General features: G+C 65.7%; 3 protein-coding genes and 1 long non-coding RNA gene across 12 annotated transcripts; all 4 read left to right on the top strand.

Moving 5' to 3' along the window:
• Positions 1-3817: 3817 nt before the first annotated feature.
• Positions 3818-10863, top strand: TH (tyrosine hydroxylase). The gene is made up of 13 exons (XM_004759661.3): positions 3818-3946; positions 5031-5246; positions 6263-6437; positions 6713-6801; positions 7064-7131; positions 7346-7396; positions 7685-7830; positions 7916-8051; positions 8214-8283; positions 8919-8975; positions 9204-9299; positions 9530-9663; positions 10502-10863. The coding sequence occupies exons 1-13, from the start codon at positions 3857-3859 to the stop codon at positions 10659-10661; spliced, it is 1488 nt and encodes a 495-aa protein (XP_004759718.1). The 5' UTR covers positions 3818-3856; the 3' UTR covers positions 10662-10863.
• Positions 10864-12727: 1864 nt separating this feature from the next.
• INS (insulin) lies at positions 12728-13573 on the top strand. 2 transcript variants are annotated; one of them, XM_013060037.2, is made up of 3 exons: positions 12728-12786; positions 12934-13136; positions 13351-13573. In XM_013060037.2, the coding sequence occupies exons 2-3, from the start codon at positions 12950-12952 to the stop codon at positions 13491-13493; spliced, it is 330 nt and encodes a 109-aa protein (XP_012915491.1). In that variant the 5' UTR covers positions 12728-12786; positions 12934-12949; the 3' UTR covers positions 13494-13573. The 2 variants fall into 2 exon arrangements, with proteins under 2 accessions (XP_012915491.1, XP_004759728.2); XM_004759671.3 differs by having other exon boundaries at positions 12742-12786; positions 12918-13136.
• A 996-nt stretch (positions 13574-14569) lies between these two features.
• IGF2 (insulin like growth factor 2) lies at positions 14570-42600 on the top strand. 8 transcript variants are annotated; one of them, XM_045066558.1, is made up of 7 exons: positions 14570-14921; positions 23078-23297; positions 24668-24895; positions 32124-32270; positions 36895-37057; positions 38872-39032; positions 39190-42600. In XM_045066558.1, the coding sequence occupies exons 4-7, from the start codon at positions 32127-32129 to the stop codon at positions 39427-39429; spliced, it is 708 nt and encodes a 235-aa protein (XP_044922493.1). In that variant the 5' UTR covers positions 14570-14921; positions 23078-23297; positions 24668-24895; positions 32124-32126; the 3' UTR covers positions 39430-42600. The 8 variants fall into 8 exon arrangements, with proteins under 8 accessions (XP_044922493.1, XP_044922500.1, XP_004759720.1 ...); XM_045066565.1 differs by having other exon boundaries at positions 14572-14921; positions 38881-39032; XM_004759663.3 differs by lacking the exons at positions 14570-14921; positions 23078-23297; positions 24668-24895 and adding an exon at positions 31074-31229.
• A 78341-nt stretch (positions 42601-120941) lies between these two features.
• On the top strand, positions 120942-121918 carry LOC101685423. The gene is made up of 3 exons (XR_001180683.2): positions 120942-121055; positions 121132-121260; positions 121344-121918. It is a non-coding gene; the product is annotated as an uncharacterized LOC101685423 (long non-coding RNA).
• The last annotated feature ends 13731 nt before the right edge of the window (positions 121919-135649 follow it).

A 135649-nucleotide genomic window follows, 5' to 3' on the forward strand; every position in this document is an offset into this window, starting at 1 on the left:
GGCAGGGGAGACAGGGCAGACTCCCCCTCTGTCTCTTCCTGCAGGTCTGACTTCCAAATGCCCAATTATCCTGAGTGCATCCGATCGACCGTGGGACAGCGGCTCTGGGTTCGACCTGCTGTGCGGCCCCCCCCACCCCCCACCCCCGCGCGCCGGCTCGCCCAGCCGCTCGGTTCCATCCGATGGCCTCGTTAGAGCTAATTGCTCTGACATTTCAGCTCTGACAGGGCTGGTGTGACAGGCGTCTTGGGTCTCCTTCCAGCTTGGGGGAAAGTGGACGACTGCTCCCCGGCCTGTCCCCAAACGTGGGGCAAGGCCCCAGAGCCCCTGCGCTGGGCAAAGCTGGAGGTGGGTGGCCCCGGGCAGGAAGCACGGGGCGCAGCCCCCGAGGTCCACGGGGACCCAGGGCTGCATGACACCCTGAGTGCCCTACGAGGCCTCAGAGGGGTGTGGTGCGGCCCCTGCAGGCCTGTATTCCGGGAGCAGGGACCCCGGTCCCAGGCTCTGGGCTCTGGGAAGGGGGATGCCCTGGGCCCCGGGACCATGTGTCCCATGGGCATGCACCTCTCCCAGGACACGAACGAGGCCCACTAACAAAGACTTCACCGGCTCACGCCGTGGAAGCAACCTTTGGCCCCGGACTGCCAGGGAGTGCGGACCTCAGACTCTTGGCAGGTGGTTTTTGATGGTTGTGCCCTGCAGAGCCCCCGCGTGAGGACCCCAGAGAGCTGCCCCCCCTCAGTTCCCCTTTGCAGCTCAGACCCCGCCCTCCTGTGGTTGGGGAAGGAGACCAGGCGTGCCTGCGGGTGGGGGAGCAGCCCTGCCCTCGCACAGGCCCCACAGCCCCGAAGCCCCGCCCCTGCCCCACGCCCGGTGCCTGGTCCGTGCCAGGGAGACGCTCGCTGTCATCATGGGCCATCACGTCCTCTGGGGGCCCGGGTGCAGAGACCGCGAGAGCCAGCACCCAGTTCAGCACCTGTCCCGAGGGCCCGGCCTGATGGCTCTGATCATTCAGGGTGACCGGAGGGGCGGGGGGCTGCACAGAGGCTGGTCCCTCCTCCTGATGAGGCCCCAGAGCACACCTGCACCGCCCTTGGCCCCAACCCCTCTGCTCATCACCCTGCCCCCACCCCCAGACCCGCTCATGGCCCAGAGCTGTCTCGGCTGCAGGGACCGCGTGTCCTCCTCTGGTGCCCGCCTCTTCTGCAGTGGTGTGGGGCAGGGGCCGCTGGTCTCCGTCTGCTCCTTAGATCCCTCCCCGTGTGGCCCGAGACCCTGCATCCGCAGAAGGACCACGTCTGGGAGCTGGTGGACCTGGGTCTGAGAGACTGCAGCACCCAGGGAAATCACCCGCCTGGGGCCTCAGTGTCCCGTCTGCAGAATGGGTCTATGGAAGCCTCAGCTGTCTTCAGGCAGGCGCTGCAGATCTCCCTCTGGGCTTGAGCCCGGGAGACCCCGGCTGCAGGGGGCCCGTGGGCATGTTCGAGGACGAGACAGTGTCTAGCCGGGAGAGAAGATGCTGCCCGGGGTGACCTGAGGGTGTGGAGGAGGGGCCCAGACGGAGCCCGGTGTGGTTGGACAGCCCTGCAGAGAAAGGCTTCCCAGGATGGACCCCTGTGTGCGTGGACAGACAGACACCGGGCGGGGTAAAGCCAGAGGCCAGCAGGCGCAGGGTGCCCATCAGGAGCGTGTCCGCGGCTTCTGCCCTCCTACCCACGGCCACCCGGCCCCGGGGAAGGAAGCTTAGCTCCCACGGAGCTTCCGCGCACGCCCACGCCGGCTCAGGTAGGCAAAGGAATTAAAAAACAATATTCGTGTCAGCAGAAGACATTTGCCGAAAGGTTAAATCCACACTCAGCTGCTCGTCCGTCCTGGGTGGCGCTGAACCCCCCTTGCCCGGCGCCCCCTGGGCAAACTGGGGGGCCTGCATCCGCATCCCTAAGGAGTCCCTGGCAGTCCACCCTGGAGGGGGCAGAAGAGAGCCTGCTCAGAGTTCTAGGAGGCCTGCGGGCTGGCTGGGGGCCCCAGGGGCTCGGGGGTGCTGCTGGGGCAGTGGGAGTGGACAGGCCTCTGGGTTAGTGCCTTGGGGTAGTAGAGCCTGGCCCTGGGCACACCCTGGGAGTCTCAGAGCAAATTCTTCCAGTGTCTTCAGGGTATACAGACATCCCCACGGAAGACCTGCTGGGGCCTGGTCCCCCGCAGCAGTGGCTGCTGAGACGTGCCCTTGAGCCCCGCGCCTAGGCGATGAGTCAGGCCGCGGCCCAGACAAGGCACCAAGAGATACAGGGGGCCCGGCAGCCAGGGTCCTGGCCTCAGGGTGTTTGCAGAGGAGGAGGAACGAGCCAGGGGAGCAGAGGAGGGAGGCTAACATCAGCAACAAGAAAGGGTAGGCGTCACAGGATGAACGGGGGCTGAGCTGGGTTTTGTGGAATGCATAGGAGCTCACCAGGAGAGGAAGGGGGTGAATGTGGCACACTGGGTATCATAGACCCCCAGGCCCTCCTGGAGCAGCAAGTGGGGACAGCCGCGGGTGAGAAGAGCAGCAGGGGGAGCTGGGAGGAGGCGCGTCCCCTGCACTGACGCAGCTCCCCAGCTGCTTCCAGGGGACCGCGGGGAGCCAAAGAGGGTGGCGAAGTCAGAAAGCACCGTGGTCAGACCAGTTTGGGGGAAGGTCCTGGAGGAGAGGGGTGGCCAGCCAGGAGCGGACCTGTGGGGGTAAGGACGGGGAGTCCGGGAGCCGTCGCCCTGGTCTGCCCGACGGCAGGAGGCACACCTCCTGCGGCAGCCCCGTCAGGCAGGGCGGTGTCCCGGTGGGGGGTCCTCCCCCTCTCTCTACACACCTCCCAGGTAGGCTCTGGCTAGACTGTCGCTGCTGACCCCACAGAGCCCAGGGCACCAGGGAGACGCGCCTCCAGAGAGCGCCTTTCCCAAGAGGAACTTGTCTCCAAATCGCCTAGGAGCTACCGGAGGTCTTGGCCAAAATGTCCCTGCCCTGCGGCCCACAGCTGTCCCTGGCAGGTTGACGCAGAGGCTCCCCTCCTGGCCCCCCGGCCCCGGGACCAGGACCCTTGGCACTCGGGGATGGGTGTGTTCCTGGAATGAGAAATGGTCAGAGTGGGGGGACCCGGGGAGGCGGGGGTCCTTGGGTGGGCCTCAAGAGGGTGGGCTGCTGGCCCGAGGAGACGGGACACAGAGACCAGGGGACGGTTGTCACCGATGTCCCTCCCTCTGCTTCCCAGGCTCCTCACACTGGAGGGACCGGCCCTTCTGGAACGTTCCATGTCTCACTGGCGGAGCCTGGGGATCCCGGCCCAGGGAAACGGGACGAGGGACCCGTGGCGCTCCTGTGGGCGGCATCGGAGGGAAGCCGGCCGGGCGCCTTGCTCGCGGCCCGGTGAAGAGCCTTCTGGAAAAGCAGACATGCTCCCGGCATCTGAGGTTCGAGCCGGTTTCTCCTCTCGGGGGTCTCCGGGCCGCCTGCCACGTGCACTCTCGGGCACCCAGACAGCACCTCCCTGTGTGCCCTCTGTCTCCCCACAGGGCGTGCGGCGAAGGGGGCCCAGCTGTCCCTAGCCCGGCAGAGCCCGTCCTCCGGAGCCGCGATGATTCAGAGCGAGGGCCGCTGCCCCTGCTGGGTGCCTCCGGCGGGGCTGCAATTAGATTTAATGGGACAGAGCCTTGCTCCGGCTGCCTTCCTTCCCGTCTTCGCTCCCGCCCACCGCCTCCCTCGGGCGGCGGGGAGGACGCGGGGAGGTGGGAGGTGGGGGACCCACTGGGGCCTTGACGTCAGCTCAGCCTATAAGAGGCCGCCCGGCAGAGGGCTGGTGGAGGCGAGCCCCGGACGGACGCCGGCGCCATGCCCACTCCCAACGCCGCCTCGCCACAGGCCAAGGGCTTCCGCAGGGCTGTCTCCGAGCTGGACGCCAAGCAGGCCGAAGCCATCATGGTAAGGCAGCCGCCGGGGCCCGATGGCCAGCATGGGCCGGAAGCACGGACGTGTTCCCCGAAGGCTGGCGGGGGACCTGGACTCGGGGTCCACATGACGCCCCAGACCTGGCCACGGAGGGGGGGGGTCATGGCCCTGAGCACCTGCTCTGCCCCGGCGGGGAGGCGCCCCCTGACCGCCCCACTGTGGGGAGGTCAAAGCGCTGAGGGGGGCTCTTCCCTGGTGTGTGTGTGACAGTGTCCTGGGCCCGGGCGGCAGCTCCTTGGGGGAGGTGCTGGCCACACAGAGGGTCAGACCCCAATCCCGAGCCCAAGGGTAATCGGGGCTCCTGGGCGATTGCCGCCACCATCCACCTGTCCACCGGCCACTTGTTCATGCCCACCTGTGACCTCCTGTCTTAAACCCCACCTCCCCCACCTAGCCACCCCAGGATCCCTGACCCCCAGGACGGTCCCCAGCACTTGGGCACCCCCGAGGGCAGGAGGTCTGTGCCCAGCACCCCCGGCTCCAGGAGACTGGGGGATTGGAGGACCCTCGGGCCGGAAGAGTGGTCTTGTGTGTCCTCAGGGTTGTGCCAGAAAAATCAGCTCCCACGCACTTCAGACGGGCTTTGTTTCTACGTCTTAAATGCAAACAGGGTTTGGGTTCTGCAAACCACCTGCTCAGGGAACTGCAGCCCCCCCCCCAAGCTCCCAGGGCCCACCCAGCCTCGCAGGCACTCCCCGACCTGGTTCCTGGGAGGGTCCCACGTTCCCTGCCCTCCCCAGTGCTCTGGCTGGTGTCCACCTCAGGGCCCTGAGTCACGCCTGTCACCTCGTCCGGTTGGTGGCTGGGGACAGAGGCCCCGCAGCACGTGGGTGTTGCGGGCACATCCCCCAGCCACCCCGCCCCTGTGCCGTGGCCCCGAATCTTCCTGGCCGTGCCCCCCATCGGGGGGAGACAGGCTCTTCGTTGTGCCCCAGCTGGTGAGGCCTGGGTGGCCAGTTCCGCCCATGGACACAGCAGGTGTTCAGAGACACCAGGGGTCAGAACCGGGGACGGGGTGGCCGCGTGCAGGGCAGCTGGGCATGTCCTGTCCCCACAGTCCCCGCGCTTCATCGGGCGGCGACAGAGCCTCATCGAGGACGCCCGCAAGGAGCGAGAGAAGGCCGAGGCTGCGTCCGCTGCTTCCTCAGAGCCCGGGGACCCCCTAGAGGCTGCAGTTTTCAAGGACAAGGATGGGAAGGCCACGCTGAACCTTCTCTTCACCCTTCGTGGCGCCAAGACCGCGTCCCTGTCCCGGGCCGTGAAGGCTTTCGAGGTGAGCCTGGCAGGGGTCGTGTGGCTGCTGTGGACATGGTGTCCCCTCCACGGGACTCCTACAGAAGCATGGCTGCCCGGGGCCACCGAAGGCCGTGAGTAGAGAGGGTCCCAGGAGCTCTGGGCCTGGGGCTTTGCACCCCCGAGAGCTCTGGGGGTCCCAAGGTCCTCACAGTCCCCCTCACGGTCTCGGGAAAACCCTGAGTCAAGGCCTGACCCTCTGTCACTCTCTCCCCGACTGGGTCACACACAGGGTGATGCACAGGTGAGAAAGTGTGGCTCCCAGCAGGGCAGCCTGGAAAGTTGGGGTCCCCTCCCCCACCTGCCTCGATGGGCTCCCGCTAATGTGGTGGCTGATGGTACCCGCTGTCTGGGTCACACTGGGCCAGGCGGGACACAGGTTCCTGGCACAGGCGCCCAAATGACATTAGAGCTGGACTCCAGCTCCTGGACAACCGAGTGGCCCGAGGGCCCATCAAGACCCATGTGCCCTCGTTGCTGGGCGACAGACAGGAGGTGGCAGGGAGCGGACTGCTCCTGCCAGGCTGGTGCTGAGCAGGGGCTGGAGCCCCCAGGGCACGGGGGCCACAGCGGGGTCCAGGGCCCACCCCCAGTCCGTGATCCGGCCACCAGGGTGGCGGACCTTGCAGCCAGCGGCTGGGGACTCAGGCGGTCTGGGTGTGGCTGAGGGACATGTCATGTCTCCCGGAACACTGGGCTGAGGGGCCGCAGGGCTGACTCCGATCACACAAAGTGGACAAAACCCCATCCCCCGGCCGTGAGCCCTCCCCGGTCACAGGCTCTGACCGGAGGATGGAGGACGGCCTAGGTGTTCCTGGGAACGGATGTCCGGGGCGAGGCGGCGGGGCGGGGCCGTGGGAGCTGCCCCGTGGGAGCTGCCCGTGGGAGCTGCCTGTGGTCCCTCCCTCTCTCTGTCTCTGTCTCTATCTCTTCCCATCTCTGTCTCTCTCGCCATCTCTCTCTCTCTCTCCCTCTGTCTCTTCCTTGTTCCCTAAGACGTTTGAAGCCCAAATCCAGCACCTGGAGACCCGGCCCGCGCAGAGGCCGCGGGCAGGGGGCCCCCACCTCGAGTACTTTGTGCGCTGCGAGGTACCCCGCGCCGACCTGCCGGCCCTGCTCAGCTCCGTGCGCCGGGTGGCGGAGGACGTGCGTGGCGCCGGCGAGAACAAGGGTGAGGCTGCTTCCTCTGTCCTTGTGGACAACCCGCGACCTTGAGACGGGGGTGCAGAGGCTCCGGCAGCGGACCCTTGGGGTGACCATCTGTGCGGCCTGGGTCCCCCCACCCCTGCGAGCTCAGGCCCTCGGCCTGTCTGTGAGCCGGCCGGGGCACCTCTGGGACCTTCCAGCTCGCACGTCCGCGCTCACCCTGAGGAAGACCCAGGGGACGCTGCTTCTGGGTCAGCCTGACGCTCACACAGGCCCCTGTTCCCTCCGCCCTCCATAAAGTCCTCTGGTTCCCGAGGAAAGTTTCCGAACTGGACAAGTGCCACCATCTGGTCACCAAGTTTGACCCTGACCTGGACTTGGATCACCCGGTGAGCTGGTGCCCCTGCGCCTCCTGTGTCTCGGGCCGCCTGTGTCCTGGTTCCCACGGCCAGGGCAGTGAGCATGGGCCCTGGGCCACGCCTGGATGGGGCGTCTCTCCGTCGGCCTGTCTGCCGGCTCCCGGCTGAACCACTGAGGCGGAGCTCAGCGGCAGCCCCCAGGCACCCCGCCAGTGTGGCAGGAAGGGAAGGGGGTGGTGGGCAGGGAAGGGGCACCTGGCAGCCTCCTGAGCACAGCGGACACTCTGGCCAGGGTTTCTCGGACCAGGCGTACCGCCAGCGCCGGAAGCTGATCGCGGAGATCGCGTTCCAGTACAAGCAGTAAGGCCCTCGGGGACCCCGACCCCACCCCGGAGCTCCACAGCAGCAGGGTGAGGGCCATCTTGGTCACCAGCACCATCCCTGTGGTCACTGGCTTGGGCTCCCAAGTCCCAGCTGAGTGAAGCAGGCAGCTGCCGAGGCTCCGAGCCCCTCTTGCCCGCCCCCTGCTCGCCCTCCCTGAGGGCTCCCCGCTGACCACAGGCCCTGTCTGCAGTGGCGACCCCATTCCCCGTGTGGAGTACACGGCTGAGGAGATCGCCACCTGGTAAGACCCTGGGGCCCCTGCTGGGGCGGAGGGGACAGGGAGGGCCGCTTGAGAAGGCCCTGACCATCCGCCCGGAAGGAGAGGCTGCTGCTGGGTCTGGGTGTCCCCATGGCCCTCTATCCCTCGGAGCCCCTGGCGGCCAGGGTCTTCAGGGCCCAGCAAGAGGCCGGCAGTGGGGGCCCCCGAAGAGCCTCCCAGGGGGCAGAGCAGAGCTCCCACAGGGAGGGCTGCCCGATGTGGGGAGGGCCCGGGCCAGCAGGCACTGAGGCCTGAGACCCTCGCCCGCAGGAAGGAGGTCTACACCACCCTCAAGGGCCTGTACGTCACCCACGCCTGCCGGGAGCACCTGGAGGCCTTCCAGCTGCTGGAACGCTTCAGCGGGTACCGGGAGGACAGCATCCCCCAGCTGGAGGACGTGTCCCGCTTCCTGAAGGGTGTGTGCGCTGCCGGGGAGAGCCCCGTGGGAGGGGGGTGCCCCCCAGCCCGCACTGACCCCTCCCCCCGCCGTGGTCCCTGCAGAGCGGACAGGCTTCCAGCTGCGGCCAGTGGCCGGCCTGCTGTCCGCCCGGGACTTCCTGGCCAGCCTGGCCTTCCGAGTGTTCCAGTGCACGCAGTACATCCGGCACGGGTCCTCTCCCATGCACTCGCCCGAGCCGTGAGTGCGCCCTGCCCCCGCGCCCTGCCGTGCACCTGCCGCCGGCCTCACGCCACGGGACGGCGGGTGCCTGGCGCCAAGCCCACGGAGCATGGAGGGAGGGTGCGGGGGCTGGGCTGCTGGCCCCCGGCCCCCAGTGCCACCCCTGTCCCCCTCCCACAGGGACTGCTGCCACGAGCTGCTGGGGCACGTGCCCATGCTGGCCGACCGCACCTTTGCTCAATTCTCCCAGGTGTGTCCTAGAGGCGCCGGGTGGGGGCCGCTGTGGTCCAGGCCTGGGGCCTGGGCACTGTGGGGGCCATCGATTGGTGTTGCCCGCCCCCCCGCCCCGTGCCCCTCCACCCTGGCACCATGCCCGAGCCCCTCTGGGGCTGGACGGTGCCTACCTGGGTCCCAGAGGCTTCAGGGGGACGGTATCATCCTGGAATAGAGGGGCGGGGGTTCCCATTCTGGGAAAACCACCTTATAAAAATGAGGAGCCAGCCCCCATGGTGCAGAGAAGACGGGGAGCGGGGGTGGGGTGGGGTGGGGGGAGGTTCAGGAGGGGTTGTTGGCGGGGTGGGGGCGGGGAGCGGGCCGGGCAGTCTCATGGCCTGTGCTGCCACCTGCTGGCTGCCTGAAGAACCGCGGAGAAGGGTCCTGGCCCCTTGCCTGCTCCTGGGAGGGTCCCTGGATTCCAGGGGCATCTCGGCATCTTGGAAAGATCCCCCATCCTGGGAGGATCCCCACATCCTGGGAGGGTCTCCGAATCCCCAGAGGGTCCTTGCGTTCTGGGGAGTGTCCAGGAGGCCCCTGGAGCATCCTTGCCCACGCGGGCACCATGCAGGGGTGGGTTGAGTCGATCCTTCCTGCCTCCTGCCTCCACAGGACATCGGGCTGGCCTCCCTGGGGGCTTCCGACGAGGAGATTGAGAAGCTGTCCACGGTGGGTGCCTTCCTGGCAGGGCCTTGGGGGGTGCTCAGGACACCCGGGTTCAGTGGGGGGGACCCCTTCCGGACTGAGGTCCCACTTCTGTCCAGGGAGTGTCCCCTTCACACTGTGACCCCCGGACCCCGGCTGGGCCCTGCCAGGGGAGGGGGTGTGGCAGGGCTGAGTGTCATGGGCTGCTGGGGTGGTGGCTGTCTGTGCCGAAGCTCCGTGTGTCCCCACCAGCTGTACTGGTTCACGGTGGAGTTCGGGCTGTGCAAGCAGGATGGTGAGGTGAAAGCCTACGGCGCCGGGCTGCTGTCCTCCTACGGGGAGCTCCTGGTGAGGCGGGCCTCTGCCGCGGCCGCAGGCTGGAAGGGCGCTCCCACCGGGGCTCCCGGGGAGGTGGGAGCCAGGGACCGCCGAGGAAGCTCGTCCTGCCCTGTCCCACGCTCACGGTCCCCAGGCCTCGAGAGGACCCCTGGGCGGGAGGGTGTGGGGTCAGGCCGCGGTGCTCCCGTTCCCTCCAGGCCTGGGGTGTGGGGGTCCTGTGACCTACGGCCTCCCCCCAGCACTCCCTGTCTGCGGAGCCCGAGATCCGGGCCTTTGACCCCGACGTCGTAGCCGTGCAGCCGTACCAGGACCAGACCTACCAGTCCGTGTACTTTGTGTCCGAAAGTTTCAGCGACGCCAAGAGCAAGCTCAGGTGGGCCGGGGCTCCCAGGGCCGAGAACCTCCCCCACCACTCCCAGACGGGGCCAGACAGGGCCAGCCGGCAAGCAGCACCGTGTGTGCACACCCCTCCCACAGGAGGACCCCCAAAAGTCCCCGGGGGCAGGAGGGGGTGAGCTGCCAGACCAGTGGCCAGGTCAAGGCCAGGTTTGAGGAGGCAGAGTGTGACCTTTCTAAGAAGGGTGTGTGGGACCCTTCCCAGCCTCCCTCCCGCCTTTAGAACAGCGGGGCCACCCGCTGGGACGGAGGAGGGGCAGGGGTGGCTGAGGGCGGGTGCAGGAAGCCCAGGGGGCCTAGAGGGAGCAGGAGTCCCCAGAGCCGGGGGTGGGGGGGGGTGCTGAGGGCGCATGACCAGTGGCGTCTGGGCGGGGCAAAGCCCGATGCCTCCCACTCACTCACCCTCGGAAAGAGCCTTGTTTTCCAACGGGGGAAACTGAGTCCCAGAGGCTGTGTGTTCAGCGTGGACCGGAGGGGAGGGCTGGATCCTACAAGCAAATGTGGGGACAGGAACAGACCTGGGGCTCTCTGGGGCACACAGCCCAGGAAGGCCTCCAGCGGGGTGGGGTGGGCTTGGGGTCCAGCAGAGGAAAGGCCTGTCCCTCCCCTGCCCCCGACTCAGAGCAGGCCTCAGTCCCCCGTCTTGTCTAATCAGTTGGTTACAAGGAGCTTTTGGGGCCCGGGCATTTCTCGTCCTGCACTGAAGAAGGAGGCCCTCTCCTGGGGTCCACCTTCCTGCCCCAAGCCGGCCCTGAACCCCCACCTCCCCAGAGCCCCCGAGCCCCCCAGGTGACCGAAGCTCCACCCCCCACCAGGGACTACGCTTCCCGCATCCAGCGCCCCTTCTCTGTGAAGTTTGACCCATACACGCTGGCCATCGATGTGCTGGACAGTCCCCAGGCTGTCCGTCGGTCCCTGGAGAGCCTGCAGGACGAGCTGTACACCCTCACGCGTGCACTGGGCGCCCTCCGCTAGGAGCCGGGGGAGGTCCTGAGGTCTCCCCCGCCCGTCCCCGGCCTGCCCCCGGCCGCTGCCCAGGGGAGGGGTGGGGTCACTGGACGCCCAAGAGCCCACCAGAGAGCCCCCCTGCCGGAAGGCACCCGCAGACGCCCCCACCCCGCCGGTCGCAGCCCCGCCCGCGCCCCCGCTCACAGCCTCAATAAAGGGAAGCAGCCTCCCTGCGTCTCCCTCCGCGTCTGTGCGCCGCCCCCGCTCGCCCCCGGCTCCCAGCCTCGCCCCCACGTCTCTCTTCCGCTTCCCTCCTCCTCCCAGACCTCACTGGACCACCCCGGGGGTCCTCACTGGACTAGCCTGCGCAGAGCCCCCAGCAGCTCGGGGGCAAAGGGGCCACATCCCCGTGGTGTGGCAGCGTGGGGGCAGGGGGCCCAGGGAACCCCACCTGGGGTTCACAGCTCTGGATTTGGGGGTGCAATTCCAAGGCAGGGCTATAGCCTGGGGCCTCCCCACAAGCCGGGGGTCCCCACTAGCGGACAGGGGCTCAGGGGCCAGCCCGTAGCAGGTGCAGGGATGAGTCCAGAGGCATCCACCCCCCCCCACCCCCCCCTCCCCCCCGCCACTGGTTCACAGATGACGTCTCTGGGCCTGAGTCCCAGAGTCCCAGAGTCCCAGCAAGGTGGCTGCGGCAGGATTCAGGCTGTGTGAGATGTACCTCGGCTCGCTTGAGGGGTCTCGATATGGCCCTGCGGCTGCAGCCCCCCACATCCTCCAGGGCTGGCCTAGCGCAGGGGCCCACTCCTCCCACTTGGCCCCTGTCCTCGGAGAGAGCAGCCTGGGGCTTCCGCCTTCCGTGCTGCGGGGTGGGAAATGCGCGCCTGCCTCCCGGGCCTGCTCACTCCGGGCCTGCTCACTCCCGGGCCTGCTCACTCCGGGAATGCTCACTCCCGGGCCTGCTCACTCCGGGCCTGCTCACTCCAGGAATGCTCACTCCCGGGCCTGCTCACTCCCGGCAGCCATCCCCGCCCCACCCCCAGGGCCCTGGCATGAAGCTTTTAGGATGTCGGTCCCGGCAGACCCCTCCTCACCCATCAAGGCCCTCCCAGACAGAGGCTTCTCCCGCAGCCCTCCCTGGCGGTCGGTCTGTCCGTCACCTGTGCCTTAAGCACCTTGCCCATGCCCAGGCCTCCAATACCTGCATTTCTTCAGCCCACGAGACACCGGTGGGGCCATCTTTGAGGGCTGTGATCCCCGCTGAGACCTGGGGAAGGGCTGAGGGCTGGCCCTGACACCCCCCCCCCGCCCCGGGCCTTGATCTGAGGCAACAGGAGGAGGCAGGACTCATCTTGTCACAGACACACCCTGATGGCAAGAAATGGCGAGAGGTGGCGGCGGGGGTGGGGAGGGTCCTGACCGCTCTCCTCGTCCTGTCCAGGGGCCGGGGGAGCACCCCAGGGGTCCAAACCGTATAGTAGCCAAGGAAGTCGCTGGTCTGAAAGGGGTAGTGTGGGGAGCTGGCCAGGCCCACCAGAAACAGGGGTCGCACGGAGGGGAGTGGGGGCAGGGCTGTGTGCCGCCCCCGCAGCAGAGAGGAGGCCGAGCCCAGGGTCCACGCCGCGGCTGGTCCCCACACTCGGCCCTCAGGGCAGCGCCCTGGGCGCTGAGGGTCTCAGCAAGGCTCCCGTGCCGGGGGGGGGCCGCGAGCAGGGACGGGGTGCTCCCCCCCACCCCCACGGCCTTGTGCCATCCGAGGGGCCCGGGCGGCAGACCAAAGACCGTGAGGGGCCTGGGGGCCAGGCGGGAGGAGCCCCCCCTTGGCCCCAGCGCCCCTGGACTAATGTGGAAAACGTGGCTCAGGCAAAGCCGCGGGGGGTGGACATCGGCCGCCAGCTGCGAGCGGCCGTCAGGCCCCTCGTTAGGACTCTAATGACCCGGCGGCCCGGAGGAGCTGACGGCCGGGAGTGGCTCCCGCGGCCCCAGCACAGGGGAAATGATCCAGAAATCGCCACCTCAGCCCCGCGCCATCTGCCGCCCTGATTGGGGGCCCTAATGGACCAGGTGCTGGGGTCAGGGACTATAAAGCCAGGAGGGCCGCGTGGCCGCCAACCCCCAGGACCAGCTGCACCCTGACCCGGACAGCTAGCAGGTCTGCCCCGTGGGCTCCTTGTGTGGGGTGTCTGGGCCCCAGAAGCCCGGGAGCTCCTGCCTCCGAGCGTTTGGGGGGTGAGCACAGGGTGGGGGGTTCCTGGTTGGAACACATGCCCCTTCCGGCCTCAGCCGTGTCCATCCCCAGGTCCCCGTCCCCCGCCATGGCCCTCTGGATGCGCATCCTGCCCCTGCTGGCCTTGCTGGCTCTCTGGGCGCCGGCCCCGACCGCAGCCTTCGTGAACCAGCACCTGTGTGGCTCCCACCTGGTGGAGGCGCTGTACCTGGTGTGCGGGGAACGCGGCTTCTTCTACACGCCCAAGGCCCGCAGGGAGGCCGAGGACCTGCAGGGTGAGGCCCGCCCCGGCCCCTGGGGGGCAGTCAGGTGGCGTGTTAACAAGAGCAAAGACATTCCCCTGCGACCCTGTATGTGAGGGGCAGCGAGGACCCTGCCCCAGGGGGGCCTGGGGTCCAGCGGCGGGGGGGGGGGGGGGGGGGGGCTGGGATGGGGACAGGCAGGGGAGCGCGTTCTCTCCCTGACCAGCTGCCCGCCTTGCTCCCGCAGCGAGGGACTCGGAGCTGGGCGGGGCGCCTGGCGCGGGCGGCCTGGCCCTGGGCCTGGAGGGGGCCCTGCAGAAGCGCGGCATCGTGGAGCAGTGCTGCACCAGCATCTGCTCGCTCTACCAGCTGGAGAACTACTGCAACTAGGGCGCGCGCCCCAGGCACCGGCGTCCCCGGGACCTTCGGCACCCTGCACCCCAAGCAAGTTAATAAACCCTTAAATGAGCCTGGCTGGCGTTGTCTGTGTGGCGTGGGGACGGAGGTGTCGGCCGGGGAGCCAGGGAGCCACAGGGGACCTTCCAGAGATCCCTGTCCTGCTCTCTGCACCGGGCCCTGGATCCAAGTTCAGCCCCTGCTCCCTGGGCGCCCGTGGGTAAGCTCCCCCCGGTCCCGGGTGCTGGGAGACCCCCACGGCCCCTGGTTGCCCAGGACAGAACAGAGAAGGGCTCTGGGGTCTCTGGAGGGCCTGGGGGCACTGGCTGGGAGCACACTCTTTTAGCACCAAAGCCTTGAGTTCTCAGGGCCCCCAGAGCGCTTTCCAAGGGAAGAGAAGGAGAACATTACAGCAATTTCTCCCCACGCAGCCTGGCGGTGTCCTACTTTGGGAGCCATTTCTGACGGAGCTGAGTGGAGTTTGGGGTCTTGCAGGGGCAGGGGACAGAGAAGGGCCTAAGAGGCTGCCCGGGGCCTCTCTAGTGCCCGTCAGCCACCCCTGTTCTGGGCAGGCCTAGGGCCGCCCCAGCCCAGCCCAGACCCAGCCAGAGGAACCCATGCGTGTCCTGGAGGAATCAGGAGCCGCCAAACTGCAGGCTTGGGCTGCAGGATAAACTTGGACCCTGTGGCACTGGGCGGGGACCTTGGGCTTAGCATTCAAGGGTGTCTCGGCTGTGCACCCCCAAGTACTGCAGCCCACAGCGCCCGGGTCAGGTGTCCCTGCTGCCCTGCGGCCATCTCCTCCCGCTCAGCAGCCCAGACACTGTGGTCAGTCCCAGAAGGGCCCTTGGGCCTAAGGACGAGGTCACTTGGCATTCAGGTCTTTAGGGTTCCTCTGGTGTGGGTCCACTGGGCACCCCGCCTAGGCCATCACCTGGTGTGCCAAAGAGCCTGGGGGCTGTCTGGACTGGCTGTGGCCTGGGAGGTCAGCGGGTCACCCTGGCTGCACACCAGCCCGGCCGGCTGGCTGCCCAGGCCAAACCAATCTGCGCCTCTCCTGAAGGCTCCGCCCGGGCTCTGGGCTCGGGGTGGCTGGGCCTGGGACTGGGCGCCCGGGACCCGAGTCTGCAGACCACTCAGGGGCGGCCTCGCGGCCACAAGGAGATCCCCCTCCTGGGAGGGCCTGGCTGTCTTGGCAGCCTCCCTGCAGCCCTCTGGTTCCCTCCTGGGCCACCCCCAGCCCCCGCGACATCACCCCCGCCCCGGAGGCCGCTGGTCCCCGGCTAGCTCCGCCTCTGGAGCTGAGGGCAGGACCAGGCACCTGGAAGAGAAGGAAGGCGGCTGGCATCGGCAGCAAATCGTCCGTGGGCACACCCGGCCCCATCGCGGGGGTAGAGACAGGGGCGTCCCGCGCGAGTTGAGGTACGTAAGCACCCACAGCCGGCCTGGGCGCGGCTGGGACGGGGAGGCAGGCCGCCGGGGTCAGGGTGCCCTTGAAGCAGCGGTTAGCCAAGCCCGGGTCCTGGATGGCCGGCTTGTGGGCAAGACCCTGAAAGATGACCCAGAGGCCCCCCCTCAGGTGCCAGCAGATCCCGTGGAGCGGGGAGCCGGAGGGTACGGGCCCTCTCAGTTGGCGGGACCCCCAGTGCGGCTGCTCGTGGGGGCTGCAGGGGGCTCGGGAGTGTTCCGTTGTGGGGGAGGCTCAGGAGAGGGCTCATGTCTACTGGGGGGGTTGCCCACCCAAGAGACCTGGTCATGGTGTGCGGCCACCCTTGGGCCCCCTGCCTGGGGCCTGTCTCCCGCTTCTCTCCTGAAACTTACTGCGGCCCTGAGACCAGACCCTCCTGCCCAGCCTCTCGCACCAGCCCCTCAGCCCCCCGTGGCTGTGTTCTTGATAAGGCGGGCGGGGACTCGCCGTACCCCCTCCGACACGGGGATCCCAGAAGCAGGGAGAAGTGGACATCCACAGTCACCAGGGTCCCCGGGGGCGGAGGTGGGGTCAAACCCAGTCTCCTGCTGGGCACCCCCCTGAGCCCTGAACCCCAGATGCCCCGGTTTCTCAGAGCCCCCAGGTCACCCCATGGAAGCCAGGCCCACAGACCTTGGCTCTGCCACCCACTCCGGGCCCAGGCTCCGCCCCTTCTGGGAATTGGGAGGACAGTCGTCCCATGGCCTCAGACCCTGCCTACCCTTGGAACCTGGGCTTCCCTCGCCTGCGGACCTGGCAGGGGCACTTCCGTCAGCGGCATTCTGTCCAAATGCCCCTTAGCCACGACAGCGGGATGTGGAGGAGCAGCCGCCTGACCATGCTGGGTCGCCCAGCCCCTCACCGGAGGGCCGGGGTCTCCCACGGGATGCCGCAGCCCATCCCTCCCCACACGCTTGCTCTCCTGTCTGGCCTGTGTTCCACCGTCACAAGTACCAGTGCGGTGGGGAGACCGAGGCTGGAGCCGGGATGTGTGTCCTCTGGTGCCCGCGCACGGAGGACGCGCCGCCATCTCCAGGCTGGCTCTCCAGATTGCACCTGCTCCTGGCACCGACATACAGGCCCTTCCTCCTGGCCCTGGGGGCAGTATTTGCCCTGCCCCATCAGTAAATATTTACTGTCCTCACCGTTGTCCAGGCCTGAGCAGACCCTGAGGGGCAAGGGAGGCAGATGTAGAGATGCCAGAGCATTGCTCCGTCCCCCGCTGCCACCCTAGGAGGCCTGGTGCCGGGCGGGGGGCCGGCCCAGGAGAGGGAGTGAGACCAGGGACCAGTGGGCTGAGCTTCCGGAAAGGCCCCCCGGCCGAGCCCCAGCCAGGGTCTGCATCCCACTCAGCTGGGAGGGGAGACCCCTGTGTCGCCCCCTTAGGGAGCCTGTCCTCGGACCCAGGCAGGGCAGGCCCCCCGTGCAGGCGGCTTCCGGGAGCAGGCACCTGTCCACGCCAGCAAGGGGGCCGGGGCGGCCATTCACAGACATGACCAGCAGAGGGCACCAAAGCCCCACTTTTGATGCGGTCCCTGGGCGCTGTCCAGGCCAACTGTTAGCTCTGAAGGGGTCCGCGCGCCTCCGAGTTCCTGCCAGGGGGCACTCAGCGGGGCTGGGGGGACACTGGCTTTAGAGGCCTGGGTGTTTAGGACAGGGACGGCCTCAGCCCCCAGCCTCTGGGGACCGGGCCTCCCCGCGGGAGCAGCTGGACGAAAGCCCCAGGTCCCCAGCATTCTGGGAGTCTCCAGTGAGAGCCTGAGCCCCGGCCCCCAGAGTGGTGGGGACCTGGGGCCTGGGGTGGGACATTCCTGGGGGCGGCTTCCTCCAGCAGCCCCTAGCCCACACGGTGGTTGAAGGCGTCGTGGCCCCGTGTACAGTGGGACCCTCTGCTGACGGGTCTGCGGGGCTCTGAGGAATTGGGGTCTGGGGGCTGTGGGGCCGGTGCTTGCTGTCAGGCCAGCCGGCCCCTCGAGCCGGGAGGCTTCGGTGAGGCAGGGACGCTGGGACCCGGGAGGCCTCGGGCAGGGGCCGCTGGGGCAGGGGTGTTTCTTTCCCTTGTCCACCCCCATCCCCACGTAGCGCCGAGAGGAGACAGGTCAGTTCCAGAAAGAACATTTTGGGGTCGGAGGCGGACAGGGGTCTGGAAAGCACGGAGATAAACAGGGTCGGGGTGGGGGGCGGGCCTCCCCCGCCCTCCGTCCAGCACTATTGTTTCTGGCCTCGGCACAGGGACAGCGAGGCAGATTCCTTCGAAAGTGGATGCTGACGGGGGGGCTCCCCATTGTCTCACGGCCGCGCAGTCAGGCCGCACTGGCGCCAAGTCCCGCCAATGCACCGTCCCCACACACACCCCTGGGGCCCGCAGCTCCCAGGTCCCGGCCAGCCTCATCCCTCCCCCGGTCCATCTGCAGCTGGGGGAGGACAGGTCCCAATGGGCTGGAGGTCCCATGGGGAGGTACCTGAGGTCCCTGAAGCTGCCCCTTCTAGCGGCACCCCACGGTCCCTACCCCCCCACCCCCGCCAAGGCACTGGGCTGAGACCTGGCATCCTGGGGGCACTGCTGGGCCCACGGCTACGTGGCAGCTGGAATCCGTGAGGCTGTTTCCCAGCTCTCCTCACCCAGAGAGGCTCCCAATGTCCAGACCTGCGAGGCTGAGCCCCGGACTGACATCGCAAGGTCACCGGGGGCTGAGCCTGAGCCCTTCAGCCACACTCGGGGTCCCCATCTGTGAACCCATGAGAGCCGGACCACTCCAGCCTAGAGGTCCCCAGCCTGGGGGTCAGAAGCCCCCGAGCCTCTGGGGCCCCACCCCTTCCAGCCCCATGTGGACTCGCTGCTGAGCCATCAGAACCTGGCGGGGGGGGCATGTTCCCGGCCTCACTCTGACCCCCTTCCTGGCCCATCTGTGTTTTTGGAAAACAGAGCCAGCGTCCAAGCAGCCCTGCCAGCTTGGGGCCTTTCCTGCTGGGACCCCGAGCCCGCTCCTTTGTTCTTCAAAGGCCGTCCTCCCCTCGGAGCCTGGCCCAGCTCCAGCCCAGCTCCCGCGGGGCCACCTTGCCTGCCCCCCCAAACGCCCCAGGCCCAGTTGCTGAGGGACCTCGAAGAGTCTCTTCGCTCCCTAGACGTCCAGTTCTGAACTGTGGCTCAGTCCTGCATGGGTGCTCAGTGGGTCACAAGGACTGGGCTGGGAGGGGGTGAATCTGGGAGGCCTGGGATGAAGCTGAGGCTCTGGCCTGGGGCTCTGGCCCTCCCTGACCCCCATGACCCTCCCTGACCCCCCCATGACCCTCCCTGACCCTCCCTGACCCCCCCATGACCCTCCCTGACCCTCCCTGACCCCCCCATGACCCTCCCTGACCCTCCCTGACCCCCCATGACCCTCCCTGACCCTCCCTGACCCTCCCTGACCCCCCCCATGACCCTCCCTGACCCCCATGACCCTCCCTGATTCCTTGGTCCTTCATGATCTTCTCTCATCGTCTGTAATTCTCTCCGAACCTCCCTGACCCTCTGTGAGTCTCCGTAGCCCTCCGTCCCTGGCCCTCTGTGCCTTCTGTAAACTTCCTTGACCCTCCCTGGCCCTCTGTAACCCTCCTTGACCGTCCGTGGCCCTCCCTGGCCCTCACTGATGTCCCCTGACCCTCCCTGGCCCACCCTCCCCCTCCCCCCCTCTCCTTGGCCCACCCTGGCCCTCCACGGTGGTCTGACACGCTCAACCTGCCAAGGAGATCTTTAAGGGGCAGGGATGGGGAAAGGGCAGGAAGGCCCTCTCCAGGCCTAGAGGATGATTGGGTCCTTGGTTGCCCATGGAGGTGCTTTCTGGACCCCGGCCCAGCTGTGGGGCAAGGAAGTGGCAGAGAGGCCGCCTCTGGAAGAAGGAAGAGTTGGCTGAGAAGCACCTCAGTCCTCAGTTCTAGCCACACACGGTCAGAGTCAGAAGAGAAAGCAGGCTGGGAGGCTTCCTGGAGGAGGTGTCTTTTGCCCCGACACAGGCATCTCAACCTTGAGGACAGACCCACGTCAGGCTGTTGTTGGGGCTGGGACAAACCTAGCCCAGGGATGGCGGGGGTCGGTGCAGCCCGTGCTACCCTCCCCAGAGTCGCAGTGGCAGCTGTATTCACACAGATGCCCCCCCACGACCCTCCTCGTGGTTGGACACGGGCTGGTCCCACTCAAAAAGAAGGGACAGGCTGAGGTCAGAAGGACATGATGGGCAGAGCCCTGTGAGCGCCTCTCCTCCCTCAGGCCTCAGCACATGGGCCTGCCCAACCGCCGAGTGCCCACCCAGGCCAGTGTCTCGCTGAAGGCCAGGCGGGCAGGGGTGTAAGTCCTCCCTCTGCTCTGGGAAAGCTACTGAAGCTCTCCCGGGCTCAGTTTCCTCATCTCTCGGAGGGACACCAGAGGAGACTGTCCCCGCCTTGGCTGCTGAGAAGGTCCAGCATGGCATGCCAGGTGCCACTGTCACCCCAGGAAGCCCCGTCCCCAGTGGGCCAGGCATGTGGGTGAGGGGTCGCAGAAGGCCAAGGCCAGGCTTCAGGCTCGGTGATCTCTCCAGACTCTGCTGCTTGCTTCCGTGTCCGACAAGCTGCTTCCCTCTCTGGGGCTTGGTGGCACGGGGACAGCCCCGTGGGTCTGGTAGCCCGCCCAGGATTGTGGGCAAGAGGAAGCGGATGCAGTCCCCACCGTGTGGCTCGTGGGTGTGTTCGGGGGGCCTTGCCAGGAGGACCCAGCTCCCCAAGGGTGGAGCCTCAGGGCTGGGGTCCTGGAGGGCCCCCATGGAGAGGAGGCCAGGAACAGGGCAGAGACCAGGACCAGCCAGGGCCCGAGGCTGTGCTACTGGCCATGTAGTCTAACCCCGCATTATGGCCCCAAGAAAAAATGTTCTAGTGCCATGGGCCAGGGGAGTCGGGGGCAGACATGCACCTCACATCAGGAGAGTGTAATAGTGTTTGTTACCGTTCACTCCGTGCCACACTGATTCCAGGCTTCTGTGTCCTGACACGAGGGACCCATGGGATCAGGGGAGGCAGACGCCCGGGGGCAACCTCCATGGGCAGAACCAGATTTCGAGCCGGGCCAGCCTCCAGGCCTCCTCCTGCCCACCCCTCCCATGCCCTCCATCACGCCTGGCTCCCCTGGGCCCTAGTGATGCTGCCTGGAGGCCTTCCAGCCTTCGTGCAGCCCCAGCAGTCTCCCTCGGAGGTCGGATGACCTGCTGCACAGATGCGGGGAGTCGAGGGCATCTGATGGTGCCAGCCTTCTGAGACAAAGCCTCGATCATTCATGACGGGGTTCTCTCCAGTCCTGGGCTTGGGAAAGTGACCCTGTTTTTACCCAGGCATCACTATTAAGGATTGAAGGGAAACTAGGCTTCCTGAGGCTGTGGCTGCACATCCACTAGTGGCCACAAGGTGTCGGGCTCGGGTCAGATTTGGAAAATCCTGCTCAGCCCGTGGGCTTGGAGAACAAAATTCAGCCCACCCTGGGAAGGGGTGGACTCCTAGTCCAACCTTGGGAAGGGGTCCTAGCATTAACTTTCTTCCCGGACACTCCCAGTAATAGATCTGATTTTATTCAGATACAAATATAACACAGGCTCCGCTAATTTTCAGAACACACAACAATGCTTCTAGAAGGTGTCCCAGGTTGCACCTATGGTTTTGGGCATCTGCCATGCCACATCTGCTGGTGTCAGGGAGTCCCCCAAAGGGGGAATTCCCTTAGGCCTTCCTCCACCACCTGTTCTGTAATGCCAGGATGGAGGCAGACAGAAGCCTCTGACCTGAGCACACAAAGGTGCAGAGCCCACCTGTATGCTGATGCTGTAGGGGGGGCCTGTTCTGTAGAGACAAGCATCCTTTGGCCCCCTCAGCCCTCTCCCCAGAGTGCAAGTTGTACTAAGACCCCTGGACTCTTCCTCTGTAATTCTAGAAGTGATCACCAGGTGTCAGCATGAGGCCATGCAAGCCACCAAGCAGCAGAAACTCCACACTTGGGATTTCTGCAGGTGCTCCAGAAGTCTCCTGGATAAATGAGGTTCTGGCCAGAACTCCAGGACGGGATGATCTTCTTCCAGGCAGTGGGACAAAAAGGTTTTAGTTATGAGGTGTCCCTGCAAGCTTGGGGGAGCGGTTTAAATTCCCAGTGAGATTTAGTTCAATCAGGCTCTTCAAATTTGTCCTTTTGTGTTCCTTCCCACTTCCTGTATCCCTTATTGGCCACGTGCTTTCCCTCCACCATGGAAAAGAAATGGAATGCAGGGATGTGGGTCCCAGCCCTCACACCCACCTCCCTGACCCAGTGCCTCTAGTCCAACCTCAGTGATGCCATGGCTTAGCTAGTCTTCCATGGGCCTTCCCCACCCTGACCTTTATCCTCTGCTCCCCTACCCTTGCTTAAGCACTCTGGGTTCAAAGATTCTGGTGGATTAAAATTGTCCTGCTTGATTCCCTTTGGGGCCTGGTCTGGGATGGGAATCCAGATTAGGGCAGAACTCAGGTTCAAGACACTGTTTGGGGTCTGGAAGCTTCAATATTTCCAGGAAGTGATCTGGGGATTTGAAAGGCTACTTCCTTTTCAGCCCCTTATCTGCCCACCTTCTCAGTTTGGTGGGCCTCCAGTGGTAGCCTCATGTCTGGTCTGGGGTCAGCCCTTACACTCTCCCTAGCTCCACCCGTGGCTTGGCAAGTCCCCACTAAGTCTTCCCATAAGGATCTGGGAGTAGCTCCTTGGAAAATCTGGGTATCTTGCAGCAGACACCAGGGGACAACACAGGATGCAAAGCCTTCAAGCCACTGAGCCCACAGCAGAGTAAGAACCAGCATGTTCAGGTGACTGCTATACTCCAAGAACTGTGAACTGCTTCACACTGACTCCCTTCTATGTGTCCCAGACCTGGCTCAGGGCCCTTTAGCATTGTGGCACCCCTCCCCATCCAAGAACCCACGAAGGAGTCCCACCTGCCTTCTTCCGGTAGGGTGGTGTGGTTGCGGAGCATCTGCATCCTTTGAGACACACCTGCCGGACCTGAGCCCCCCTCAAGTATCTCCTCCCACCACAAGTTCTGTCCTCTCTACCAGATGCCCCATCCCTCCAGCTAAGGAAAGAAATTCAGGTGAGAGCTTGAGAGAGAAAAAGACAGTGAGAGTCAAACACTAGTATGTACCAGTTAGCTGGGTAAGCTGGGGTGCAGGGTGCTGGGGGGATGTGGGACTGGTGGCCTTCTCAGAAGTGCACATGTCTTTGCTTCTCAGTGAGTCTTTGCTCTGCCGCCTGCTCTCCCTGCAAGCTTGGAGAAGGGGTTTAAATTGCCAGGGAGATTTAGTGCAGTCCGGCAGCACATCTGCCTGGGGCCTCCCCCGGCTGCTGATGGCTCTGAGGCTGTGCCTTGACTGAAGTTTCATCCAGGCTTAGAGGCTGTGAACCCAACATCCCACCCTCAGTATCTGTGAGCCGGACTGGAGCTCAGAGCTGCCACCTGCCACCACACTTGTGGTGCGGGGGCCCGATCACAAGCGACTGGTGAAGGGAGGAAGCTCCTAGATGAGGCCCCTAACCCTGAAGGAAGAAATTACGTGAAGGCACTGCACTGCAGCTGCCTGGGAAGCACCTAAAAAGAGTTTTTTTGGATTCATCTCGAACCCTGCTTCTTTCTGCATATGGCCCGTCGCCATTTTACCCGTGCCACGCCCACCGGCATACCAGGGTGTCGAGTGACTGCCAAGTGTCAATCTCAGGGGGCCCCACCCCCTCCCCACCCCTCCACATAGTCCCACCTCCTGGGGGAGTGCTTCCGGTCTGCGTCCCCGCCCACACACGCCTCTCCGTGGGGTCAGGGGGCGGGCCAAGTCCCCACCCCCTGCGTGCTGTGCCCTGGCGTGAGACGGTGCCCAGCCAGCTGCCCATTGGCCCTGCACCACCGAGTTGGCGCCAGGCTACCCAATTTGGAGCGGCTTGAGGAAAGCCGTGGAGGGGACGAGGAGGTGAGGGCAAAGCTAATTTCAGTTGGCATTTGAGCAGGTGCCGCGCTCAGCGCAGGAGGGCCTCTCCCGCGGCTAGGGGCTGTTATAATGCACACTCTAAAAGTGCCCTTCATCGTCTCTCCAGCCTCGGCCTCGTCCCCCGCCTCCACCTCGTCAACCCGGCTGGAGGGTCTGGGCACCACGGCCAGAGCACCCCCTGCTTTGGCGGCGACTGCTAATATTGGCCCGACCAGCGGATCACCAGCCGGGCAGCTTCAGCAGAGAGGCCTGGGCAGCGGGGACTCCCCGGTCCTCTTTATCCACCGCCCGGGGACCTCGGGGACGACGCAGCGACTAGAGTACAGGTGACTGGACTTCCCTCCCTCTTGCTGCAGCCTCTGTGGGAGAAATTCTGCCTGCTGTGTGGAGGCATGCGTGGGCTGGGGGCTGGGGGCAGCAGACAGGATCCCTGCTTCTGCACGAGGGTCGGAACCTCTGCTGTCAGAGGGCAGGCCCTGGGCCAGCTACCTAAGAGTGGCCCCAGCTTTGGAGGAGTCGGGGAAGATGAGTGGCGAGGGGTGTCTTCTGCAGGGCTGCCCAGAGCCACAGAGGCTTTTGTAGGGAAAATAGGTTTTCCTTCACTAATCTGCCAGACTGAGTGGGAGGGGCAGGGGTGGAGGGCAGGGCTGCTCTTCTCAACAGGAGTGAACAGCTGTTTCTGCAAATGTAAAAGGCACGGTTTTTTTTTTTTTTTTTTTTTTTTTTTTTTTTGGTGTGTGTGTGAGAAGTTTGCTGTTGCTGTGCCCACCCGCCCCCCCCCATCGCAACCAGAGACAAACAGGAGACTGGTGCACAGGGCCCAGGGGCCCGAGATTTTGGAGCAGTTTTTTTTATATACCGTTTTAAAAGTCAAGCTTCCCCATCTCCCCACTCCCTACACCTCCCAGCCATAACCAAAGAATCCCACTAAGTAAACGGAGGACAATGACGGGCCAGAAGCCTTGGTACCCCCACAGCAGGACTGAAAGGGTAAAGCTCCTCTCTCCCTGAACGCCTGCCCGGTTCTCCCGGGGCCTCTCCAGCCCCCTCAACTGAGTGCTGGGGCGAGTTTCTGGAAACCCCAGTTTCCCAGGGGTGTGCTTAATTCTGCACATGAAGCCTCTCTCCCCTCCCCCCAGGGGTCCCGGACTTCTCCATACAGCTGCCATGGCCATGGTGTTTGTGGGGACAGGCTCCATTTCCCCAGGGAAGCCCAGTGTCCCACCGCAACGCCCCCAACCACCCAGCTGACTTCTGCATACAGAGCTGTGTCCTTTGGTTGGTGCCTGGCCCCCTCCTTGCTTCCACCCGAGGGGGGGATGTTGGAGTATGGGGGTGTCCTAACATGTGCTGTGATCTCCCAAGACAGGCCCTTCATGCGCAGCCCCCACCCCATGCCCAGGCAGGAGTCCACACCAGCAGGGCAGGGGCAGCCCACCCAGCAGAACGGGCCCCTTGGCTGGCTTGGCTGCTGGGAAGCCCAGGTCTAGGCCAACTGTGGGCCCCTTCCCCCCTTCCTTGGTCCCTTGAAAAAGGGGACAAGAAGGGGAGCTGCCACCCAAAGCCCGGGCAAGGTGACCTGAGGCTTCCCCACTGAACAGCCAGGGGACAGGGAAGAAGGGGCTGTTGCTCCGGCTGGGTAGGGGGGTGTGTTAAAGGTGCTCATCTCAGGAACACCGGTGTGTGTTTTCTCCAGGGGCCGAAGAGTCACTGCGGAACTCCCAGAGGAAGAAGTGGCCCCCCAGCCCCAAGGCCCCACATCTCATCCAGCAGAGCCCCCTGCCCAGCCTGCCCCCCAGCCGGAACCAAAGGCGGCCAGAGCCACCAGAGAACCCAGCCCGGAGCTGCGCTGCTGCGGCCTGTGGCCCAGGCAGTCCGGGCGCGCTCAGAACTGAGGCAGGCGGCCAGCCCCAGCCCCGCAGAGGTGAGTGTCTTCGGATTCCCAGCACAGAGCTGAGGTGGCCGCTGGCTTAGCTCTCGGCAGAGGCCTCCTGTCCTTAGGTTCACGGAGCGACACCCCTTCCCCCCACAAGGCCCAGGGAAGCTGGGTTTTATTCTGGGCCACACCGCGGGCATCTGTGATTCAGGGCTCTGCTTCCCTCTGGGCGTCTGTCCCTCGTCGCTCAGATGTGGGCACAGCTGCTCCTGGGGGTCGGGCTCCTCCGGGGGTCCTTGGAGGGGAGCTCGTGGCTGAAAAACGGCAAGGGAAGGGGAGGGAGCAGCCAGGGGAGAAGGGGGGGGGCGTGAGGACAAGGTGGGGACGGAATTGGAGGAAGGAGAAGCAAGGCAGGCGGGAGGGGGAGAACTCATCAGTGGGGGGAAGCCGGAGACCCCAGGCAGGCTGGTTTCAGCGGTGGCGCCCAAGACCCGGGTCCTGCCTGTCCTGGGCTGCCTGGCTGTGGGGTCTCACACCGGTGGCTTGACCTCTCTGTCCCCATTTGTCAAAGTGGTTGGCAGTTGCAGACCTCCTGGCTATTCAGTTGGGAAGAGAAAGGGAGGTCGTGCCCCGCGGGGCGGGTGGCAGAAGCGCTTGGGAGTGCGGCGGCCACGGAGCCCCCCCAGTGTCACTGGCTCCATTGTGCTCCCAGAGTGGCTTCCCGTGTGTGTGAATTGGGGGTGGGGGGACAACTAGAAAGGCCCCAGGGCCAGAGAGCCTGGGACACTTCTGGAGCAAACTCGGTGCCGGTGGTCACCGTGATTCACGGACAAGGTACTGGGTGGGGGCACAGGCTGAGCTGCCCTGGAGGGGGCTCTGCTCCAGGGTCCTGGGCAGCTTTGGAAGTGGAGGCGGCCTGTGTCTGTGTCCTTGCACTGGACCCAAAAGTGACTGGGGCCACCCTTCTGAGCCTCCAGGGAGGGACCCAGCAGGTAACCCCCTTCTAGGCTGGTTGGCCCATCTGAGAGAGAGGCCAGGAAGGTTCTTTTAAAGGTGTCTTTATTTCTGACACTACAGAAAATAGTACAATGGTGGCCTTGCCTGGGTCCTTCCCCAGCACGCCTGCCCAGCCCCCTCCCCTGTAGTCCCCACCAGACCCCTACCTACTTTCGCCTTTTGATTTATGGTGTGGCGCCTTGTGCCTTGGGTGGCTTGTGCCGTCGTTGTCGTTGGGTCCTGGTGGTTCCGGCTGGGTCTCCGGGTCCCTTGCTTCCAGCCGGGGCTGACGCTGAGCCGGACTCCCTCCTGGAGCCCAGTGTGCGGTCTGCACCTCAGTGGCCAGTGCCCTGCGGTGGGCTAGGGAGGGGCGCTCAGGGACCCTTGGAGAACGGAGCAGAATTTGCAAAATGCTGGGCTTGGTCCCAGGGAGCGGGGAGCGGCCAGCCCCGAGCCAGAGCTGTGGGAGGAAACGAAGGAGAAAGGCCGCCTGCTGGGAGCAAGGAGCGGGAGGCGGGCTGGAGAGGGGCCGCAGGCCTGCGGCGGAGGGGCCAGGCTCTTAGGGTGAGTCCGAATTTGGGGGGGACGATTATTCTCGGTGGAGCATGGGTTTGCGGTCTGCGGGGGAGGCTGCTGGTGCCGCTGGGGCTGGAGCAGGATGGGGCGGGGGCGGGGGGGGGGGGCTGGCGCTCGGCTGGAAGTTCTGCCAGGCAGGCTCTGGGCAGGAGAGACCCCAGTCCCACAATACCGGGGCACCTGAAGTTCCCTTCCTACTGTGGAGGGCCGGAAGTCGGGGAGAGCCTGACGCTGGTCCTGGCTGGGGGCAGCCAGTGCCTTTTTTGAGCCCTACGGTGACCCGGATCTGCCCTTGCCAAGCCTGCCCCTTTAGCCACACTTTTGACTAAATAAGGCGAGGGTTCAGCAGGCAGCCTGCAGGGGAGGGGGAGGGAGCGCAAGCATGTGCCCCCCCCCCCTGTTGCCCCAGCAGCTCAGCCTGGCACCCCAGGGTGGCCTTAGCCTTCTTACCTCCTAGGTCCAGGCAGAGGCTGGAAGGGCTCATCTCCAAGCACCGGCCGGGGGCTTCTCCAGGACAGGCGCCTGTAGGGGCGGAACGCAGGGGAGGGACCCGTTGAGAGACCACTGGTGCTGTTGTCCTCTCCCCTCAGTGCACCCCTAACCAAGGGGAAAGCCCGCGCTTAGAAAAGGGGCTCTTACCTCAGCATCCCCCCTCCCCAGTCTAGGCTGGGAAGCAGGCCTAGGTGGGGAGCCCAAAGCAGAGCCCCAGGGAGCCCTGTGCTTGTCCAGAAGTAGAGGCCCTCCGGAGGCTTTGGAAGCTGCTCTGGGCTCCCAGAGACCCAGTTCCTCACCCCCAAATTCACAGGTCTCCACTCAGGGCTTCTCTGCTGGAGGCCCTGTCCTCACCCCCGCTGTCCCCAGGCACACCCACACAGGCCTGAAAGCCAGGGACACAGGGAGGCTACGAAGCTGGTGGAGAGGGGAGGGGGCCTTGATGGGTGGGGGGAGACAGGCCAGATGTTCTTGGAATGGGACACGGGGTGATTGATGCGGACTGGAATTTGAAGGGGGAACATTCTCCACGTGCCTGGGGCTCTGGGTGGAAAATGGGCTGTTTTTCATGGTGGGGGGGGGGGTCTCCCTGTCTTGCCAAAATAATGTGAAGGGCTGTCTCAGCCCTGACTGGGTCCCCACACCTGTCCAATGGCATTAACCCCTGCCTTCCCAGAATGTCAGGCTTTGAGCAGTCCCCTTGTAACTGGGGTCCTTCTGTGGGGTGACAGTGGGGACAAGCGATGCCCGCTGTAGTGGCGCGGGGATCCCCACCATTCCTCCGTCCCCCAGCAATGCCTTCTTCCTGGTAGCTCCGTACCCCGCAGAGGGCCCCCCAGGGTCGCTGCCCCCCACCCTAAGAGTGCTCGGTTCGGAAGTGGCCGCGTTCCTGCCCAGAAGCGCCTTGCGCCTGCGTCGGCTTCAGCGCCGGCCTGCGTGCAGCTGGGCGTTCGCGGCGGGGCGGTGAGGCTTCGCGGGCACGTTCTCTCTGGGAAAACGAAAGGAGGCCCCGGGCGCCCCGGCGGCCGCGCAGGGCGGACCCCGGCCTCCCCCATGTCTCCCCTCTTCCTCCCCATTCCCTCCCCTCCTTCGTGTTACCCAAGCAAAGCCGGTTTCGCCCCTGCGTGGGGGACCGGTTAAGGCCCGAAGGGCGCTCGCGGAGCGTCTGGGCGCGCGGGGGTGGCCGTCTGGGGTGCTCCCCGGCCCCCAAGCCGAGCCGGGGACGAGCCTGCCCGCGGCGGCCGCCCGGCCGCGGCTTCGCCTAGGCTCGCAGCGCGGGAGCGCGTGGGGCGCGGCGGCGGCGGGGAGCGCGGGGCCGTCCTCGGAGGCGGCCGAGCGGGGAGCCGGGAGCCCCGGGAGCGCCCGCCGGGGCGCCGCGCCCAAGTCTCTCCCTCGCCGCTCCCGGATTCCTCCCTCCCTCCCCACGCCTGCTCGGCCCCGGCTGCCGCCGCACGCGCGCTCCCGGCGGCCAGAAGGCCCGAGAAAGCGGCGACATTCCTTCCGGGGCGCGCGCCCGGGGAGCCCGGCGCGACCTGCCCGCGCCCGAGTCCCCCGGCGAGGGCGCCACTGCTCCGCGCGCCAGACCCCAGACGCGGGGGAGCGGCGGCGGCGGCGGCGGCGCGTCCCCAGCCCCGGGAGCTCCGCGGCTCCCGCGCGGCCCTCCGCCTCCAGGGGTCCCAGCCCGGCGAGCGACCTCGCTGCTCCCACCCAACGCGGGCGGTCTTTTTCCGGGGATCCTCCGAATTTAAGGCTTGCTCCCAGGTCCTCCAAACACATCCAGCATTTCCCCAGACCACAAGAATTTTCTTGGACCTCCGTTTCCGGGGACCTCGAGAAACGCAAGCCCCTGCTGGTTTCCCCAGATTCGCCTAGTGGCCCGGGTCCCCAGCCTCACTGGGCATTTTCTCCCAGGCTCTCAACGGCCGCACGTACCCCGGACTTCCAGGCCGCCCACCGGGTGTCCCCTACAGCTGCTGCGTTAAGCCCGGGTCCTGTGGTCACGCTGACCGATGTGCCTGGTTCCCCAGAAGGCGGACGGGGTTTTCCTGGCACTTGGGCGCCCTCTCCAAAGCAAGTGGGGCTTTTTCCCTGAGCCTCCATAATTTTGAACAGGAACTGCAGCGTCTCCCAGGCAAGACTCCGTGTCCCTGTTCTGCTCCCCGGCAGGGAAGCCCTGTTCTCCTCGCCCACTGCAGTTTAGGACACTGTCTGCCGGGGCTCCACAAATTACCAACACCAGCCCGAGAGGTCCCCCAATTTACGCAAAGACTCCCAGTTCCCCCAGCACACGAAGCAATTTCCCCAAAACCCTCAGAGTCTGAACGCAGCTTCCTATTCCTTCACTGAAATTGAGGCATTGCGCCCAGCGCACACCAGGCCCCTTTCTGAACCCTAAATGGCCTGAGCTCTGGTTTCCTGACTTCCACAAAGTTGAGACGATGATTTCTGAACCCCAGATTTCATTGAGCAATATTTGTGTTTGGGAGGGGGGAGCCATGAACATTCGGGGGCCTCCTTTACAGGACTCCGCAAGCTTCCCACCACCAGTCATGTCCCAGACGGGTTAGACACTGTCACAGAGCCCCGGAGAGCACACGGGGCAATCATTGAGATGCGCTTCCTTGTGGCCCCGTGGGTCGGGCAGATTCTCCCGGGTCATACCACGCAGGGAACAAACCCTCGCACAAAGCCTACATATGTCTCCCTACACCAGGCTCTGCTGGGTGTCCCTAGTAACCCAACATTCGGAACATGTTCTCTTTACTATAACATTTTGAGTATTAAAACGTTCCTTGTGTCTCACCGGCTTACTGACAAAAATCCGGATTTTCTGAAATTCAGGCAGTGATCTCAAACCCCAGGATAACACTGGACCCTTTCCCCGATTCCTTCTATTTGAACACGCTGAGCTCTCTCCAGTACCACGCGTTGCCCTCCAAGCCCGAAAACACGGTCAGTTCTACACTCGGGTCACAGACAGGCACTGATCTCTTGGACTCCAGACCGTTCTGCACACCCGCAAAGTCACCCAAAATGTAAGCAACATTTCCTGGGTCTCTCACACACTACAAGCTCCCTGCAGATCACCAGAGACCCTGATTCTCCAGGCCTCACGACCTACAAACTCTTAATCCTTTTCCCCTAAAACTTAGACACTGACCCCCAATATTCCTGAACAACTTCCCTGGACCCCCAGATTAAAACATTAGTTTCCTGGGACCTCCAAATTGAGACATGCCTCCCAGTCCTCCAAATAAATTGGGACTTCCCCCACCGCCACAAAACAACTGTTTTTGAACATAGATTTTTGGACCTCCTGATTTTGTGACCCTTGCTCCCCAAGTCCCCTTAAGTTTAGGTAATTTTGCATACGCCCCCCATATGAAAATGTCCAAGGATCAAAAAATATCCTAGAAACCCTAGGTCTTATAGGCCTGTGTCCTATAAGCTTCCTGGCTATTTCCCGGGGTTCCTGAGGTTTTGACATCTGCCTCCATGGGATGATTCCCATGGATCCCCCAAACTGGGGACATGTTTTGCCAGCGTTTCCCAAATGCAGACAGTGACCAAGCAGACAGGATTTTTTTCCTGCTCACCCCAAACAAACCAATTGAAACCAGTTAAAAATTAGAGTATAAGCAGACACGATTTTTCTGCATTTCCCAAATGTGCTGATCACACCCGAGGATCCCCCCAAGTTTAGACAGTGTTTCTTGAGTTTCTAAAGGACACTGGGAATTGGCCCCAGAGCCACAAGTAAGGAGGTTACTCCCTTGGCCGCACAGCTCTCAGGTCGCTAGTTTTGTATTTCTAAATTGTGCAAGTCAGTCTTTAACTTCCCTCCACCACACTGGAATTTCGCCTAGAGCCCCAGAATGGGTTCAGTGTTTTTCTTCTCCCAATTTCAGATAATGTGTCTCTGAGGGTCCCCCCGCCTCCACTTTTCATGCTGAGAATTTTCCCGAGTCACCCCAAACCTATCTCCCACAAATTGGTCTGGGGTTCTCCCTCAGCTTGGTGACCGATAGGCTGGGTCCCCCTTATTTTAGAATTGGATTTCTTGTTCCCTCCCCCACACCCTTTGCACCGAGCAATGTCCCCTGGTCCTCTAAAGTTGGACCCTGGATCCTGAGTCTCAAATATAGTCACTGATTACAGTTCCCCACACCAACGCGGCCTCCCTCGGGTCTCCTGCGTCGGGACACTCGTGCTTTGAGCCGCAAACCAGACAGAGCTCTGACTTGCGTCCCCCGTATCTGGGCATTGTTCCCGGCCAGGCTGCGGCTCTCTGCACTTTTTCCAACCCAGCGAACGGAGGGTACTGATTTCAGCCTCTCTTCCTCTCCTGCGAAGGCCCCCCAAACTCCTCGGATTTGGGAAATTTCTCTATTTCCCCAGCACACTTGGCCCGGCAACTGTCCGCCAGGACGTGGGCAGTGCTGCTCCCGCGTCCAGGAAAACGACTGGGCATTGCCCCCAGTTTCCCCCAAATTTGGGCATTGTCCCCGGGTCTTCCAACGGACTGGGCGTTGCCCCAGGACACTGGGGACTGCCCCCGGGGTCCCGCTCACCTCCAGCAGCGTCCGCCGCCGCCGCACAGCTCTCGCTCGCTGGCTCGGCTCCTCGCGCGCCCGCGGACGCAGCTTCCCGCCTCCAGCCTCCAGCTTTGCGGTGAGCTCCCCGCCGCCTCCGCGGCCCCGGCCAGCTTCCGCGTCCGCCCCGCCACAGTCCCGCCGGGGCTGGCGCCCGCCTCGGGCAGCCGCCGGGGACACCAGGACGGGGCGCGGAAGCCTGCTGAGGGCTTGCGGCTCGGCGGCCGCGCTCGCCGGGACCTGGCGCCCCGAAACGGGCGCCGCTTACGTTTGCTCTTTCAAAGATCACAGTCGTGGGGAAGGCGCCTCGGTGGCCCCGAAGAGGGGAGGGCCGGGCGCTGGGTCGGAGGGACGCCGAGGAGAGGCGCACCCCGTTCGGGCGGCGCAGCGCCTCCAAGTCCGCGGGTCAGGGGACTTGGGGAGGTGCGCGGCGAGCGCGGGCGCAGTGATTGATGGCGGAGAGAGGGGGCGAGCCGGCACGGGCTTCCGCCGGCGGCGGCCCCTTCCCCTCGGAGAGGCGCGGGTGGCCGGGGCGCCGAGGGCCGGGCGGGGCGCCCGGGCTTGTGCGTGGTTTTGACTTGGTAAAAATCACGACTTCTTACGTCGTCCAAACTCTCCAGGAGATGGTTTCCCCAGACCCCCAAATTATCGTGGTGGCCCCCGGGGCTGAACCCGACTCTACGCAAGTCCAACGCACTGAGGACGGGGGAATCATTATCCGGATATTTTGGGTGGGTCCCAAAGGCGAGCTGCTCACGCGAACCCCGGTGAGTTTGGTCATGCAGGTAGGATTTGAGCGCCGTTTCCCGCCCTGCTCTTCTCTCCCGGGCCAGGCGCAGCCTCGGCAGGCCCCACGGCTGGCCCCCGCTCGGGGCTGGCCGGGCCGGCCCTCCCCGGGAACCGCACCTGGCGGCCGCCGCGGCTACACCCCGGCTCCCGCGCGGCACCGGGGGGCGCTCGGGCTCCGGCTGCCGCGACTTCAGGAGCCGCGCCTGCTCGGGCAGGTGGCGGCTGCGCGCCCTGCCCGCGCCCGGGAATTCCTCCTTCCCCTACAGCTTCCCGCGGGGACCCCGGACCCGGCGCCGAGCCACCTGCGCCCTCACTCTTGATCGGGCTCCCCCGCCGCGTAATCCCCGGCCGGCGCTAGGGCCCGGGACGCCGCCCACCTTTCTCGCTTCGCGCCCCTGGCGCGCGCAAGCCTAGAAACCCCCGGTTCCCGGGAACCCGAAAGGGGGGGCCCAACACTTTAGAACAGAGACTCGGGATTTCTTGCGCGTTCGGCCACTCCCCGCCCCCAACCCAATCTTGCCGCGAGCACCGCACAGCCCCCCCCACCGTCGCCCCCGGACCCGGGGCCCCCCAGCCCCTGGCCCCCCTCCCTGCTCGAGCCGCGGGGGCGGTCCGGAGGGCGGGGCCAGCGCCCGGAGGGCGCCCATTGGCGCGGGCGCGGGGCCAGCGGGGCCCGAGCGGGCGCCGCGCCGCGGGGTAGCGCGGCTATAAGAGCCGGGCGTTGGCGCCCGCAGTTCGCCTGCTCTCCGGCGGAGCTGCGTGAGGCCAGGCCGGCCCCCGGCCCCCCCCTTCCGGCCGCCCCCGCCTCCTGGCCCACGCCCGCCCGCGCTCGGCCCGCCAGCGCCTCCACCCGGCCGGCGGTCCCGCGTCGTCGCCGCCCGCCGCCACGCTGCTGACTCCCGCCTTGGGCGCCGTCGGCGGGGCCGCGCTCCGTCGGGCCTGCGGATCCCCGCCGCCTCCTCTTCCATCTACCTCAACGCCCTCCCCCGCTTCGCCCGAGGAGGCGGTCCCCCCCGCAGGCAGTCCGGCTCGCAGGCCGCCGGCGTTGTCATCTCCCGCGCTGTCCCCAGCCCTCCCCGGCGCGCGGCCCTCCGCTCCCCTCCTCGCCGCATCCCGAGCGGCTCGGCGCCGCCACCGCCATCGCCACCCCCTCCCAGGGCCCGGGCTCGCGACGGCAGAGGGCTCCGTCGGCCCAATCCGAGCTGGGCGCCCGCGGCCCGGGACGCCCTCCACGCCGCCCCCCTCAGCACCTTCCCCGGCCCTCGACGTTGCGCGCTGCCCTCGCTTCTCTGTGCTCCCCCGTCCCCTCTCCGGCCTCTGGTCCCGGCGCCCGCGCTCTCTTCTCCCGCAGCCTGCCCTTCGCTCCCTCCCGCCCCCCCCAGCTCCTCGCCTCCAGCTCCCTCCCCCTCCACGCCCGCCCTCTCGCCTCGCCGTCCCGAAGTGGATTAATTATACGCTTTCTGTTTCTCTGTGCGCTGTTCTCCCCCGCTGCGAGCCTGCCCGCCTCTCTCTGCCCTCTCTCCGTCTCGCCCTCTCTTCGGCCCCCCCCTTTCACGTTCTGACTGTGTCTCCCACTATCTCTGCCCCCTTCTATCCTTGATACAACAGCTGACCTCATTTCCCGATACCCTTTCCCCCCCTAAAAGTACAACATCTGGCCCGCCCCAGCCCGCAGACAGCCCGCCCTCCCCAAACAATCAGACGAGTCCCCCCCCCAAAAAAAAGCCATCCCCCCGTTCTGCCTCGTCGCACATTCGGCCCCCGCGACCCGGCCAGAGCGGCGCTGGCAGAGGAGTGTCCGGCAGGAGGGCCAACGCCCGCTGTTCGGTTTGCGATACGCAGCAGGGAGGTGGGCGGCAGCTGCGCCGGCTTCCAGGTAAGCGGCGTGCGGGCCGGCCGGGTGGGGAGAGGGGCCCGCGCGGGCCCAGGGTTGGGGGGCTGTGGGTCCCGCTCCCCGTCGCCCAGCCCGCGCTCTCCCCTGCGCCGCCAAAGTGGAGGGAGGGGTGGGTAGGGGCTTCGGGAAGTGCAGGGGAGGTGTGAGCTGTCTGCAAAGGCGACTTCCTGGTCGGTCTGTGGGTGCAGGGGGGTGTTGCGGAGAGTCTGCGGTCCGTTGCCGTGTGGGGGAGGGCCCTGTCCCCCAGAGTGTTGGGTAATGAGGAGGGGCGCAAGGCTCAGAAGCCCACCCTGGTATGTTGACTGTGTGCCAGCAGGACTGAAGGAGGAAGCCGGGGTGGGCGGGGCCAGGATGGAAGGGGGGCGAGCTGGCGAAAGGCTCAGGCCAGGCGCCACATTTGCAGCTGCCCCCCCCATCCGCGCTCCCCCTTTCCCTGTCCCGAGCATTTCCACCCAAGAATCTGGGGAGAGGGGCTGGTTGGAAGCTCAGAAGGGCAGGAGTGTGCAGCCCCCAGAGAGTATGTGCCCCGGCCCGGTGGGCAGATGGAACTTTCCATACAAGGAGGTGTAAAGCAGCCCCCCTCCCTAACCTCCCCGCCCCCCCCCCCGGACATTGCCTGGTGCCTAGATGGGCTGGGGGTGCAGGATGAGCCCCCACCCCCACCCCGGGCACTTCGCAGAGGGAAGGTCCAGGGCTAGCTGGTGGGGGTGCAGGAGGGCAGGGACTGGCTGGAAGGACGGAGGGGGCGGGAGCAAAGGGGGCGGGGGGAGTGGTCAGCAGGGAGAGGGGTGGGGGGTAGGGTGGAGCCCCGGCGGGGAGGAGCCGGCTCAGACATAAAAGCCGGAGCACTGACCAGCCTGCAAACTGGACATTGGCTTCTCCTGTGAGGCAGCCTTCCAGCTTCCTCCTCCTCCTCCTCCTCCTCCTCCTCCAGTCCCAGCAAGCCTTCTGTCCAGCTGCAGGTAACCAGGGCTGTTGAGCCGAGGACCCCTCTGCCCTCGGGCTCCAGCCTGCCCGCCTGCTGATGGCCCCTGGGCCTCAGCCCCTCCACCCCTCCTCCCTGCTTCTACCCTCCTCACCCCTACCCTCCCTCCTCCGGGGCTTGCTTACCTGGCCCATAGCTCTGCCTGCCTCGTGCCTCTCGTGCCTCTCTTGTGGTCGGGCCTGGGCTCTCGGTGGGTGCTCTGGACCGACCCTGCACTGGAGTGGCCAGGCTTGCGGAAGGACGCAGCTGCCGCTCGGCCGGCGCCCAGTCGCTAGCTGGCCAAATTGTTCTTAGAATTTGGAAGGGGGCAGCAGTGGGGGCAGCCTGGGAGCCTGGCTGGGGCCAGGCCAGGGCAGGGGGAGGTGAGCAGGCTGGCACTCCAGGTCCTAATGGGGATCTGGCCACTGGTCTTCCTGAGTCTCAGCGGGATCGCACTCCCTCCTTATCCCCCTCCTCTCCTGCATGATTTAAGGCATCAGAAGTTCCCTGGGCCTAGCATGCCACAGCCCGGTACCGGGCTGGGATGGGCCACACTGCCGGGACCCCTGTGCCCACCAGGTGTGGAGCCTGGGAAGGGCGCCTGCGGGCAGGCTGCCTGGCCCAGGGCTTGGGTAGCATCAGGTGCCGGTGGGCTCAAAGGCTCTGGGCTGTGACTCTCGTCCCAGAAGGGGTTTGTACCTGGGCCAGTGGAGGGCAGGCTGGGGCCACCTGCCTGGAGGTGGAGGCGGTTCCACTTTCCGGAGGGAGCAGGGGCCGCTCACTGAGTCTCTGAGAGAGCCTGAGGTCCTTCCTGAGCCCCCAATCCTGAAGGGACCTGGTTAACCCTTGCCTGGGTCCTGCAGCTGCACAGCCTGGGGCAGGGGGTGTGTCCTTCCAGATTGGGCCCCCGAGGACCTAGTGTCCAGCCTCCAGGTGGCCTGACCTGTTCCCTCAGGCTCCTAGGGTGGGGTTTGGTACCCCAGTGGGGAGAGGGTCTGGTGATCCCTAGGGAACTCGAGGCCCTGGGTGGTGTGATGCCAGTCCTGCAGCGGGGGCTTTTAGCCTTTGTTTTGGGGTGTCCAGGGCAGCCTGGAGGGGAAACTGAGCCATTCAGGAGAACAAGGTCCCTGGGAATGTGGTTGGCACCACAGGGTAACCAGGGATCCTTGACCTGAGGTTTGCTCAGCCACAGACTGGGAGGGTGGGGGAGGGGGAGGGGTGGGGTGGGACTGCCCCCCCCCCCCCCGCAGGACCCCCTGCTGCTTGTGGGGGGCGGGCCCTCTGGGATGCACATGCTCTGTGGTGGGGTGGGGCTGTCTGCCATCTTGGCTGGTGCTGGGAGGTCCAAGGAGTGGCCACTGCCCTGTGCTGGCCCCGCCCCCATGACTTCATAGGACAGAGGCCAGGTTCAGTGTCCAGCACTGGCCCCTGCAGCTCCGGGTGTGGCCGAGCCCCTGCCGTGGTGACATGGGGAGGATCACGCCCACGTGAAATTGCTGGCCAGCACTCAGTGCCGATCAGAGACGGGCCTCACACACAGGCACTGGATGCGGGGCTGCCGCGCACCCCACCTTGGGCAGGGAGAGCACGTGTGATTTCTGTACCTAGAGCGGTCGTGTCGAGGACCTAAACCGAGCTAAACGGACCTGGGAGTCACAAGATGGCTGGGCTGGTGTGTCGTCGGGGGGCGGGAGGCCCGGGCAGGCGGGGCGGGTGGGCTCAGGCCTCTTCTCTCGGTCCCCAGATGCCGATGGGGGTCCCGATGGGGAAGTCGATGCTGGTGCTGCTGACCTTCTTGGCCTTGGCCTCGTGCTGCTTTGCTGCTTACCGCCCCAGTGAGACCCTGTGCGGCGGGGAGCTGGTGGACACCCTCCAGTTTGTCTGTGGGGACCGCGGCTTTTACTTCAGTAAGTAGCTCAGTGTGTGGTGGGGCACGGGGGAGGGCACATACAGCAGGTGCTCCGTAAATGCTGCAGTCAGTCCTCCACACCATTTCCTAGATGCCCATGGAAACCCTCCAGGACGCCTGGTGTGGGGGAGACCAGGCAGAGGGAAGCCACTGCTGAGGGTCGACCCCAGGCTCTCTTGCTCTGAGACTTCATGAGCCCAACTGCTTCCACATTTATTGGGCACCTGCTGGGTGCCTGGGTAGCGCTCACGCCCCCAATTTTCCCGCAGCATGACTCAAAGTAGAACAGTCTCCTCCCCGGAAGGGTGGTATCTGCGCAGGGCGGTGGGGGGGGAAAGGGGGGGGCAGAGCCTGGCAGGGTGGGCTGGATGGGGGTGGGGCAGGGGACAGGCCCCAGCAGGGTGGAGGGCTTGGGGGCAGTGCTGTGAGCACTGAAGTCCCCCCTCAAAATGCCTGACATTTTGACAGTGGGACTATCTGATTTAAAGTTAGCTAAAACGGGTTGGAGACCAGTGAGCACAGAAGCCGGTGTGGCATGTCCCACAGGCTGGGGGAGCTCAGCTCTCCCTGGGCACGAGGGGGAGGAGAGGAGAGCCTGCCCACACAGTGGCACAGAGGGAGGGCACAGGGACCTGAGGTCTGGGCCACCATGTGTGGCGCCCACCTGCGGCTCCAAGGGCTCTTGGGCTGTTCCTCCTGCTTCTCTTTTGATTTCCACGCCCCCCCCCCCGCAGGCTTTTCCTGACACCTCTGCTTCTCCTCGCCCTTCTCTCTGTGGGACCCCGGGTTGGAGGCGGCCCCTCCCTCAGGGGTGTGGGGCCTTGCCCTCGCCCCCCAGAAGGCTGGGCCTCCGTTTCTCATCTATAGCACTATAGCATGGGATGGGGGAATGCTCCTGCGGATAATGGGACGACCCTGAAGGTGGGATGGGGGCGGGGGTGTGGCTGCGGTGAGTTGGTCAGACCCAGCCCTCCTCGCAGGGCCTCCCCCCGCTCCGGAGTCTCTGCTTGCCCACAGATGCCAGCCTGGGGATCTCAGTGCTTCTCTCTGCCAAGTTCTCCTGCTCTCTCCTTGCTTCTGAAGTCCCGCCCACCCTGGCCTCGGCCGTGCCCTCTCTCGCGCCTGCCTTGTTTGGGGGCAGGAGGGTCTGGTGCCCCGGGAGTGGATCCCCTGCCGGGAGGGCCGGGCCTAGCCCCCGCCCGTGGGACCTCCTCCCCAGGGCGCCTGCCCGTGGACTCTTCCCCGCCGCCCACCTTGGAGCCTGAGCAGGGAGGGGCGGGGAGGGCGGGAGGGCAGGAGGACGCGGTTTCCTGGAGATCCTCACTCCTCCCCTGCCGTCCTCCCCTTCTTCTCCCAAGCCTGCGGCCGCCCAGGCTCCTGCTCTGCTGGGGGGCAGCAGTTGCGTCCCAGCCTGGCCTCCAAGACGGGACCCTGTGCCCCCCAGCATGGGGGCTGGACCCCTTGTGGGCGGCCCCCCGAGCCGGGCTCACACCGGCACAGTTTCCCCCACCTCCCTGGGCAGTGGGACCAGGAGGCTGTGTCCACCTTCCACGCGAGCAGGGAGGCAGCAAGAGGCCAGGGGCTGGTCCTGGAGCACACGCACCCCCACTTCCACTCCTGTCCTTCCTGGGTACCCCGCCTGCCCGCTCTGTCCCCCTTCCTCCCGAGGCTGGCTGCTGCTGCAGGGACCCCCGCCGGCTGGTTCTCCTCTTCTCCTGGCCCCTCTCCGGGGTGGCCAGCGGCCAGAGGCCAGCTCCGGGCGTGGGGACCGTGCGGGCCGGTGCTCAACTGCGGCTCCCCTTCCCCCTGTGGGACTTCCAGGCAGGCCGGCAAGCCGCGTGAGCCGCCGCAGCAGCCGTGGCATCGTGGAAGAATGCTGTTTCCGCAGTTGTGACCTGGCCCTTCTGGAGACCTACTGTGCCACCCCCGCCAAGTCCGAGAGGGACGTGTCGACCCCTCCGACCGTGCTTCCGGTAAGAGGCGACCCGGCCTCGGGCTGCAGGGGGTCTCCTCGGCGCTGGGGGACCAGGGCCCGCAGCACGGCTGGTGGACACCCCCTGGAGGGTGAGCGTTGAGCCCTGCGGGGCCCCCCACGAGCTGGGCGCCCCCTGACTGGCCCCTTCCCCTTAGGACAACTTCCCCAGATACCCCGTGGGCAAGTTCTTCCAATATGACACCTGGAAGCAGTCCGCCCAACGACTGCGCAGGGGCCTGCCTGCCCTCCTGCGCGCCCGCCGGGGTCGCTTGCTCGCCAAGGAGCTCGAGGCGTTCAGAGAGGCCAAGCGTCATCGTCCGCTGATCGCCCTGCCCACCCACGACCCCGCGGCCCACGGGGGCGCCTCTCCGGAGGCGTCCGGCAATCAGAAGTGAGCCAAAATGTTGCGTAATTCTGCAAGATGGCACTGTCCACCTAGTGCCCTCCTCCTGGCCAGGGGCCGTTCCACCAGGCCCCGCCTCTGACCCCTTTTGGGATCGCATTCCCTCTGCGGGCTCCCCCAGCCCCGGCCCCCGCGCCCCAACCTCCCCATGTCAGGCTCTTCTCTCCTTGGCCCTCTCCATCGGGCTGAGGAGACTCTAGCAACATCTCTAGAAATGTGCAAACTCAATTGGCTTTAAACATCCCCCCAAATTACCCCCAAATTATCCCCAAATTGTGTAACCAGAAAACCGAAACTACGAACCCCCTAACTCTCCCTCCCTCGTACACACACATTAGTCCCCTTAAAACGAATTGGCTTTCTAGAAACACCTGGAACGTTAATTAGCTTAAAAAATAAAACCCTAAAATTATCAATTGGCTAAAAAAAAAAAAAAAAAAAAATACCAGAACCGAATTGGCTTAGAAACAATCGTGAAAGAATTAGCCCCCCCCCCCTCCTTCTCTTCCCAGGACCTCGAGTCAGATTGGCCGTGGCTCAGGCATCCCCTCCAGGAGAAAGGAAGGGACCCCAGATCTGCAGGTGGGCACGTCCCGGTCGCAGCCGGCTCCCGCCTCCTCAGGCCGAACTCCGGTCGCGCCATGGGGAGAATCGGGCGTCCTCAAACCAGCAAAGCCCCAGACTCGTTCCTCGTGCTGCTTCCCATCCCCAAAGTCACCCTGGAGCTAGAGGGGCCTCCCAGGGAGACCGAAGGAGGGGGAACAGAACATGAACGCCAAAATTTGTGGAAATCGACTTTATCGGTACAGATCCCCAGACACCCTAAATGCATCCTCCAAAATCCACATGCCCTCAAACTCTACATCTCCGTTTCCACCCTAAAACACACACACCCACAGGCACCCCTGCAGACACCCCGACAGGCATGCTCACACACGCAGACACACACAACCTCACACACACGCACACGCTCACGCACAGATGCACACACGCTTCCACACGCACGCACACCCACACCCACGCACGCACACGCGCACACGCGGGTGCCCGGCACCGTGCAGTCTGTGTTCTGTCACAGACCTTTCCCGGACTTGCTCATTGGTGAGGTTTTCATGTCCTGTGCTCCCCTCCTGACTCCCGGGACGCGCTCCTTGGGTGGGAGAGGGGCGGTCCATCTTCGGTGCAGGAGGTGGCATTCTCCACGGTCCCCATGGGATGAGCCTCTGCCCCCAGGCCCCACCAGCATCTGTGCCCCCTACCATCATGCGGAGCGAGGGCTGGGTTTGGCCTGGCTGGAGGCGGCTGTAGCCGAGCAGAGACCAAGACGTGCCTACCCCGGAGCCTGACCCCCTAGGTGTGCTCTTTGAAGAACATCTGGGACCCCCAGCACACCTAGGGACCATCCTTGCGGGCCTCCTGGGGGCCTCTCAGAAATGAGGGGCCCCCCAGGAGGCCGGCAACGATGGTGGGGAGTGTGGGAAGTCTGGCGGTTGGAGGGGCGGGTGGGGGGCAGTGGGGGCTGGGTGGGGGGTGCTCTGTAGGAGGAAGTGGTCCCGCAAGGTTCGGACGATGACGGTCAGGAGTCACAGCGCAGAATTACAGACCCAATGAGGAACCCAAATTTACGCCAATTGATCTATTCCCCCCTTTAATCGTATCTCCTGGGGCTTTTTTCCTTTTTTTTTTTTGACCCTTCCTTAGCTTTTTACGCGCTCACACACCAAATTAGACGTACTCCCGCCCCACGTAACAGGGGAGCAGAGACCAAGCAGTGCCACACAAGCCACCGCCACCACGGCCACCGCGGCCAAGCCGCACGTCCTGCTCTCCGCCATTTATCGTCCCAATTCGGTTTTTGTTTGTATCTGTCCCTGTCGCTTGGGTTGAGTCGAGAGTGGGGCCTCCGTGGGGCGCTGGCCACTGGGCCCCACGGAGAAGCCCGAGGGAAAGGAGCGGGCCGCTGCCCGGCCTGGCCTTCGGGGACAGTGGCTGGTCCCCGGAGGTCCTGAGGGGCGGAGGAGGGGGTGGGGAGGCGTCTCCTCGGTGTCCGGAAGGTGCTCGGAGGCCATCAGGAAGGGGCCCCCGGCCGGCCCCGGCCGGCTGGGGGGGAAGGGGCCGAAGGTGTGTGAGTTGGGCTCCATCGGGCTGGAGCAGGTGGCCGCCTTCCGTGCACTTGGGGAGCCCTCCCCTCGCCCCTCGGTGACAGCTTGCCCGCCTGCTCAGCACCCTGTCTTGTCCCCAGGAGGCTCAGAGCTCTGCAGGCCTTCCGGGGATCCAGGCAGGGTGAGGTCGGGGAGTCGGGGAGGTCAGGAGGGTGCAGGCCCCACAGAGCAGGAGAGCTGCGACGGCGCTCTGTCGGCTGGGGTTGCTCGGGCCCCGAGGCCCACGGGTCTGGCAGTACCGAACCAGCCACCATCTCGGCGCCTAGGGCTGTGGCAGGGATCCGGGCGGCTGGGAGGTTTACCTCACCCCCGCTTTTGCCCCCAGCTCAGCCCCCCTGCACGACAGCCTGACTAGCATTCTAGAGGCCCGAGGCTTCTGGGCCCCAGTAGCGGGGCTGACACGACCCTGGGGGCGGTACGTGTCAGCCCACCAGCGGCTCAGAGGGGCCTTCGGCAGGCGTCCCGGGAATGGGCCATTCGGAACATTGGACAGAGCTGAAAAGAGCCAAATTCTTGTCATTGGGATGCAGACAGATTGGCCTGAGATCCAAAAAGATTCGGAGGCACCCCAAATTTCCTGCCCATCCTGCCGGACGCCCATCCCACCCAGTGTTACCTTCTGCCTCTCGTGGGGTGGGCGCTCCAGGGCCGTCTGCCGACGCTCCCCTGTGTCCCCCAGCAAGCAGCTCTCGCAGGGTCCCTAGCCATCCCGACCCGGGCCCCCATCTGACTTCCCGAGCCCGACTGTGGCCGCCCATCTTCTCTCCCCCCTCAACTCTCTTCAGCGGGACCTCCTCTTGGGTCCCCCCCACCATCGCCTGAAGACCCCCCACGTGCCCCGCACCGAATGTCACCTCACCCGCTGCTGCAGTCCATCTGGCAGTAGCCGTGCGGGCCTCCACTCGACCCCTTTAACATGCTGATATTTCTGGCAAAATTCATTGCTTGGGTTTTGTCTTTAACATTTATCGCTCGCAATCCCAATAAAGCATTCAAATTTACCTGGTTCCGAGTCCTCTGCTCTTTCACACGCCTGTGGGGTTGGGGGGGGGCGCCTGGGGCTCTGCTGTCTCAGGGACGTGTGGCCAGGGAGGACAGCCCGAGAGCCTGCACCCTCTCAGCAGTGACCACGGCCACCTGCTTGGGGCCAGCGGCTCTGGGACAATCTCAGGCACCAAGTCCTCAAGCACTGGGGTGCCCTGTGGCAGCAGGGGCCCCCGGGGCATGGCTTCCAGGAGAAGTGAAGCGCCTTCACTGCCAATCCCAGGGACAGGGGTGGGTGCTGGGGGCCCACCAGGTTCGGGAAGGGTCTGGAAGCTAGCTGTGGCTAGAGATGGGGATTCGTGTCACCTGCCTGGCTGCACACACAGGCACGCTTAGCCTCCCCAGATGGAGGCTACAGCAGAAAGCCCCTCCACTCCTCAGCCCTGCACATCCCCCCCAATGCTCTGTCCTCTGAGCTGAAGTTTAGGGTCCCCAGGCTGGCCTCTGTGGGGCTTGAGGCTCGAGCTGACTGCTTCCCCGCCCTGCCGCGCAGGCCCCGGTTCTGCAGGGGCACCGTGGTGGGTAGAAGGGTGGTGGGCTGGGCAGCACTCAGGGGCAGGCCCAGAGCTCTCTCTGGGTGGGAGGAAGGTCTCCCACCCTGAACCCCATCTTTCTTTCTATTTCTAGTAGTTTCTGTTTCCTGGCCTGGTGCTGGCCACAACAGGCTCGAAGCCAGGCCTCCGAGAGCCCGGGTGGTGTCGTCTCGGGTCCTGGCCATGTTGCCCACGCTTGCTGCGCTGAAAACTCCAAGCAGGGTGACTGGGGGGCTGCCCGGAGGAGGCAGGGTCAGCGTCCGAGGGTGAGGGGAAGAGCCAGTTGGTTAGGGACACCGTGCCCATCTTCGGGCAGACTGAGGGCTCTCATGTGGGGGCTCCGGGAGGGGCCCCAGCGGTATGGCACAGCCCGCAGTGGACCCCCCTCTGCCCAGGTCTCCCCGCGCTGGAGACCAGGTCTGGGCCCTCCTCTTCCTCGTGCACGCTCTGCCCCCCGAAGGTCCACAGAGCCCTGCCTGGCTCCCCTCCGGGGGTCCTTGGGTGCTGAACTCAGGGTCCTTGGGTGCCCTGCCTCCCCGCCCCAGGCCCTCCCCTGCTGCCCCCACCGGCCACACCCAGCACCGCCCCTCACAGCCTCCTCCCCTCACTGCAGTGCAGCCCACCCGCACCCCTGCCTGTGCCGGCTTTCCCCAAGACCCTCGCCCTGCCGCCCCGCCTGAGCTCCTGGCAGCCAGTTAGCGTCCGACCCGCTGCACCCCCAGGGCGGGCGCTGCCCTCTCCCCGCTCTGCCTGGGCAGCCCAGCTGGGCTTGGTCCCCTTTCTCTGCTCTGTAAACCCCCAGCTCACTCCTGAGGGCTCCATCTTTCCTTCACCCGTGCGGGCGAGCACCCGCATTTTGAGGGCACCCCAGGCTCAGTGTCATGGAGGGAATGTTGGAGCCCTCTTTTGAAGCAGACGGGTCTCCGGGAGAAAGTCATTTTGGAGTGCAGGCCTGGAGGCGGTGGGAGGCGTGGGGTTCTCCTGGAGGGAGGCGTGGAGAGGGGCCTCCCTCTGGGGAGAGTTCAGGGCAGGAAAGAGGGCAGGGTAGGCTATTGTCACTCACGCAACAAACATTTACTGAGTCCTGCGGGGCTGGGCTGAATGGTTCTCCTCCAAAATACCGCTGGTCCAGGTCGCTGGTCCAGGTCCGCATCCCAGCCCTGGAGCCTGTGAACCAGGCCTTGTTTGGAGGAAGGGTCTCTGTGGGGGTCAGGGAGGGATGAGCTCACCTGGATTAGGGCATCCCTGGGACAGGAGAGAAGGGGTAGGCCCGTGGGGGAGGGGCAGGGGAGGCAGGAGGGAGCCCCCCCCAGGCTGGCAGGGGGCTTGGCCCTGGGACCCCTGCATTTCGGTCTGGAGAGCTGACTTTGGACTCTGGCCTCCAGAATAGGGAGAGAATGGATTCCGTCCTTCAAACAGCCCAGTTTGTGGTCACTTAGGAAAATTACGTGAGGAGACCCCTGCTCTGCCCTAGATCCTGTTCCTGGCGCTGAGGCCAGCATGGAGGTGGCCACTGGGGAGAAAAGCAGGTGCCGCGCCCGTCCTGGAGGACCCTCGGGCCTGCGGTCCCACCAGCCCAGGCTGCACCCAGTTCCTCCCTCCGATGGTTCCTGCCAGTCTCCGCTGGCGACCACAGGGACCCTGGGTGGTCTTTGACACCGCCAGAGCGGGCCCGCTTCTGCCAAGTCCTCACGGGGACCCCCAGGGCTGGGTGGACTCCCAAGCGTGTTTCTGCCTCGGGACCTTGGCATGGTCTGCCCCTGCCTGTGCCACTTCCCCAAGGCCGCCGGTCTCCTCAATGTGAACTCTGTGGACTTGCACTCCCCTTGGGGAAGCCGGTACCCAGCGCCCCCTCACCGGGGCGATCTAGCGCCCCCTCACCGGGGTGATCAGGCTTGTGTGTCCCCCCACTATGCGCTTGATGCGGCACGTGACCCTGAAGGCTGACTGTGAGCGGTGGGCCACAGAGGGGCCGTTTGCTGAGCTGGAGACACAGACTAACTTTCTGGGCTCCTGACCCCACTTGGGTCTCCGCCGGCCGTTCTCCCGGAGCTGCGAAGTGGCCTCTGCCTGGCCGATCCAGCCCCTCGCTCTCCCGCAGGCCCGCACCAGCTCCAGGCCCCCTGCCCTGCCCCGCAAACAATTCAGTCTGTGGACAAATCGCACAGCTCTGCCAGCCACGGGACCCTGCCGCGCCCAGCTCTTGTCTTCCACCCGCTCTGCCAGCCGGAAGGGCGCCACTCTCGCCTTAGGACCCTCCATGGCTCCCATGGGCCACAGGCCTGAGTGCAAACCGCAGACCAGGCTTTCTCTGGGCCTTCAGCCCCGGCCCCCACAGTTCTTCTGTCCTTCAGCGACCCCCACCCCCACCCCATGCCACAGGCTCCTCCTCCTTCACAAGCTAGCTGCTCTGGCCTGGGCCCCCGGGCATCTGCTCTGACCCTGGGGAGCACCCCCGCCCGCACACTCCAACCACACAGCCACATCCACCTGCCGCAGGACGAGCTGGGCAGACACAGGTGCGCCGTCACGGCCGTCCGCGGCCCGGTGCTCCCCCACCCTGTCACAGCGCAGAGCTGGCCGGGAAGGCCCTGGAGTGCCGCAAAGGGCTCCGGCACACCCGCCTTTGGGGGCCCCTCAGCAGGCTGCAAGCCTCTCCTTCCTAGAGGCCTCCTCGCCTCTCCTGGCTCCGGCCCCTGGGCTTCATCCCCAGCAACCTGCGTCCGCCCGCCCTGCTGGCCGCAGCTCCCGGGGTCCCCGCTCCTCCCTGCCTGGGCCTGGCCCTCGGCTGGTGCCCCCTCCGCAGTGTAGCAAGATCACAGGCAGTCCGGGGGGCGGCGGTGGGGGGACCCGGCCTCTACCTGCGCAGCCCCTCTGGCCCGGGGGGGCGGTGGCCTTGGGCCTCCTAGCGCAGCCCTCAGCCTCTCTCCCTGCTCCCAGCCCCAGCCAGCCCAGGCCTCAGCCGGCCAGAAACCGAAGAGAAAATGCCTGTTTATGCCAGTTACGCCGAAAGCAAAACAGTTTGTGGTTTGTGACCCAAATTTTTTGCCTTTTTTTTTCAGAACATAACAAAGCTAAGACAACTCCCTCCCCCCGCCCCCCAGGCAGACAGAAACGATCTGTTTACACTGGCCGCAAACATTCCTGCCCGCCGGCAGGCCCTCTCCCCTAGGCCGTGCCCGCAGCGCTGAGCCCTGGAAGGGGCGCCGGGCCTGGCGAGGGGGAGACCGGAGGGGCCCACAGGCCGGTCAGGGTGCTGCTGACTGGGCCGTCCTGGGGCCAGGAGGATCGGGGTGTCTGTGTGTCTGGTTGAGGGGCTTCCCTGCGGCCCTGGGTGGGGAGGAGCCTGGATGCGTCCCGCATGTTTCCTCCGATGCTCCCCCGACTGCACCCGCATCTGCCCCAGCCCCGGCTCCCACCCCTTCTCACAGGCCCGGGGTCCCTGGGCCGTCACCCCCTCCCCGCCTTCCTCCCGGCTCTTTCCTGTCCTGACGCCCAAGGCCCGTATCCCCTAGCCCAGCTCGGCCAAGGAGCCCAGGAGGTGTGGACGGATGGGCCCGTCCCCCGCCCCGGGCGCTGGCACCCACAGGCTGGGTAGTGGGGTGACAGGTGTAGAGCCCGTGATTGCAGCCCAGACAGGAGGAAAGCAAGGCAGGGCTCCGGCTCCTTCTCCCAGGCCTTGGCGGGGCCAGGCGCATGCTGGGAGCCCAGTGGTGGGGCCAGGCGGGCCTGTGAGGTCTCTGGCCAGGAGAAGGGACTAGGCCCTTGTCCCATTCAGACCATCCTCAGGCCTGTCGTGTTTCTCCGGGGAGCCCCGAGTGCCCTCGGCCTCCCCAGCGCCGTCCTCTTGCCTTCTCCCTGCTCTTTCCCTCCCGTCTCCTTTCTGTCTTGGCTCCTTTCTGGACGCTTGCTCTGGCCAGTACCCCGGTTGAGTACTGTGGAACCAGAGCCCAAGAAGAGGGAGTCTTGGGGGCAAGGACTCCAATATTACGGGGGCACGTCCGCAGACTCACTCGTGGGGCTGAGGTAAAGGTGTCCCAGCAGCGCCCACACCTGAGGAAGACAGCCAGGCCAGACCGCCTCTGGATGGCACGCAGCGGCTAGCTGGACGTGGAGGCTGGAAGGGCGTTGTAGGTGCAGGGAACAGCCCGGCAGCCTGGGCATGACCCGTGTTTCTGCACGAGCAAGGCCCAGCCTTGGCATGACCCGTGTTTCTGCATGAGCAAGGCCCAGCCTTGGCATGACCCGTGTTTCTGCATGAGCAAGGCCCAGATCTGGGGCCCTGGAGGAGGACACAAAGGCACACAGCAGCCACGGATCCCCAGGCACTGAGTGCTGAGCCAAGAAGCTGAACTTGACTGTGGGAGAGCTCGGGGCAGCAGGGAAGGGTCTTTGAGGGGAGAGGGAGCCACTCCAATGTGCATTCCAGAAAGATGGTCCAAGCCTGGGTCAGCTGAAGCCGGAGGGTTAGCAGAAATCCCTGCACGTGTGCCCTGGTGTGTGTGGGGGGTGTGGGAGTGCTGCGTCTCACCCCTCCCCCAGCCCCAGACGGCAGGTCCCAGCTCCCCAGTGTGGGGGTGGGGGTGGGCAAAGCAGCCCAACCTGCTGCAGGTCCTAGACAGAAGCCCGTGCTGCTCCTGTGAGGCTGGCAAGCCCCACCCCCTTGCCTGGCCAGAGCATCACTTCGGAAGGCCTGGCCTGTACCTCTGCTCCCCCTCCCTCCTTGTCATCCCCGGCCTCCCCTCGATCAAGAACAGATGTGCCTCTGGAACAGGAATTCTAGCTATTTGGTTAACCAGTCACTCAAGGGACTTTCTGATAAGGCGATTTGGTTCTCAGCACAGCCAGGGAGGGGGAGGGGTGAGGACAGGGACTCCGCCCCCACCTTCCTTGTCCCCGGGGCTCTGGGATGCTCCCGGCCAGGGTCTCCCCGCCCCGCCCTCTGGCAGCTCTGAGGAAGACAGGTTTTCCAGGCCTCCAGTGGTGCTGAGGTGACCCAGCAGGTGGGGGGTGGGCCGAGGCTGCCAGCCGTCTCCCACTCCCCGGACCTGGATGTGGCCAAGCTCCACCCGCCACAGCACCAGCACGAGAGTTTGCTGCCCGGCATCCGGTTGTCTGTCCTTCATCATTCACCCAGCCGGCGAGGCCGGGGAGCCACAGAGATGAGGAAGACCCCATTGCTGCCATCAGGGCAATCAGACCACCACCGTGAAGAGGGAGGCCACTGTGTCAGCCTAAAGACACACCATGAGACGCAGAGAATGCATTTTCCAAATCTTTCCCAACACGGGTGGGGGCGCGACCCCATGGGGCTCCTCTCCCTGGGCCCGGTGTCCTCTTCCCCTCCAGGCTGCCCCAACAAACCACAGCTGACTCCCTGCTTAGGCCGGCCGAATGGTGGACCAGCCCTGCTTGAGCCTTGGAGGTGGCAGTCCTGGGAACTAGTTCCTCAGATCTGCCATTTTGGGTCCCTGGTTTCCCAGAACCCAGCACAGCATCTGGTCTCATTCTACCCCATTCGCAGGCACAGACGGTTGGGACTGCCCTGACGCTTTCTTTGGTTTTCCAGAACTTAAGCCCTTGGCTCATCTCTCCCAGGCATGGACCACAATACCCATCCCAGGACCTGGTACAGAGTAGAGACTCAGGGTGGGCTTCATGAAGACAGACGGATGGAAGGCGGTTGGGTAGATATACGTATGTCTGTGGGTACTTACATGTGTGTAAGTGTGTACAGACAGGTGGGTGTGTGCAGGGGTGGACAGAGGGGTAGGCAGAGGTAGGGATGGACACATGGGTGGATGGCTATGTCGACGGGTACGTGGCAACTACAGGAAAACAGATACCTACCCGTGTGGTTGCTCGTGATTGTCCTGGCTGGAAATGAGGAAGGACAGCAGAGAGACTGAAATGTACTGAATGTCCATCCTCATAGAAATTCTATGTGCTGATTCAGATTATAGTACATCCTGCTTTTAGAAAATGGAGCATAACATCGGTTGAAAGATGTTATGGATTAAATGAAAGGTTTATGGATTTGTGGATTAAATTAAAGATTATATTAAAGACCATTGTGGATTAAAAGTCCCAGGTTATGGACTAAAAATCCTAAAATCCTACCCTAGAAAAAGGCACAGGGCCCAGAGAGTTTTACAGGCAAGGCTTTTTGGGTTTCTTTCTTTCTTTTTTCTTTCTTTCTTTTTAATGCTCATCGATGACCATTCTTCTGCAAAATGTTTCCAGCATAGAATATGGACACAATTCCAATTCATTTTCTGTATCCGTATAACCTTGGTCCCAAGGCTTGATCACGATAGCGCAGAACAAGGAAAAACCGCAGACCAAGTTCACATGTGAAGATGGAAGCACAAATTATAAAGAGAAGAATTAGCAAATTAAATCCAGCCATGTATTGAATTAAAGTAATAATATACCATGACCAAGCAGAGTTTACTTCCAAGAATGCAAGGATGACTCAACATGAAGAAATCCGTTAATATCATTGTGTTTGTAGGCCAAAAGAAGAAAAACCATATGATGATACTGATAGGTGCCAAAAACATATTTAATAAAGTCTAACATGCACTCCCAGTTATAAAATGTGTTTCACAGGCTCAGAATAAAAAGAAACTTCCTTAACATGAGAGAATATCAATGGCTTGCCCCGCCATCCTCTGTCTGAGCCTGCTTCCTGTCACCCTCCGAGAGGACCCTCTTCATCGACCAGGAGCGTTCCTGGAGTGATCGTCAATAGACACTTTTTTCTTTTTTGGATGTGACCCCTCAGGAGCTTCTGCCGCTGCTGACCGCACCCTTACCACCATCCTGAAACTCCTTTGGGTTCCAAGCATGGAGAATGTTTCCTGGATGAGGTGTTTCCGAAAAATCAGCGTTCCTGCCGACAACAACCTTAAACCCTGGACAGCGAACAAACAAACAGCTCCCCAAGGGCTCTAGAGAGTTGGCAAAGTAGGGTAGTCACAAAACAGTGCAGACATCTGAAATCCCCAGAGAAACCCTGTCGGAAGGTCACTGGAGACTAAGATGGGAATCCCCAAGAGAAGCAGAGATGGGGGCATCCCAAATTGTATGCAACTCAGCTTGAGTTGCTGGTGTGGGGCAGATGGAAGCCAGACTGGGTGGAGATCTGAGCCACCTCTTGGACCACATGGGACAGAGTCCGCGGTTGGAGCCTGATCGAGCTAACAGCTCAAACAAACACATCGGCACTCTGCAGAGAAATGCTGCACACCCGTGGTCCATCCATGGAATGTTCGCTGAGTCTGGGGTGCAGCATGAAGTTACACGCGTAGGTGAGGGCCAGGGACAGGTGTTCCCCCTCCCCAAGGGAAATGACAATTAATCAAGGCCAACTCTGAGGGACGGGATGTTGGAGTTATCAGACAGAGTCTTTGAAGGAGATACAGTAGCCCCGGCCACCAATGGAGATAAAGGAAAACATAGTCACAATGAATGAAAGGACCGGGTTCTGGCAGACAGATCGCAAATGTTAAAAATGTCCTGATGGACAATTTGAGCTGAAGAGTACAATCTCTGAGACAAACAAAATCTACCGGACGAGGTAGAACAGGGATGGAGCAGTCTATCAACTTCAGAGATCAGTCAAAAGGAGCTACTCGATGTGAGGAAGAGGGAGAGGCTCGAACGCAGAGTGCAGTCACGGTCACATGGCGGCTGGCAAGGAGATGGTAGTCTCAGAGGGGAGGAGTGGAAGCAGCAAAACATTCAAGAAGTAGGGACTAGAAATCTCCCAAATGGATGAAAAACATAACAGATTCAGGAAGTTCAGTGCAAGCCAAGGAGGCTCAGTCCAGAGCACGACAAGCCGATGAAAACAAATGTTAAAAAGGAAAATCCAAAGAGGAGAAAACAGAACTTCGTGTGGCGGGAACCAAGGCGCCTCACCTGAAGCCATGAGGGCCGGCAGACAGTGGGACAACGTTCTTTTGGAACATGTTTTCCTTGTGCTCCTGTGGCCACTGGGTCCACTCTCCCTGTCTTCTTGGTGTTGTGCTATCTGTTCTGTTCTGGTTTTCTGACTCCCCTTGGTGGGGTGTTGCCGAGCCTTGTTCTGACCTGGTGTCCCCTCTCTCCCTTCCCTAGACTTCTCCCCACGTGGAGGGCCACCATGCCACAGTGCTAGCAATCACACACGGCATCCTGGATAGCCCCAGCCATGGACCTCTGGCTCCCCTCGCCTGCGGTCAGGGGCATGGATTCCACGTCCCCTCCATTCCAAACCTGAGCTGCCTCCAGGGTTCCCCGTCTCAACGAGTGACCCTCCTGGCCATGTAGTTGTCCCAGCCAGAATTCCGGCGGCTGGAAAGCCCCATCGCTCTTCCCTCATACCCCTGGAGGTCTGTTGTCTGGTCTGTCTTCCTCCCTCCACGGCGGCCTTCAGGTAAGAGTCTCTAGGGTCTGGGTGCCGCTCTGGGCTACCTGCGTGCCGGCACTCCCTCCTCGGACGTGGAATCTGCATCCCCGTTACGCAGATGGCCCACCGAGGAAGGCAGGTGCTCCGCAATGGCCATCAGTGGCTCTCAAGGGCCCCTCATCAGGCCTGGGCTGGGCACGGAAGGGCCTGGCAGGCTGCCTGCCCCGGGAGCTCACCGTCTGGAGGGAAAGCCTGACAGCTAACAAGGCGTTTAATGAGCCGATTACATAATGACGGGCTGCAGAGAATAACAGGGCTCACGGGCAGGCCGTGTCCACCCTCCCCACGCCCCTGAGGCCCAGAGGCAGGTTCGGTTCTCCTGCTACCCTGGGCCAAGACGAGGCCTGTTTGTGGGCCCATCTTTTTGGGCAGTCTCAGACGTGGCTCCCGGACATCTCCCGTCGGGCCTCAGGGAGCAGGTGCAACAGGACAGCTCCCCTCTTCTCCTGCACCGGGCCGGATGGCCTCAGAGACACGCAGTCAGTCAGCCTCGTGCTGAGCTGAGGCCAAGGACAGCTCTTTCCAGCCTGGAGACTTTGGGCATCAGCTCTGCACCCCTATACCGGGGGTCACCCCATGACCCCAGGGCAGCCCTGTGGGCCTTTGTGGTGGGGGGACGAGGTCAGCTCTCCACACCCGACCAGGTCTGGCCTCGCCTCCAGTTCTGAGCGACTTCCTGCCACAGAGGCAGACGTGAGCCCCTGTGTGCCGAGTGACATGAGCTTCCCGTTTCCCCAGCTCCGGGCGCAGGGGGGCCTCTGAGCCCGCCGTCCTGCGTGCTCCCCACCACCTGGGACCCGGATGGGATCTCCAGCCCATGGTCAAGGTGAGACCCAGCCCAGAGCACGAGGGCAGGGAAGCTCCAGGTCACTCCGGGGGCCCGGCTGGGAGACCCGCTGGCCCCTCCTGCCCCCGGGGAAACTGCCAGCAGCTCAGAGGTGAGTGTGCGTGCAGAGGGAGGGAGGCACGTGCCGCCGCGTCCAGGCTCCCGTCTCCTCTGTGTCACGGGGCAGGCGGGGCGGAAGGAGTCGTGTCAGCGGTGCCCGCCCGGCAGGCCCGCCCGTGCCCCGTGTGGGCCGGGCCAGGGCCCCGTCTGTGCTCTCGGCTGGACGGAGGCCCTCCCGCCGTGGCCAGGCCCCGTCCACTTGCATCACTCGGGGACCGGCCAGCGTGCCCGGAAGATGCCCTGCGGCTCAGTGACGAGGGGCGGGCGCTCTGCGTGTTCCCGTCCGGCAGAGATGGGGCGAGAGTGGGGGTGTTGGCCGGGGCCGCCTGCCAGAGCCACTTCCAGGCCCGGCCAGATGCCAGCTCCCCAAAGGAGAAGGGGGCGGCTTCGGGGCGGCTTTGGCAGGCGGCCTTCGACCCCTTTCCCGGCTGGGGGGCTCCCAGGAGAGGAGAGCCCTGGGGCTCAGGGCCCTTAATCCCGGCCAGGCCTGCCCACTGTGAGTTCCATGGAAACCCTTACACCGGCCTGGGCTTTCAGGGCTAATTCCCAGTGACATTCGAGGAAGTTCGTTAGGGAGTGCTGGGCACGGGCGGGCGGGAGCTTGGGGCAAGGCCCCTCCCGGCGCGGAGCCGCACCCCCACCGCGCTCTGCCTGTGACCAGCGGACGGGCGAAGGTTTGGCTCTTGGCGGTTCACCAGGGGGTCAGGAGAATTCCCGGAACCGAAGGAATCCCGCTGCTGCCCCGCCTGAGGTAAAGGGGCCGCGAGACAGACTTTGGGGGCACTTGCAGCCCCGGCCCCGAAGGGCTGTCCAACACAAGACTGTCCTGGGGGAAAGGGGCCCGGGGTACAGTCACACCCTGGGCGGCAGTCAGTAGCTGGGAGGATTCAGGGTGCTGAAGGGGCCCTGGGAGGCCAGTTCCTCTAGGCCAGGCTGGTCAGGGAGGGCTCCCTGGAAGAGGAAAGACTTGGAGAAGGGAGAAGTGGATCCGGAGGAGGGCGTGGAGGGGGGGCGGGCGGGGGACGGGGGGTCCTGAGGCGGCTCTTCCAGCAAGGCTCCTTACACGGGTAGGGGAGCTTGGCTGGCCTCAGGGCCGTGGCGGGGCTGGAGCCGGGTGCCCCAGCTTGGCGGTTGTGCCCCAAGCGGGAGCCACAGAGCTGGGACCCAGCCCAGCAGCCCATTGCACTTCAGAATGCCCTTGATGAGGGGCGCCCGGGGGGCACGGTTGGTTAAGCACTCGACTCCTGATTTTGGCTCAGGTCCTGGTCTCAGGGCCGTGCGATCCAGCCTCGCGCTGGGCGTGGAGCCCCCTTGAGATCCTCTCTCGCGCTGTCCCTCTCCCTTGCATCCGCCTGTGTGGGGGCGCGCGCTGGCTCTCGGTCTCTAAGAAGAAAGAACTTCCTCAGTGAAGCTGAGGTTTTTGTCTGTTCCAAGAACTCGGGGCCTGGCAGGACCTCTTCAGCGATCCCACGTGAGGGGTGGTCCCGCTGGGGAGGAGCGCGGTGTCGGCGGCGGGAGAGGCTGGCGGTGGTCAGTGGCTGCAGCGGAGAGGTACTCACCGCCCGTGCTTGCGGAACGAAGTGTCCCCTCCCCTCCAGGAAAAGCAGCCGGGGTGGGGGGCGCGGGGGGCTCTCCGATCTCCTTGGAGCTTCGGAGCAAAAAGCAGAACTTTGGGAAACTGGCGCCTGGGATGAGAAGCCGCACCCGTGGGGCTTCACCTATGATAACCCTTCCGTTTTGCAGACTTTCAGATGTGTGGACAAATCGCAAAGGCAGCGGTCGAGCTCCCAAACCCCCTCCCGCGAGCACCTCTGCCTCCCATGCATTTACGACCCCTCCCGGGGCCAGTGAGGGTCTCTGCGGTAGATTCGACGATGGGTCTGTTCTTGTCCTCTTTCTGCTCTGGTCCCCGGCCCCACACTGTTCTCCTCGCCCTGTCTCTTGGTCTTCTGCACCGGTGGGCTTCCCTGGGACGGGGACCCCAGGGGTCATCATTGTGGCCTCAGGCCCCAGATTGCATCTCGCTTTAAAGAAACCAGGACTTGTTGGGTTTCGGTGTGGTATCCGAAAGAAAATAACTGTGCATCCAGAAGGCCGCGGGAACAGGCCAGCTCCCTCAGCCGCGTGCTCCTCCTCTTGGTTCCCCCGGGACCGAGGGGCGCGTCGCCAACGCCTGCACGGGAGCCCTCGCCTCCTGCTTGCCATGAGGCTTTGTGTAGAGCCCTGCCTGCCATTCTCTCTGAACAGCTTTTGTTTTGAAAACCATAGTTATTTTTTATGAAAAATAATTTATGTTCATACATAGTATCTGATTATTTTTGTGACTTTTAATTTATTTAAACCTGTTTTTAATTTCTGACATGTAAATGTAAAAACAGTTAATGTCTTCGTTTTATCTTGTGTGTGCCAATCCTCGCAGCCGCAAACCCACGTCCCCACGAGCTCTTCGGGCCCTCACAGACCTCGAGGCCTGGAACGGATCCCAGGGCAGGAAGGACGGGGGACGGAGCTCACGCAGGCTCGGCGTGGGGCAGCCAGCACTGGGTCCAGCCCTGGCCCGATTCGAAGCCGTCTGCCAAGGCTCAAACCAGCTCCGCTTTATGGGGAAAGTGCAGGGGGTTCCCTCATACTCCCCACCACGCACACACGTGAGTGCACACGCACATACCTGCGTTTGCACACGCATGTGTGCACACACATTTCCTACTAACGTTGAACGATATTCCACCGTCCGGATGTCCCTGTTTATCTGCTCACCCACCGAAGGGCGTCCCCGTTCCGGCACTCTGGAGCAAAGCCGCCAGAAACATCCGCGTGCGGGCTTCCGTGTGGAGATAGGTCTTCTCCCTAAGTTCCAATTTCAAATTACGGTTGAGTTACCCCAGAATGATTTTTAAGGCAATTCCTCTCTGTCCCTTTGTTGGAAGGGCTTTTTGGGTCATAGGCTGTTGTTTTAAATTCATAATGTTCTCTTCTCTGAAGTCTTGATGCTGTTTGTACAAACAGTTGGGTCTGTTACAAGACTTCGTTTGCACCCGTCCCAAGCTACAGCGCCTCTCCGCAGGGCTTCATTAGGGTGTCCCTGTGTGCAACATGTTCTCACAGTCGACCGGCCCGGCCGAACCCCTCGTGTTCCTGTTGGAGATCACCGTTGTGGGTTGACCCTTGTCTCCCGGACCCGACTGACAGAGACCCTTCCTCCCCAGGCATCGGTGGGGAGAAGTCAGGGCTCCCATCCAGGGCGACTTTGGCGCCCCCCACCACCACTCTGACCCTGAGATGCGAGACAGGGGTTGGGTCGCTGCAGGCACCTGCATCGAGCCAGCGGCCGGGAGCTCTGGTGGCCTGGCATGGGCGCAGGGGCTGTCGCGGTCCGGAGACCCCGAAGCCCGCTGCCGGAGCAGGGCCTCCTGGAGCCACGGGCAGGTGAGCCCAGATGCCTCACTGGCTCACTGGCTTCGCCTGGGCCCGGAAGAGGGGAGCCTGGCTCCCAGGCACCCGCAGGCCTTGCCCCCAAGACGGGGGGTCTCGGAGCGTCCTCTTGGGTCTGCTACTTTGCAGCTGGAGTGCAGCAGACGTCCGGAAGCGCGCCTGCCTCCGTGCCCATACTCGGGCCCGCCCCGAGTGCATCCGTCCCGCGGTCCCCGCTCAGCGCCCCACAGAACCGCCCCACAGAACCGCCCTGCCTCCCTTTCTGAGCACCAGCCGTGCTGAGCATTGAGTGCTGTGCCTGGGGGCTCAAGCCCCACCGTCCAGCATGCCGTCCCCACAACGGGGGACCTAGCCCGTGTCTCCGTGGGGCTTTGAGGGGGGCTGTGGGGGCTGGGCCTCTGTGTGTGAACCTTTCCCTGTGCTCTCCCATCGACAGGGCGGGCACTGCTGCCTGCCAGCCCCTGAGCCACGCTGTCCTCCTGGGCCCCCACCTGCCCCCTCCTCAAACCAGTCAGGGGGCCCCATGAGGGCTGGGCCGAGCCTGCCTGCTCCCAGCTGAGCACACGTCCGAGCCGAGTCCCCTCTGAAGTCCTCCCTTGGCCTGTCACAACATTCTCCCCTGCAGCGCTCTAGGAAGGGGCCCGACGAGACATCTCTGACCCTGCCGGGACCCCAGGGCCACAGAGGGCAGAAGTGCATGTCTTCCTGGCCCACAACTGAATCTGCCCGTGGAGGACAGGCAGGCTGATGGACTCTCGGGAGCGGTCAGCCTCGTGGACCCCAGCCGGCTCTACGGACCCTGGGTCCCGCCGGGCTTGAGGGGGGCCTGCCCTGGACGTGCCACGCATCCTGCCATGCCTTGCCCACCCCTCTCCTGCCCCCACAAGGAGCCCCTGCCTCAACTCACGTGCTCTTAGGCGGGGCACGGCAGCTCACGCAGGGACCGAACCCCCACAGTAGTGAGTGGGCCACGCGCCAGGGTCCCGTCTTCCTCGGACACACCCCAGTCTCCTCCGGCCAGGCTCTAGCCAGGGGTCCCCCCTGATGGGCTCCTCAAGGACCCGAGCGGCCCACCCAGCTGAGTGCCTGGCTGTCTCTACGGGCCGGGCCCTGGGGACCCCAGCCCAGCCCTCGTGCTTGGGGAAAACCAGCTGCTTCCTGTTTGTGTCCGTGATTCGCTTGTTTTCCTGCCCAGCGGTCGAGGGTCGAGGGTCTGAGTGCCCAGCGAGCCTGGCGCTCCCCCTCGTTGTGGGGCCTGCTGTTCCGAAGAGAAACTTAATCACTTTGTTTTCTTGGTTTAGATTTTGCTTTTTAATAAAAAAAATGACCCCGCTCAGCGCCGGCCCCGCGGCCCTAAAAGGCGTCACTTTGAAACGGCTGCGCAGGGCCAGCCGGGAGCTCCTGGGGGAGGGCGGTGGGGCCAAGGCAGTCGGTGTTCTGGGGCCCAGCACGGGCGTCATCCAGGGAAGCCGGAGGGCAACGCGGGGGGCAGCTGCGCTCTCTGTCCTCCTGCGTAGCCAGCCGGCAGGACCCCGGCCGCAGGTCGGCACTGGGAGCAGCACCCTCAGATGCCAGGTGGGCCCTGGGAGAGCAAGGAGGGACTTCACCTGGGGCGGGGGGGTGGGGGGGGGCTGCGGCTCCGGAGGACTTCCGGCCAGCCCTGGGCGCCTCCCTCCATCCCTCCGTCCGTCTGTCCGTCTGTCCGTCCTACTCGCTCTCTCCTTCCCTTTCTCTCCCAGGGGGGTGAGTCCAGGAAAGGTAAGAGACAGCCCCCGGCACCCCCCGATGCCCCCGGCACCCCCGATGTCCCCTAGCACTCGTCCCCTAGAGGTCTTGGCCTCTGGGCCTGGGGTCCTGCGATCTGCATTGCGGGTCTCCTCCTGGCTGGGGTGGAGTGAGGCGGCTGCCCGGGGAGCGCCCGATGCCTTCCTCGGCCTCCTGCCGCGGCCGGACTTGCCCCTCCCTGGGGCGGGTGGATCCTCCGAGCTGAGCGGTGGGACTGGGGGAGGAGGGGCCGCAGACGCAGACGCTTGTCCACGAGGCACTGGAGTCAGGTCCAGCGGGCGCCGCAGCACCTCGAAGCCTTCCTCCCAGAGTCCCCCGCATGTCCCGCTCCCAGCATGCGGGGCCCGGGCTCGCCGCAGGGTGGGGGAGAGGTGAGCCCTCCTGGGGGACAGAGGCAGAGTGGGGGACGTCTGTGGAGGGCGCTCAGGAGGGAACCGGGCGATGGGGCTGGCCCCGGGTGGGCTGAGACAAGGGAGTAAGGAGGGGGCGAGGAGGCTCGGAGGCTGGGCGGAGGCTGGTCGGAGGCTGGGCGGAGGCTGGCTGGAGGCTGGGCGCATGCGGGACAAGCCGCCCGGGGCTCAGGAGCAGGGCCAGCGGACCTGGCTGCGGGGCGGTCGGTGCATCCCATCAGGGTCTCGTCCTGCGTGGACCCCGCGCAGACCCCATCCTCTCTCAACACCGGACACTCGGTCGGGGCGAGAGCCCCAGGACGCCCGCCAGCTTGTGGTGGAGCCCGGCAGGGAGGTGACACCAAGAGGCCGGAGAGGAGGTAACCGGACCCCGTTGCCGCCGGGGCATTGTTGGCCGTTTACCGGAGCCGGGGCAGGGCTGCCCAGGGCTCCTTGGGCCGGGCCTGTCGGGCAAGAGCCGCTGGGAAGCCCGCGGTGCGGCTCGGAGGGGGAAGGGTCCGTGAGTGCGGGGTGGAGACCCTGTTTCCGGGGAGGTCTGCGTGCTCCTCCCGGAGGCAGACTACGGAGGGCAAGGGCGGGGCGCAGGCTAAACAGAAGGTGCTGGGGTGAGGGAAGTGGGAGGTCAGGGTCCGGGCTAGAGCGGGCTCTGTCCCTGCATCCGTCCTTCTGTCCTTCTGTGACTGTCCACTGTCTCTCCGTCCATCCCTCCATGCCCCCGTCCACCCGTCACCCATGCGTCCACCCAGCGTCCCTCCCCCCGTCCCCCCCACCCCCCCACCGCCCATCTCTCCGTCTGGAGCCAGAACCCCCCAGAACCCCCGCGGACCTCTGGGGAGTGAGTGCAGTGGCAGGGAGCTGAGGCCGTGTGGGGTCTCTCGGCCGTGGTCAGAAGTTGGCGGGAGCAGGGAGGGGGCCTGGAACTGTCTGGAACGGGCCCAGTGAGGGCCCAGTGAGCTCTGAGAAGCGTGGGACCTCGCCCCTGAGGCGGGGGCTGGTGGACGGTCTGGCTCAGGTGCTGGGCCTCTGGATGCGGAGTGGACAGGCTGAAAGCGTCCAGGTCCGAAGCCGGGAGAAGGGGGCACTGAGGAGGCGAGGGGTGACCAGACCGGAAGCTGGGTGACAGCAGCGTGGGGGACAGCGGCCGAGGGACTGCGGGGCGCAGGGTGGCCCCCAGCTTGGTCCCAAGCCCCGGGGAGGATGCAGTGGGAGAGGCAGCGGGGCAGCTGGCCCCGCAGGGCACGGGTGGGGCTCGGCACTGACTTAGTGTATCTGCGACCCGACCCACGGGGACATCTGCGAAGGGCGCTGTGGGAGGACGTGCGGCTGACGGCCCGGACAGCTGGGAGGGGGTGGGGCCCTGGCCGCAGTTGCAGCCGCTCCCGGGCCAGCCGTGGGCACCCCTTCCTCTGGCAACCTCCTGGTGTTGGGTGTTGGAGGGAACTCCCAGGGCCTCCCTGGCCCCGGTGGCCGCGGTGGCCCCAGTGGCCCTGGTTCCCGGCCACCGTGCCAGCACTGCCCAGAGCAGAGGCAGGCAGGGAGAGGGGGCCAGGAGAGGGGGCAGGAGAGGGGCTTCAAGTACGCAGCCCTTGGCTGGGCCTGGGGGGTGAGTGAGGTTCCAAGGTGTGTTTTGGGCCACGGGATAAACCCGCTCAGATGTTTTCTGCATTACGGTGTGGGGAGGGAGGAAAAATGCTCCACTTTGCACAACAGGCACTAAATAATTCGGTCATTCGTTTTCATTCCAATATCTGGAAAACAGCTGATTCTGGAAACCGAACACTTCCTTGGGCATAGGGCTTGGAGGAAGAGGTGCACCCCACGGAGCTGGGGGTGGGGGCACAGGCCCTGGCAGGCCTTGTCCCTGCACCCGGGCCCTTTGGGAGAGGGGCTGAGGCCGGGGCTTGAGGGAGAGACCCCGCCCGCGAGCCCGTCCCGCTCACCGAGGCAGCCAGGTTTCTATGGCGCCGCGAACCTGACACGTGGGGTTCTGGAAACTTGGTGGGCTAATCCGGGCCCTAATCCTAGCAACGGGCTGGACCTGCAGCTGCATGCGGGCGGGGATGCTGGCAGGCATGGGGACCCTCCTGCGCGGGGCCTCGCTGTGACAGGGCCCGGGCTCTCGGTGTCCCGGCACCCCGTGGACTGAGGGCTGTCTTGGGCCTCGTTTTGGGTACCCTCTGGGCCGCCCAGTGTCCCCCTGGCTGTCCTGGCCTTGAGGTTGTCAGTATCAGTGGAGATTAGCAGGTACAGGAGGCCGTGGGCGTGTAGGCTGTCGGGTCCCTGCTGGGAGCCAGCAGAAGCCCCATGGCCACTGAGGCAGGCTCAGGGACCCTGGTGAGCTCACTCTGGGCCTGAGCTCTGGGCCTGCTGGGTCACAGAAGCCCGGACAAAGGACAACCCTGGAGCCTTGGCCCCGGAGGCCCACCATACGTGTGCATGCGTGCATGCGTGTGTGTGAGTGTGTACATGTGAGTACGTGTGCATGAGCACGGGAGGGACCATCTGAACGCCCCGGTGTCTACCAGCGGCACCTGCAAGGGGCAGTGTGTATTGGAAACATACTTCCGCGGTGACCCCCGGTCCCCTGGACCCGCTCTGGGCCTAGTGGACAGCAAAGGGGCTGCGGCCCTTGGGCTCCACAATGCAGACCCCCGGAGCCCACTGCAGACCCCCGGAGCCCACCACCCCTTCAGCCTCGCCAGGTTGGGATTCCCTGGGGCAGGGCTATCTCCCGGGGACTCGGGCCCAGGAGATGGTCGGCGGGGTAATTCTACCCAAGGAGCTGAGCATGAGGCCCTGACTCAGTTTCCCCTCCCCTACCTCCATGCTTCCCTGGCATCTGGGTAGGACTGGCCTGAACCCACTCTGCCCGACCAGCCAGCCTCTTCTGCCGGCTGCCGGTCTGCGTGCGGGAGGACACCAGCCCAGACTGGCTGTGGGGGGAGCAGCGAGGGGCTGGCCGCAGGAAGAGGTTGAAGGGGAGAAAGGGGGAGTTGGGCCTTCAAATTAGCGACTTTTAGAAGGACTCAACTCAGGAGCAAAGTCGGGTCCCAGGGGATGTTTCAGGGAACTGACACCTGGCCCTCTGGTCCCTTCTGGGGGGCAGCTGGGGCCAGGCTGGAGCCCAGGCCCAGGACAGCATCTGCCCAAGCCTTGCAGGGATCTGGCCTTTCCTGGCCTCCTGCCCCCCAGCCTGGCTCCCCGGCATCCAGCTCGAGGGCCCTGCTCCCTGTCAGAGGTGGAGGCTGCTTGGGTGGAGCCGGGCGGAGGAGGGCCAGGACCAGAAGGGCCCATTGTTCAGAAAAGGAGGAACTGACTTCAGCCCCGGCAGGGCCCCCTCCTCCCCCTGGCTTCCTGCTCTCTGGGCGGCCAGAGGGGAGTAGATCCACCTTATTTGGGGATTGAGATGCCGCCCTGTGTGTGTGGCCCTGGGGGTCCCAGCACAGGACCACAGACTCACAGCGTCGGGGGGGACCTCCATGGGCGCCTCCCGTGACTCAGAGCTACGGCCCGTGGGCAAAGAAAGGACCATCTGGGATCCGTCCGTCCTCCCAGGCACCCCTGACCCCTCCTTCACCCACCTCCCCACTCAGATGTCCTCAGCTGCCCTCATGTCTGTCATCAGCCGTCCAGCCGTCTGTCCCTCTCTCTGGTCACCCATCCCCCCACCCAGCCCGTCCTCCACCGTACCCTCCTCTGCCCGCCGTCCGTCTGTCCGTCCACTCATCCATCCACTCACCCGTCTACCCGGCCCTTCCGCCGAATACCCGTCCGTGCATCTATTCAGTCGCTCCCTCCATCCGCCCATCACAACTTGGTGACATCTTAGTTTGATACTTGGAAATTCATTGCCTCCCACCCCAAAAAATCCTTCTTGGATAAACTCCTTTAGAAAAATGCAGCTCTATTTTCGTGGCTTATAGATTTTGAATCATCATTTCTGAGACCAGGGCCAGGACATGGGACCATCGCATCAAGACCTTCCGCTTTCCATGTTGCAGATGACGGAAAGCACACATGGGACACCAAGGAGGCTGGGGTCCCAGGGAAAGGGCCTCCCCTGGCTCCACGGGACCTCAGAAAAGCACCTCACTCCTCTGGTCTCAGAGGTCTCCAGACGGCTGGACGGCTGATGACATGCTCCTCTGTACAATGGGTCGTGGACACTGCGGTGGCGGTCAGTGGGGAGCAGGAATCCGCCTCAGCATTTTCCAAATATCCCGAGTGCGAGCTGTGATGCTGATTTCATGGCTGCCCATGGGTGTGGCTGACCAGGGGCCCCGTTTCCTGGAAAGGAATCCTGTAGGCCCGGGCTCCTGTGGCCAGGGCTCTGGCCCCTGGAACTCTCAGGACAGCCTTGGAGGGAGAAACTTTGGGTGATGGCTAGGTGGCCCCAAGTCCCAGCACGAGCTTAACGTGGGAATCTGGGTTTGGGCTATAAATTCTACGGTCGTGGGACTGAGAGCTAATCCCATCTGAATAGCGTTTTGGAGGATGAATAGGAGTTTGCCACACGGCGCAGGAAGGACGCTCCACGCAAAGGGAACAGAAAGGCAGCTGCGCTTGGGGTCCGCAAATCGATGTGGGTAGAGCACGCGTGCAGATTGCGTCCTGGCTTGGAGCAGTTTTAACGGTGACAGGACGGGTGGGGCGGGGCGGGGCGGGGAGCCCAGGGCTCTCCCAGGCGAGGCTGCAGGATTGAAGGGGCCCGGAGCCCACGGAGCTGAGGGGCCGGATGGGGTTCCCGAAGGAGGGCTGTGAGCGCTGGCTGTGGGGGGGGGGGCGGGCAGGAGGGGAGAGGGTCCTGGCCCCCGGCGGCTGGCGGGGGGAGGCTTCCGTGTGGGAAGCTGCTGAGTCCAGGAGGTGTGCCCTGAGAACCACGCATCTCCTGCCCGGTGCCCGCAGAGGCTCTCTTGGGGCGTGCAGTGTCTGGAAGCCTCCAGATCCTTCCCCTGAATCAGGGGTCGGGGGGCTTCTGCTCTGAGTCTGGCCTGAACCCCCTCCTTCCTGCTGGGAGGCAGAGCTCCGGGAGCCCCCGGTCACCAGCTTCCATCGCCTGTGGCCCCCACTCTCCACTCGGTGGCCACAGGCATCCAGAAGGACAGCTGACCTGCAGCCCAAGGCCAACTGCCCCCAAAACCAGACTTTGGGGTCTCGGCAGAGCACGTGGGGCCGGCAGCCATCCCCATGCCATGACGTGGCCCGTCAGCCCAGGAGGCGTGCTGCTGGGAGCCGGTGGTGCCACGTGACTCCCATTCTGCAGGCTGGGGGGGCTGCTGGGCAACGAGCCTGGGGGCCCCTCCCTCCCAGCACTGGGCGGGCTTCCTGTCTGGCCCCGGGGAAGTGACCTCCCGCCGCCCCCAGCAGACAGTGACGTCAGCGTCTGAGGTGACAAGGCACGGGGCTGGCACCTGCCCTACACACTGGCCCGGTAATCTGTCCAGGAATAGAGGCCACCTGGGCTTGGGGCAGGCCGCCATCGGAGCCGCCTTCCGCTTGAGGGAATGCAGATGCCCGGGTGGGGTGGGCGCTGCCCCCAGGACTCCCCGCTCCGCGCCGGCACACCGGACCGGGAGTCCCGCTCGCAGGAGGTGCCCAACACACCTGTGGATGAAAGAGCGGAGACTGACCAAACTTAATGAGTCCTGATTTAGGGAAAAGTGGGACATTTTAGAGACAGCTATGGGTAAGAGGGGAGTCTGGGATCTGGGCCTGTCTTTGGAGGGCAGGTTGGTGACAGCTTGGGACACCAGGGCCCTGGGAGTGAACGCCCCAAGCGGGAGGGCAGAGCTCTGTCCCACACCTCTGTCTGGCCAGTGTCGGGCAGATCTTGCAGTCATGGCCAATGCCAGAGACTGTCTTGTGGCCCGGACCCTCCTGCCCTGTCCCCCACCATGACCCCATCACCCTGCCCCGTGCTCCTGCACTTGCTGGGAAGGGGACCAGTGACAAGCGGGTACCTGCCGGCACCGTAACCACGCCGGCCTCCAGGCACAGCCTTGGGCAAGGCCGGCGTGCGGCTACCAGGCCCGGCGTGCTCTCCAGGTGCTGTGGCGAGGGTTGTGGCCGGCAGGTGGGTGGGGGTGTGCCCAGCCCAGCAGCCTGGCACCAGAGGGCCCTTCGGTCCCCAGAGGCTACACCCCGCGAGGGGGCCCTGTGCCAGCCGGCAGCAGCACAGGGATGTTGAACGGTGTTCTCCTGTGAGAGCAGCAGGTATAGTAGCCATTTCTGGAGGCCAAGTTCAGGGAGGACCCTGTCCCAAGGTCCCCAGGCTGGGCAGCTGAAGGGCAGGGCCTCAGAAAATGGGCATGGTGGCCCGTTGGGGGGAGGGCAGGTTGAGCTGGGAGGGAGGTGCGTCAGCTCAGCTGCCCGCGGAGTCAGGGTACCCAGGCAGAGTGGGTCTGGCAGGTCAGGCACTGAACCCAGCAAGGACAGAAGACGGGGCAAGGGGTGGGGTGCGGCCGACTGTGGCCGGGGCTGTGGGGGACGGGACTGCAGCCTCCAGAAACACACGCGAGCCGGGAAGGGCATGGGGCACTCGGGTTCAGGTAAAGCTTGCAGGACCAGGAGAGGGGAGGAACCGCACCACCAGCGGGGCCCGGATGTCTGGTCATGTCTACAGGCCTGGGGTCCACCCCTGCTCCAGTGCCCCCCGGGGAGGACTCTGGCACCACATCACGGACACCAGCTGTCCTGAACCGAGCTTCCCTTGGCTCCTGCCCCAAAGAGGTTCTGTCCAGACAGGAGAGGCAGTGGGGGGCGAGGCCCAGGCAACCAGCCATGGGAGGAAAGGGCAGCTGGGGTGTGCCGGAGGCCCCCCTGTCTGTGTGGACGGGGGCTCCTTGGGGGAACCTCACTGGTGCATGGGGTCCTGCCCAGTGTGAATGCTCATGTGTCCCATTGAGGGTGTGGGGGGCACAGCAGGCCTAAAGGAGGGGCCGAGAGGACGGGCAGGACCTCCCCAGCCTGGGTGCTTGGTAGGGCACCCACTGGGGGGGGGTCCGAGGCCCTTTGCCTCCTGCCCCAGCCTTTGACACTGTGCCCAGAACACCAGGCTGCCCTGGCGAGGGGTCCTGAATCCCCTCACAACCGTGTCCCCCAACAGGGGGGAGGGTCTCCTGACCCCCACGCGGTGGTCAGTGTGTCTGCAGGACATGGTTGAGCGTCCCTCCACCCCTGCTTTGGGCTCTGTGGGAGCCTCGGACTGTTGGGGGCCAGGCTACCATGCGGCCTCCCGCCCGGGGCCTGGGGGCCTGCACACTGAAGACCAGGAAGGAAGCCACTGCCCTCGGGCTTTCCCACAAGCAGGCTGATCCCAAGGCCAGGGACAGACCCTCTCTGGGCCTTCTGGTAGCACTCATGGGGTTCTGGCTTTGGTCCTAGGACTCGGGAGGGTGGGGGCCCCCACCAGGCTTCACCAGCTTGGTCTCAGACACTGTCCCTCTGTCGACCCCTCGGGTCCGCCTACCGGGACACTCATTGAACTTGAGAGACACCGGCTGGTTCCCAGCCCTGGGCATCTGCTCCCTGGGCTCTCTTTTGCCCTAACTGGCCACGGGGAGGTGTTCAGATCTGGCCCCGATGTGTCCACCAAACGCCAGGCCCGCCCTCCCTCCGGCCCTGACATCCGACAGATGCATGAGGAACGGCCCCCACAACGCGTGGCCGCCGAGGCCAACGGCTCTTCTGAACACTCTTGTCTGATAGTTCATGAATCCCCAACGCGGTACTTCCGCCGTGCGGGACTCCCGCCTTCCCAGAGCGGGAAGCAGCCGCCCAGGGCAGGTGCAGTGGGGCCGGGCCTCCCTCCCGATGCTCCCCCAGCCGAGGCCGTGTAGGAGGCTGGGGTTCCTGGGAGAAGGTGGCATTTAAGCTGAGACGGGCGGGGGCCGGTGGTGCCGTCCCCGGGGGCGTGGGGCAGGGGATCCTGAGGTCGGGGGCTGAGTGCGAAGCCAACGGCAGAGGCAGCCGAGCCCCGAGCAGTGGCTGCGGGGGACCGGGGGGGCCCTCGGAAGGCTCTCAGCAGGGCAGGGTGAAGTTCACACTGAGGGATCTGGGCAGCTGCAGGTGGGGGCAGATTGGCAGGGTGGGGTGTGTCCAGGGGAGGGTCAGAGCCGCTCTGGGAGGGGGCGGAGCCACCTGAAGTCCGGGGACCTGGGCAGGGGTGGAGGGATGCTCACGAGCCCGACCCGGAACTGAGCATGGCAGGCTGAGGGCCAGGCAGCCGGCGGGGGCCAGGGGGCCGGGCTCGGGGTGGGGGGCGGGAGGTCACTCAGCAGGGAGAAGCGAGCGAGGCTGTGTGCTCTTGCTGAGGAAAGGCCCCTTTGGCCAACCACGAAGACCCGAGGGGATCCACGTGTGGCCCTGCTCAGGGCGTGTGACGTGGGCCGGGCTCACGGGGCAGCCTCTCCCCAGGCCCACGCCTGCTTTCTTCACTGGTAAAGGGCCTGCTAAGCGTCCAGACGTTTCCTGGGGCTACCCGGGACGGCCTGCACTCCCTCTGGGTCCTGGGGCACGCTGTGCCAGCGGACGGGACCACGGCCAAGGCCCGGGGCTTTGGAGCGGTCTCTGGAGGCTGTGGTGGCTTTCTGAGAGGCCTGGGCAGAGCGGGGACCTCGGGCTATCCGGAGGGCCGGGCCCAGCGGGCCGCGGGGCCAAGGACAGCAGGAAGCCATGGGGTCAAGGGGAGACAAGGGGTGCCTCCAGGGCACGTGCCACAGATCCCTGGGCCCTGCTGGGCCGTGGCCTGGAGCCAGTCCCGGCCGCAGCCCCGGACAGCACGCAGACCCCCGGCCGCTGGCATCGGGCTCACGGCGCCCGCTCCACCTGACGGGGTTCCAGCCGGGAGGCCTCACGCCCGTGGGGGCAGAGCCGGCCGTCCCGTGGGTGCTGCCGACCCCGGCCCCCAGTTCGCCAGACCGGCCCCGGGCCCTCTGACAGCCGAGTCCACCCCGAGGGCTGGTTCCTCCTCAGCCTCAGATGCAAACCAGCCCCCTTTTCCTGAAGCCACAGTCCCCGGGCAGCGCAGGGCACCGTGGGGGCACGGGAGCCAGCGGGCCGGGTTGCTGGTGCAGGAGGAGGCAGGAGGGTGAAGGCACAGCCGCCAAGGGCCTGCGGGTCGCTTCCGCCTCGGTGCTGAGGTGAGCGGGAGCCTGGGAGAGGCAGGCAGCCCACCGCGGGCTGGGGGAAGCCACCCCCGGCCGGTGTCAGTCCTAAGCACAATCCTGAACCAGCCTGGCAAGACGGAGAACTTGGGGAGGGGGCCATGGGTCTCCTGTGGAAGCAGATGCCCCCTCGTACTCTGGAGAGGCGTGAGTTCCCCCCATGTGTCCCTGAGCCTTTGGGGCCTGGACCAGACCCCTGTCTTTCTCTGCCTGGCCCTGCGCCTGGGGCGCGAGTGTCTTTCCCCCACGGCCGGCTGGGCAGGACTGCGGTGGGCAGGACGGAGGCTGGTGGACGGCCTTCCCTGTCCACATTCTGCCCGAGGCATTGTCCCCGTCCCTGTCTGGCTGTGAACGCGCAGGGACCCCTCCCACCGGCGCGAACCCAGGAGGCGTGAGCCTCCCCCAACCGCCGTACGCGTCCCCACGCAGAGACCGCAGGTCTCCGACACCCACAGCGTGGGGAGGACACCCCCCAGCGTCCACGGCCCGCCAGGTGGACAGTGTGAATCGTCCTGCCTGGGGGCTGGCCGCTTTGGGGAGAATCGGCCTTGGCCGGGAGCTGTGACACGCATGGCCTCAGGGATCTCCGAGGCAGAAGCAGGGGTCTGGGGCGAAGGGTTCCTAGGGCCAGCTGCCGGCTCAGGTCACCCCTGAAGCCCCAGGGACCCGGGGGCCAGGAGGACGTACGCTGGGATTGGGCCCGGCTCTGGGCTTTAGGAAGCTGGTGCTGCTAGACATGGGGGCGTGATCTTGGACCGGGGCTCCTGGACCGGGGGTGCGGTGGGGGGCATGGCTGGAACCGGGGCTGGCAGGGGTCTGAGTGTCTCCAGCCGCACACCGTCTGGAGCAAACTGTCCCTCTGTGCCTCAGTGGCCCTGTCTCCCCGGTGGGCGTCTCCCCATTCGTCCTTCACAGGCTTGCTCTGAGTACGTGAGCGTGGACCCCACAGGCCCTGGGAAGGCCGGCTGAGGAGGCAGCAGGGGGCTGGGCTGGGAGTCGGCACTCGGGTCTGTGTGGTCAGGACAGCGCATCAGGGGTGGGCGGTGGCCACGGAGGGGCCCAGTGCCAGGACGGCAGGAGAGAAGGCAAGGGCCGAGGTCTCGGTCTGAGTCCTCCTGGCAGCGCTGGCAGGGGCGTGAGATTATCCCATTTTACAGATGAGCAGCTGGCACTGGGGACCTTGCCAGGGCGGAGGCTGGCGCGCTCTGACTCCCGGCAGGTAGCCGGCTCTGGTGGCAAAAGGGAGGCGCGGGCTGCCCGTGGCGCGTCCGCCTTCATCTGCCGCCCTCTGGCTCCCTTGCACCTCCCCATCAGCACCTGTACCCCAGCTCCTGGGCCAGAGCCCGCCTGGGCCGGCCTGCGCAGCAGTGGGGAGCACTGTGGACGCCCGGTGCCACTCACCGGCTCCTCTGTGCCCAGGCGGCCCCCTCCCCCGGGCTCCGTGCAGGCACATTCCTGAGCCTGTGGGTCAGCGGCGCCCCTCAGCGGGGCATTAACGAAGACACCGTCTGGGGTTGTGCGACGGTGACAGCTCCACGGGCCGTGCCGGGGACAGTGGGCTGGGACCAGGCCCTGCTCTTGGCCCCCCGCCTGACCCCCAGCTCGTGGGCTGTGGCCGTCCCGCCTGCGCTGGCCGGGCAGAGGCTGAGCGGGCCTGGACTCAATTTGTCCCAAGTGAGTGTGTGTGTTTATTCTTGGTCACCGAAGCCCGTGCTGCTGAATTAACTTCCTGATGTAGTAAACATTTCGGAAGGCCGGGCTCCTCTCCTTCCTGCCCCTGTGCCAACAGCGTTCCCCAGGCCCGGCCTGTCTGGTGCCAGGCGGAGCCGCTCAGCGTCCCGGAGGGGCCCTGCAGGCTCTGGGGTCCTCTGTCGGTCCCGAACCTCCCGCCTGGCGCCGCTGCCCTAGCGCCCCGGGTTACAGGGCTCCCGGGGGCAGGAGGGCTCCCCTTGGAGCGTGGAGCCGTCGGAGCAGGTTCTCGGGCCTACAGTGCAGTGACTGGGGCGCGGAGGGGCAGGAAGGGCCGACCGAGAGCACCAGCGGAGGCTGTGTGTCCTCAGCCAAGGACCCGGACCTCTCCGGGGGACGCCCGGGCAGTAGGTGGGCGGGACCAAACTGCTCACTCTGGGCATGACAGGGAGGGCTCCTGAGGGGCAACGGGGCCTTCTGGGTGGTATGGGATCGGGGCACCGTGGCTGAAAGGAGCACAGCCTGGGGGGCGCAGACTCGGGGGTGTGGCCTGGGGGGCAGCCTGGTGGGCTCTGAAGGTGGGCTCTGCAGCCATTCCTTGCAACCGCCCCCATCCCGGCTCGCACCGTGAGGTCCTCCCTCAGGGAGGGGTCCCTGCCTTCCCCCAGAGTGGCCCAGGGCCTCGGCTCTGAGCACCTCTATGAGCCACGTCACGTGGCTGTAGGTGCCCGATTGCAGAGCCGGTCGCCCCGTCCCACTGGATTCTGCAAAGGACCTTAAAAGGTGTGGGGGCAGGTGAAGGGGAGACCCGGGCCCGGAGGACAAGGAGAGCCGGCGGGACGGGGACGGGGCTGGGCCTGGCTGACGGAGCCCCGCCACAGCTACTTCTGCTTGGCAGGAAGGACCGGGAGAAGGGTTATCCCGCCACAGTGTGTGTGTGTGTGTGCTGTGTGTGCAGTGCGGACATCTGTGTGCGTGGGTGTACGTGTACGTGCGTGGGTGTGAGCGCACGCTCGCATGCGTGTGCTCGAGTGGACACACGCTTGTTTGTGTCTGTGTGCACGCGTGCTGCTTATGCACACCCACGTGTGCTGCACTGGTGTAAGTGCCTGTGCGTGGGCACACACACGTGTGTCTCTGCACACGCGTCTCTGTGCTGTTTATGCGTGTCCATGAGTGTAAGTGTGCATTCACATGTGTGTTGGCGACACACGTGCGTGTGTGCACATGTACACAGGTGTGCCGTGGCGGCCCGTGTGCACACGTGTGGGTACACGGGCATTTCCCAGCTCTGTGTACGGACTGTGTGCTTTCTTATACATGTTTGGCATTTTTTTGCTGCCGAGTTGGGGGGCAGTGGTTTTGGGGGGATGGGCAGTGGGGGAGGGGTTGCTTACGCCAGTCATCCTCCCCGGCTACACATTCTTGTGGTTGTGTCTTTAACTTGGTAAAAATTTGGGAAATTTCTAAATAAAACAAAACAAAGGAAAAACATTTTCAAAAGGCTCTCAGAACTGGGGCTGCCACTTCCCCTGGTGACTGGCTCCGTGGGGCTGGGGCGATGTCCCTGCGTGCGCAGCAGCAGGAGGGAGAACTTTCTAACAACTGACAAGAGTCACGCTGTGAAGGGATGAGCTCCCCATCAGGAGAAAAATACAAGCTGCTCTGAGACCCCAGCCCTCTCTGGCAGGGGTCCAAAATTCAAGAATTTGGAGGACAGGCTCGAAGTGTCCCCACATGGTTGCCAGGCAGGGTGTCCTGGACCCCAGTCCCTCTGAGGCTGGCGGGGACAGCTGGTCCTAGGGTACCGCAGGGAGGCTGGCGGAGGGCTGGGCTGCTGAGGGGGACACCAGGAGGAGAGGAGGGGCTGTTGATGGAGCGAGGCGGGGCGGATGTGTGCGCACCACGGACAGTGGCCAGGGAGGGTCTTTGTTGACTGGGGCGGGACAAAGGGAGGTGCTGGGCATGGCCCCGTGGACATGGGGTCCGCCGACCGCTGGTACCACTTCTGTCGGGCGGGTCCAAGGACAGCGGCTGGGGGCTCGGTTGTCGCGAATGGGCAGCAGGGACCGCCACCAGAACCAAGAGAAACAGTGGCTTCAAGGCCTGCCCAGCAGCCGGGGATGGGCTCGGCACACGGGAGGGCACCCCCAGCCCTGGGAGCGGGTTGGAAGCTACTTGCCGACGCTCGGGTGCTGGAGGGCTGGGGGCGGAAGGCGGGGTCTGGGGGCTGCAGAGGGGACTGGGGACAGCGGGAAGGCAGGAGCTAAAGGGACGTGGCTGAGGCCGGCTGAGGTCTGTTGTGGGGCATAAGAATTGTGGGGCTCAGGTGAGGGGTCCCTATGAGACCAGAAATCTTGGGCCACTGAGGGCAAGGGGGCGGTCAGGGCGGTTGGGGGGAGCCCAGGGGTGATGGGGCCCACTGAAGAACACGGGGGGCCAAGCCTCTGGGGACCCCCTGCTCAGGGGTGTGCACCTGCAGTCCCAGGCGGGCTGGCGGGGCAGGGTTAGGGACCATGTCCCTTTAGGGATGTCTGTCCTCCCAGGACTGCAGGGAGCAGGTGGGCCTCCTGGCCGTGTGGCCCGCCTGCCCGCAGAGCCAGCATCCACAGTCCGGCTCCCGCGTGCCCTGAAGATCTGAGCCGTATCTTCTGCACCTGGACCTGGCCCTTGGCCAACCCCCAGCCCTGGGTCCGTCCCGCCGTCCCCCTTCCCGGACATGCAGGGAAGTTTGCTGAGGCCATGGGGGGTCTCCAGAGTCTCGGCTTTCCGTTTCATGAGCAGACCCTAGTTTGTTTGCCCCTGGAGTTTGTAGCCTGCAGCGGCTCCCTGCATCACTCCAGGATCCGTGAGCCAGGGCTGGAGAGAGCCTCCACAGAATGGCTTCCCCTCTCTGTGCTAGGGTCTGGGCTGGCAGCCCAGAGGCTGGGATCCAAGGCCGGGTTCCGAGGGGCCACGGGATGGCCCCCTCGGCTGCGTGTCCCAGAGCCGCGTGGGCCGGGAGCCGCGGGCGTCCACAGGCCGGCTGCCAGCGGTGTCGGGTGCCCTCGCCGTTCCGGACCTCCGGGACCCGGCCGGGTTTGGTGGCTCCTCCCCCTCTGAGCACACACCCTGAGCGTTCCTGTCTCTGCCCTCTGCCGGGGCTGTGCCCCTCTCCCTGCCGCACCCCTGCCCTCTGGCCCGCTCCACCCCTCCTCTTTGGGCACCAGCCCACAGGCTCTGGCGATTCCCGGGCTGTGGCCCCCCAGGAGCTCCGAGGATTAGGTGCCCGGCTCGCCCCGCAGATGGGACCCCAGCGAGTACTCGCCAGGCAGGCTCTGCCCCCTCGGGAGCTCCCCAGCACCCTAGGTGCTAGTCCAAGGCCCCAGCCTGGTGCCCCGGGCGCTCACGGCCACTCCCCTGTGCTGTCCCCACACCCCAGACTCCTGCCACTAGGGCTTCTGCTTGTCCCAGACCCTCCACCTGGAGTGCTTGGTTCCTCTCTTTCCTGGGGTGTCCTGCACGCCTTCCATACCCGGCTCAAGTGTGGGTACTGCCCGACCACCCGTGCCGAGCCTGCTGGATCTTCCCAGGGATGGCGGCCCCCTGGCAGCCTCACCACGAGAGGCTCCTGCCGTGCAGCCCAGAGCCGAGCCCGCTGGAGGTGGAGCCATCGTCCGCACAGGTAAGGGCCCGGGACGGAGCTGGAACAGGGCCCACGGTGGGGGGTACCATGGGACGGCCCGTAGTCAAACGCCCCCCCTCTCCCCTGGGCAGGGCGCCAGGCTGGAAGCCGATGAAGGGCCTCGAGCTGGCGCTTGGCCGGGCGGGGGCCACGCCTGACAGGCCCTCCTGTCCAGCCTCCCAAGATAGTCTCCTCCCGGAGGACCCAGGCTGGGAGCCCCACCTGCCCGGCACCCCCAGGGAGACTCAGGGTGCACCTCCCAACAAGCTCCAGCAGCTACCTCTGCCTCTAGGCCCCCCAGAAGGTTCCACAGGCCGTGCCACTGTGGCGGCAGGCTTTGGGCCGGCTTGGTCGGAGGTGTGCCCAGAGGATGTCTGAACGCAGGACAGACTCGGCCCAGACCCCTGGGACCTCCATGCAGGGGATGAGGGCTGGAGCCAGCAGGGTGTCCCTGGGAGGGCCTGGGGACAGAGGGGGTGCATGGCTGACTGAGTAGCACGTGAGGGGCCAGGGCTGCCGAAGGGGAGGCAGCCTGGGCTGAGCTGAGCGGCTGGAAGGAGACAGTGTTGGGGGACATCCAGGCCATCTCAGCCCACCTCCTCCCCAGGAGCTCCCCAGGCGGGCTGTTGCCCTGCAGGCCGGTCTTACGGGACATCCCAGCTTTGCAGGGGCTGGCTCCGGGCTCTGCCCCTCGGCAGGCCCTAGTGTGCTCCCAATCAGGCAGGAGCACCAGGGCTGGGAGGGACTGGCAGGGATCCCTGGAGGTCCTCTCTCCTCACTGTGCCTGCCTACCCTGGTCCGGGCGTCCAGAGAAGTCCCCATGGGCGAGGGCCGCCCCTGGCGACACCGGCCAGCCGGTCGGCTGCTCTGCGGGCCACACGGCAGCCGGTCCACCACCCTGAGTCCCAAGGACGAGTGAGTGCACTGGCGGCCAGGCAGGAGAGGTGTAGGCCTGCCGGTTACGGACTTGCCTGGGAGCTGGGCTGGGTCACGAAGCCGACCTACGGTGCCCAAGGTCAGGGGTCTTTGTCCGAGGACCTGAGTTCTGAGAGCCCCATCGCCTTCGTCCTTGGCGAGGAGCGGGGCCGTGCTAGCAGGCGGCTCCAGCCCCTGGGGCTCCGGGACCGCCCCAGACGATCCTCCAGCCCCTCAGCCTCCTCCCTGCGGCCACTCTGTCCCCCGACGGCTGCAGCGGTCCCCCCACTGGGACTCTGGGGGCACCTGCCTGAGATCGGCGGTTAGGTCCCCAAGCTCTTTGGGTCCCCTCTGAGGGACCCTGCGGACACCCACACCTTTGCCTCGTCCCCCAAGGCTGAGCAGGTGCCCCGGCGGCCTCGAGACCCCGCTGGCTCTGGGGTGGCCAGGCCCTGATGGAGGGGCTGTGGGCTGGGCTCTGTGACTTAGGGCTGGGGCCAGCTGCGTCCTGGCAGCGTCCTGGAAGAGCAGTGGTCACTCCGAGCCCAGCCTTCAGAAGCCTGTGTGTCCTCAGAGCTGCTGGGACCCAAAGCCCAGAATGGGGGTCTGATCTGTTCAGCTGGGAAAATGGGGATCATAAATGGGGGATCACCCAAAAGGACCAGAGACTCCAGCAGAGGCAGGACGTCCCCCTGCGACGGGCCGCTCCGGCCCGCATCGTGTCCTTCCTCATGAGGGTCACAGCAGTCTTGGCCCCGCGGCCAGCCTGGGCACCTGGGCTCTGTCACCTGCTCTGACCCTGGTTTGTCCACTGGACTGGGCAGTGTAGCTGCCTCCATCCCCTTGGCTGACTGTCCCCTAGCTGTCCACGCCTTGGCTTCCCAGCCTGGGATGTGGTCTGGGAAGTGGCCGACCGACGTCCAGGACGCTGTCTGGGCCGACCACTCTGGGGGTGCCGGGCGTAGTCCCGCAGTCCGCTGGCCCTAGAGCGTCCACCCTACCTGGCGAGAAGCTCCTGGCAGTGGTGCTGGCCGGGCAGGCGAGGCTGCTCAAGGGGCTGGGGCCCCGACCCCCCACCCCTACCCCAGTCTCTCTCCAGGCTCTTGCCAGACCTAGTGGCCTGCTGGGCTGGGCGGGCTTGTCCCCACTGTGGAGGGCACTGGGAAGGTGGCCCTGCAGGGCCTTGAATGATACCAGGCGTGGGGGCACCGGGCAGACTGTGCAGTTGGACAGTTGTCAGGACAGGGCTGTGTTGGCACTTCCACCTTGGTGCCGCGCGGAGCATGTCACCCACGCAGGGACCCCTGTTGCCCTCGGTGCCAGGGCCGAGGGTCCTGGGGTCCAGCCCAATGCTCTTTCCATCACCTGCGCGGTCTGCCCAGCGAGCACGGGCCTAGCCTCTGCCTGCCCCTGTCTTGCCCCGGCCCCCAGGCCCGTGCTTGGGGCAGAGCAGGTGCAGAGCAGGTGCAGTTAGAAACTGTGGGTGACGACAGCCTGCCGTCCTGGCCACCTGCTTCAGCCACCGTGTTCACAACACGATCTGGTCGTACCTCGTCCTGTTACGCGTTTTTTTTTTTTTTTTTCAATTTATTTATTTGACAGAGAGAGAACAAGCAGGGGGAGCAGCGGAGGGAGAGGGAGAAGCAGACTCCCCGCTGATCAGGGAGGCTGATGCGGGGCTCGATGACCAGAGCCGCGGGCAGACGCTTCACCGGCTGAGCCCCCCCGGGGGGACGAGCGCCCCGTACCTCGTCATGTTAAAACACAGCTTGCCTGGGGCATACCTCGGCCGCCCAGCGTCCGGCAGGGACCAGACTATCGTTCAAAGTAAAGCTTCTAATCTAAAGAAAGAAAGAAAAAAGTCTTTCTGATTCACTTCAGACTAGTGCGGGGCCAGGGTGCGGAGGCCTGGGACCAGGGTCTCCGCGATCCGGAGAGCTCCTTGTTCTTGGGTGCGTCGCTTCATGTCTAAAATTTTCCACCGAAAACTTGGGGAGGAAAGCCCAATGTTCAAACACGTCTCTGGGGACTGAGAAATGGATGTTTGGGTATCAGCCAGGCTTCGAGAGTGGCGGGAGTGACAGAGATGGGGGACATCTTCCCCGAGCGCAGGGGCGGCTACGGATCCTGCTCCGTGGCCCCTAGACCACAGGGCGCCATGTGCTGCGTGGTTTCCGGGGCGCCCGCCTGAGGTCCCGCCTCGGAGGGGGACGCCGGGACAGTCCCCGACCGCTGTGGGCCAACAAACCATCGGTCCTCACAGCCCCAGCCAGACGGGGCTTCCCCAGCAGGCCAGGAAACTGATTAGATCTGGCCTGGCCTAAAATTAGTCCTAATTCAATTTCTCCCCTGAATAGGCGACCCGTTTGTCCCCAGAGAGCAGGATTCCCACGTGGCTTCCGGACCAGGACGGCCGCTCAGCCCTTGGGGCGCGCAGGCCAACCCCAGAGACCCAGAAGCACTTTTCTGAATGAAATGCCCTCGGGGTTGTCAACAAAGGACCTTCTGTGGCTGTGAGGAGAGGAGGGGTCCGGCCCGCGGGCCACACTCCATGACCAGCCCCTCCAGACCCAGAGCGGGCCGGGGCAGGGTTGGGAGCAGGTGGACATCGTCTCCCTGACGCCCCCTGCAGAGCTGGGAGCGCCACCCCAACCCTGCGGAGGCCCGCGGTGTGGGAAGGATCTTTTCCTCTCGTGGCTGGGGTGACGCCCGGGTGGCCAAGGGAGGGAGGGTCTCCAGTCCTGAGCCTTCGGCCTCGGCAGAAAGGGGGTTATGTTGTGGGCAGCCCGGACCACACAGCATTGGGCCTCAGGTGGGAGCTGACCCCGGTGACGTGAGGGCCCCTGCAGGGGAGCAGTGCTGAAGTGTCCCTGTTCCTTCTCATTATTGTCCGCCCGGCGGGGGGCAGGGGGTGGGGGTGGGGAGGTCCGCGGTGCCCTCTGACCGCCACCATCCTGGCTGGCCCGCGTCCGGGCTCCCGGGATGGACGGTCCTTACAGACGCCGGCTGGGGCCGGGTGCGCAGATAGCTGCTCCCAGGACGCGCAAAGCCTCTAGTCCCTTCCGCTGGGGCCTGAAGCTGGGGGGACCCCAAGAGACCTGGGGCCTGAAGCTGGGGGGACCCCAAGAGACCTGGGCAAGGGAAAAACGCGGTCCTGGGCCCCCAACGCAGCTCCCACACGGCCTGTGGCAGGAGGGGCTGCCCTCACCCCCTCCACGTCCTGGTGGGAGAATCAGCCGTTCCTGCCGCCCTTGGCCACGGGAAGGATCTGACAGACAGCAAGCAGCCCGGGACCCGCCCAAGGCCACTTCCCACAGCTTATGCAGTTTTGGCCTCCTTGTCCCAAACCTCCCCTGCCCCGAGACACTGACTGAGCACACAGACGGGAGTCTGGCCTGGGGGGGGGCAGCTAGCAGCAGAGTTTGGGTACCCCAGGGAAGACCCCTGCCCAGCCCCCTGGTGTCCCGTGGAGCAGAACCCCCTCCTCTGCCTTCCCAGCTCCTTCTCTCAGACGCTGGGGATAGAGGTCAAGGCCTAGGTGTTGTGACCTGATGGCCGGGGCCCTGGTGGAGGGGGCGGAGGGCACGCAGCACCCCGGGCCCGGAACCCAGGGGGGCCAGGTATGAATGGGGGATGACGATGGCTGTGGGGAAGAGAAGGGAGGTGGCCTTCTGGGCCCAGGGCATCCCAAGTTGTCCCAGGACCCCGGCCCCGGCCTCGGGCTCCCCTGCCCGCCAGCCCTTCAGCCGGCAGCCAGCGTGGACTCGAGGGAGTGGGTTAACCGAAGGCGTTCCGACGCCTGGCGGAGAAATCCCTAGAAAGTCCAAACCTTCCGAGCGGTTTCTGCTTAGGGAGAGACATTCAGCCCCACTTCTGGGGAGCCTGAGTCTGTTGCCCACAAGGCTGGGGGCTCCCGTGTCCCGGACCTCGTGGCTGCAGATGACCACGGAGCCCGGGTAGAGCTTGAGCACTGCGGATGCTCGGGAGCACTGCTGGTGCGAGCGTGGCTGGATTCCAGCGTCGGCGGCCCTCAGGACGGGCAGGTGCGCCAGACACAGGGGCTTCCTTCCCCAGCGCCCCCGAGGGCGTCCCCACAGCGCTCCTGGCCGCTCGCTGCTTGGCTGCTCCTGCCCACAAGGAGCTCACTCCTTGTGTTCTCAGCACATCCTGCATCGAGGAGCCGTGGCTCCAGGATGGTCCATCTGTGATCAATCTGTGGCTTGTGCCCGCCCAGCCACCTCCTGTCAGGGTCCCCGGTCTGGAGAGTTCCGCAGCCTCACCCTTTGCTTTCTTACCCCCCGCCCCACCGCGAAGGCTGGATGTGCCTGGCCCCTTGAGCACCGGCCCTGCCCTAGACTCCAGCGGTAGGACAGGCCAGTGGAGACGGGAGTGCTGGGCTTCCCTGCGTCCCAGGAAGTGACCAGAGTCCCAGTGAGATGGTCCTCGAGTTGACTCTTCCCAGGGCCCCTTAGTCTCCCTCCGCACACCTGCCTTTGGGGCTGTTCTTGCCCTGGGCCTGGAATTGGTGGCTGGGGACCAGTGTGGCCCTGTCAGTGGGAACTCGGAGGCCCGGTGGGAGGGCCTGGCCCCGTTGGTACCCCCACGTCACTCCCTCCCAGAGCCTTGCCTAAGGGAGCAAGGACAGGTGACTCTTCTCTGTATTGGCCAGGGACATGGAGGACCCCAAGACACAGACGGAGGCCCACGGTGTGCCCATGGCCTGGCTCTGGCCCCCTGGGACTCAGCACCCCACCACGCCCCGTCGGGTTCCAGGACCACCCCCCAAGAGAGGACTCCTGGCCAGGATCCAGGCCTCGGGGCTGTGGACGGGCGTCTGCCCAGCCCCCGCTGACGGACCTCCGTGGACAAAAACCCGGGCCAGGAGTGACGTGCGGGTGCGAGTGTCCGAGAGGCCTCCAGCCACCTCGTGTCCCTCTCTGGGGGCTGGCCGTCGGCCACGGTCAGCGTGATGTCTCCCAGAGAAAACACACAAACACGCGAACACGAGAACAGCACAAATGCACAGCCTTGCGTTTCAGATCTGGAGCAGGACGATATTTACTCTGAATCCAAACCCCCGAGACCCCTGCTGCCACACGTGGGGCAGGACGGGGTTCTCTCCAGAGTCACCCCTCTTTCTCCTTGGCACACAGGGGTAAGCCCCAGGAGCCCACCCTGACCCATCCGTGTGCACAGGTCACAGACAGGGCTCTGGACCCAGGAGCCCTTGAACACGAGTTGGAAGCTGGGGACCCCCAGGCCTGCGGTCATCTGGCACTGAAAGAGGAGACCGTGGCTCCGTTCTGGAAGGTTCCGGCCCCTGTTTCAGGGCCCGCTGTCCCCTAAGAGAGCGCCCACCAGGGAGGAGGCCGGCTTGGCTGCAAGCAGCCCCTGCCTCACGGGGATCCGGGCAGAGGGAGTGTCTGTGCAAGCCGGCCGCCCTGCCTTCCTCCTGCTCCAAGCCACACGGGCCCAGCCCCCTGCGTCTGACCTCAGAGGGCCTTACCAAGCCTGAAGTCAAGGAAGGTTCTGGATCCTTATGGTCCGAGAGCCCTGGGGGAGGCTGGTGGACTCCAGCTGCTCAGACGTTGAAGACCGTGCAGCCGTGCCAGGAGCACCTCCGCAGCCCCGTCCGAGAGCCCCCGCTCCCCGGCGGAGCCAGAAGGGACAGGGGAGGCCCGAACCCTCTGAGCCCATATGCCGCCCTTAGGCAGGACACGCCAGTGGGTCTGTGGAGCCAAGTGCCCTGGGCATGTCGGGCAGAGAGAGCCCAGGGTCCCAGAGGAATGTGCTGAGTTCAAGGGGCCCTGTCCCTTCTTCAGGGGAGAGTGACCTCACAGAGGGACTTAGTCACCCGTGGGGGCCTTGACAGCCCTGGGTTCTGCTTGACAAGGAGGTGCCCAGGGCTGTCCCTGGCATCTCACAGAAGGGCATCTGTGCGTCTAGACCCAGCCCTGCCATCCCACACGGCAGGGCGAGGGAGAGGCCCCCCAGAGCATGTCTGTGAGGCTGAGGGGCTGGGAGGGCCAGCCTGAGCCCAGGGGCCGCACAAAGCGCTCGGATGGTGAAGTTGGCAGCAGCGGGTGACACACAGAGTCCGGGCATCCCAGGAAGGACCCGGTGCTTGGGGAGGACCTGGGCAGCGGTTGTGGGGGACCATGCCCCACACATGCCACTCTGGTCACTGGTAGAATCTGGGGAGAGGAAGCCATTCATCCGTCCTTCCATCCATCCATCCGTCCACCTGTCCGCCTGTTCATCCGTCCGTCCGTCCAACCGTCACCCACCTGTCTGTCCGTCCATCCGTCCTTCTGTCCATCCACTCACGTCTACTCCCTCACCATTTAGCCCAGGCGAGACGCCGAGACACAGCCGTGATCGAACAAACCCTGCGTGCGCAGAGCTGGTGTTCCAGGACCAGGACCGGGGACCCCCACCCTCGGGTGGTTGGACTGTGTGTTGGGGGTGGATTTCCCCCATCCCGGGATGGCAGCCACACCAAGGAGCAGGGAGAGGTGGTTCTCACGGGGGAGCCTCTAGAGTGCCGGGCGGTCGTCGGCACGGAGCTGTGCATGGGGCCTCGCTGGCCTGCTGGGCCCCTGGCTTCTCGGGGCGCTGCTGGGGCTGAAGCGCTCTCCCCCTCATCTGCCTCCTCCCCTCGGCCCCCGACCACGAGGCCCAGCCTCACCTGGCAGAGAGGACGGGCAGGCAAGCCAGGCGTCCGGCCCCTGCCCCGCAGCCCTGCTCTGTCTGGGGCCGGGGGAGGCCCAGGGTGACCTCTGGGGGCCCCGGGCACAGGCTCCGGTCCCCCCGGGGCAGGCGTGCACAGGAAGAAGGAGACAGGCTCAGGATGAATGGAGGGGATCAAAGGCATGGACGGGCCGCGCCGAGCAGGGTCTGGAAGCGTTTAGGACCTGGAGGAGGCGCGGCTTCGGCTCTGGGGGCCGTCAGCAGGCCCTCTGCGGACCGTCTCAGTCTCTGGCCACCCCTGGCACATGGAGGCCACGCCGGGGTTGGGGCAGCTGTCCGCAGGGTCTGGGTTCAGAGCCCAACGTCTGGACAACTTGAACTGTGGGTGTGGGTGCGGGCGTGCTGGGGACACGGGGGCACAGCTTTAGCAGCCTCCCTGGCCCAGTCCTCTGGGCATCTCCGGGCACTGCTGTGGTGCCCGTCCCCTGCGTCCCCCTCTCCTGCAGGTGTCCACTCCTACTCGCAGACCTCCCCTGGGCCACAGCCCACCGTGCAAGCGTGCAAACCACTCCCTGGGTCCTTCCCCAGGGTCCCTCCAAGCGCCTCCCTGCACAGAAGGAATGTGGGGCCGTTCTCCCCAGCTCCCTGTGTCCGACCCCCCTCGAATCCTGGAAGTTCCTGTCCAGTGCATCTCCTCTTCGACACAAACCTCTGCTCTGCACCCCGCTGGCCCCCCCACCCCGCCTTGCCCACCGTCGAACCTTCAGGAAGCACCTCTTAGCCACAGCCTTTCTCACCTGGAGCCTGGTAAAGGCTCCTGGCAGCCCCCAGCACCGCCCTGCCTCTGTCCACCATCTGTCCTCTCCAGGCTGGGTCACCACGGTGCTTCCAACCCATCACCCAGCCCCCTCACAGGGTCTGCAGGGCCCCGTGGGACCCCAAACCCCGGCTACCCCTCAAAGCTCCATGCCCAGAACAGACTGTCCTCTGCTCCAGAGCACCCGCGCCCCCTTCGCATCTGGCGACCTCCTGGTAGTTCAGCTGCCCCTGAAACAGTGACCTCTTCGAGGGAGGCTCCCCTCCGTGCCCCGCCCAGAAGGCCTCTCATTCCCAGGCTCCTACCTATAACCCTGGGCTCATACAGAGCTTTGTCCCTCCCCCAGACTCTCCCTGAGATGACCACATTTAGGACCCCCAAATCACTCATGGTCTAAACAGTGGGGACCTCCACGGAGGTGTGTGGATCCGATCAGCCCTCTGAGCCTGGGGCTTTCTCAAAGGTGCCGTGGACTCAGCCCCTTCACAGCCAAACTTCTGCTCGTTTCCCGTCCCAATGGCCTGGCCTCCGGGAGCTCATAGCATCCACGCCCTGGCACGGGGTTGGGGGAGGGGGCTGGACGTCACCCTCCAGCACCGGTGCCCCGGCCGGCGGCCTCGCATTCGCCTCCCGTCCCACCTGCCTGTCCCCACCGCCAGCGCCCTCTTCAGGGCACCATCATCTTTTCCTACAATGATGGAGCTGCTTCTCAGGGGTGTCCACCGGCCCCTTCTGGTCCAGTCTTCCATCCCCAGAGCCTCAACGCAGTCCCTAAATTCCTGCCTAGAGAGGGTCCTACTAGTACCTCCAAGGGGAGCACATTCCACCTGGGGTGATGGAAGCCCAAGAAAGCTCTCTCCCTTGGCCTTGCCGTCAGATTTCCCCAGAGGCAGGGCCGCGGGGTGTGGCAGGGGTCCTGGCCCGCTGGCGGCTAGGGACGCCGGACCCTCCTCGCCCTGAAACCCCGCCAGCCAGGTCCCGCCAACTCCTCACTGTCGCTTTGTGCTGTAAGCGAGCGCGTCCTCTCCAAACGCCCTACGCCTGCCACCCTGTCCAGCTGCCTCCCCCTTGCCTTCTCTTTCTGGAACATTCTCTTAAAAACCCTCTCATGGGTCTCCATGGCCTGACAGCCAAAGCCCGTGGCCTGTCCCGGTCTGTTTTCCCCGGCCCCCAAACACTGTGTCTCCCGCGCTTGGACCTTGGTTCTCTTCCCGTCCTCTCTGGGTGGACGTCACCCATTCATGCCCCTGGGCCTCTCAGACGGTCTGGTCCACCCAACCCCTGAGCCTGAACTCAGCACAGCACCAAAGGATGCCCCCCGGAACAGTCCCCAAGCACCTCAAATTCTGCGCATCAGAACAAGAGAGGAGGCTGGTGCTCCGGAGGGTGGCGGAGCAGTGGGGGGCTGAGTCCCCGAGTCCCCACGTGAAGGACCCCTCGGACACCCACCCTGAGCTGTGCTGAGAGCCGGGCAGGAAGCATGGTTCTGCGTAACCAGCAGTCGGACTCCCCCACTGACTCCTGCCTCCCTGGGATGGATGCCAAGTGCCCCAGAGGGCCGGGGTGGGCCGAGCCATGGGCACTCTGTCTGGTGTGGGAAACCCCTCGGGGCTGGGGGCCGTCGTGTTGTCACCCACGTGCATTAGCGACATGTGTTCTTTCCCAGGGAACTTTCCCCGTGTTTTATAAAGAGACAGATTTTTCTCAGATTATACAAGGGACGCGCCTTTGGGGAATGAGCCCGGGAGGTGGAGAAGCGCGTTGCGGGAAGAGCGAAGGTGCCTCTGCGTCGCACCACCTTGAGGGGCCCTGGGTCTCCGTCCAGTCTCTCCTCTGCAAGCGGGGTTGGCTCGCCCAGAGCCATGTGCCAGCATTCGGAGCGTGGGTGTGCAGAAGTGAGCATGGGAACATAAAGGTAAAGGAATTCCTTGCTTATAGCTGAGTTGCTCCATGAGGAGACATGGAAGGACCCTGAGACATGAGCCCCCCTCATCCACTCTTGGAAACCGAACGGGAAAAGCTGCCTCTGGCAGCTCGTGAACAAGCCTCTACCCCCGGCAGCGGGCCCGCCGACTCAGCGGGGAAGAGGCGCACGATGACGGTCAGAGCCCGCGGCTGCGAAGCCAGAGTCTCGGCCCGGCGGGGGCGTGGCTGGATGTCGACGTCCAGACGCCTCGGATGGTTCGGAGCCTGCAGACGCGGCCTCCCTTCCACGGGGAGCCACATCCTTTCCCGGCTTCGAGGCCGAAACCAAGCAGAAGTCAGGTAAAACCCGACCAGCCACACGCAGAGTCTCACAAAGGAGGAGAGGGACAGAGAGACACAAGTTCCAAGTATCAGAAATGGGGGAGGTGACATCCCTGCGCGCCGTGCAGATGGCGCAGACAGCACGAGGCAGCATTCTCAGCAGCCGCAGGCCAGCGGCGCCGACACGGCGGACGTGGGTAGGGCATAGGGACGAGCAAGCAGAGGCTGAGACGGAAAAAACCATCTACAACAGCGTCGAAAATATGAAAAACTTAGGGACGCATCTGACAAAAGATGGAAGATACCTACTCGCTGAAAACTGTAAAGTATGCCCACGAGGAGTGAGAGACCGGAACAAGAGGGGAGAAACCTTCCTCACGGTCAGAAGACCCAGGACCGTTCAGATGTCAGCCCTCCGCCCGGCAGCCCCTGGCCTGCCGCCCCGGCTCCAGCTCAGAAAAGGATAGGCTGATTCTAAGGTTTGTGCAGAAGCGGGAAGGCTCTAGAAGAGTCAAACAACGCTGAAGAAGAAGAAACGAGGGTCGGACTCCGCTCCCTGGAGAGGGAGGGTTCGGTGGCTGTTGGACGGAGGCCGCACAAACACATCAGAGGGACAGAACGGTGGATCCCGGAACAAATCCGCACGTTACACGCGCCACGCGTTTTATCTCTGGAAGGTGCAGACCTCTGTCCCTTTTTAAACTGAGGTGTCGGTGACCGCAGAATTACACGGCCCCCCACGCAGCTGCGACCTGAGTACGGGGCCGTGCGGGGAGGAAAGCATGACCTCCCTGCGGACGGCGCCGGCGGAGCGGCGTACCGCACGCGAGAAAGACGTGCCCAGCCCTGCTGGAGATCCCAGTGGGCTCCCCAAAATGCCTTGGTAATGAGAGGAAATCAGAAACATATGGAATTGGGCAGACGGGCAGAGCTTCGCACCACCGATGGGGACCCATGGTCACGCCCTTCGTGCCTCCGTCCTGTTCACGGGTCCGGGGCCCTGTGACGGGTCTGGACGGTGGCATGGCTCAGTCCCACCGTGTCTCCGGGAATAGCGTCTCTGCCTGAAGCTCAGGTCAGTGATGACTGAGTATTGATTTTGCGGGGGGGGGGTTTGTTCAGAACTGATCGGAGCAGGTCCAGCCGTAGCTCACGTCTTCGTGAGCAGGTGACCGCAGAGGTGCACAGCTTCGCCCCAGTGGCCCTGGCCATCGTCCAGAACCTGCTGGGAGGTTGTCCGAGGGAAGAAGGAACCAGGGCATCGAGAGCCCTTGCAAACCACCTGTCTGCTGAGGGGTGGCTGCCCAAACACGGAGACAAGCCCTACAATCCAGCGACAAGCCTCCCCACCTGCCCCTCTCCCCTGACCTGGGCCTCTACCCCATCCGAGCCTCTCCTCTGTCCTGGCCTCTCCCCCACCTTGGGCCTCCCCATATCTGGCTTCTGGAGCCTCCGGGCCATTTCCACAAGCCAAATCCTGTCTAGAAGGATGAGGTTTGCTGATTTAAGTGGACTCGGGAGCTCCCCTGTCAGCAGACTCTCGGAGGACCCTCACCAGCCTCTCCGAAAACGGCCCAAACACTCAGACTTGCGCCTCCTCCCACCTCTGCCCTCAGGGTGCGCCTCCCCACCCAGCCAGCCCCCACCCCCAAGCTTACAAAGAAATCCCTCAAAGGCCCGGCTGCCAGCCTGGGCTGGGGAGGCTGATTGACGGGGCAAGTGGCCCGTGGCCTCCCTCCCTAGTCCCCCAGGGGCTCCGAGCACCCCTCGAGCTGCCAGCGGCAGGCTGGGTGCCCTGGGGCTCCCTGAGCTTCACTCCCTGGCAGAGGTGAAGGCCGGAGCGGGGCGGGGCGGGGCATGTTGCATAAGCAAGGGAAGCAAAGGTTAGAGAGAGAGCAGACGTGGGAAGGCAGCTTTGATCGCTTTTCCACGAAAAGGCCCTCCTGGTCCCCGCCGTGTGGCCAGCAGGGACTCCAGCCAAGCCCGCTGGCCCTTACCCGGCAGGCCCCGCGCCCCCCACGGCAGCGGTCTCCTGCAGGGAAGGGCCCGGACCCCACGACGGCCTCCTGTCTTCCCTGTCTGTGCGGCAGGGCCTCTTGGGGAAGAGCGGCTGGAGGCCCGTGCCCCAGGGGCCCCCATGTCAGGGCCAGGCTCTTCTCCCCGTCGCCTCCCTGCCCCCCACCCAGGGCTGCCCTCCCAGGGGCTTCTCAGTTCCGTGAGTGGCAGCCCCCCTTGGCCACGGGGAACTGAAAGCAAGGGGGGGGAAGAGGCCTGCGTGGGGAAGGGGCTCCCCTTGGCCTCTAAGAGGAGGCCCAGTGGCCTGGAGGTCCAGGCGGGGGTGGGGAGGGGTCCTTCCAGGCCTCAGCTTCCCTCTGGGTGGTGGACAGGTGACTGCGGGGTTTGGCTGCAGTTTCCGGCCCCGGGCCATTTACTCCTTGGTGTTGGGGACTGACCTTGGTGGTGCTGGTGGGAGAGATCTGAGGCCTGGGGGTAGGGGGCAAGCCCTCCAGCTGACCTGAAGTTCCTCCAGCCAGCTTCCTGGCCTCTGGTCCAGTCCCTGCCTGTGCTCCGCAGCCTTCTATGGCTGCGCAGTACCTAGCGGAGGACGGTCTGCATTTGTCCCCACTCTGGCACCTGTCAGTCACAGACCCCAGAGACCGCGTCTCCCCCACATTCCGGGCTGCTCCGGCCTCCCCTTGGTGTCCTGTCTGCAGCTGCTCCTGGACAGTCCCCTCTGCCTCCTCTGAAGGGCCCTGCACTGGGCAACCCCGCTGAACAACGCCCCGCTTCCCCCAGGGTCCCCCAGGACCCCTGCCCTCCGCTCCGTGTTTCCCCCCTCCGGCCCGGGGCGGCCGCCCTCCCCTGTCCCTCCCCTGTCGGCCCCTGGATTCTGCCACTACCGGTCTTCCACCCCACTCCCCACCCTGGGCCTCCGCCCAGCTCTGGGGCCCAGCTCACCCAGCCTCACCCCTGCAGCCTCTCCCAGGCCCCTGGCACAGCAGCCCCACCCCTCCCTCCCAGGCCTTTTCCAGAGCTGCCCAGTCCCCTCCTTCCCGCCCCCCAGACTCCACTCCAGGTGCCCTGGAGCCCCCTCCCTGGAAGGTGTCCGTCCCCAACTCAGCCCCGGGGTGGGGCTTCCCAGTTCCGGGTCCAGGAGCCTGGCCCTGGGGGATGGGGAGGGAAGAGAGGGAGGGGCCGGGGCGCCGGGGGAGGAGGACCTGGTCAGGGGCAAAGCGGCTGCAGGGGGAAGCCATGGCTTTGGGGAGCAGCTGGGGGGCTGGGCTGGCAGTGTTCCCATCTTGGGGACAGAGCTGGGGCCACCAGAAGCCTGCCTGTCCCCGGAGGTTCCAGTCACAAAAGGCCTTCCCCAGGAGCCTCGGAAATTTTGTTGTCTCTTGCGCCCCCGTGAGGTCAGTGGGCATCATGACATCCACTTTGGCCACTGAGGTGGGGCTTTTGGGGGGGTGCGGGCGGCAAGCGACCCCAGCCCCCTCCCCCCACCGAGCTGGGTCCGTCTGCCCGGGCTGTCTACGGGCCAGGAGAGACCCTGCCTCCTCTCCCTCCCCTAAGACCAGGACCCTCATCCCAGCAGCTGGAGGCCCCTCGGCTGCTGGGCCCAGCCCACCTGCCAGTTGGGCCTCAAGGGAGCCCCAAATCTGGCCCCAGCAGAGCCCCAACTCCGGCCGGAGGATGAGCCCAGCAGCCCCCAGCCCCGCTGTTGGTTCTCACTGTGCTCAAGCTTTCGGGGACACGGGACTCCTGCTGGGAGGGCTGGACGAGTTCTCTGGGCAGGCACCCCTAAGCCAGGGCTTACGGAGGGGTCTCCTGAGAAGACCCGTCCCTCCTAGGACCCTCACGCAGGAGCAGTGGCCCCCACGAGACCTGCCGGCAGGGCTGAGTCCAGAGTCAACCCTGAGAAGAGGAGGCGTAGTCAGGGAGCCCAGACCTGCTCACGGCACACGGACCCCTTCCCTGCAGCCTCCAGGCTCAGACCCCCGGGGAGGGGCCGCCCAGCCGGCTGCCACCTTTCCCCGCCCCTCGCTCCTGGGGTCCTGGGGCAGGAGGTGCAGCTCAAGGTCTGCAGGCCGCGTGCCAGTTCTCGGGAGGACCTGTAGCATGACATGCGGCCCCGGCTCTGATGAAGCCCTAGATGTGCCTGTGGGCTTAGGGGCAGGGCTCTGAGGGTCGCAGGGCAAGAGGGATCCTGAGAGACCCGAGGCCAGGGGCCTCCAAGGACAGCTGGCGGCTCACGGTGGGTCAGAAGGAGGGTCTGGGGGGCGCTGCTCATGGGCATGCCCCTCCCCCAAAAGCAGGACCCAGAGGAACAGGCGGCATCCCCACGGCGAAGGGGCAGGAGCCCCCAGGGAACCCAGTGGAGCTGTGCCGGACTCTTTCCCTGCGGGGCTCCGGCCCCACTCACCAGAGGAGCAGTAGGTCGGCTCCCACTGCTGCTGGAGGTGGGGACACTTGGTGATTCTGGGAAGGACTGTGGCCCCCCCTTGAGTACAGGGCCCTCCCCCGCCTGCCCCAGGCCACCTTCCCGGAAGAGTGGCTCTTGTCTTTCTCCACAGGTCTGGCTGCTGGACAGATCTGGGACCATGGCAGAGACAGAGGAAGGGGTGTGTGGAGAGCCGGACTGAGCCTACAGACCGGCCGGGGGTCCCTGTCCCTGGCCTGCCTGCCTCGGGGCCTGGGCCTGGCCGGCTACAGAGAGGCCGTGCGTCTCTCTCTGTAACCGGTGCCTGGCCCTGAGGCGTCCAGGGCTCAGGCTGGGGTTTGTGAGGGCAGGGTGGGGGCGGGAAGGGGCCCCGAGGAGAGGAGACGATCCTGGGAGTGACTCTGAGCTTCTGCAGGTGTTTCGGGCATGAGTGCTGGTCTTCTAGAGGCTTCCGCAGGAAGGGAGGCCTAAGAGGCCAGAGTCCTGCTCTGCCCTCAGTGCCCAGCTCTGCTCAGAGCTGCCACACAGAGCAAGTCCTTGCCCGCTGCACAGCAGCCAGAGGGAGCCCAGGCCTGGAGACGCGGGCCTGGGGGGACGCTCTGGTTCTTTGAGGGCTTATTGCCCCCAGACATGCAGGACGCACCAGCTTTGCCAAGTGCAGCCCCGCACATGAAGGGACACTCCGACCTTGGCTCCGGGACATCCCTGGGCTGTGTGGTGCAAACCCTCACGTCCGTCCTACTCCTGTTGCTCTCTCCACCCAGGGACCCCACATCCTCACCCACAAGGGAGCGGCTGCCCCCCGCCCCGCCCAGCGCAGGCCCATGGAGGCCTGTCCTCCAATGCTTGGAGCCTCAGCCACCCCATGGGCCCCTGAGTGGGGATCCAGGCCCCACTGACATCGGGGTTTGGACAAGTGGCTGCTGTACCACCCTGTGTGGGGGACCTCTCTGCTCTCTGCACAGGGGGCAGGGCCAGGCCTTGCCTGCCCCACTATGGGGGCGGGGGTCACCTTCAGCAGAAGTTCAGGCCACTCACCCAGCCCCCGTGTCTCTGCAGGGACTGCCGCCTCCTGCTCCCTGCCCCTCCTGCCTTTCCTCTCCCGAAGTCTGAGGGCAGGGAGTGGGGGCTGGGGCTCCCCAGGGGTGGAGGGGGCAGCCCAGCTGAGGACAGATGGTGTGGGGGGCGCGTTGGGAAGGCAGTCTTTGCCACGCGGGCCCCAGAGCCTCCTTCCCCTCCCCCAAACCCACCCTCGGCCACCTGCCTCCTGTTGTCCCCTTCAGCTCATGCCGGCCAAACGGCGCCGGTCACCCAGCCCGTGGCCCCCGGGTGAGGCCTGTGCAGACTATGGACATGGGGGGAGGCCCCAGGCGTGCAGGGCTGTTGAGGCTCTGGGCCGGTCCCTCCAGCACAGACCCCCTGCTCCGGCTGGGTCTTGGCAGCGGGCCCCGGTGGGTCAGCCGCAGCCCTCTTCGTGGGCCAGGTGCCATCCCCCGAGCCCCACGCTCCAGAAGCACCAAGAGGCCTTCGGGGACTCTGACTTTCCCGGGCGACCAAGGCCAGACGCAGGAGGTGAGGCCATCTCTTGGTACCGGCAGGACCAGGCTCCCAGCAGGCCGAGGCTATGGGTCCCCGAGTAGTGCCGGGACTGGGGATCTGGCTCTGCCCCATCACTGCCAGGGCCTCGTCAGTTCGTCTCCGCAGGCACTCGGGATGCACTCTCAGGTCTGAGCACTGGATCCATCCTGCCCTGTGGCAGGCCAACCTCGGGACAGGACTGTCCCTCCTCACGTGCTTTCTCCCACGGCAGAGGCTCCAAGCGGAGCGGTGACCTCCAGCAGGACGGGCCCCTCCTGCCCAGGTGACAGGCATGGCTCACAGGGGACATGCCTGGCTCTGGCTACCAGGGCCCTAGACCCCCCAGTCACCTGCAGAGCAGCTCGCCTGACTGCTGTCTGTGGCTCTAAGAGCTGTCCGAGTGTCCCCTGCCTACCAGCCCTGGGGGGTGGGGTCATCCCCTGGGCTTGCTCTGGGCACACGGGGTCTGCACCCGGCTCTGGACATCAGGACCCGGAAGGAGCAGGGTGCCCCGCCCAGCTGCACCCCCTCACATCTGGGCACTCGCTCAGGCGGGGGGGTTGGTCTGGCCTCCTGCCGCCCAGGCTTATCTGGCCCTCCAGGCCCCTGTCCGGAACCCCAGCGCCCCGGGGCCTCTCCCCTGCCAGACCCGCTTTTCCCCACGCCAAGGCCGAAGCTAATTTGGGCTTGAACTGGACAATGAGCGGTTATCTGGGTTATCTGATGGAGGGCCCAGCGGGCCCCAGGGGCCTGGCCCTTTGGCTCTGCCTGAGGAAGGGGAATCCCCGCGGGCTGTGGGCGGGCACTGACCCTCTAGCCCTGAGCCTGAACCCTGATGAGGAGGGAAGGCTCCTGGGCCGGAGCCCGGGAAGCTCCAGGTTTCGGCCCAGCCCGGCAGGGTCCTCAGGCCCGGTGACCTTCCCCTGGGCCACCCTGGAAACCCAGGAGCGTGGGCCCCCCGGGGCCCTAATGGGAAACAGTGGGGCTTCTAGGTGGCATTTGGAAGGCAGAGCCCCTTCCGGAGCTGCCCCGAGCAGAGGCGACGAGAGCGCCTGGGCCCTGCGGCTGGGGCTCCCATGGATCCCGAGGCCTGAGCCACAAGGGCTGAGCAAGTCCCTGGAGCCTCGGGTCCTGGGTGGCCGGCCCAGGACCCCTCCGCAACACTGTCTGCACCCAAGCCAGAGCCCCAGCCCCCAGCTGACCACCCGCCCATCAGTGCCAGTCACTCTCCTCGCCCTGTGCACTCCGTCCAAGCCCAGCCCCCGCCTTCCCCTGCAGAGCCCCCCCACACCCCGTTCCTCCGGCCGCCCCAGCCTGGCTTGACGCTTCAGGGAGGGGATCCTGCCCGCTGTTCTGCCCCGTCCGCTTCCTCGTGTGCAGCACGCTCTCGCCCTGTCGGTGGCCTCGGGTCCCTCCTGTCCCAGCAGCCCCTCCCCGAGAGCCCCGAGGCCCAGAGGAAGTGGGCCGTCTCCTGAGCCGCCTGCTGCCCCCGACCCACGGGACCCTCCCTCCCGCACGGCCCGAGGCCGCTTCCTTCTCAGTCCAGCGGGATAAACACAGGAAACAGGACTAGTGAGGAAGGGGAAGCCAGGCCCCTGAGAAGGCCTCTCCAGGGCTCAGCTCGGAAATACCTGTCCCTGAGAAAACTTGTGGCTGGCCCTGGACACCCTGGCCCTGGGCTGCACTGCGGAGGGAGTGGGGAGCAAGACGTGGAGCCCGCTGGCCGCTGGCCGGGAGCAGAGGCTGGGGTGTACGCACCCGAGTTGGGGGCGAGGCCACACGACAGTCAGAGGAAGGGGACTCCCTGCTGTCACAGCAGGACACGTGGCCCCGCGCCAGGGCGGGGGAGCGGGTGCCGAGAAAGACGGTGTCCCCAGCACGGTCCCCACAGCAGCCCTTTCTGCCCGTCCACCTCCCAGCTTCCTCTGGGGACAGCTCAGGGGGATGTCGGCCTCCACCCCGAAGGACCCCATCCGCAAGGGGGCTGGTTCTCAGTGCGACGGAGTGGGCTTGGTCACCCTCCTCTGTCCCCTGCGTCAGCCACTCTTCTCCGCCAGGGGCAGCAGGCCTGGAGGCCCTGCCCGGCTGTCCTGTCCCTGGTCCTGCTTCCTGGCGGTCCTCTGCGGTCTGGCCCTGGGCTCCCCCAAGCTTGCCTAGGGGTTGTTTGCTAAGCCCCTCCCCCTCTGGCAACTCCGTGGGGCCCCCCTGCCGGCTGGTCTCCAATGGCACAGACTTTGGTGACCCCTCCCGGGAGACAATGGGGAAACCAGTTGTGTCGGGGAAGGTGGGGGCCAGGTGCACGGACCGCTCCTGCGGGGAGAGGCTGAAGGGAGATGGGCCGGGCGCGGTCAGCGAGGACAGGGCGGGGGGCGCCGCTCCGGGGCCAGCGAGAGACCAGCCCGGGCACGGTGGGGTCCCGGGCACGGTGGGGTCCTGGGCACGGTGGGGTCCTGGGCACGGTGGGGTCCTGGGCCAGGGGCACCGAAGCAGACCCAGGATGGGGGAGCAGCAGGGGTGCTGTCCGATTTCTAGAGCTCTCGGAGAGTGACCCAGGCCCTCCTGCCCTGGTTTCCTTGGGGCCTGGCCCTGGTGGGAAGGGTCCTGACGCTCTCGGTTGCCTGCTCCAAGCCGGAACGGGGTGAGGATGGGTTTCTCAGACCCACTCATGGTTTCCACCCGCCCCACGGGGCAGGACGCAAGCCGTCAGCGGACACGTGTGGAGAGCAGGTCCGGCCTTCCCTGGCCGCCGCTCCAGCCCTGGGGCTGCCCAGCAGGGATGGGTCCGCTGGGCAGGGGTGGGGAGGACGGAGCAGCGGCAGGGCTGGAGTCGGGCGCCTCTGTGAGGTGCAGCGTGGGCCGCCCCGGTGCCCGGAGCCGGTGTGTGGCATCTGGGAAAGTCACTTCTGGGTCTGGCTCAGAGCTAGAGGCGTCCCCACTGCCCTCAAAGCCACCTGCTCCCTCCAGCAGCCCACTCCTCCGAGGCTTCTTCTCCCTGAAAAAGATTTTGAGGGATTTCTTAGAAAGAGCAATTAGAGAGAGCCGCAGGCCCATGAGGTCCAGGAGACTCCGAGGCCAGCCCAGCCCACTTCCTCCCCGCCAGGAGCGCCGGGTCCCAGGGAGCCAGGGACGCAGGCGGCCAGCCTACCCAAACTCCGCTGTCGCCCAGAAGCATGGAGCCTCTCCCCTCCAGCTCCCAGGGCCCTGTTTGGGGGGGACCCGAGGATGTCTCTGATAGTCCAGACTAAAGGGAGCTTCACGGCCGCCCACTCCCCATGGCCGCAGGTCCCCGGGTGCCCATGTGACGTGGGGCCCAGACAGCAGGCCTGGGCCAGGAGGTGGGTCCTCCTGGGGATGGGCCACCGTGGGCTGTCGACTTCAGCAGTGGCCACCGGGGCTCTCTTCTCGGGGCGTTGGCTTCTGCTGGGGGGCAGAGAGACCAGGAGGGCTTCCTGGAGGAGGATATGAGGGAGAGAAGCCCCCAGAGAGCTTGGGGGGGTGCAAAGGTCGCTGAGCACCACGGGGCAGACTGGGGTTGAGCACCAGTGAGCTTGTGGGCTCGGGGGCCGCCCCCGAAAGCTTCCCAGGTGCAGGTCACTGCGAGTGGGCAGGCAGCACCCTGGGGCAGGGGAAGGCGTGGTAGGGCGGCCACCATGTTCCATGCTGCCCTCCACCCCACTTCTGTCCTCTAAGGCCCAAGGACCGAGTTGAGAGATACAGGCTGCCGCGTGTGACACGGCAGGGTCCACAGCCTGACAAAGCCAGCCTGCCCGCTGGGTCCCACAACAGCCTCCAGAGCCCTCGCCCGCCTCGGGGTTCTGGGGGCGGGGAGCGCTGAGCTCAGACACGGCACCCCAGGGTCCCCAGGCTGTGTGGGACACTGAGCCTCCCAGCCCAGGCTAGCAGACCCTCCGGGACACCCCGTGTTTCCCCAGGGCCAGCCCCACACGTACAGTCCCATCGGAACCGGCACCTTGCAAATCACGTCCCCGTGGACAAAGCTGGCCTGTGTGAGGCCCCGTGGGCCTCGGAGCCAACAAGGCTGCATGGGGACGGCTGAGGGCAGGCTGGCAGGGCTGCCCGGTTCCCGGCAAAGCCATTTATCACCCGAGGCTGGGGTGCTGCGGTCAGTGGCCCCACGGCCGGGACTCCTGTCACTGTCCACACTCAGCACTTTCTGCCATCCCCAACCCCAGACCTCGCCCTGTGCTCCCCCCAGCTGCACCTGGAGCCCCAAAGGGAGCCCCAATGGCGAGGTGCCCCCCGCCCCGTGCCCACAGCAGCCCGGGCGCTCGGATGACTTATTTCACAGACGGGACCCCAGGCCCCCCCGCCCCACAACCTCACCCTCCCTGCCTCTGGGGTATTTCCGGTGCGGACGCCAGGCAGCATACCCTGTGTTTGGGCACAGTCGCTGACACAGTGGGCCGTTTCAGCCGCGGCCAGGGGAGCCGCTCCGGCCCGGGGCACCTTTGGCAAGGCAGCCACTTCCTGGCGGGGACGTGTCTGGGCACCACACATTCCTGGGCTTCTGGGGCCGCGGGGCACTCGGGCAGCCAGGTGGTCTTGCTGGGACCTTGGCCTCCAGGCAGGGGCACTGGGGGGACCCCCTTCCAGCCCTCCCCCCCTTTTCTGGCCTTCTGCGCCCTCTCTGGAGTGGCCCAGGCCTGGACCTTTGCTCCTGCAGAGTGAGGGTAGACACCCAGACAGAGGGAGGCCAGAGCTGGCCCTGTCTGCCAGGCTCCCCAGGGACCCTCTCTGGAACAGAGGCCCAGGAGGAGGGGTTCCTGGGGGTCTGTCTTTGCCCCACTCTGCCCCGAAGTCCTGCCCTGGGGCCCACCTGCCCCTGGCCCGCCGCCCGCCCCCTACTCAGCCTGGGTCTGACTTGCTGAGGACAGGCAGCTAGTGGGGGCTGGACACCAGGGCCCACCGACGTCCCGGGGCGCCTTCCGTCACCTCCTTACGGCCGACTAGCCCCTCGATGAGCCGCCGTCTGTGCCCTCTGGGCCTGGCATAGGGGAAGGGCAGAAGGTGCATCCTAGGCTGACGGGGCCCCTGGAGGGAAAAGAAAAGAAAAGAGGGTGAACTGGGACCTCCGTTTTGTTCTGGAGAGGAGCATGGAGGCCAGGAGCACCCCTGCAGCCCTCAGCGTGCACCACAAGCTCCCCCATTCCCGGGGGCACAGCTAGGATTGAGAGCACGCTGCCAGGTCTGTGCGGCCAGCCTGTCCTCGTGCTACGGCCGGGACTGGAACCTCTGGGCTCGGCGGTCACAAGTCAGCGACCCCTGGCCTGCTGTCCCAGCTTTGTCTGAGAGAAATGTGGGCCCGTCAGCCGGGAGCCCCAGCCCGGGAGCCATGCTTCCTGTTTGCCGGCACCAGGCTGCTCGGCGGGATGTCCGTGTCCAGGTGGCCTGGTGTCCAGCAGAGACCACAAATCCCCTGTGGGCAGGGCTCCGGCTGGTCCCCTATCGGAGGACCCTGGTGGCGGCTGCAGGCCCGAGGGGCTTTTGAAACCTGTTCAATCCAAACTCCCAAGCCCGCCACCTGGGCTAGTGGTCCCCCAAGAGGCCCTGGCTGGCAGGGATGCCTCTCGTCCCCAGCTCCAAGGCCTGTAGTCAGACAGAAGGTGCTGGACCTTGTGGGCTGAGCCGAAAGTCAGCTTGGCTGTGCTGGCGGCTCCCACAGCTCCATGTGCCCCGTGGCATGCTGACCACGGTCCCTGTCACCCGAGGCGGGGGGGGGGGGGAGTGGTGCGCAGGCAAGGCCGGGGTGGGGGGCGGGGGCTGGGGCAGCTCTGGGACTTGGCTGGAGCCCAGACGTGGGGGGGCCACGACGGCTCTATTTTCGGGGGTCTCACTCAAGCTAGGGCCCAGGTCACCTGCCTTGGGAGCCTCCATGCTCCAGCTCCCTGGCAAATGCCAGCGCCAAAGCCCTGTGCCCAGGGGCAGGAGCGGTCTGGCTGCCTTCGCGAACCCTTGTCCGCTTCGCGCACTTTCCTGGGAAGAAGGCCGGCCGCCTGTGAGCACGTTCTCAGGCTTTTCAGGCCCAGGAAGCTCTGTCCAGGGAGTGTCCCCGGAGGACAGAAGACGGTCAAGGGAAGTTGGCCAAGGCACCTTCCTCGTTGTGCTTGCCCCTGGCCTTGCTCGCATGGCCCCCACACCCCCGCTGGCTGCTGCCCTCCGGGCACTCTGCAGCTCACTGCTGCCCCTCTCAGCCGGGGCACCTGCTCTTGATGGCAGCCTGGGGGTCACGCGGATGGCCTGATGGCCCGGCTCCCTGGGGCGGCGGGGCAGGGCTGGCTGAGGCCTATTTGGGCTGGCTCTGGCTCTCCCCGGCGCAGAGGACGGGGAAAGAGGGAAGCCACGCGGCGCGAGGCAGAGAGGACCCCACTTATTATGGCTCAGCCCTCAGGGAGGGGGGTCCTGCTCTCGGGGTGGAGGCAGCCTGGGAAGCCCAGCCCCTCCCTTGGGTGCTGCCCAGTGCGGCCATAGCCTGGGACGGGGCCCTGCCATGCTGGTCTGCAGATGCCCTGAGACGTGGCAAGCCTGGCCCTAGAGCTAGCCCATGACAGGGTCTGGGGACCACGAGGGCAGTGCTGGGGGGCTGGGGTTGGCTGAGCACCCCCAGCCCAGGGGCCAGGAGATGGGGTCCCGGCAGCCACATGCCCACACCTTCCCTGAACGGGGGTTGAGGGAGGCGGTGAGCTGGGGACCTCGAAACTGCCAGGGCCGAAGCCTGTGAGCTCACGAGCCGGGAGGAGGCCGGGCGGCCCGAGCTGACCCCCCGCCAGCCCTCAGTGCCCGTTTTGGGGTCTTGGAGTACACGGCCGGCGCCAGCCAGCAGAGTGTCCACATTCCCTTCCTCTTCGGGAAGAGGAGAGGGAAGCCAACACTAGGCCTGAAATAGGGACCCCCTGCCTGCGAGGACGGCCACGCGGCTAGGCCTCTGGTGGGCTCCAGCACCCCTGCACAGACCGGCCCGGAGAAGGCCCACAGGCCCTCTGAGCGGGCAGTGGTGCCTGGCGGCGGGCCGGGCGCCGGATGGGCCTCAGCAGCTGGGCCGCCAGTGGGGACGGAAGGGGACAGCTGGCGGGAAGGCTCTGTGAGGACATCCCCCGGCGGGGGCAGACCATGGGCTGGGGAAGGGGCTCCAGAGCCCCACCACCTCCCGCGGGCCTGGCTCCGGCCCCGGTGCTCAGATGGGGGTCGGGTGGTCCCAGCTGGGCAGAGCGGGTGTGGGCCTGGTGCCCTGCCGTGTGCGGCGCACCCCCTCCCCTGCACGCCAGCCCTGGCGGGGGGCCCCTGGGGAAACCCTAGAAGGCCGCTGCCTCTTGTTTTCCTGGTCGCCTCAGCAGCTCCTGCCCTTTCTGGGGCCTCGGGGCGCCTGACGGTCTCAACTGTCCGTGGTGCCCGCACTCCCTGCCTCTTCAGGAGGAGAAGTGAGCCGGAGGCCGGAAATAGCCTTGCCCTGAAGTGGCCCTCGGGGACTCCTGTGCAGCTGGGGGCTGGCCGGCCCCGCCATGAGGCTCAGCACTCCACACCACGCTCCTGCCCTCTGGCCGTCCGCCCTCCCCTGGGCTGGGGTCTGCAGGCAGCCGTGGGCGGGTGGGAGCGGGGTGTCTGCTTCCTCTGGGGGTGCAGACAGTGGGGGGGCCGCAGGGAGCAGCTCGGCGAGCGGCCTGGGTGGGGCGGCGGCCCTGGGCCATGTGTGGCGCGCGATGTCTCTGTCCCGGAGGCCTTGGCCCCACAAGCTCTCGGTGCTGAAGTTTCTCACTTTCCATTCCGTCCTGCTTCGCGTGTTTGCTTTCCTTGGTCCCCGGCAGCGGGCGGCTGGGAAGTCTGCTCTGTGCAACGTGGCCGATTCCGAGAACTGCTTCCTCGAACACTGGGCACGGCCCTGCTCGGCCTCGCCCGCCCCACGTCGGCACCCGGGAGCCCGGGGGGGACCCACTGCAGCACCTGCTCGTTTGCCCAGAGACCCCTGTCAAGACAGCGACAATGCGTCTGTTTCTTCCTCGGTGGGGAACACAGAGGGACAGTTGTTCCCCCGGGGGTGTTCTGGCCCCACTAGCTCTGTGGCCTCTCTGGGCCTCGGTTTCTCTCTCTGTCACCCGGGCCTCTGGGGAGCAGATGCTGGGAACGGCCACGCCTCCTGCTCTCTCTGGCCTCTGCTCACAGCCTCCTGCCACAGGGACCCAGCGCCACACCGCCCCCTCATGTTCCCGGGAGTTCGTGGCCCTTCCAGCCAGCACCCAGCTTTGCCCCTTTCTTTCTCACGGGCACACTTGGGCCATCCCTTGGGGCAGGCCCCTGGTGGGGGGTCTTCTGCGGGGCCAGGACCACGGCCCCCCACGCTGGCGCAGACACAGTGCACTTGGGCCAGGGTGTGGCGGTGCTGCCGGACCCCCCGCCGGGCTGCTGGGGGGGGGGACGGGGGGGGAACGGGAGGGGGGGAGGGGGGACAGCCACCTGGGGGAGGGCAAGAGTCCCTCCAGCCAGCAGCCCCGTGGGGACAGGACGGCAGTTCCCAAGAGGCCGGGGCTCAGGGCACTGGAGTGGGAGGGAAGGGGGGTCTCTCACAGGACACCCCGTGCCCACTGGGGGGCAGGAGTTGGAGGGTCGGGCAGGAGGCTGTGTCGTGCCCACTCCGGGATGTTACGGTCCATCCTGGTTCTTCCCGAATCTGGGCAGCAAGGAGATGCAGGGGCGCCCTTTACCTCTCAAGAGCAGCTAGGGGTGGAGCCGGGGAAGACCCCCAACGCCGGCGCACTCCCACAGACTGGAAAGAGGGTGGGCTGGCACACTCAGGACCGTCTGGACCAGCTGTCCGGGGGGAGGCTGAGGCTTTCTGCCACTGTCCTCCTGAGCCTCCGTCCCGGGCGGCCCCTGAGCCCCGGGAGCAACTAGCCTCCCCCCGCTCAGGGTCTGCAGGGTCCAGGTGGGCAGACCCCCCTATCACCCCCAGTGAACATGAGCAGAGCACACAGGGGCTCCGAGCCCCAGGACCCTGAGATCTGCTCAAGTTGCCCCCAGAGCCATGCCTGTTGGCTGAAGAGAGGAGCCGGGGAGCCCCCCTGGCCCCAGCAGCCTGCACACAGCCCGATGCTGTGCGTACCCGTGTCCGGCAGGCACAGTGACCGGGACCTTTCCCACCCTTCATGCCGCCCCGTGGGAGGCTCCGGCGACCAAGGCAGCGGAAGGCACGGATGGTCTGGGGGAGTGGGGGCCAAGATGCCACGGGGGGTACCCGGGGCCGCCTGTCCGCCTGCCCCAGCTGCAGGCTCCTGCTCGCGGCCTCCTGGACACCCTGGGCTTTAGGAGTGGGTTTGGGGGAGCAGCCTCAACGCACGGCCTTGTAGGGAGCAGGGGAGCAGCTCGGGGCAGGGGCGGGAGGCCTGTGCACGTGGTGGTGCCAGCCGCCCAGCCTGGGTTCCCCGGCCCCGGGAGGGGTCCCTGTCTGGAAGGCACATAAGGAAAAAAGGAGCCTGGAATTTTTTTCCTCTGGAAAAAAAAAATGTAAGAGCTTGTTTTCAAGGGGAAGATTGATGTCCTCCCTGCTTTCTGCACTTGGTCTGGGGCCCATGAGGTGGTTCCAGGAGAAACCCCCTCCCTCTCCTCAGTGTAACCAAACACGATCCCCGTTTGCAGATCACACGGGGACCTTCAGCGGCCCGAGCTCGGGAGCCCCCGCCCCCGCCAGGCCAGAACAGACAGGCCTCTCATCCTCTGGCCCTGGGCTGGGGGCCGGGCTGGGGGGGCCCGGCGGCAGCCGGTCCTGCAGGGTCCAAGTGTGAGGAGGTGTCCAAGACGAGGGCGGGGGCTGCGGCCTGGAGCCGGGAGCCAGGGCCCCACAGGACCCCAAGGAGAGGATGGCAGCCAGGCAGCCGGGTCGGGTCCACAAGCCTCGGCATCGAGGGCCGTGGCTGCCCTTTCCCCGGTCCCTCAGCTCTCTGAACTCTCCAGCCGCCCACCAGCCCCCACTGTCCCAGCGCGGCAGCCTCCCTCCCTCTCGGGGAAGGAGCAGGAGGAGGAGGAGGAGGAGAGCAGATGATGCCACGTCCCAGGGCAACCAAGGGAAACCTTGGGGAAACCAAGGCCAGTTCCTGCACCCAGGAGCGGAGGGTCCGGGGTCCTGTGCCCTTGCTATGGCTCAGAAGGAAGGCACTTGGGGACAGGATCGTGCCTGCTGGAGGGGTGGCTCTGGTCCTGCCTTGTGCACCGAGACCCTGGGTCCCACCTCCCGGGGAAGGACCCTCCGGCCCATCCCCTGCTCCCTTTAGAAAGCACACGACACATGGACGCACAGATGCGCGTGCCGTGCACACACGCAGACACACACACTCGTGTCCACACACACACACTCGCACACAGACATGCATGTGCACAGGGGCGGGCTCTTCCTTGCGGACACGCAGCCCTTGCCAGCACCGAGTCAGGAAGGAATAAACCTTCGAGGCTTTGCAGCCTCCCTGAACCTCTTCTTGCCCTGCTCTGCGCACCCCGAGGGGTGGGGAGCCTCAGACAGAGTGCAGAGCCGGGACAGCAGTCCTCCAGGATGCAGGGCAGACCCAGCTGGGGAGGTGGCACAGACCCACAGCCTGGTCCCCAAGAAGGGACTTGTCCGAGCTGCACGCAGGGGCTGGGGACAGCAGCCTGCTCCGGAGGCCTCGGAGAGGGGGGCCCCTCAACCCGCCAGCCCGCCCCAGGACGGACATTCTTGGAGGCCAGAGGGCCAGGACCCCTGAGCGGGCCTGCCCTGCTGTCACGTGGGGTGGAGGCTAGGGGCACCTCCTCCCACCTCGAGATGGCTGTCTGGACACAGACCAGGGACACTGGCGTCCCACGGGGTGGGCGGAGGACGAGGGAGAGATGGAACGCGTGGGGAGGGCAGGGTTCCAGGAACATCCCGGGGACACAGTGCTGGCCCGAGGCAGCCTGAGCAGGCGCAGGGCCCCGGGGACTGTCCTGAGGCCCATCTCAGGGGGCCCAGTGTGGGCAGGGCCCAGAGCCAGGGGGACCCGAGGCCGAGCTGCTGCGGCGGCCCAGGCATAAAGCGATGACAACCAGCACGGGGGCAGCGGCAGAAAGAGGAAGGGGCCATCGGGAGTGGGGAGCAACCCCTCCCGAGGCTCCCCAAGGTCCCCGTCGAAGGCTGGGCAGTGCGGGGTGCTGAGCAGGAAGGCCACGGCCCCAGACCCTGAGGCGTGAGGTGTGCCCACCGTGCAGCCGGCCACATGGGGCAAAGGCGGGTCTGGATCCCGGTGCCCGCCCTGCGGGGCTGCCCCAGGGAAGCTTCGCTCAGCAGAGCTTGTTGGGAATGTCGGCCCCGGGGGTGATTTCCTACTCTGCTCAGGCTGATTCCTCTCCATCTCCGAGGGGTGCGGGGCTGGGGCACAGGGGCCCTGGGAGCAGGCCTGCCCAGCAGAGGACAGACCAAAGGGGCTCTGGGGCCCACGAGGGGAGCAGAGGTGGGCGAGAGCCAGAGGACACACGGAGGCCCCGAGAGGCCCCACGGACGACGGTCTCTACTTTCAAGTGTGGCCGGGGGCTCCAGAGGCCGGGTCCCCCCAGGGAGGTCTGCCGGTGGCTTGCCAGCGAGGGCCAGGAGTGCCGCGTCCTCCGCGGCAGCCGGCAAACCGCGGACCTGCGCGCCGGCCCCCTCCGTGGGCAGGGGGCTCCTGCCGGCCCCCAGCCGCGCTAAGGCCACGGACCCACCGGAAACAGCCTGCTCCTGGCGAACGGCTCAGCCCCACGCGGGGCTGGGGGAGTCCGCGTCCCTGAACACCGGGAACCGGCGGTTGTGCCCGGGGGATCTGGGAAGATCACGCTCCCAGGGAAACAAGGCCGGGAGACCTGACCCCTGAGAGGCCGTCGGGCCCTTCCGCTGACACGGGAGGGGCCGGAACACCGCGGGAAGGGGGCTCAGGGCTCGCAGCCCCCGGGGCGTCCCTGGGACCCGCCACTCTCTGGCAGGCGCCTGCTGGCCCCCCTGCATGGATTAGGTAACGGCACATTCCATCGGGCCTTCTCTCAACAGAAGAATCTTAATAGGAAATTCACCTTAAAAGGTGATCGGTGTCTACCCAGGGCCACCTTCTGCGAGATAGAGCAGGTCAGAGCAGGGAAAACAAGGCTTAATCCCCAGAGCTTTCCTGTGGGGCTTTGCGGAGGAGACGGCATGGCTCACGACCCAGCCCCCCATCTCCTGCCTCCCCACCCACGCCTTCCCCCACCCCTGCCCCAGCATGTCCGCCTTGGGGTGGGGGCGCTGCTTGGGGCCACAGCCCGCGCGCAGGAAGCCAAGCGGAGGACGGGGACAGGACGGAGCCTGGAGCAGGGGCTTCCCTTTGCAAGCTGTGGGCCTGACATCCTTCCCCACGGCCCGGCGCCCTGTGGTCAGACGAGGAAACTGAGGCTCGAAGTTCTAGGGAACCACATGCTGCGTGGAGGGGAGTCGGGGAGCAGCCCCAGCCAGCGGACCCCAGCAGCGGGGGGGAGGCCAGAGGGAGGCACTGCTCTCCCCCCCCCCCGCCCCGGCTCCAGCTGGGGCGCTGGCCTGGGGCTCTACGTAGGGTGCACCGTCCTCGCCGGTGCTGGAGACTCATGGCCGCGGAAGGTGGGCTGTGGCTGATCCTCTGTCCTTGGGTGTCCGGGTGCCCCCCCCCCTGCCCCGGGCTGCCCCCTGCAGAGGCCAGAGGGATGCGCTGCAAATGGCGTTATTACCAGGAGCCATTTATAGGTGCACTTTGCACACAAACAGGGTTTACAATCCCTTTTATTAGTCATAAAAAGGGTAGGGGAGGAGGCCGTAGCCCTGTGGGAACCGGAGACACAGCCGCCTCCTCCCCAGGCCCGCGGGGGCGCAGGTCCCAGGCCTCTGGCACCCGCGCATTCCCCCGGGGACCTCGTTCCTGGGCGAGGGGTAGGGGATAGCCCAGCTTCGGGACCGGAACCTGCTGGAGGGTGACAAGGAACAGACAAGAGCCCGACGAGCTCTCACTTTCGGGGGCAGAGGCTGAGACCCTCAGTCTGGGGGTTGTCCCCAAGGAGTCCCCCCATTTTGATCCTCCTTCCCAGCACACGCGGCTGTGGAGCCCAGGGCACTCCTTGCACACACACCTGCTGTGGATGGCACCCTGCCCTCAGGCAGCGGCCTGAAAGAGAGGCAGAACGTGTCCTGTCTTCCTTCTCCTAAGGCTGTACCCCAAATCGAAACAGGGAGAGGAACCTGCGTCCTAAGCTGCTCTGCCCAGCCCTGTCGGGAGCCCCCAAGCCCTGTAGCGTTGCCTTGGAAACCAGAACTGGAGTCTGGCCCCGGCAGCCCCTGGGACTTCTTGTGTTCCTTCCCTGTCCTCTGGAAAGAACACCGCCCGCCCCTTGCTGAGCCCCGGGGCCAGCCTCAAGGGGCCCTAGGAAGGTAGGACAAACTGCCTGGCATTCCCTCCACCCTGGCCTGACTGTCAGGACGGCCCCCAGCCGCTCACGCCTGCCCGAAGGGGCGCCTGGGTCTCGGGCAGCGGCCTGTATGGCCTGGTAGGCTGTGAGGGGTTGGGGGGAGCCCCTAGGCGACCTGTCCTGGAGGCAGGGGTGTTGGAGCTGGCTGAGGCTCTGATGTCCCCGAGGTGGCCGGTGGTGCCTGGTAGGGACTCTTGGAGGTCCGTGGCCCACGTGGGCTCCAGGCCAGCTCTACCCAGAGCTCCTTCCAGGAGGAAAGGGGTCGCCGAAGGGCTCTGGGGAGATTCCGGTGGATGCCGAAGAGGAGGTGTCTGGCCGCAGGCCCCAAGGGTGAAGGAGGCCATGCAGAGGGGCAGGACAGGCTCCGGGTCGGGGCCACCCCCCACCCACCCAGGTGGTGGGCACAGACGCCTCCAAGGCCAGCCCTCGGCATCTTCACGCCTGGGTACCGTGGAACATGCCTCCCTGGCCCAGCCCCCCCCACCGTGGGTCTCCCACGTGGCCCCGACCACGGGCGACGGGTACCCGGCCACCTTCCCTGTGCGTGTCTGCTGCCCCTAGAGTCTCAGTGGCCTGCTCTGGCCTTAGCTCAGGCCCCCTTGGAGCAGGGGCAGCCTCCTCCCACAGACCCCGACCTTTTCACGGCAGGCGAGGGGGCGGTGTGCCGTCTCCATCAGACTATGCTCTCCCTGGGACAGAGGCTGCTTCTGCCCTCAGCCTGGGGCCTCTCTGGGGCAGGGGGTGGCCTCCCCCTCGCGGTGGGGGGGCCTGCGGCGAGGCAGGAGGGGCCACGGCTTCCGCGTCTGCCCAGCGGCGCCCGGCGGGCGGCCCCCCAGACCAGAGACTCCCAGAGCCAAGGCGCTGTCTGCCGCTGCTGTGGAAAGTTGGCCTAATCAATAAGGCCACACGCTAAATAAATCACTGGAGGGGCTTAGCACAGTGTTTTCGCAGCGGCTGTAATAATATTCACAACAATGCCCCTCAGAAACCTGGCAGAGGCTGCCCTTTGCGGGCGGGGGGGCGGGTTGGGGCCAGGCTGGGGCCCCTGAGCCCCCACCCCCAGCCTCTGGCCACCCACCTAGCCCCGAGGCCACCCAGGGCCTCCTGGGGGCCTTCAACCCAGCCCCCACCCCAGGCAGCGCCCATGCCAGGGAAGGGGGCAGCTGGGAAGACCCAGGGATGGGGGGGCCACGGCCGCAGAGAGGCAGGTAAGGACGGGCCAAGGGGGCATGAGGGAGGCGGGACAGTTGCCCCAGAATAACCCCCCCAGCCCGCCAGGGCCCAGGGAGAGGTCCCACTCCCCATCGCCACGCATTCTGTGTGTCCCCGAGCTTCCCCGGGGCCACGGCACCCGCGAACCTGCCAGCCTGTGTGAGCGGAGGCCAGAGCTCGGCCCAGAGGGGCAGGCTGGAGGCAGGCCCCGGCCCTGGAGCTTCGGAGTGCCAGGAGGGCTGAGTGGGACCCTCTCCCCGTTTGGTGCTGGGCGGAGGAGCCCTGCGGTGGGAGCCCCTGCCCCAGCCCCTGTGCGGGGGACGTGAGCACGGGACGCTCTTCGGCTCTCCCCACCAGGCCTCTTTCCATGGAGCCTCTCCCCTCAGCAGCCACCCCTGCCCGATGGGCATGACTTCTCCTCCCTCCCTCTCTGCAGCAAGTTCTCAGCCCCCCACCCCCATCACTCCCCCCACGACCTGGAGCCACGGCAAGGGGTGCCTGGCCACGCTCAGATCTCGAGGATTCAGGCCATGCTCGGGCGTCCCCGGGGAGGGACTGGAGGGTCACCCCCCACCACACTCTGCTAGACCCCATGAGACCGCTTGGCCCACCACCGGGCTCTGGAGGCAGAGAAGGCCAGTTGGCCATGGGTGGGCAGAGTAAGGGCTGCTCAGTGGGATACAGAGATCGCACGCCCAGACCTGGACAGACGCGGAGGGATGGGCGGTGGGAGTGGGGTGACGGGCTCCTGAGGCTCTGGGAGACTTGTGCCACGCCAACGGCTGCTCCTTTGTCCCAGGCCTTCTGGGAGGAAGGGGGACCTGGGTGGGGCTTTGGACCCAAGGACAGAGGAGACTGGGGGTCCCAATGTCCCCCACACCTGGCCCAGGGTGACCCAGGGGGTGTCTCACGGGGAACTCCAGGCCCGCTGCCGCAATCCTGCCCAGCGGCCGGCTCTGCTCCCTGGAGCTGCGGACAAGAAGGCCAGGCGGCTGCCCTCCACCCTGCCTCGGCCCAGTGATCCTGTCGGGGTCTCCGCTCTCCGTGTCTCTCCCCGCGGCCTCGCCTGCGAGGGCCCAGCGACTTCCCGTCATGGGGGGCAGTGCAGGGCACTTGCCACGCTTTCTCTCGGGCTGGGGAGCCGAGGCCACCAGGGCGGGTCCCTGGATACAGTCCTGAGGGGCCAGAGGCCAGAGGAAGACGGGAGAGGTGGGGTGCTCACGGGGTTCCTGGGGCACAGGAGGGAGGAGGGGTGGCCGTCGGGCTTCCGCCTGGCCGAGTGTGATGGCCGCGGGCTTCACTGTATTTGGAGGCTGATTTCTGGCAGCCTATGGGGGTCCCCAGAGGACCCCCAGGGAGGGCTGTCTCTGCAGAGCACCGCTCTGGGGGCCTGTGAGGTGGGGGAGGGGCCAGCAGTAAAGCCATCAAAGCCCCCCTGAGTTCAAGATGTCAGGAGTAAAGGTCATGGACCCCTTGCCCTCTGTTGAACCTCAGCCCCAGAAAGGGAAAAGGGAACTGAAGGAGGAAATCAAAGCCGCCGCCTCCCCGCCTTCTGCGTGGGTGGAGGGTCTCGGCCGGGCGCTTCGGAAGCGGCCCCCTTGTCTGCGACAGTGACAGGAGACACGCCGTGTCCCCCGCCCGGCCCCACCCCCCTGGCAACCCCAAGTCCTACCACGTGAAAAATGGATTCCTTGTTTTGTGATGGGGGGAGGGGCACCAAGAGGGCGGGCGGCGGGGGTGGGGCCGGAGAGGAGGGGGAGGGGAGAGAAGCCCCTGTTTCCATCCTTTTCCCTCTCCTGGCCTGGAGCCCCCCACGTCCCCCACCCCCGCAAGGCCACAGCCCAGCCGGAGCCTGCATGCCCACCCCGGGCCTGGGGCCCAGCCAGGCAGGGGACGGGGGGGGGGGGGGGGGGGGGGGGGGACGGGCGAGGGGTGGATGGGAAGCGGCCCAGAGCAGCCGTGGCAGCGGCAGGAGATCCACACGGAGAGCCAGGGCTCGGGCGGATGGCCTGGTCCCCGCGGTCCTGCGGCAAGGGCCGCCCCGCTGCACAGCGTATGGAGACCTGCGCCAGGGGCCAGACGACAGGGAGAGGCGTGGGGCTTCTAGCCAGAGCAGGGCAGCCAGCACCAGGCCAAGGGGAGCGGAGGGGTGACCCCCCGGCTCGCAGCCACTGGGCGTTTCCAGTTTGGTCCAGACACTCAGGGCCTGAGGAACCCCCTTCTTGGTGCAGGGACCACGGCCTGAGGAGCGGGCAGGGGCCCTGCGGGAGGAATTTGCTCCCCACAGACCCTCGTCCTGTGCTCATCTCCAGCCCCCTCGGAGCCAGCCCTCCACCCAGATGCCCCACGAGGATGGGGGTCCATGCCAGAGCTCTCCCCCAGCACCCTGCAGCCCTCGGCTGCGTGGGCACACTCGGCCGCCCCTGCATGGACGCACGCAGAGACCCAGCTGCTGCCCACCGGCCTTTGGTCGGGGCTGGAACTGGGGACTGACCAGCCTGACCAGGCCAGAGCCAGACTTCTGGCAGGTGCTCCAAGGAGCCTTCCAGGGTCTGCGGGGGGCACCTGGCTCCCCATGGCGGCCAGGGCCTCGCGTCCCAGCCGAAACTCCGGCTGAGCGCTGCAGGCCAGGCTCCTCAGGGCACGGGCAGAAAATGCCACGCAGAGCCACATGCCCGTGCCCCCCCCCACCCCCGCCCTAGGCCTTCCCTCTGCCCCAGCAGCTCCATGGTGAGAAGAGGGATCTGGAATGAACATTCGGAGAGGGGGTAGGCTGTGCCCGCCGTGGCCTGAGCTGTTCCTGGTCTCTGGACCCCGGTCTGGAGCTGAGGGTCCTCCAGCACAGCCTGGCCGTGCGTGGGGCCGAGATGGCCGGGCTGGGGCAGCCCAGATTCTGGGGGCATCCTGGGGACAGAGGTGCTCTACGCTGGGAAGGCTGGCCTCTGTCCCCAACCCTTTGGGCGTTACTGGCCCCCAGTGCGGGCGTTTGGGCGCCATGGAGACCCGTGGTGTTAGGAGAGGGCCGCCCCCAGGGCTGACTTCCTGCGCCTCCTGAGTCTTCTTGGAGAAGGGCTGCTCCCTCTGTGGCACCCTGAAACAGACGTGGAGTGAGCTGGGGACAAGCGTGGGACCCCGCGGTTCTCCCCACCTGCCGCAGGAGGCAGGGCCAGGCCAGATGCTGTGAGAGGCCCAGACAGCTTTGGAGGGCGCCCTGCTTGTCCACCTGCTCAGCCCAGTCCCGACCTCACCCGTGCAGGGCTGGCCCCTCCTGGGGGAGGAGAGAGAAGGTGGCAGGCAGGGAGGGGCGCCAGCATGGGCTGGGGGGCCTCCGGGGCTGAGCCTAACTGCTCTTCTGCCAGGAGACCCCAGGCTCCTGTGTCCGGCTCGCGCCCTTTGGTACTCTCCTGGTGGGACCTCCAGGGATTCCTTCAGAGCGGCAGCCTTGCAGGGTGCGTGACCCTGAAGCCCGAGAGCAGGACGGTCCTCTGGGGAGCTGCCCTTGGAGGATGAGGAGGCTGAGCCCGGGGGTGGAAAAACCTCCAACCATAGACTTATTCTCTCTCAATCCCGGAGGCCAACGTCCCGGATCCAGGCGTGGGCTAGGCGGGGGCCGCACTCCCCCTGGGTCCTCATGGGTCGTCCCTCCGTGCAGGTCTGTGTCCTGGTCCCCTCTTCCTGTAAGGACCCCGGTCCCGCGGGATCAAGGCCACCCCGGGGACCCCGTGTCCCCTCCAGCACCTCTGTGGAGGCCCCAGCTCCAGATGCGGCCCCATCCTGGGGTGCTGGGGGTCAGGGCTCCAGCATGGGGATCTGGGGGACGCAGTTTAGCCATGATAATCACTGCTTCAAGGAGAGTCACCGTAAAAGGCCGAGGGGCTGCCACAGGGACAGGGGCAGGGAGGTAGGGACACGTGTGCTGAAGTCTAGGAAGTGGGGAGCTTGGAAGTGCCCCGAGGAGAGGACGGGGAGCCATCTCTGCCGCGGGGCCTGGGGCACGGCAGCCTTCCAGAGCCTGCGTGCCCGGATGCCCGAGCCCAGGTGTGCAGGCCATGGTGGGAGGCCATGGATGCGGGCTCCGGTGGAGGCCATCACCCCCCGAGTGAGGCCCCGGGGCGGGAGTGGAGGGCCCTGGGGTGTGGGCGGGATGACAGGGTGATGGATGAACGGCGGAGCGCGGCTGGAAGCGCAGTGTGGGAAGCGGCGCGCCGGAGCCGGACGTTCAAGAGCCGGGGCGGGGGTGGGGGTAGGCGGCTGCCTGAGCACAGAGGGGCCCCCCCTCCCGACCCCCGGCCCCGGCCTTGGGGAGCCAGACCCCCGACTTGCGGTCACACAGGCAGGCCTACCCAGGGCCGGGGCAGGACGGAGCGTGCGCCCCCCGCCGCCCGCCCCCCAGCAGCCCTGGTGCACGGCCATGTCTCTGCTTCCCCTAATGGTCCCCATGTGAGCTCGGACAAGGGAAGTGAGTTAAGGCAGAAGTTCTCTCCAAAATAGCTCATCAACAAAGCCCAGATGGAAAAGTCCGCCTCCATGGAGCGCCTTGGAATGGGACATTAGTTCTTTCTGGAAATATGCAGTGTGAGGGGTGAGGTAAAGGCCAGACCCTGGGTGTTCCTAGAACAGAGACTGTGGAGCCCACAGGCCAGCAGCCCCTCCTCCTCGAGACCTTCATCGACGCACCTTCCTCCTCGTCCCCTCCTCCTGGTTGCACGACTCGGGGGGTGTGGGACAGGGGTCTGAGCCCTGGCACTGTCTCAGGTGGGCTCCCTCTGCCCCAGACTTACAGAGACGCAGGGGCAAGTGACCTCCAGACCGCACCCTCCCACGGCCACCTTCTGGAGTGCCCTAACCCTGGCCCCAATGTCCTCTCCGCCCCGACGCCCGTGCAGCCCACATCTCTAACTCTGTCGCTACTCGGAGAGGGTGGCTGTGCGGGGAAGTGGCAGGGGGGCTCTTCTCCAGGAGCCTGCGAGGCCCAGACTCCTGCCATCTTGTGGCTCTGCGCTCCCGAGAATGCTGGAAATGCCCAGGGAAGGGAGGTCCTTCTGGAAACTTAGGAGTCAGACCCAGAAGTGGCACAATCTTTTTTGCTCACGTCTCCTGGGCGCACCCTGTCCTGGGGCCGGATCTACACCACATGGGAGCTGGAGGACGTGTCCCTGGGACGGGTCATGCCTGGCCCACTCAGTGCCCCCCCCCGTCTTCCCCAGCAGACCCCACCCCTCTGCTTCCCCACCAGCCCTTGTGCTGTGCTTCCTGGCCTTTGGGTGGGAACTTGGGAATGCACACGGAATGCAGTGGACATTCATGGGCTTCGAGCTCCAGAGGGGACCGACCGGTTCTGCCCCCGGGGAACCTTCCATCCCTGAGTCTGTCCTCAGGGAGCTTGTAGTCCGAGTGGGAGAAGACTCAAGTGCCGGTCACTAGGTCCAGTGTGGAGGGGAGGAAGGAGGCAGCCCCCACCACAGGGGGCAGCTCCGAGAGGGCCTGCGGGTGCCAAGGGCAGCCTGCAACTCGGGCCCTGGCATACATTCCAGGAAGGGCCCCGACTCCTGGGTCAGCTTCAGGGGGCAGAGAAGACGGGAGGAACGGAGGGCCGGAGTGACTCCCAGCCACGAGATGGCCGGGGCCTCCCCTGGCCTTTCCGGCTCCAAACCCCCGACACGCAGTCCCAGCTTTCAGGAATGTCCTGTCCATGCAAGGAGCTGCCAAGGGAGATGGACAAGGGCCCAGGAGTGGGGGGCCCAGGCAGGTGGCTGGCGGCTCTGACACTTTCCTGGCTGAGGTCTGAGTCCCCCAGGACGTGGCTGGGAAGCTTTGGTGGGCTTGTGTCGAGATGTCTAAAATATTTGTTTTCTGAGGGATTAACTTCCAGATGACTCTCCAGGAGGCCAGGAGTCAGCACTGTGGCCGCAGCGGGAAGGCGCTTCTTCCCTCTTGCATGCTGACCCAGGAAAGCATCATCTGTTCCCTGCGACTTCGGGGACACATCCCTGCCCTCCCCTTGCACGTCAGCCTGTCAGCCCATCCGTCCGTCCATCCGTGCACCATTTGTTCATTCAACAAGCACGTCTGTAATGACTGTGGCCAAGGGCTCCGCACCCCTTCTGGTCAAGCACGCCTTTCTCACCAAGCAGAGCGGGAGGCCCCCAGCCAGGCGCTCTGTGCTGCTCAGCTCTGGGGCTTAGGGGTCCCTCCTGGGTGGGCAACCTGGCTCATAGACCCCCGTGTGGCCTGGGGCCTGTCCCCGTGGAAGGGTCAGCCCCAGCGGAGGCCGGGCCATCGCCCCCGCTGCCCTCTCTTCCCACCGCCCCCGTGCGGGTCTGGTACCAGGCGAGGGGCCATGGGGCTGCTCCCGCCTGCAGGACACGGCTGAGTGTGTGGGTTCTCTGTCCTTCCTTGGTCTGGCCCACCCAAGTGTGCCGGCTCTCCCAGGGACTCCAGATCGCGGCCGTCCCTGTGGGTGGAGGTCGGGCATCAGGGAGGGGCGGCCTGCACCGGGCTGCTGTGGGCGGGGGGGGGGCGAGACGGGCTTGGATTGGGGCGGGTCTGACTGTGGCAGCCTGTGTACGTGTGGGGGGAGCGGCCCAGGGAACCCCGGTTCCCAGCTCGCAGGGGCCTGCGCAGACCCCCCCCCACACACAAACCAGCTGCATGTTTGCTTAGTGCCAGCTTGCCCAGAGCTCCCTGGCAGAGTCCGAGGGGAACTTCTGGAGGGGGCGCGTGCCTGGGGTCGTGGAGGGAGGCCTGGGGCTCACTCTGGGGCCTCTTTCCAGGGCTGGTCAGCGTGGGCTTTCCTCACAGTGACCTCAGGCCCCTGGCCGACCGGGCCTCTCAGACGCAGAAACTGCGGAGCTTCCTGACGCTCCTCCTGCGAGGTCTCGCGGGCACACGCTGGCGTGTTGTGCTGGTCCGAGCACCCCCAGATTCCAGGCCAGGGCCTGGCCAGGGCACTGAGAGCAGCAGGCCGCGCACGGGCTGGGGCAGAACGAAGCTCAGGCCAGGGTTGCTGGGCCGTCTGTGGGTCCCAGTCAGATAAATGGGTGCTTCTGGGTCATCGGAAAGCCACAGGTTCGGCAACCGTGACCTCTCCACGTCATTCCCTCGTGGGACCGAGTACCTCATAGTCATGGGACGGAGGAAGATCCAGTCGGAAGACAGAACCACCCAGACAAAGGGGGTGTAGGGCATGGGCCCCTGAGCCGGGACGGGGCAGGCACTCGGGGACAGACAGGCGGGGAGAGGGAGAGGGCAAGAGCCTCCAAAGGCCACGAGGACACCGGAGCCCACGGGACAACGCGGAGCCTACGCCTGCTGTCTCCTGCACAGCGAAGGGACTGGAGCCCCCACACCACCAGCCCACGCCTGTCTACACGGGACCTGCGGAGATGACGTGCTTTGGACAAAGAGTTCCTGCAGGGGCCGAGGGCACACGGCGGGAGCCCCGGCCGGATGACGGTGTTCTTTAGAGAAGAGGCAGTTTGCACACAGACCCACAGACACGGAGGGGCCATGTGAGCACAGAGGCAGAGCTGGGGGGATGCCTGGGACCCTGGAAGCCTCCGGAGGGAGAGCGGCCTTGTGACACCCCGACGTCGGACTCTGGCTTGAAGCACCGGGGGAGAGTCCCTTTGTGCTGACTTGAAGCACCCGGTTTGTGATAACCTCTCATGGCAGGAGCCACGGGAAGCAAATGGGACCCTCAGAGCCGAGGACCAAGGGCTCCTGGGATGCGCTTATGCTCCTCACCCCTGGCCGCGGACTCTGGAGACCCGAGGGCTGCCTGGTGGGCCCTGGGGACTGAGTGGCAGTGACAGATTGGGACAACGTGCACGAGCCTCCCCGGGGCCTGCACCCACCTTCCGTGTGCAAACACGGAGCGGCTCCCTCCGCCACGAATCTCGGCAGCGCCCCGAATGCACAGCGGCGACCAAACACGGAGGTCTCTGCTCTCCCGCTTCTGGAGCCTGGCCACGCTCCAGCTGGGTTTCTGGGCACAGGGATGGACGTAGAACAGGTATCCGAGCTAGGCCAGGAGGTCTGTCTCCTCTGCTGGGGCCATGAGGACAGGAGCTATCCATACCCATTTCTTGGAGCCGCCGAACAGGTGACCCCGTGCTGGACAGCTTGCACAGCAGAAAATAACTCTCTCAGGTGCTGGAGGCCGGCAGCCCGGATCGAGCCAGGGACACTCCAGGGAAGGGTCCGGACCGCCTCCTGCAGCTCCTGGTGGCTCCCGGTGTCCCTGGGCTGGTGGTCACGTCCCCCCAACTTCTGTCTCTCTGGTCACGTGGCCTTGGCTCTTCTCTTGGAAGGACACCTGTCATCGGGTTAGGGTCCACGTATGTAATCTATGATCTCGTCTGGAGATCTCTAACTGAAGCGCCACTGTGGGGACCTTCTCCCGACAAGGGCACACTCACAGACTTGGGGGATCGGGACGTGGACCCGTCTTTCAGGGGCCTCCATCAGCTCACTGCTGATGTTCCCTGGAGAGAAGGGGGCGTTTGTAAGGCTGGAGCTGCCTGGGGCCGCCACGCCGCAGCTGGGGGCAAGGCAGCCTTCCGTCCACAAGGCCGAATGAGTGGCTGGGCATGGAGCTGTAAGGAGCATCTAAGGGACAGCCCTCTGGGGTCCAGCCTGTCTGTCAAGGCCAGCTTGAGCTGCGCGACTGTGTCTTCAGCCGAGTCCTCTGGGGTCTCCGGGCTGCTCCCGGTGGGAGGAAGAACAGGGCCGTAGGGGCTGCCTGGCTGCCTGGCTGCCTGGAGAGGGTCCCCGAGCGACTAACCAAGGACCTACCCGACCAGGCAGCCCACCCGCAGGGCGTCCACTCGCTGAGCTAGCCCACCCAGCTTGGGTTGCCCTGGTGAAAGTTAGGACAAAGTGGCTTTTTCTGGTCACGTGGCCGCCACTAGAACCGGCCAGGGCGGGGGCTGCCTCCTTCTCAGCTCGGCCCACCCTCCTGCCCGCAGGCATCCAAAGACCCCACCAGGCAGCCTCCCCCCAGACCCACCATGCGTGGCCCCTCTCGGCAGCCGGCCCCAAGTTGTGTCTGTCTCGATCCCGCAGCCCGGTCCTCTGGGGCCCCCTGGGGGTCTGGTTAGCTCAGACAGAGATGCCCCCGCGGCAACAGGGGGACAGTCTGTGGGGCCCCAGGCAGACAGAGTTGACTCTCCCCGGCTGTAAGGCTGAGAAGGTCACCAGCCCAGCCTCCTGCCTTACCACACTGCACCCGCCCCCGCCAGAATTGCCGTCTTGAGGTCTGTCTTGAGTCGAATCGTGTCCTGCCTAAATTCATATGCGGGCATCCCACCCCCAGGACCAAAGAATGGGATTGTATTTGGGGACAGGGTCCTAAGGGATCACTAATGAAGTCCTCATGGCGTAGGGAGGCCCTTACCCCTTATGCAGTGTGACCGTGTCCTTACAAGAAGGGGAGTGACATGGGCAAAAGATGAAGACACGCAGGAAGATAGGGCAGAGGGGGGTGCCCGCATGCCCCAGGATGCACGGACGGGCTGCCCCGGCCGCTGGGAGAGCCTCCAGCAGGACCGTCCCTACCGATGCCCTGGTTTCTGGCTCTGGGCCTCCAGAGGCAGGACGGGGAGAGTCTCCGCCGGCTGAGTCTGCCCAGGCTGGGGGCTTCCTTGCCAACTCCAGGGAGCTCACACTGACCCAGGCTGGCCGCCCCAGCCCGCCCATCTGTGCACGCCCTCCCCCACAGCACAGGTATGTGCCTTGGGGCAGGTGAGCTGCCCCACCCAGCAGAGCTGCATGCCTTGGGACAGGTGACCAGCCCTCCGCCCCAGCAAAGCTATGTGCCTTGGGACAGGCGACCTGCCCCCCCCCCAGCATAGGCGTGTGCATTAGGACAGGTGACCTGCTCAGCAGCCAGTAGCAGGTCACACCTAGCTGCAAGGGAGGCTAACGAATGTAACACCTAGCATCTAGAAGCTTCTAACAGAAGACCTTATTGGTCTATAAGGAGGGAAAGAAGGGGGGACAGCTGGCAGCCTGTGGCATGGCGGCTAGAACCAAGTCTCAGGGGCCCACCCAACACACATCTGCCCGCACCCTCACTGCGAGTCGCTCGGCACCAACGAGCACGGCATACGGGCCTGCTCTGGGTGGCGGGGAGGCACCATGGGAGGGTCTATGGGACCAGGGGCCAGCCGTGTCCATGTGGCCGCTGAGGAAGAGGAGAGAAGGTTTATAAACAGAGGCAGAAGAAGGCAGGAGCCAGAGTCCAGGAGGTCTTTGAGTGTATTCATGGAAACATACGCAGGGTCTGAGCGGCTGGAACCTGGTGGAAGGTTGGCACCCAGGGGGAGGCTGGCACCTGGCGGGGAGGCTGATATCCCGCTGGAGGTGAGTATTCAGGCGGGAGGGGGCCCAGGCCTAGGCTCTCCCAGAGTCAGCTGATGGATGTGGCCTTGCCCTGGGGCTGGCAGGATGGAGCTCGAGGGCTGAGGACTGGTGCAGCCCCTGTGATTACCTCACACTGACGGGATTTGGAAGGTGAGGCACAGTAAGCATCAGGGTGATGAGACCAGGAGAGATTTTTTTTAAGGCTTTTTGGTTTTTTTCTTTTTTAAAGATTTTATTTATTTACTTGACAGAGAGAGACAGCGAGAGAGGGAACAGAAGCAGGGGCAGTGGGAGAGGGAGCGGCGGGCTTCCCGCGGAGCAGAGCCTGATGTAGGCTCCACCCCAGGACCCCGAGATCATGACCTGAGCCGGGGGCAGAAGCTTAACGACTGAACCCCCCAGGCGTCCCCTTTTTTAAAGATTTTATCTTTTAAGTAATCACTACCCCCAACATGGGGCTCGAACTCACAACCCTGAGATCCAGAGTGACGTGTTCTACCCACAGGGTGCCGAGAAGAGACATTCCCGAGAGAGGGACACCGAGGGAGGCCGGGGGGCGGGCATGGTGGCTGGGCTGGGGGCTTGGGGGGCTGCCGGCCAACACGCGAGGGGTCCGCGCCTTCGTCCCAGGGTGCGCCGGGCTGAGCCGGGGGCACCGGGGGCTGTGGCGGGAGGATCGCGGTTCCTGCTGTGGCCCGTCACCCTCCGCGGCCCCGTGGCCTGTGCCAGCCGCCGCAGGCCTGAATGTCCCACGGCACAAGACGGGAGGTCCCGGCGCCGCCTCGCAGCCTTCCTCTCTGCGCCGCGCCTGGTTCTCCCCCCTTCGGCTCTTACCGGCGCCTCCTCCTGCCTGAGGGCGGGGCTTCAGCCGTTTGTTTCCAGTAGCTCAACTGTGACGCTTCTGGGGTCCAGGGTAGCCCGTGGGGTCACGGCCTTGTTTCCTACCGAGCGAACACGGAGCCCCAGGCCCCGGGGAGGTCGGGCAGCCGGGCTGCTTCGTCGCCCCTCGGCCCTCTACCTGCCGAGCGTCACCTTCAGAGCCGCCCCCCGCTGGGACGCCTGAGGCGCTCGGTCGGTGAAGCGTGAAGCGTCTGCCTTCCCCTCAGGTCATGATCTTGGGGTCCTGGGATGGAGCTTCATGGCTCCCTGCTCGCTGGGGAGTCTGCTTCTCCCTCTGCCTCTGCCAGCTCTCTTTCAAATAAACAAAATCTTTTTAAATTCTGCTCATCCCCAGGGCACTCTATCCAACACCTTGTGCAGTGGCTTGTGTTGGGGTCCCTCAGGGTCCCTCCCTGGCCACCCTTGAGCCTTTAGATGGCCCAATGCTGCAGCTCGCTCGTCTACCGGGGACTCCTCCGGCGAGCAGGGCGGGAAGCTGGTGCCCGCCTCCCAGGAGTCCATGGATATGCAAAGGCTCCATCAAGAAGCAAATAGCCGGAGGCTTCAACAAATACCAACATATCACCCCGCCACCCCCAACCAGGGGACAAAAGAGGTGCCTAAAGGCCCAGGAGAGTGCCATCGGGATCTGCAGGGGCTGTGGGCCCTGGCACTGTGGTGGGCACATGCCCAGAGGATGCATCACAAGGCGGCAGCCTAGATCTGCCCCACAGTCCATGTGCTGCTGCCGGGACTGTACCCACTGACTGGGCTCCTGTGTCATCTGGGCCAAAGGGAAGGTGACAGCAAACGCTTGGAGGCACGGGATCCCCTGTGCTGGGGTGGACCTGACTGGGAGCACAGGAGACCCATGCCCGGGCACCAGAATCCAGGCTCAAAGGGAATAACTTCTCTTGGGGTCTCCGGCCACGTGGGGTTCCTGGGGACTGCCTGGCTGAGCGCAGGATGCTTGGGTCTTCCGCCTTGTTCCTGGGCTGATCCCCGGAGCCCGTCACATCCCCTGGTTCGTACTGCATTGGTTGTGGGTGGCAGAGGCGACCGCGAGGTGGCACTGCTAACTCGTCCATCACCTCCCAAGGAGCCTGAGGCTGGGGTCCGCCCGCACCGCATCCCGGGTCCGCAGTGGTCCATGGGGGTCATCGAGGAGACGGGCACCAGGCAGAGTCACCCCAGACCAACAACCCTCTGAGTCACCCAAGGCTAAAAAGAAGTTGGGGAGATGAGAGGGTATACTTGGCGGCGGCGGGGGATCCCTACGCTGAGGATACGGCAGTGTCGGCTTCGGGCGGCGACCCCACAGGCGCCCCTGGCAGCACAAGTTCCCTGGGGCTTCCTTGCCGAGGGCAGGCGGATTTCAGTGTTCTCCTCTTTGCGTCACGTGCCAATGCCCAAGCCGATCGCACTCCCTGATGGGTGCCGAGTTGGTTGCGGGTGTTGGAGACCGCGGTGGCCGCGAGGTGGCGGCCCCGACTCGCACATGTGGGTGTCCCGGCCGAGGCTGGGGTCCGCCCGCAATACGACCCGGGTCCGCGCAGGCCTGATTCCGCAGTGGTCCATGAGGGTCATCGGGGAGATGGGGTGCTCGTCTGAGCCCCCCAGGCAGGAGGTCAGGGCACACCCGCAGCCCCTCAGACTGCTGGAAGGTCTGCTGGAAGCCATCAGCGGCGTAGACTGGGACTCACGTCACATCTCCCAGGCTTGACGACAACAGCACCTGCCGCCAAACCTGGAACTGTGCACACCTACACCCCCACAGACAGCCCCCAGACTCGGCTTTTTAATGGAGCCAGCATCTGCCACTGAGGGAACAGCAGAGCCCCGCAGACGCCAGGCCCCCAGGCACTAACATCTCTATTCAGTTCGGGTGTTCAGATGCTAATGACCCCGCGGGGCGTTGCCTCCAGGTCCTGCTGTGGATGGTCCTGCCGCGGAAGGTCCGGCCGGTCTCCCGGGCACCTTGACACAGCCACCGATGTGGGGTGTAGGAGACACCCCAGCATCCTAGGGGATCATTAAAAAGTGGGATCCTACGTGGCAAGCATGCTCTGTGGCCAAGGGTCCAGGTCCCCACATCGAGCTGTGGGGTTGTGGCGGGGTGTGGAGCCGCGTGTCCCGACTGGAGCACGCTGTTTGCCCTCGAGCCCACACGCTGTAAGAGTGGACTCCCCACCATCACACCCTAAGATCCTGGTGCCCCCTTTCGAGAGAGCAGATCCTTGGGACTCTAGGGGCCCCGTGTCCTGGGGTGACAGGGAGCCCAAATGCTAGAGCGAACCTGACCGCACAAGACCTGAGGCAGCGTGGGGTCCTGGGGCCTGAGCGTGGGGGTGTTGTGGGTCTCTCCTGATGGGGGTGCCTCCCCAAAGCGGGGTGCTCTTTGGGTGGTCAGTTGGGGGTGTTGGAGACCGCGATGGCCGCGAGGTGGCGGCACCGACTCGCACATCACAGCCCCGAGAGAGGCTGGGGTCCGCCCGCGCAGCGGCCCGGGTCCGCTCAGGCCTGATACCGCAGCCGCAGCGGTCCCCGAGGGTCATCACGAAGACGGGGTGCTCCACCGAGCAACTCCACCCGAGTCGCCCCCTCCCACGTGGTTGAATTTGGGAGACTAGAGGGAATACTCGGGGGTGGTGAGGGACCCCCGTGCTGAGGTACTGCGGTGTCAGAAGGAAGGTTCGGAAGGAAGAACCTTCCCACAGGTCCCAGGCACAGAGTTCCCGGTGCTGCCTAGCGAGCACAGGAGGATTTCGGGGACTCTCGCTGTGCCTTGAGCCCAGCCCCGGATCCCACCGTGCGTCCCCAAATGGCGCCCAGTCGGTCGTGCTGTGCCCCCGCAGTGGCCGCGAGGTGGCAGTGCGGACCGCCCGAAGGCTGCCGAGGCCGGGGTCTGCGGACGGCGAACCGTGGCGGTCCGCACCACCCTGACTTAGGAGTCTGCCGATAGCAAAGTCTGTTTTTTTTGCACAGGAAATCTGGGGGTTCACCGTGAGAAAGCCTGGGGTGTCAGGGGTGGTGGGCGGCACGCGGCACTCTGCGGTGATATCCAAGGAGCAGAAAGTCTGCCCGCGGACCTCGGGGGACTCCAGCTCCCTTGTCTACACGGACTCTGCCCACGGTGCCCAAACCCTGGACTTGGTGGGCAAACCCTGGGGACCGCGCGGGTTTTTTCTGGGGGGACCTGGGGGGACCTGACAGTCCCCAGAAAGGCCGAGGTTGTTCCCCCAGGGACGGACTGGCCAAGGGTAGGGCTTGGGTATCTTGGCGCTCTCGTGTCTTTGTTCAGTTCCCGAGCCGGCAGTGCCCCAGGGGGGCGGCTGTGCGGGACGCTTGTCACCAGACGGTGCCTGTGAGCCCTGGAACCTGGCGGGTGCGCCTTGTGCGGGTGACGGGAACACAGAGGTCAGGGGACCTGGAGCACCCCACCCGGCAGGACGCCTGTCCTGTGGCAGCCACTCTCCCCCCAACACAACCACTGTCCAGCGGAGGGTGTTGGAGCCGAGATCCCCGCACACCATGACCCACTGACACCCCAGGGAGCTTCCCGGGGCCCAAACTGAGCCCCTCATTCCCCACCCTCACCCCCTGTGACTGCTCCCCGTGGACTCCCGGGGCCCTGGGGGCGTGTGGGGTCTCAGCCATGGTGGGGGGCAGAGGGGGCTCCGAGTCCTGCGCAAGCCCCCGAGCCAGCGTCCAGACCCCCACAGGAAGCAGAGTGCGTTGGCTGCAGGCAGGCTGGATGGGAGGGGTGTGCATGGGCCGCCCTGAGGGGACCGGGCTGCTCTGACTTGAGGGGAGGGGAACGTTTGGGGACAATGCCAGGCCCTGTCTACGGGGTGCCAGTGCAGGGGTGTGGAGAATGCCGTCTTTGGAGAATTCTGGGATGGGTGAGGAACGTGCGCTGGACCGGTCTGGGGCGGAGGTGGACCTTGCGGTGGCCCCGAACACGGTCCCCACTCTGATTGGCTGGCAGGGCAGGGGCGGGAATTCGGGGCGGGGCCACCCCAGTTAGAAAAAGCCCGGGCTAGGGCCGGAGAGCAGGGTGTGGGAGGGGGTGGTGGGTGGGGTGCGATGGGGGGGTTTGGGGGAAACTGGGGAAGCGGGGGTGCCGAGGGGTAACCAGGGAAGCGTGGGGTACCGGGGGCAACCAGGGGAAGATGGGGAAAGGGTGTAGGGGAGCTTGAGTGGGCCAAGGATCACCTTGGAAATCTGGAGTCTGGCAGGAGTGGCCGAGGGTTGAGGGACCGGCTTGGGCAGGGCTGGTGGGCACCTGGCGGGAGTGTGGCGTGGGGTCCCAGGTGTCTTGGGGTCTGGGTGACATCGGCATGGCGTGCGGTGGGCCCAAGCTGGGTGCGTAGAGGGAAGAGGGGGGAGCCAGACATTCATCCCGGTCAGTTTTGGTTTTAGGTCGTGGCGGCTGGTGGACGAGGGGAGCTGGCGAGGGGTTCGCCCGGGACCTGGGGCGGTTGGGCTGTAGCTGGTAGCCATGGGTAAGTGAGGACAGCGGTCTGTCGGCCAGGCGAGTCCCCTCTCCTCCCTGGGCCTTGCTTGCTGGCCTTCTGCAAGCAGGAGGTGGCAGGGAGCAAGGAGCGGCGAGGAGACGCGGCTGGCCTCCGGCGGACCGGCAGGACGAAGGGGATGGTCAGGACAGGTGACATCGTCTCGGGGGGAGCTGAGACTGTGCAGGCTGGGGGGCCGTGCGCCCTTCCCAGGTAGAGCGAGCATTTCAAGAGCGCAGGCGGGCGAGGAGGCTGGGCTACCAGCAAGGGAGGGGCCGGTCGCCGAGGGGGTCCAGCTTGCAGGGGGCTCAGGCCCCGGCGGACAGGATGAGGCGGGGATTCAGGACACAGCAGGGTCCCCAGCCGTCACTACATCTCACCCACTGAAATTCACTTAGGAGAAGGTATAGGAGCGTCTCCAGCACGGGCCTCCCAAGGCCCATGTGGGAGCCTCGAGGGCAGGAGAGCGGGAAGGAAGGAGCAGTGCGCGGGGAGACCCGCAGACGGCCGCTCCCCCGCGGCACTGCGACCCGGCTGAGCGGGGAGGTGACCCTTCATACCCTCCCCGCACAGCCCCTGGGTCTGGCATGACAGACAGACAGCATCCAGGGGAGTCAAGGGCACTGGCGAGGCCAGACTAGGCGAGAAGGTTGGGGCGGAGTGAGTGCGAGCTCTGGTGGGGGGTCGGGGCGCAGGCAGGGGAAGAGCGGGAAGCTGGCGGCGAGCCGGAGGCGGCACTGGCCTCCAGAGCCCCAGGCCAAGGCGGGCCTCGCGGGCAACGACGGAGCAGGGATCGGTGCCTCCCGGCTCAGACTGGAGACGCGGGTGAGTGCCCAGCCCACGGGCGTACCGGACACCCCTGCCCCAGCTCTCTGGGCCCACTCACAGCCTTGTTCTCCTGCCCACAGCCAGGTCTCCAGGACGGGTGACGTGCCCTCCAGCCACCGAAGGCCGGCGGAGGCTGCGCTCAGAGGGACATGACATGGTCTGGTGTGACGGTGAGGATGGACGTGATGCCGTCCGGCCTTCCTGGTAAGCGTGGGGGTGAGACACGGCACCTCCGGGCCCGCCGTCCCGCACAGCGTCCCTCACGAGCGCTCTTTCTCCCACAGAACATTCTAGGCTGGCCCGCGGGTGTCAGAACACCTATAGGTCTCACTCCTTGGCCTTCCCGGAGGAGTCCACACACTGCTGCTCTCTGGACCTCAAAACCCTCACATCGACAAGGTGAGGAGGGGCCCGGCGTCTGCGGGGAGCGGGCCCGGGCGCAGGGTCTGGGCTCTGACTCTCTCCTGCCCCGCAGAAATGGTGCTACCCAGCTCACGCCTGGGCCTTGGAACCGGGACTTCTTCAAGTCCTCCTAGCTCTGACTCAAGAACATGCTGCATTCTGGACCCACTCCACGACCCGACTCAGGAATCGGCTCCGGAAGGTGAGCGCGGGCCCCTGTTCCAGAAGCTTCCCCGGCCGCCCTGCGCGGCCCCCACACAGTTGCTTGTCGCTCCGTCTCTGCAGGTGAAGCTCCAGGAGCGAGAGCGGCCTGACAGCACCCCCGTCGGCACGAGCCCCGCGGCGACCGTCACCCCCGCCAGACAGCGTCATCCCCGCGGCCACCCTGCCGTGGCCGGGCCACCTCCAGCCGCCGCGCCCCAGCGCCCCTCACCCTCTTTCTCTTCTATCTTTCCTCCAGCCTCTCATTTCCTTTCTTTGCTTTCCTTTGTGCTCGGGACATGCAAAGCCGCCATGACTCTGTTTCCCCGTCCCTTCCGTACTCAATTTGCACTAAGTCGTTTGCACTGGTTTGGAGTCATGGAACCGGCCTCGAGTCCCCGAGCGAGTGTGCAAGCCAACTGCTGAGTGTGCTGGCCTCTGCGGCCCGCCCCGCGCCCGGCGCCCTCCTGCCATCCACCTCGGGGGGGCTGCCTGGGTGCGGCCGTGTGTGGGAGGCCCCAACCCCCCCTCGCCTGGTCTGCAAGCCCCTGGCACGGAGCGCCCTCATGCAGCTCCGCGCTAGAGCCCCTCGCCGGTGCCCCTCCCCACCAGGGCTTCACCAGAAGCCTTGGCCTCATCAATAAATACAGTTACAGCAATTTGTCTCAGGGACTCTGGAATCCGAGCTGTTTGCCTGGGGGTGGGGGGTGCCTGGGGCTGGGGGAGGTGGGCACGGGGTGGGGGGGTGCGCACAGGGTGGGGCACATGAAGAGGCACATGGGGAACAAGAATGGGAGGGGCGGAAGGTGAGGAAGCTGGGGCGGGACCGAGCGGGACCGAGCGGGAGTCACAGGGATGAGCTGAGGGAGGCACACAGTGGGCGGGGACACGGGGAGTGGGCGGGGACACGGGGAGTGGGCGGGGACACCGGGAGTGCACGCGGCCGAGGAGGATGTCCTGGGGGGGCAGGGCAGGGGAGGGGCCTGTGGGGGGGTGGCGGAGGGGGGGAGCCATGGGGTGAGGCCCAGGGAGGGGTCGTGGGGCCGGGGCCCCCGCAGGGAAGGGAGGGGCTGGGGGTGGCCCAGGGAGTTCTCAGCAATGGGAGAGAAGCCAGACAACACCAGGGCTCCCTCAGCTCGGTCCTGCCCCTCTAACTGGCTTAGGGACACTCCTGGGCCTCCCTGCGCCCCGGACCCCAGACCCCAGACCCCTGGTCTAGGGGATACCTTTGCAGAATCACCCCAGGGGAGTGGGCTTGCCATGTGCGAGGGCCTGCAGCCCAGGCCAGGAGGGCTGGAGGCTGCTGTCTGGAGGGGCGGCAGGACTGAAGCCCCAGAGAAGGGCAGCGGGGGAGGGGACACGACCTGCTGGGGTATGGCCTCGGCTGGCAAGTGAAGCCCCAGGAGCCTGGGGTTGGAGTCCCTTTCCGGGATAGCAGCCAGTCAGGGACCCCAAGCTCATAGCCCTGTGGCTCTGGGCCTGTAGATGCTGGGAGCGTGTGGGAGCAGCTTGTGGAAATGAAACTGGGGTCCACGGCCCCTTCCCCAGCCAGCTGACGAAGACCAGATGGCAAAGGCCCGAGAACCCCGCCTCCATGAGGAGATCTTCCCTGGGCCCCCTGACTTTTTGCCCGTGGCACCGCCCCCACACACTCCCCTCCAGCCTCTCCACTGTCCCATGTCTGGGACCCCCACTCCTCCCACCAGACCCATCTTGGGGACCAAGAGCAGGGCTCCCCGGCCTTCTGGTACGCCACGTTAGGCGGGTGGAGGCCAGGGAGCAAGGCAACAGGCGGGGCCTTGCGCGGGGCCCTCCGGTCTCCCCAGCCCCTCCATCAGCCCCCGAGGCACCCCGGGGCTGTGGGCCGCGCTCAGGGACATGCGGCTGCGGTGGTCTCCAGGCCCCCTGGCCCGTGAGATGAAGGAACCTGTCTCTTAGGTGTCGAGTGCGGTCTGTAAACGGCCATTAGTATAAACAGCCCTTTCTGCTGGAGCTCGGTTCCCCCCGGGCCAGCTTCCGGGGTGGTGGGGAGCAGTGGTGTGACCAGCAGCAGTGGCCCCAGAGTTGGGAGAAGGCAGGGGAGGCTCTGGGGGAACATGGGAATTGTGGGGGGCCATCCCTTGAGCCCCCAAAGGCGGTGGGGCCAAGGCCCGGGTACTGTGATCTTCTGTCACCTGGCAGCGAGTCACAGCCACACTTGCACCCTGACCTGGGCCCCCAGGGCTGGGAACCCAGTGCATCTGGTCTGGAATGCAGGAGGGTGAGGTCGCCCCTTTCCACACCCACCTGGGGGAGAAGGCCGAGAAGGCCGGGGGCCCCTACTGCCTGGGCCTGCCTCTGTCCCCTCTGGGCTGCCCACGTCCGTCCGTGCCCCTTGACCCCTCTGAATGCACAGAGGGGCCCACCCGGGGCCTGGCCCCCACCCACTTGCTCTGCTCTGGAGCAGGCTCTGGGGCCACGGGCAGGGAGGGCCCTGGGGCCAGGGAGTGCAGGGGAGGGGGGGGGGGGGGGGGGGGGGCTGTCCTCTGTCCCGTGGGCTGGACCTAAGCTGCTGGGGCAAGAGCCACAGGCCAAGGCTCTGCAAACAGGCCTCGAGCCCCCGCCTCGCCTGGGGACTGGGAAAATGGGGAGGGGGCGCGGGGCGCCCCCGTGCTGACAGAGCCCCTCCATGGAGCAGGGACAGCCAGGTTGGAATGTGTTTACCTTTAGCCCAACCCGATTTCCTGCTTTTTAGAGAAGGGGCTCTGGCCTCAGACAGGCTCCCAGCCCCGCCACCCAGAGGCGTTTTCAGAATGCCCCGCTGAGTTAAGTGTCTCCAGCAAACAGGGGCTTGGATTTCAGTCCCCCCCTCCCCAGCACGGCTGCCTGCCGCAGGGGTGGAGGCTGCAGCAAAGATGTGGGGGAGGGGAGAGGAGGGGTCTGCAGAAGCCCAGCCCTCGGCTGGGCCTTCCGCCCCACCCCCCAGAGGCCCCACGGGAAACTGGGGGAGGAGGTCTTCAACCTGGACCCTTCCCCAGCAGAGCAAACCCTCCAGCTTGGGGGAGTAAGACTCCACTGGCTGCGGGTCCCTGCAGACACCCCCCCATGCCCATGTCCACAGGCGCGTCTCTGTGTCCACACATCCCTCGTGGTGCCCCTGGGGCTGTGCGTGAGGTGCTCAAGGCACGCACGGGGGCCCTGTCCTCTTTGGGGCACTCTGTGGGGTCTGCGAGCTTTTGTGTGGCCCAGCCCCATGTGGGGGCCAGTGTCCCTGGAGGGGGGACGTCTGAGCCCTGCTGTGTGTGTGTCCTGTGCCTTTGTGAGGCTTGTGTCTCCGCACGGATTTAATGACCCAAGAGCCCACTTTCGGGCAGGGATTACGGACAGCTGGGGGGTGGAGTGGAGTCGAGACACTTGTCATACCTCTGAATGGGGGCAGAAAACATTCCAACCATACAAAGGAAATGAACTCTTGAACAGGCCTAACGTGACATTTGGGGTCTCGCTACAATATACCCTGGGAAGTCTGAAAAAAACACCACAGGGCTGGGCCCAGCAGAGTGGCTCTCTCACCCCGCCCCAGGCTCCAGGGAAGACGAATGGCTTCCCTATTCCCAGAGCAGAGGAGCAGGGGCCCTGGCTGGAGGCCCCGCGTGGCCCTCGCCAATGAGGGGGCCTGGAGGCTCAGACGCTGCCTGTGGCGGGGCCTGATGGGACCCACGTCCTTCCACAGCCCTCCCGTGTTTGGGGTCTGTATGTGCACGTACCCGAGAAGCCCCAGAGGGCCAAGGGCCCCAGCAGAGATGGTGTGACCTGCAGGAGGGGGTGGAAAGTTCTGGAAGGAGTGTGGCCAGCTTGGCCTTCCCTGAGGCTGTGGCCTCCGCCCGAGGCCGCCCCCACCGCTCCACCTCTCCCTCGCGACGGCTTCCCTCCCTTCTCTGCGCCTCTCCCCAGCCTGCACCTGGTGACATGACTGGCCCTTTTCCAGGGGTGAGGGGACCCCGCGGGGGCCCCTTCCTGGAAGCCCACCTGCAGGCCGGCTTGCTGGGAAGGGGCCCCTCCTCGGCGGCCCCCACCACCCTGAGCCACTTCCTGGAAGCGGCGGCCGCGGCTATTCCGCTCCTTGTCAGCACTGCGCCCGCAGAAAGCAGACAGTGAGGGCCTTGTCCTCCGGGAGCCCGTGCTCCATCACCGAACACCTGGCCGGACACAGGCGGGCCGCCGGGTCCTCGGGGGGCGGCGCGGGCCTGGGGCTGGGCTCGTAAACAGACACGGGCGCCAGGCGCAGGGGGCCCGTCCCTGCTTCTGCCCGGAGCTCGCACACGCTAGCACGTGCCAAGGCTCCGCGGATGCCTGTCCGGCAGGGCTGCGGGCCCAGAGCTGAGAAGGGGTCGGGGGCTTTGTGCAGACCCCCAGGGGTCCCACACGATGCAGAAACCCAGCTGCTGGGCTGGGAGGCTGGGCGGCCCCCAGCTGGTTGGCGGGGGGGTGTGCAGGGTGGCGGCAGAGGCCTAACAAAGCCTTTACCTTGAGCCTCATCGGAAGATAAGCCCCCAGGTGTTTGGGGGTGGGGGTGACCGGTGGGCAGCCGTGTTGGGAGCCCGTGGGTCCGGTCTGCAGCCCAGAGGCCGGGAGCAGGAAGGGAAGGACTGTGGTCAGGGACCAGGCACCGGACGGATGGCCTGGGGCAGGGGGCGGCCGGCCCTGACACGGGGCACGGAGCTGCCTCGCCCAGCCCAGGCCCCTGGCGAGGTATGCACTGGGGTGGGGGGGGTGTCGGGCAGGGCTTCAGGGCAGGGCTGGGGACACAGATGCTCCCCCGTTGGCCCCCCCACCCCCCCATCTGGACTTGGGGAACCACGATCAACCGGGACCGTGGAGGACGGAGGCCTGGCTCGGGGGCTTGGGAGGGCAGGGGAGAGGACTGTGGGGGTCCCACGTGGGGGGGGTGCGGAGCACAGCCTAGGCCCGGGGCCTCCTCCCACCCCCACCCTCCCCTCCTGGCCCTGCCTTTCCCGTGCAGGCAGGGGTTGGGTGCAACGTGCAGGAGACAGGCCTGGGGGGCAGCGGGGGCCCCTTGGGTTTATTCAGGTGGTTTTCAGATCACACCCCGTGCGTGGCGGGGCCCACGGCAGCAGGAGCAGCACACACAGAGCCCCCGACGGGCTCCCCATTGGTCGGCAGTGACATCAGCCCTGTGTCAACAGCGCCCTTCGGGGTTTATGGAGCAGGACGGACCTGCTCGGCCTCCGCCCCGCGCCCCACCCCCAGCCCACACACTAGCCCACTGTTCTGGGGTCTGGGGGTGGCGGCCTTGCCACGGCGCCCCAGCACAGCCTGCTTCTCCGCACCCTCCAAGCCCCCCATGTCCCTAGCAGAAAGCACGGAGGGCCACGAGCCCGGCCTTCAGCTCTTAGTCCTTCCGGCAGGAGGCCCGTGGCTTGGCCATGGTCGGGGGGGGGCCCTGCATGGCCTCCGGGGTGTATCTCAGGTGGAGTGATGTGGAGGGGGCACCAGTGGGTCCCTCTGAACATGGGCCAGCCCCCCAAGACCTCAGAAAAGCCAGAGGGGCTCCCCTTCCTGCCTCCAAGCTCTGGCTGACCGTCATCCTGGGACCGCAGGCCACTGGTCAGGGCCCGGGGGACTGGAAGGGCCACCGTGGTGACTGCGGCCCGCCCAGCCTGATGGCCCCGGGAACAGGGACATCCTCGCCACATCGCCCAGGGCTCCTCCCTTGTTGGCCAGCCGCCTACAGCCAGACCCCCGCCCGCCCCCATCTCCAAGAGGGCAGAGGGGGGCCAGGACAAGGCCAGGGCAGGGAGCCACCCCATACCTTTGCCCCCAGAGAAGCACTGCCCGTGATGGGGACCCAGGAGGGGCCCCTCTCCACAGATGGACTCCCACGTCCAGCAGGCCACAGAGAGCCTGGTGAGGCCAGGAGCCTGGAGGCCCGGGGCTGGGGGACAGGCAGGACTTCGGGGTGGACAACATGGGCTCCCACGCCTGTGACAGGACCCACGGGGGGCTCCTCGCCACACCCCTGCTGCCCAACCGCCACGTTGCCTGCGGTGGGGGGGGCTCTGGTTTTAAGTCACTGTCCCCCTAAAGTTACAACCCCTTTCCAAGGATTCCTGGGGCCCGGATGGGACGAGTTGGCTTCGAACAGCCGAGGAGGCCGGGCAGGAGGGTGTGGGTCCGGGGGCGACACCAGAGGGGCCCTGGGAGACCTTGGGTCCTGGGCGCTGGTCGGCGCGGAGGGCGGGAGGAGGGACGGGCAGAGGGGAGGGAGGAGGGTCCGCTGCCCTTTGGCCTGGTTTTCCGTGCTGGCCTCCTGCTCACTGAGCTCTGTCGCTAAGGAAGGGGGGACCGAGGAGGGTCCCTTTCGGTTGTCACCGCGCTGCCCTTCGCTGCCGGTGTCCTTCCCCCTCCCACAGCCCTCGGGGGGCTGACCCCTTGCCCAGCCCCTGTTCCCCAGCCCCTAGCTGTCTCTTCAGCCAATCAGCAGGCCCCCAGGGGTGGTCCCACTCGTCAGAGCCGCCGCCGCCAGATCTTCAGTTCCCATCGCCCCCCGTCCGAGGGTGAATGACCTCACCCTGGGACGTGGGGCAGAGGGCATGTGTGCCAAGAGTGGCCCCCAAGGGACACGTGGCTGTTTGCAGTTCGGGAGGCGGCAGAGATAAAGCTGCTGTTTTCCCAGTGGGCACAGAGCCAGGGGGGGCTGAGGGGCAGCCCAGGGTCAAGGTCAGGCCCGCTGCCTCAGGCTCCCCTTCCGGGCTGTTGTCCGCCCCCCATCCCCCTCGGCATAGCGTTCCGGGAGGAAGGGAGGGGGTTGGTGGCAAGCCAGGCCCCTGTCCTCGGCAGCCACGCAGGGCCTGTGCGGTGGGGGAACCACAGCACGCCCCCGGAGTGTCCCAGAGTGTGAGCCTCCCGCCTGTGGGACCCCATCATGAGACAACCTAATTCAAGCCAAATTTCATGGGTCCCGTGGTTTGGGTGGGCACGGCCCCTGCCAAAGGGGCTGCCGGCCGAAGACAGTTCACGGATGTCAGTGACAGACAGAAGGAGGGAGGCGGCGGGGGGAGCAGTGAGGGACAGCACGGTTAAGGACTTACATTATATGCATGTCCCGGGCCAGTGCCTGTGGGGGCAGGGGGCTGTGGGGGCTGGGCGGGAAGGGGAGGCCATCTGGACAGGATCCGGAGGAAATAGAACTTCAGGCGTCCCACGCCTGCCCACCCTGCCCACGGCGGGGGCGGCCCAAGGGGCCCCCAGACTTCCTGCTCCAAGATGGGTGCTGGGCCCAGCTGAGCCGCTGGGTACCACGTTCAGGCCTGGTGGGGTCTTCCCTGGGCTCGGATAGGAACAGGCAGGCTGGAGGGCCGCGGGCCGCCCAGCCCAGAGCAATCCCACCGTCAGGACGGGCCCCAGACCTCCCAGCTCCCCCACCACCCTCCACGTAGCTGTCCCCCGAGAATGTGCTCCAGACACACACTCTTTCTGGCTCAGGCCCCGGGCCGGCTCCAGGCTTCTCCCGGCCCGGCCTTCTGGGCGCGCCCTTGGTCCTTCTGCACATAACGGCCTGCAGTTCCCAACTCCTGGGCCCCCCACCACGCCGAGGTGCACGGCTTTCCGGCCTGGCGCTCTTGCTGGGCACATGAGGAGGCACACAGGCATGTCCGCGTCTGTTCTGACTTTTTCCAAAGACCCAGGTTGTTTCCCAGAGCCTCCTCGGGACCCCGCCTGTGCTCACGGGGCGTGTGGGAGAGGGTGCCCCACAGATCCGGCCAGCCGGCCCTCTGTGGGCTCTGCCCCGCTCGTGAGAAGGCAGCCCATCCATCACGGCCAACAGCAAATGGCCCGTCACTTCCAAGGTGGCAGCAAGGTCTCCACGGGTGGCCAGGCTTCCCAGGACTCTGGGGGCAGCCGTGCGTCTCGAGAGGACTTGTGAGCCCTCCTCCCCCCGGGGTCAAGCCGCAGGGAGCGGTGGGGAGGGCCGGCTTCCCGAGAACCCCGTGTGCAGAGAAAACAGAGGGGTTGAAGGCGAGGCAGGCCTCCAGGGGCTGCACTGAACCTCCGGGACACAGTGATTCCCCCGGAAAGGCCTTCTAGCCGAGCCTCGGCCAGGGGCCCAGCTCCTGGGAGACAGGGGCTCCCCACCTGCCGGCCAGGGTGGTGCTCGTGGCTACCTTGTCATCATTTCCTTCTGCCCCTCTGGCCTCGCCCCTGCCACCCCCCCCACAGTCCCCCCTCTGTTTTACTGTTCAAGGAAGAGAGCAGACAGACCGCAGGGGAGAGACCCTCCGGCTGGCACGCATCCTTCCAGACTGGGGGTGCCCCAGCATATGCTGCCAGGTGGCCCTGGGCGTGAAGGGGTATGAGCGGGGGTGGGGGCGCTCTGGGCCCCAGCCGCCAGGAGGGCAGTGTGTTGGGACCTCGGGGTCCCTTCAGCGTAAGGGGGACTCAGAGAGACACATGTCTAATAGAAGTGACATCCTGGGGATCCCCTCGGCTGACCGTTTGCTCAGGGGCTCTGGGCCCCTCACCCACACGGGCCCTTGCTCCTCAAGACGGCCCACAAAGGGGGCTGCTCGGACACCTGCGCTCCGCAGCCGAGGGTCCTGAAGGAAGGGAGGGGAGGGGTGTCCCGGGCTACTGCAGCTCCTAAGGGACCCCGGGGCCCCGGTCCAGGACAGCGGCTCAGACCCCACACAGTCACTGTGCTTTGCCACCCTCTGTGTGTGCTTGTGTGTTGTGTGTTGGTGACTCGAGCCCCCCCCCCCCCGAGCCCAAACAGCCCACCCTCCACCGGGGGGGCCGGGTACCAGCAGGAAGACAGCTCTAGACAGTAAGGGTTAGGCTGTGGGGCAGGCGCAAAGAAGCAGGAGGAACTTTCTGGAAGGTGAAACTTCCCCAGCGAACCTACAGAGGAGGGCCGTCCGGATGTAATCCTACCTCCCACTGCCCACCCCCAGCCCTGGCGGTGTGGGCAGGACAGAGAGGGGCCTCGTGTGTGGGCTCTGGGATACACCCCCCGCCTCGGGCAAAGTCCCAGGACACTGACCTCCGAGCTCAAACAAGGCTGGTGGGGCTGGGCCCCCCTGGGGGCCTGGGGGTCAGGGTCAGCGCACACCAAGTGGGGAAAAGGGCACTGTGCCTGTCCCTGGGGGGAGCAGGTGGCCTCTCACCAGCCTTACCGACTTTCAGTCAAAACCCCGTGCCCTGTCCAGCCTGAGGGTCACCTTGGTTGGGGGTCGGGGGTCTCCTCCTGCTGCCAGCTCCCCCCAGCACAAGCCTGACTTTACAGGACGGTGGTGTGGGTTCTTTGTGGGGACGGGGGTGGCTGGTCCCATCAACACACACCCAGGAAGGGCCTTTCTCTCTAGGGGTGGCCCAGCCCCTGAGGGTCTTTCAGGGACAGGATGAGCGGGGGGCGCTTGTGTAAGCCTGTATCCCTTCCTTCTCGGCCGGGTGGGACACAGGCTCTCCGACTGCCATCCCTGTGCAGGGGCAGGGGTCCCGGTGAGCCTCTCATGGGTGAGCAGGCAGAGGCAGGCCCAGCGGACGAGCTTCCCCACCTCCACATGGCCCGGGGGGCTACGGAATCCCTCCTGCCCGCGGCCCCGGGGTTTGAGTCCAGCAGCAGAGGTGCGGCACAGCCCCCAAGCCAGCCGGGGCCAGGGGAGGAGAAGGGGTGACCTCATCCATGGCTCTAGATGCTTCTCAGGGCCCTGTGGGAGCTCGAAGACTCAGGTCCTGCAGCTGCCTGTGCGCGGGGGCCCTTGTGCGGTGGGGGACGGTGGCCACGGGAGGCGCCAGCACAGGGGGCCCTGGGAAGGGTGCAGCTGGGCTTTGTTGCAAGAAGAGAAAGGGCCATCTTGCCTCGGCAGAGCCTGCAGGGGCTGTCAGGGCCTGAGGCTGCCCGAGCCCCTAGAATGCCCCAGAGCTTTCCAGTCCCAGGGACCCCAGCCCGGGCCAGGGAGCGTGGGGCCCCCCAGTCCACTCACTGCAAAGCAAGGAGCACAGGAGGGAGAAGAGGCCTTGGGCCCGGAGCCCCAGGCGGATAGGAACGGTACCCGGGAGAGGTCAGGCCGGGAACCCCTAGACACCCCCAGACATGGGGGATGAGACCCAGCAGGGCCTGGTACAGCTGCGGACAGGGTCACCCGCGGGAGGAAGGTCACCTCTCGGGCCCGCGAGCCGACCGGGCTGCCGTTTCCCCGGCGTGCGGTGGCTATGGGGCTGCCCAGCCTCCGGAGACCCAGGCCCTGTGGCCGCGGTGTGTCCCACTCAGGGAGGTCAGAGGCCACTCTGGCTCGAAGCCCCCTGGCCACCTGGGCCCCAGGCACTGCCTGCCCACTGCTCCCTGGGGATCCAGGGCAAACAGAAAAGCGCCGGCGACAGTGTTTATTTTCAAATGACATTTTTTAAGAAAAACAGCCTCCCCCAATGCTTGACCCTGATCTGGAATGTGGAGCTGCAAACAGCTGTCCCCTCTCCCCAGACCCCGCTCAGCTCCCTGGTTTTGGGGAAGGGGCCGGGGGGACCCTGAGGGACACTGGCACTACGTGGTCAGGGTGCACGTCCTGGATCTGGGCTCTGTTCGTGGTTTCACTGTGCCCCCAGCGGGACACCGACACCCCCCCCCCCGCAACCAGGCCCAGCAGGGATGGCTTGTCTTGGCCAGCTGGACCGGTCACCCCAGCCTCGGAGTTCTTGGACATTTGCTCCCGTGGGCCTCTCACACGCGAGCCCCGTGCTTCCACCCCCACTGTGCCCCCATCCTGAGTCCACCTTGGCCTGTGGCCTGCCGCAGCCTTCTCTGACCTCCGCCTTCTCTGAGCCCCCACCTCCAGGAAGCCCTCCAGGGAGCTCAGCCGGGTCTGCCCCAGGGGGCAGCTGCCCGCAGAGGGGGTCCAGGCCTTCTTGCCCACAGGCAGAGGCTGGATCTGTAGGTCCCACTGGAGAGTCCCCGGGGGAGCGCCCATGCTTCCCAGAGCCTATCCCCTGCCTCATGCCTGTGGTCCTTGCTCCTCTCTGCGGGGACCCCCACCCACAGCCTGGGGACGAGTCAGCAGGCCATCTGGGTGGCAGGGAGTCAGGGGTGTGAGCTGAGGCTACCCTGACTTGGCTACTTCCCCGTCCGGACCCTGGGGTGTCTCTGCGCTTCCTGGAGGAGGTCCTCACTCGCCCATTGCCAGGAAAGGTGCAGGCACAAGCACCCAGGACTTCTCCCTGGCCTGTTGGCCCTCGGGCTGCCCATGCACCTGGTGCCAGAGGGCCTCCCTCGGAGGGGACAGGTCCAGGGTCCCTGACAGGCCCTGGAGAGGGGAAGAGGCGCCAGGGCTTTGCCCCAGAAACCCCGGGGCTTCCTGTTTCGCAGGCCACAAAGCACTAAAGGCCGCAGGTCCTGGGACATCAAAGGCCCTGGAAGCTCATTGGATTGAATTAAGTGTAAATGAAGCAGAGGCATGTGGCTTGCATTCCCCACAATTACACCCGCTCTGGGGGGCTCCCAGGCCCGGGATGGGCTGGAACGGAGCTGGCCCCTGCCTGGGTCCCTGGCCTGGCCCCAGGGAACAGCAAGTAGCCCAGGCTGGGGCATAAAGCGCCCCTCCAGGTGGACCCTGCTTTGGTCCCACCCCAAAGAGAGCAGACAGCTGGGCCCAGTGCCCTCGGGGTCCTGGACGGGCTCTGGACCCTTGCCTGTGTCCGAGAGCGGCGGCCAGGCTTAAGGGTACCGGTCCCCCAGATTCACCTACAGTGGAACCCCAGGAAAGCCTTCCAGGCCCTCAGCCCCTACAGGGTGCTCTGAGGTGGGGATGTGGGTGGGGGACCCTGCTGCCCACCCCCACCCCCCAGCCTGGGGGTGCCGGAGCCTCTCGGAGCAGGGAGGCCGGGTGGCCAGGGGGTGGCCACAGTCCACGGGCCCCTCGGTGGCTGCTCCAGGAGGGAGGGAAGCATGGTGTGGGGGAGTGGGTCTGGGGCCCCGGGGTGGGGGAGGAGAGTGAGGAGCCCCGAAGTCAGTGACCCTGGGGCTTATCTTCTTGGGTCTCTGCACACAGCGTCTCATCTGCAGAGTCGCTGAGCAAGCGCCAGGAGCCAAGGGTCGGGGAGATTTGGTGGGCGGCCCGCGCATGGCCCCCTGTCTTCCCACGTTGGCCAAGGCCTGTTTTCCAGGTCAAAAATCCAGCTCATTCCCCGCCCTCTCTGGGCCCTGATGTTCCAGGGGGCCCAGGGGTCCCAGCACCACGTACACACCCCCCCGGCACCCCCGGCCGGCTGAGGACCACTCCCTGCTCCCCACTCTGGGATAGCTCTCCTCACACGTTCCCTGCATCCTGGGGACACCTCTGTCCCCTTGGATCGGAGCCCCCCTGTGTGGGCAGCGGGTTTTCTGCGATGCGTCAGCTTGGTCCTGGCGGGGACAGCTGTAATCGTGTCATCCCGTCACAGCTCGGTGGGCCAGGTGTGACTCGGTTTACCTCAGGTCACCAAAGCCCCCCACTTGGTCCACTTGGGGAGGAGGGAGGTGGGGGGGTGTGGGGATGGGGAGGGGGGCTGGGCTGGAGGCAGAGCAGAGAGGCACAGGGCAGGCAGGGGTGGGAGGCAGGGGCGGGTTGGGGGTGGGGGAGGCGTCCTGAGCCCCCCTCGGCCCCTCCGAGCAGCTGCTTGGCTTATCCGGGCCCATTCCGCCTGGTGTGAACGTCCACCATAATCAATCATGGAGGGCTTAGCCCGGGGGGCCGGGGCTGACCTGTCAGCCGGCTCCAAGCGGCAGGGACAGCTGCTCTTCCAGAGGGTTCCCAGGGCCCAGACCCACCAGACAGCAGCCTCTGCCCCCTCCTCTGAGGGGCGCCCCCACGGAGGGCCCACACTGCAGGGACAGAGGGCTCAGGCCCTGGCGTGGAGGGCGACGCAGAAGCTGGGGGCGCTGCAGGAGGCCCCGGGCTCCAGCCTCTGCCCCTGCCCACCCCAGCAGCTCAGGACGTCCTGGACCCCAGTCTCTCTGCCGCAGCTGATGCGGGCGAGGGCACAGGGCGGGCCGGAGGCTGGCGCGCAGCGGCCTGGGGTCGAAGGTCTTCGCCTGGTTGGGGAAGGCGGGAAGGGCTGACGGACGGGGACAGCTGCAGGCCGCTCCCCGCCGGACAGGGCGTCTCATCCATCACAGCCCACCCAGGCCCCAGGGCCATCCTGCGATTCCCCTAATCCCCGGCCCGGCTTCTTCCCAACACTCAGGGCTCGCGCGCATTTTCCGAATTCCCGGGCGCTGCTCCTTCCTCCTCAAATTCCTCGCCCCTCGCCCCATCCCGCCATGGGAAAAGGCCTCCACTGCCCCAACACATGCTCTTTCTCGGCCGCTCGGGGGAGGAGCAGCTGGCCGGCCGGCAGCTGTGAGGTTGGGGGTGCCAAGCAGGACAGCCCAGATTAGGGGGCGTCATGGGAAAGCGCTAAGGGAATGCTGCCCAGAGCCTCTCCTGCTGGCAGCCCTGTTCCGCTCCCTCTGCGGAGAGGGGCAGATGGGGCCTCTAGCGGGGACCACTGCATCCCACTGGCCGTGGGCTCTGCCAGGAATGTCCATCTGCCTGGGCTGGGTACCTGGCTCTGAGTGCGGGTACCAGCCCGTCCAGCCCCGACACCTGCTCCCCTGGACGTAGGATGGGCCCGGCTGACCCCGGCGTACTGGCCAGTGGGCTCCACAGAGAGGGCCTAGGACGTGCCCAGGGAGGGAGGGGCTTCCCACAGGGGCTGCCTCTGGAAGGGGCCAGAGCATGGGCCTGATGGCAGGAGAGGGGTGAGGCAGCCCTGGCCGGGGTCGGGGGCCACAGGGCAGGCCCCAGCGGGAGCTGGGACCCCTGGGTTCACCTTGACATGTCCAGGAGGCCCAGAGGACAGACTGTCCCCAAACACAGCTGGAAGACTGACAGGAGTAGCCAGTGTGCCCACAGGGGGATGAGCCATGCAGACGGAGGCCAGGTCCCTGCTGCTCCCTCGGGCTCTCTCTGCCTGCTGGGGAGCTTGGAGGGACAGCAGACATCCACCCTGGGCTCCTCTCAAACATGCCTGGGGCTTCCCAGGTCTCGGTCAGTCCAGAATGGGCCACACAGCCCTTTGGCTCAGGATGGTGGCCCAGGTGCATTCAGCTTGGAGGGTGCATTCAGCTTGGAGGGCGCCCTGGGGCTTGAGCTGGTCCTCCCCAGAGCTGGTGGGCCTGGCCTCACCTGGTGCCAACCCCTCCTTCTCCGGCTTCCCCTGGGCGTCCTGCAGCAGACGGCTCTCCTTCTTTCTTCATGATAAAAATCTGAATTCTTGCCCTTATCAGCTGGCACGGAGCCCCAAAGCGCTGTGGCTCCAGCTGTCCATCTGAGTTGACGGACCCCAGCCATGGCCCCCTTCCTGGGCACGATGGTCCT

Source organism: Mustela putorius, unplaced genomic scaffold (assembly GCF_011764305.1).
Source record: "Mustela putorius furo isolate JIRA1106 unplaced genomic scaffold, ASM1176430v1.1 tig00000127_pilon_pilon_pilon, whole genome shotgun sequence".
NCBI classification, from domain to species: domain Eukaryota; kingdom Metazoa; phylum Chordata; class Mammalia; order Carnivora; family Mustelidae; genus Mustela; species Mustela putorius.

Coding starts and splice junctions, on each gene's coding strand:
- TH (XM_004759661.3), top strand. CDS start 3,857: ATGCCCACTCCCAACGCCGCCTCGCCACAGGCCAAGGGCTTCCGCAGG. Junction 3,947..5,030: donor AGCAGGCCGAAGCCATCATG/GTAAGGCAGCCG, acceptor CTGTCCCCACAG/TCCCCGCGCTTCATCGGGCG. Junction 8,284..8,918: donor CCTTTGCTCAATTCTCCCAG/GTGTGTCCTAGA, acceptor CTGCCTCCACAG/GACATCGGGCTGGCCTCCCT.
- IGF2 (XM_045066558.1), top strand. CDS start 32,127: ATGGTTTCCCCAGACCCCCAAATTATCGTGGTGGCCCCCGGGGCTGAA. Junction 32,271..36,894: donor AGCTGCTCACGCGAACCCCG/GTGAGTTTGGTC, acceptor CTCGGTCCCCAG/ATGCCGATGGGGGTCCCGAT. Junction 39,033..39,189: donor CCCCTCCGACCGTGCTTCCG/GTAAGAGGCGAC, acceptor CCTTCCCCTTAG/GACAACTTCCCCAGATACCC.
- INS (XM_013060037.2), top strand. CDS start 12,950: ATGGCCCTCTGGATGCGCATCCTGCCCCTGCTGGCCTTGCTGGCTCTC. Junction 13,137..13,350: donor GGAGGCCGAGGACCTGCAGG/GTGAGGCCCGCC, acceptor TTGCTCCCGCAG/CGAGGGACTCGGAGCTGGGC.